Here is a 122,311-nt window from a genome sequence, read left to right on the forward strand (position 1 = left end):
TAAAGAGGAGAGCTGTGGCTCCATGTAACATCGGGAGAAAGAGCCTGAGGAAGAACTATTGAAACCGTGAGGAGTCCCTTTAGAAGTGGTTCCTTATTGCTTCCGGTGGTTATCTTATATTGCTTATTTTCTCCAGGGGAGCTGATCTCTGCCAACTGGAGACCAATTCTAAAAGCAGGCGATCTCCAGGCTCCACCTGGAGGCTGGCAACCCTAACTCCGGCCCCAAATCTCCCCATGGTGGCTGGAGATCTCCCAGAATTGCAACTAGTCTCCCGGTTACAGAGTTCAGTTCCCCTGGAGAAAATGGCTGGTTTGGAAGGTGGATTCTCTGGGATTATAACTCACATTATAGCCACACTGCCCTCCATGGGCTCCGGCTCCCAAATCTCTAAGTATTTCCCAACTCAGAGCTGCCTGGGAATCTCCTGGAATTACAACTGATATACAGACATCAGTTCCCCTAGAGAAAATGGCTGCTTGGAAGGGTGGTATCTATGGCATTATGCCCCACCAAGCTTTCTTCCCTCTCCAAACCCAACTGTCCCAGGCTCCGCCTCCAAAATCTCCATGATTGAAATTAAATTAGAGAGCCAGTTTGGTGTAGTGGTTAAGTGTGCGGACTCTTATCTGGGAGAACCGGGTTTGATTCCCCACTCCTACACTTGCACCTGCTGGCATGGCCTCGGGTCAGCCATAGCTCTGGCAGAGGTTGTCCTTGAAAGGGCAGCTGCTGTGAGAGCCCTCTCCAGCCCCACCCACCTCACAGGGTGTTTGTTGTGGGGGAGGAAGGTAAAGGAGATTGTGAGCCGCTCTGAGACTCTTCGGAGTGGAGGGCGGGATATAAATCCAATATCTTCTTCTAAATCAGAAGAGTTTCCAGTTCAACATTAGAAAGAACTTCCTGACAGAGCAGTTCTTCAGCGGAACAGGCTTTCTCGGGAGGTGGTGGGCTCCCCTTCCTTGGAGGTTTTGAAACGGAGGCTAGATGGCCATCTGACAGCAATGGGGATCCTGTGAATTTAGGGGAAGGTATTTGTGAAGTTCCTGCATTGTGCAGGGGGTTGGACTAGATGACCTCGGGGTGTGCCTTCCAACTCTATGATTCTATGGATTTCTCAACCTGGAGTTGGCAAGCGTGCTGCTGACTCTTCTCTGTGTGCTCTTTCCTCCACAAAAACATTCAGATGTCTCCAAGCCACAGTTCATGCAGTAAACCAAATCTGCAGCAACTTCGGACCTATTATGAGGCAGTATAGCCATAACTTAAAATAAAAATAGAATCAAGTGCCCTGGGTTTAGTTTGGTTCAAGTGTAGTTTGGTTCAAGATCACAAGCCTCTACAAAGCAACAGTTCCCTGAGGAGACAAGAAATTATCATTCATTTAAATTAAATTTATAGTCTTTAGATCGGGGACTCAAGCTGTCAGCCTGAGTGTCAGATCTGGCCCTGAGGCATTTTCATCACGTGACCTCCCCCCCCCCCCCAGTGACTTTATCAAATTTTAATTAAAGTACGATCAAAAACATTTCAGGCAGCTTCACTCAGAAGGTTGGAAGGCTTCAGACCAAAAGGAAAGGAAAGGTCCCCTGTGCAAGCACCAGTCGTTTCCGACTCTGGGGTGACGTTGCTTTCACGTTTTCACAGCAGACTTTTTACGGGGTGGTTTGCCATTGCCTTCCCCAGCCCCCTACACTTTCCCCCCAGCAAGCTGGGTACTCATTTTACCGCCCTCGGAAGGATGGAAGGCTGCGTCAACCTCGAGCCGGCTACCTGAAAACCCTGCTTCCGCCAGGGATCGAACTCAAGTCGTGAGCAGAGCATAGGACTGCAGTACTGCAGCTTTAACATTCTGCGCCACGGGGCTCTTTCAGACCAAAAAAAGAAAGCTATAAATAAAAAGTGGGGGGGGGGAGAAATGGGAAGATTTTCAGGTTGTTCAGAAGGGGAAAGAGAGAGTCCCTGTTCTGCCATTTGGTCTCTTTCTGATATGTAAATATGACTAATTTTAATGTAAATTTATGCCTGAGGGCCTGCGGTATGTAATGGTCTTTTGCCCAGTGCAGAATCGGCCATTCTGACTGATGGGGACGGCACCCACATCCTCAAGGAGATGGATCGTTTGTGAGGGGATTCCATTTTGTTTTGTTTGGAGACTAGATGTGCTTTTGGCCTCTGGACCACTGCCTGGAGGACAGGGTAGCTCATCAGAATACAGAAGCGGGCCCACTGGAGCGGCTGCACCTCAGCCTCACTCTTTAGATGACACGTGACATGGGGTTGCCACCTTCCAGGTGGAGCCTGGAGACGTTTTGGAATGCCAACTGATTTCCAGGCGACAGAGATCAGCGGACATTATGGTAACCTGGTGGGGTTTTCAAGGCAAGAGACCTTGGTTCGGAGAAAACAGCAGTGTGGGAGGGTGGATTCTGTGGCATTATCGTACCCTCCTGAGAGACCTCCCCCCCCCAAACCCCACCTTCCCTGATAGGGTTGCCAGAACCAGATCTGGGCCTCCAGCAGGAGATGGGGGAGATTGGGTTGCCAGATCCAGGTCAGGAAACTCCTGGAGATCAGGGATCGTTTTGTAGAAAAATAGGTGGTGGAGCTCATTAGCATATGCCCCCCACACCAGCCAAAAGCAACCTGAGAAAGGAGAGCTACGGGCGAGCGAGGCCTGCTTGGGCTAGCTAGAGATCCAGCCAGCCCAAGCAGGCCTTGCTCACCTGGGGCTCTCATTGGCCGCCCCTGCCCCCCCGTCAAAAGACCAGCAAGACATCCGCTGCCCAAAATCTCAGAAAAAGTGCAAAAAGGGTGTTGTGGGCTTCTCCAGGGGTTAATGAGGGCTGCTGGGGGTGTAGCAAAGCCCCTGGTGACTGGCTGGCTGGCTGCTCTCCTAATCCAGGGATTGTTGTGCAGCTGCACCTACTATTCAATGGACAGGGACAGGTTGGTGGGGAGGAGGAGGGGGAGCCCTCAGAAAGGTTCAGGAGCTGTGCTTCTGTGAGCTCCTGCTGAATCTGAGGCCTGGAGAAGACAGGGAACTCGGTGGAGTACAATGCCCTAGAGTCTACCCTCCAAACCATCCATTTACTCCCAGGGAATTCATCTCCATAGTCTAGAGATGTGCTGAGAGCCAGTTTGGTGTAGTGGTTAAGTATGCCAACTCTTATCCCCACTCCTCCACTTACAGCTGCTGGAATGGCCTTGGGTCAGCCATAGCTCTAGCAGAGTTGTCCTTGAAAGGACAGCTTCTGTCAGAGCTCTCTCAGCCCCACCTACCTCACAGGGTGTTTGTTGTGAGGGAGGAAGGAAAAGGAGATTGTAAGCCACTCTGAGATTCAGAGTGAAGGGTGGGATATAAATCCAATTTCTTCTTCTATAATTCCAGGGGATCGCTGGAGGTTGGCATCCCTATATCCCCAACCCAGAGTTGGCGACCTTGGGGTCCAGTACTTTCTCTCTCAGCTGTGGCCCCATTGCTTTCCAGTATGGCACCCCCTACATTATGATTACTATTTCTGGCTATTTTTATTAAAGACTTCATAGATATACTAAGAGCGGCATAGCACTTAGCAATCGATGTCAGCCATTTTGGCTGGCTACCTAAGAGCTCTTTGCTAACAGTATTCCCCTCAGGTATCTAGAAAGCAATGAAGTAAAAAAAAAATTCCCATAATTGGGCGACATCATCCCTATGAAATCATCTCTACTGCATCTCCGCTCCTCTCACAGAGCTGAATATGTTGCTATAAATGGTAGGATGTCATCACCAGAGCGCTCTTTTTGGGTAGTCTCTTCCCAGCCGATTTGTCATTGCTGTTCCAAATCTCACAGTTTGCAGGAGCTCAGAACCAAACTAGCAGTTCCCAAATTTAAGCCCCTTCAGCTTTGCTGTCTCTATTAAAGCCAGTTGAGAGCCAGTTTGGTGTAGTGGCTAAGTGTGCGGACTCTTATCTGGGAGAACCGGGTATGATTCTCCACTCCTCCACTTGCACCTACTGGAATGGACTTGGGTCAGCCATTGCTCTCGCAAGAGCTGTCCTTGAAAGGGCAGCTTCTGGGAGAGCTCTCTCACCATCACCCACCTCTCTCACCATCACCCACCTCACCATACTTCCTTATGGGGGAAGTAGATAAAGGAGATTGTTAACCACTCTGAGATTCAGAGAGAAGGAAAGGAAAGGTCCCCTGTGCAAGCACCAGTCGTTTCCGACTCTGGGATGACGTTGCTTTCACAACGTTTTCATGGCAGACTTTTTACAGGGTGGTTTGCCATTGCCTTCCCCAGTCTTTTACACTTTCCCCCCAGCAAGCTGGGTCCTCATTTTACCGACCTCGGAAGAATGGAAGGCTGAGTCAACCTTGGGCCGGCTACCTGAACCAGCTTTCGCTGGGATAGAACTCAGGTCATGAGCAGAGAGTTCAGATCACAGTATTGCAGAACTGCTGCTTTACCACCCTGTGCCACGGGGCTGCAACAGAGAGAAGAGAAGGGGTATAAATCTATTGTCTTCTTCTTCTTTGAGTTCCCTTCGAAGTCTTTCAGGACTATGGTACTATTCCCTTTCTCTAACCCATTCAGTGGGAGTTCTGGCCTTGTGTATGTGCCTGTTTGTTTCCAGGCACAATTCAAATGGCTGGTTCTTACTTTTCAAGCTTTAAATGTCTTTGGGCCAGGGTTCACCCCCTCCCCTAAGCTGGACAGTTCTGGGCTGGGAAATACCTAGAGATTTAGGGGTGTGGCCTGAAGAGGGTGGGGCTTGGGGAGGGGAGGGGCTTTAGTGGGGTATAATGTCGTAGAGTCCACCTTCCAAAGCAGCCATTTTCTCCAGGGGAATTGATCTCTGCAGCCCGGAGATCAGTCGCAATCCCAGATCTCCAGCCACCACCTGGAGGTTAGCAACCCTACCTCCCCTATTGCCCAGCCAGCCAGTTAAGATCAATCTCACACGTCCTGAATTCTGCGTGACCCTGCCTTCACAGATGAGTCAGGTGTAGGTTCTCCTGCAGGGCTCTCTTTCTAGCATGAGCTCCTCTGTGTAGTGTATTGCGGTAGCAACCATTTCATTATAACAGAAACCATTTCGTTATAACGCAACAACGGAGAAGCGTTAGTCCGCGCGAGCCGTGGAGGCGACGGGGGACACCCCGGCAACTCCGCGCAGCGCGCTGAGCATCCGCCAATCACCATCGGTGGCGGGGAAAATGGCTGGCCAGCATTGGACTGGCCAGTAGGAGATATAGTTCCGGCACTGTATATAAGCGGGGCCCGGCCCGCGTGTTCCCTCTCTCCATCTTGTAATGTACCCGGAATAAAGCGTGTTGCCCTACGCTCGTCTCTCCGCATGGTACATTATACTCTGCATATTAGGCCATGCCCCCCCCATATAGCCAATCCTCCAAGAGCTTACAAGGCTCTTAGTACAGGGTCTATTGTAAGCTCCAGGATGATTGGCTACATCAAGGGGCGTGGCCTAATATGCAGAGGAGCTCCTGCTAGAAAAAGAGCCCTGGTCTCCTGGCAACCAATGGGAGATGGGGGAGACTTAGGAGGGAAGGCCGGGCTACGTCAGCAGGCATTGGAAGTAGGCCTCATTTTGGGCAGGAGCTCACAGGAGCAGAGCTCTGGAACCTCTAAATTTTATTGTGCTCTTTCTTTCTTACTCCCCCCCACCAATACTTGCTTCTGGGCTCCATTGTTGTAACCCCAAGTGAGAATTTGGTTTAACTCTTAAGATTTGACGAAGATTTGTAATATTTTCCCCTACAAAAAAATGGGAAAATAATCAAAACAGATCAAACTTACAGATGGAAATCTTCCTCATGCCATTGTGGCCACATAGGAGAAAGTAATTTAAATAGTATGATGGGAGTCAGATTTTATTATGACAAATTATAATTCCAGAAGCATTTTAAGGTAGCTGCTGAGCTGATATAAATTAGTAAACCTTCCGGTGACGTCAGGGGTGTGTGGCATAGGCAAATGAGTTGTGCTAATGAGTTCCAGCACCTCTTTTTCTATGAAGTGATTCTGATCGGAAGTGATGTCATCACATTGAGCTGTCACTCTGTTTTGGGGGGCAACAACTTTATGGTAAAAACAGCTTCTACCATGGAGTTTTCACCCAATGCCAGAGCATCGCTGCGACATCACCAATGTGATGTTGTCACTTCCAGTACATGCCAGAAGTGACGTCATGTTGCCAGCAATGTCAAAAAACCTTCCTTGGAGTTTTTTCAACAGAGGCTAGATGGCCATCTGACAGCAATGAAGATCCTGTGAATTTAGGGGGAAGTGTTTGTGAGTTTCCTGCATTGTGCAGGGGGTTGGACTAGATGACCCTAGAGGTCCCTTCCAACTCTATGATTCTATGAATGGGTCTCCCACTTGCTCCTGGTAATTCCTACCCTCCCTGCCAGCAAGCTGACTGGCAGAGGGGGTGGGGTCTGGAGGCAGAAGATCCCCTGCCTTCAGCAGGGTAGCTGGCAAACCTAGGTGGTAAGCAGTGACAGGACTTTGTCAGTAGTGGCCCCTCACTTACGGAATGGTCTTCCATTTGATGCTCACCTAGTTCCTACTTTGCTTTCTTTTAAGAAGAAGAGTTGGATTTATACCCCACTCTTCACTCAGAGTCTCAGAGCAGCTTACAATCTCCTTCCCTTCCTCTCCCCACAACAGACACCCTGTGAGGTAGGTGGGGCTGAGAGAGCTCTGAAAGGACTTGTGACTGACCCAAGGGCACCCAGTTGGCTGTATGTGGAATCAAACCCAGTTCTGTAGGGAATCAAAGCCAATTCTCCAGATTAGAGTCTGTCACTCTTAACCACTATACCAAACTGGCTCTTAGCCCCATGCTACAATGCTTCTGTTCATTCAGGCTTTTAATTAGCAGACTGGTTTTTTAAACACTGTTTTAGTCTTGAAACTATTACGTTACGCTGTCAGCGGCCTGTTATTGTAGTCTTATGTTTTTATTCTGGGTTAGTTTTTTAATGCTGGATTTTGATAAATATCTTTTTTTTTAATTAATTTTGTTTTGTAAACCACCTTGGGGAGGTTTTGGTAAAGGTGGCATAAAATGCTTCTATATGAACAAATAAATAATGTGTTGCTAGAGAAACTCTTGAGGCCCCAACCTCAACCCTCACGAGACAGGTACACGTATCAAATCTGAGACCGTGACCACAATTCATCTCATTCTATTATGGTCTATTTTAATTTAAATGGAGTTCAATATTTATTTGCAGAAGTGCAAACAAATTTCATATGACATTTCATATGAAGCTGCCTTATACTGAATCAGACCCCTGGTCCATCAAAGTCAGTATTGTCTAACTCAGACTTGCAGCGGCTCTCCAGGGTCTCAAGCGGAGGTTTTTCATGCCTACTTGCCTGGATCCTTTTTAGTTGGAGATGCTGGGGATTGAACCTGGGACCTTCTGCTTACCAAGCAGATGCTCTACCACTGAGCCGCCGTCCCTCCCCCCAAACAAACAAACCCAACAATGTACGTGTTAGACTGTCCAACTTGGACGTGGTTCAGAAAAACCTGGGTTCAAGACCAGCTCAGCCATAAAGCTAGCTGGGTAATTTGGGGCCTGTCCTTCTCCCTTTCAAACTAACCTACCTCACAAGGCTTTTGTGAGGAAAACATGGGATCAATACAGTGCTTGGAGAAGATTGGATATTGATTTACTTCATTTCTACCCCCACCTTTCCCCCCAAAGGGATTCCAAAGCAGTTTACATTGTTCTCCTGTCCTTCATTGCATCCTACGAGGTAGGTTAGGCTGAGAATACAGTCCGAGATCAAGACTTCCATGGCGGAGCGGGGATTCGAACTAGGGTCACCCACATCGTAGTCTGGCACTCTATGCTACACTGATTCTCGAGATTTTTTTTTTTTATCTTGTTTGCCTGCTTGGTAAACACCTTAATCTAATCTGTGCAGTTTTTATAAAAGAGCAACTCCTTCTCAGAGAATAAAAATATATTTAAAGTTTATTCAGCCCATCAAGTGTTCAGAACATTTCCTGTATATTATTTCTCATTAGTCCTTCCAGCAACCCTATTAGGCAGGGCTTTTTTTTTTTTAGCAAGGGAGCCCCGTGGTGCAGAGTGGTAAAGCTGCAGTACTGCAGTCCGAGCGCTCTGCTCACGACCTGAGTTCGATCCCTGAGGAAGCTGATTTCAGGTAGCTGGCTCCAGGTTGACTCAGCCTTCCATCCTTCCGAGGTTGGTCAAATGAGTCCCCAGCTTGCTGGGGGGGAAGTGTAGATGACTGGGGAAGGCAATGGCAAACCACCCCATAAAAAGTCTGACGTGAAAACATGATGTGACATCACCCCAGAGCCGGAAACGACTGGTGCTTGCACCTTTACCCTTTTTTTTTTTTTTTAGCAGAAACACAGTTCCTGCTGGCTTAGAATCAAGGGTGTGGCCTAATATGCAAAAAAGTTCCTGCTGGGCTTTTCCTACAAAACGCCCTATATGAAACCATGGTGATGTCAGAGGGTGCGGCCTAATGTGCAAATGAGTTCCTGCTATGCTTTTTCTACAGAAAAGCCCTGCTATTAGGTGGTGTTATTATCATTATTATCATCATTATTAGTAGTAGTATTCACTATATTGTTATTATGCCCATAGCGCAGATGGGAACACTGAGGCCAGATAGTTTGCCTCATGCCACCCATTAAGATTCAAACCTGGGACTTGATCCCTAGTTTACATCCTTGCAATCCGCTGATATGCAAGTTTACTTGGAAGTAAGCTGCATTCTCTTCAGTGGGGCTGAGTTCCAAATAGGTATGCTCAGGACTGCAGCCTCGACCGCTAACAACCCACCTAAACTTGCCCCTAGTACATATCCTGAGTTTTTAAGAACCACCAGTCTTTTTGTGGGTACTGCAAATCTCCTTGCTTTCTGTTTGTTCCCCATATCTGGGTCTTCTTCTTTCTCAGCCTCTGGGAACCCAGTTATTCTTGACTGCTGTCCCAGCTAGAACCACAAACCTCACCCCTCTGAGGCTGGTAAGGGATAGAAGGCATCATCGATGGATAATTAGCCAGCCCAGCTAACAACTGCAGCATAACCCTTCCCAGCAAAAAGCGCTTGGAAAGGACGCTGCTGAAGTCACAGCCTACCATCATCCCCAAAATCATCCCCTGCCCCTCCCCCTATACATCATGACATCATCCACGTCCCCTGCCCACCCCAACAGAGCGGTGATCTCCATCTGGAAGGCCTCACACCTCCCCATTGGCTGAGCGGAGCTGCCCGTCATCCCTGAAAGTAGGCGGGCCCCACAACGCTCTCCCTATACCCCCCCCCACCCAAAACCTAAGACTTCACAGAGCGTGACAGCAGGCAGCAGGAGTTGGGTTCGGAACCCCAGCGAGAGACATCGAAGCTCTCCTCGGCTGCAGGCGAAGCAGAGGGTGAGTGAGCTTGGGTACCACATTCCATCGTTTGGGATGCGGTTGCTGGGGGAGACGGGATGCAGGAGGTGGGAGGGGGAAAGCAGCTAGGCGGAAAGTTTCCCCGGTTTCCTCTCCTCTGTACTGATCTAATACCTCAGCACCCCTTTCTTGATCCCTGCGTCGTCTCTCCAGCCCACTGGGGACTTTCTTCTTTCCTTTCCTCCATCCTCCCATCCCTTTGGGATCTGCACTCCCCCCACCCCTTCTGATCCAAGGATACAGTCTAGGGGATTCTTGGCTTCTAATCAGCCTTCTCAAAGCTCCTGAGGTCCCATTCCTCACATGAAACTGGGGAAACAACCAAAGAGTTCCAGCTTGTTTACATGCCAGCCTATCCAGGACATGAAATCAGATCTAACCCTCGGCCATGCCTGATTTCCTTCAGAAGAGAAAAGAGTCGTGACCAGTGTGCCCTCTAAGCTGAGTTAGTGTGAGCCAGCTCACAGTTTTTTAGACTCTGGCTCACACATTTTTTGTCTTGGCTCAGGAAAAATGGCCCCAGAGCAAACTAATTTATGCAGTAGCCAAATTGCTCCCTCACGACTTTCATGCCAGAAGCTCACAAAGTAGAATTTTTGCTCAGAAGACTCCACAGCTTAGAGGGAGCATCGGTTGTGACAGGGGAGTCTTTGGGGTAATTTTAGTCACTCTCCCATGCGTGGCAGAAGCTGCCATCTCTAGATTTAATCAAAAGAGCTTCTTAGAGCTATCCTAGACCACTCTCGGTCAGGGTGCCGAAGTGGGGGGGGGGGGGGAGGCTGGAAAACAGAACTTGGGACCTTGATCAAAGCCGTCAAGGTTGGGTGGGAAACAAGGAGCTTTTGATCATTTGAAGGGGCCCATCTGGTACCACTCCTTCCCGCCCCTTCCAGTACGGAGAGGCCATCTCTTCAATCCTAAAAACATCCAGACAAAAATCCCATTGTGCTCAATGAGGCTTACTCTCATGTAAATGAGCTTAGCATTGCAGCAGCCACACTCAGTATAATTAACGGCTGTGTTTTGACTTAATTTTCACCCAGCCCGTCCTACCCACCAGTGCCATAAGGACCGTATAGCCCATGCAGAAACCATTAAAACGAGCTCCTGGTTTCATTCCAAGTGCATTAGAATTAACTGCACAGCCTCGATAGGCAGTGAAGTGCATTGAAGTTTAATTGGAGCTCTGCTGTCATGTACAGCTCTGGTTAATGGAATGACAGAGACACACTCTCCTCGGCCACGGGCTCTAACAACACTAAGAGGGGAAAGTTGCTTAGTCGTGCTTTAGGTGAAGATACACAATAGGCTACACAGAGGAATGAAGTTGCAACCAAATAAAACAAACCACTCTGTGAAAAATACTATTACAAAATATAATTCATACAAGGGGAAAAGTGCATTTCAGCAACCTCATATCTTACATACCACATGTGCATATTTATGCACATATATACAACAGTGTGCAAATAGTCCAAATCCTTGTATGAATTATATTTTGTAATAGTATTTTTCACAGAGTGGTTTGTTTTATTTAGTTGTGCTTTAGGGCAGAATCCAGTCCTAGGAGGAGAAGAGATTTTTATTGGAGAAAGAAGGCTGTAAACCTGGGATGAGTTTCTGAAGTTGGGTCAAACTCTGTAAGTACAGGGATCAGTTGGAGGAGACTGGAAGACCCCCTTTTGTGTCAGGAAGGAATCTTCCCCCAGGCCAGATTGGCCCAGGTATCTTGAGGGGGTTTTACTTTCCCCTGGGCATAGGGCAGAGGTCACTTGGGGGAGTGGGGAGGGGAGGAAAGCTGTGAATTTTCTGCATTGTGGGGTGAGGGGTTGGACTAGATGACCCCTGGGGTCTCTTCCAGTTCTGTGATTCTCTGAAATGTATACTGGTAAGTGGGACTTCTCAGCTTTGCCCCGGAGGTTAGAGGAGAATGTGGGTCCAGTGGAAGACAGGCCTTTGGCCAGCCCCTAGGTTGTTGCCTTGCTCTGAAAGAGGATGGAAGTTGAATCCAGTAGCTGGGCAGGATTGGCCTTGTCCTGAACTCCTGGGGCCCTCGTCTGAGCCACCTCCCCTGTATCTTATCTCTGCCTTTCAGTTCCATCTTCTAATAATGCAGGAATGGAACTAATTTCACATTAGAGAAGGCACCTCGCAGGGCATGAAGGGCAAAAACGGTCCTTCACTAAGGACTAGCTCTTGTCAGGAGGTGTCAGGCTAGAGCAGAAGACTTACATCGGGAAAGAAAGAAAGAAAGAAAGAAAGAAAGAAAGAAAGAAAGAAAGAAAGAAAGAAAGAAAGAAAGAAAGAAAGAAAGAAAGAAAGAAAGAAAGAAAGAAAGAAAGAAAGAAAGAAAGAAAGGAAGGAAGGAAGGGAGAGAGAGAGAGAGAGAGAAAGAGGAAGGAAGGAAGAGAGAGAAAGAAAGAGAGAGAGAGAAAAGAAAGAAAGAAAGAAAGAAAGAAAGAAAGAAAGAAAGAAAGAAAGAAAGAAAGAAAGAAAGAAAGAAAGAAAGAAAGAAAGATATCTAGCATGTGTTTCTATTAAACAGGCACCAACAATTAGAAACTCAAGGATGATCAGATGGACAAGGACCCTTTGGGTCATCCAGCAGCAGCATCCTCCTTTAACCCTCTGTTTTGGGTTTCGTTTCATCCTGCCATCCAATAAAATCATCATAGATTCAGCATCAGTTTTTGGTCGTGGTCCCCCTTTCCTTCTCCCTGTTATGATGTGACAGGTCAGTTTTGGTTTGGAATGCTGCCCTTCCATTTCAACGACTCTGTCCCGTTAGAGAAGATGTCTTGTGGGTAGATCAGAAAGGGTGCAAGAGAGAAGGAGCTGGAAATGCCAGAGCTAGGAGAGAAAGTTGAAAAGCAGGCGCGCAGGTTTTGCCTAAAGGAGAGGGGAGAGTGACGAAGGATGCTTTTGGATAGACAGTGACACTGTGCAGAAGAGGCAATCTGGACTCCTGGAGGCCACCTAGGGGTCAGCCAACGTGAGCAGGCTGGATAGATGATGCTAGGAAAAGAGCAAGAAGAACCTTTCCACTGTGGAAATCAGTCCTCCTCGCTATTGGGTAAATATAGCTAACCGGTAAAGATGAATTGGAATTAAAATGAAACTGAGATTCAGCTAAAATGATGAAGGGAATAGAAGACCTTCCCTATAAAGAAAGCTTAAAGAGAACAAAGTTGGGGTCTGGTTGCACCTTTACGACCAACAAAGCTGGATCAAAGCTTAAAGAGGTTAGGGCTCTTTAGCTTGGAGAAACGACGACTGAGGGGTGACGTGAGAGAGGTTTCCAAAAGTATGCATGGGATAGGGAAGGCAGAGAAAGAAGTAATTTTCCTCCCTTTCTCACAATGCAACAACTCGTGGGCGCTCAATGAAATTCATGAGCAGTAGGTTTTGAAGAGATAAAAGGAAGTGCTAATTCACTCAAAGAGTAATGAACACGTGTGCAGCAGCTACAAGCACAGACAGCTTCAAGAGGGGATTGGGTAAACATATGGAAAAGAGGTCAATTACCCACAAGGTATAGATGCTCTATATTCTTGGTGTGGGGGGGGGGCAAGAGTGGGAGGGTTTCTGGAGTTCTGGCCCTACTGGTGGACCTCCTGATGGCACCGGGTTTGGGCCACTGTGTGACAGAGGGTTGGACTGGATGGGCCATCGACCTGATCCAACAGGGCTTCTCTTATGTGCTTTTGTCTGAGGCAGTGATGCTCTGTATTCCATGTGCTTGGGGGGGCACAGTGGGAGGGCTTCTGGAGTTCTGACTCCACTAGTGGACCTCCTGATGGCCCCTGGGTTTGGGCCACTGTGTGACAGAGGGTTGGACTGGATGGGCCATCGACCTGATCCAACATGGCTTCTCTTATGTTCTTATGTCTGAGGCAGTGATGCTCTGTATTCTATGTGCTTGGGGGGACCACAGCTTCTGGAGTTGTGGCCCCATTGGTGGACCTCCTGATGGCACCTGGTCTCTGGCCACTGTGTGACCCAGAGTGTCAGACTGGATGGGCCATTGGCTTGACCAACATGGCTTTGCTTATGTTCTTATGACTTATTTCTGAAGCAGTGCCGAGTGGTGAATCTCTGAAGTGGCAAAAAGCGCCTCAGTTCTACGAGGATCACCACTGTTTTCTCCCTGAATCAATGGAGTATAATTTTCTGCTTATGGTTTCAACGCATTGCCTGCCCCACCCCTCCACCGTGTCCCCAGCACAGCTGATTCCTCAGCTCTCTGCCTTGTTCTCATTCGCCATGGCCCTATCTTAATGTCTTGATTACAATACTCGTTGGGAGTCCTCCCAGCCAAAAGGCTCCAGGCGAAGGCAATTGCTCACAAATAAACCAGAAATCACAATGCAGCCTCAGCAATGAGCTTATTTTTAAAAATAAAAAAAGTCAATTGGCACTAAAAGACCAGCCCACGGGAATAAATGTAAATGCCCATGGGATAAATAATATTCATTTGGCAGCCACAGCAAGTGGTCCTGCCAGGCAGCTGGAGGCCAAAACTAGCCCCTGATTTATTTATCTGGTACATTTGTATTTCACGCTCCCTCCAAGGAACTCAGAACACCACGTATGGTTCCCCCATTTTAGCCTCACAACAAACCTATAAGGTAGGCCAGGCTGAGAATACGTAACTGGGCCAAGTCTTGTGGTGGTGTGTGGCTTTGACCCAGGTCTCCCAGAACCTGCTCCAACATTCTGACAACTTCACAACAAGCATCCCCTTACTGATTGAGCTGCATCAGGGGTGGCCAAACTTGCTTAACGTAAGAATAACACAGAATACGTGCCAGATGTCTGAGAGCTGCAAGACAGGAATGTCAGATGTTTGAGAGGAAGGAATATAGGGAGGGAGGCCATCCCCCCACTTCAGAGTTATCAGGGGTTGGATGTCTTCTAGGCCCTCCATTATACCCTATGGAGACCAGTCCCCATGGGGTATAATGGAGAATCAATCTGTGGGTATTTGGGGCTCGGGGGACTGGGTTTTTTTTAGATAGATGCACCAAATTTTCAGCATAACATCTGATGCCTCTCCTCAAAAAAAAAAATCCCAGTTCTATAAGCCCCAAAAGAAGGTGCCCCCATCTTCCATTATTTCCAACTGAGAGAAGGCATTTAAAAGGAGCACGGTCCCTTTAATTGGAATGGCCAGAACTCCCTATGAGTTCAGTCATGCTTGTTACAACCTTGCTCCTGCCTCCACCTCCAAAATCCCCAGATATTTCCCCAGTCGAACCTGGCAACTCCTGCTCTAACCACTCCTCACCTCAATGATTTTTCTTCAAACTGAAAAAAAAGAGCGGCGCTCTTTAACCCTTTCCCTCCAGTTATGACCAGACAGCAACCTCCAGTGCACAAACGAAAGGAAAGGCAGGGTGTGGGGTTGAACAAGGAAGGGAATTAAAAGACCAACCTTCTGTGTCACCACTGGTGGGGAAAAACTGCAACTGGCTCTTTAGTTTAGCCCTTGTTCAGTTCTGGAAATGGACTCAATGCGCTGCCAGCTAGGGATGCCAGACTCCAGGTGGGACCTGGAGATCCCCCAGAATTACAGCTCATCTCCAGACTACAGAGATCAATTTCCCTGGAGAAGATGGATGCTTCAGAGGGTGGACTCTACCCCCAATTTTTCAGGAACTTCCCAACCTGGAGTTAGTGGGAGCCACGCTGCCACTGGGGGGAGGGTTGGCCACCTCCAGAGGGGGGCTGGAGATCTCCCAGAAATCCAATTAATTTCCAGACTACAGAGACTAGAGTTGCCAAGTCCAATTCAAGAAATATCTGGGGACTTTGGGGGTGGAGCCAGGAGACTTTGGGGGTGGTGCCAAGATCAAGGCTGTGACAAGCATAATTGAACTCCAAAGGGAGTTCTGGCCATCACATTTAAAGGGACAGCACACCTTTTCAATTTCTTCCTTCCAGAGGAAATAATGAAGGATAGGGGCACCTTCTTTGGGGGCTCATAGAATTGGACCCCCTGGTCCAATCTTTTTGAAACTTGAGGGGTATTTTGAGGAGAGGCACTAGATGCTATACTGAGAATTTGGTGCCTCTACCACAAAAAACAGCCCATCCAGAGCTCCGATACCCGCAGATCAATTCTCCATGAATTTCTATGGGAATAAATCTCCATAGGGAATAATAGAGTTCCCAGCAGACATTTCCCTCCCCTCCCCCCGCTTTCTGAGGACCCTGAAGCGGGGGGAGGGTCTCCAAACCGGGAGATCCCCTAACCCCACCTGGGGATTGGCAACCCTAACAGAGACCTTTTTCCCTGAGGAAAGTAGCTGCTTCGAAGGGTGGGCTCTATGACATTATATCACACTGAGGTCCCTTCCCCAAACCCTACCATCCCAAGGCTGCCTCCTCAAATCTCCAGAAATTTCCCTGCCTGGAGTTGGCAAGCTTATCGGGTCAATGGTGGCTCTCAGGTATGGAACGGTTGAGGACAACGTTGCAGTTTGATGTAGTGGTTATAATAAACTTTTAATAAACTTTTAGTGGTTAAGTGCGTGGGCTCTTATCTGGGAGAACCGGGTTTGGGTCCCCAGTCCTTCGCAAGCACCTGCTGATGTGACCTTGAGTCAGTCACAAGTTCTGTTCCTCTCGAGAGCAGTTTCTGTCAGAACTCCCTCAGCCCCACCTTCCTCACAGGGTGTCTGTTGTGGGGAGGGGAAGGGAAAGGAGATTGTAAGCTGCTCTGGGACTCCTTCGGGTAGCAGGGCGTGCCCTAGACTATCTGGCACCCTAGGCAAGGCTAACTTCTGGTGCCCCTCCCCCCGCACTGATAGCATCACCGAGTCACATGGGTGACTAGGTGACCAGAAGGCCGGTACCCTAGGCAATTCAGGTAGTGAAGGGTGGGGCATAAATACAATCTCCTCCTCCTCCTTCTCCTTCCATGAACCTTGGCAGCGAATCCTGTGGTAGAACCACATCAAGATGGACCCTCTCGTTCGCTTTTCCTCTACACATGAAAGCATTTTCACATTTTTCTGGAGAAGAGGTTATGCAGCTTTTTCTAAACCAACTCCCTTCGGGTCAGGAAGTGCACCGTGTCACTTTCAGGGTGACCGAAGTGCTGGCATCAGCGTGACAGCTAAGGGTTACCGGGCCTGACGGTGAAGCAGCAGAGGCCTGCCGTCGCTTCCGTTTCCACCAGGGCAACCCCTTTCCCTCCCTCTTATCTCTACACGTCGCTGGCCCTTCCAACATTGAGCCTCAGGTCAGAGTGGCAGGGTTGCCAGCCTCCATCCACGGATGGCCTGGAGATCTCTCAGAATCACAACTGATCTCCAGAGATCAGTTCCCCTGGCAAAAATGGCTGCTTTGGAGGGTAAACTCTATGGCAGGAGTGGCCAAATTCACTTAACAGGAGCCACATAGAATAAATGTCAGAAGGTTGAGGGCCACAATACATGAACATCAGATGCTTGAGAGCTGCAAGACGAAGGAAGGGAAGGAGGAAATAGATGGGGGAGAGGTGGAAAGAAAGCAACTTTAAATATATTCTCCATGCACTGACTAGCTTGGCTTGGAGAAGTGATGTAAAGAGAGAGATGCCCTCTCCAAGCCAGCTGACAGGGTGGTGGGGGCTTCAAGAACCGCACAATATGTGTGAAAGAGCCATATGTGGCTCCCGAGCCACAGTTTGGCCACCCCTGCTCCATGGTATTATACTGTGCTGAGGTCCCTGCCTTCCCTAAATCCTGCCCTCCTTAGGCTCCGCCCCCCAAATATCCAGGTATTTCCCAATCCAGAGATAGTTTTAGAGAGGGGGCATAACATGGGGGGGAGGGGGTTGTTTCAGACACCAACAAATCTCTAAACAAAAGACTGATTAGCACATAGGAATAGAGACTCACTCCCGAGACTTACAATTGCCAGCTCTTGTTTGGGAGATTTGGGCGCAGAGCCTGGGGAGGGCGAGGTTTGGAGAGGAGAGAGCCCTCTGCGGGAAACAGCGTCATAGAGCCCTTCCTCCCAAGCCGCCATTTTCTCCCAGGGGAACTGATCTTCATCCTTTAGAGACCAACCATAATAGCATGAGATCTTCAGGTGCCCCCTGGAGGTTGGCAGCCCTACCTTGTCCAATGTTAGAGCCACAAACGATATTTATTTATTTGGGATTTATATCCCAAAAGCTTAGTGCCGTACCTGGCCGTACAAAAGCTTAGTGCCGTACAAAAGCTTAGTGCCGTACCTGGCTGGATGCCTATCAACAGCATTGTCAAGTTTTGGCCTTCGAAACTATAATATAATGATTAGGGTTTGTAGAATCTTTCGGGCTCAAGTGCCGTGTTCTACTGGAGAAAGTTTTTCTTCCAGACGTTTCGTTCTCCGCTGCGGAGAACATCCTCAGTGGCGTTGCAGCCGGAGCAGGCGCCAAGAAGGTCAGAGCGCCTGCTCCAGCTGCAACGCCACTGAGGATGTTCTCCGCAGCGGAGAACGAAACGTCTGGAAGAAAAACTTTCTCCAGTAGAACACGGCACTTGAGCCCGAAAGATTCTACAAACCCTAATGATGTTACCAGCCGTGAAAACCTGAAATCTATAATATAATGGGTTCTTAGGCATTGAAGAGATGAGGTGGTAGTGGTAGCAAGCTCTTTATTGAGTACAGCGTGGTAGATGGCTGCACTAGCAAGACTGAGGAACGGGGCCCGCTGGGCCAACTATATACAACCCTGGGTTTCCACACTAGCATGTTATTGGGTCATTCAAACCAGCAGGGGGCCTGTGATTGGAGTAGGACAGTCTCTGGATTTGGATCCTACTGCCCATTGTTCCTAGGTCCCCAAGCTCAGTCCTTCAGGCTCCAATGAACCTGGCAGGAACACCATTTGGTAACACATGGATTCACATACATAACAGAAACCATGGGATTGGGCCCTCAAGTGATTATGAAAGTCCTCCAGGGGCTTGGAGAGGACAGGGAAATCATCCAGGTGGGCTTCAAGCCCCTTGGGAGCAGCCTGTTTTTCTGCTGCTTTCTGGAAGGATCTGTCCTGCCTTCTCCTTCTCATGCTAAGAACAGCAAAAGGGGTGGAATTCTAGCAGGAGCTCCTTTACATATTAGGCCACACCCCCTGGCGTAGCCAATCCTCTGACAGCTTACGAAAAAAGAGCCTTGCAAGCTCTTGGAGGATTGGTTACATCAGGGGGTGTGGCCTAATATGCAAAAGAGCTCCTGCTAGAATTCCACCCCTGAAGGTTAGTTGTGGCATATTGGTTGGCTTAGTTAAGCTATATCTTAGGCACTGTTGTGGTTAAAAGTGCTGGACTAGTTTAAAAAAAACCCATCATCATCATCATAATTATTATTATTATTAAAAAATCATTAACTTACAAACGGTACAAAATAATATAAGCCATAATCCAGTACAGAAATGACGTCCACAGTCACTTTGTAACATTAATATAATACAAAATCTTGATATTTTTTCAGCCTTTTACATTTATTTGAAGTACTATTATTGATATATGCAAAAAAAACCCCACCCTATGAATTTGTCACCCGCATTAAGATTTTCGCTAAGTAAAATTTGAAACTATCGTCTTGGATTGCAATGTAATTTTTTTTTTACTAACTTCCAGTCTTTTGCTATATTTTTTCCAGCTAGGAGTAGAAGGAAAATTAATTCTGCCCTAAGTGGAGAAAAGTTTTGTAGTGGCCAATAATTTAAAAGAATAGACTCTGGAGTACAGGGACTCAAATCACTAACAGTGTTGTCTATTTTGTCAATAATAACGTTCCAAAATAATTGGATTTTTTGACTAGTTATGGGAGACCCAGGTTCAAATCCCCACTTGTGCCCATGGAAATTCACTGGGTGATCTTTTTCCAGGTGCTCTCTCTCGCTCTCTCTTATTCTAACCTACCTTACAGGGTTGCTGTGAAGCTAAAATGGAAGAGAGGAGATTGATGTAAGCCATTTTGGATCCCTATGGGGGAGAACGGTGGAGTACAAATGAACTAAATGCATTAATTAAATTAAACCTCTGTCCCTCTTTTCTGCACAATGGGCCCAAGGGAGTCAACATAGCCACCATTAGAATAATAAACCAATAAAGCACAGATCATATCAACAAATACAATCAGATAATACGAAACTAATCTTCACCAGACTCTCAAAATCTTCCTTTAAAAAATGGTTTTCACCCTCAGAACGAGGAAAGCTTATGCAAGAATAGAAGTGGTTCAAGTGCAACGGAAGTCCTGTTCAGTTTACACTGGTCTCTGTCCGAAGATCCAGAGGGCTTTGCAAATATTCCTCAGAATTTCCCATCTTTCAGGAATTTTTCTGAATCATTGGCTTTTATGGATTTTCCCCGGAGGGTGGGGGTGGGGGGAAGCAGTGAAAGGCAGCTTTGAAGGAAGGGAGGACAAGAGGAACTGAACAGCTTTCGCTGATGTGGGGTTCTTTCTTTCTCTGCTGCCGATCCCAAATCCTTCCAGACATACCCTCCGGTGACCTCACTGTTTAAGCTCAGACATTTCTCCCGACAGCTGTTCTTCCTCTGGATTAGCATCAGGGCAAAGCTGGTCCAAAACATTAAGTCTCTCCATCGGGAAATGAAATCTCTGGACTGGGATCCATTTAAGATCAGGCACACAGACCACATCTACCTACCGATCGTCGTGTTTGTTCCTTGAGAGCCAGTTTGGTGTAGTGGTTAAGTGTGCGGACTCTTAACTGGAAGATCCGGGTTTGATTCCCCACTCCTCCACTTGCACCTGCTGGAATGGCCTTGGGTCAGCCATAGCTCTGGCAGAGGTTGTCCTTGAAAGGGCAGCTGCTGTGAGAGCCCTCTCCAGCCCCACCCACTTCACAGGGTGACTGTTGTGGGGGAGGAAGGTAAAGGAGATTGTGAGCCGCTCTGAGACTCTGAGATTTGGACTGGAGGATGGAATATAAATCCAATCTTCTTCTTCTTCCTTGTCGGACGTGCTTCCTCAAGGAAGGGACAACCCTCTTGGTCAGCACCATCTACTGATGGTGGAAAGTGCTGCAAAGTCACAGCAACCCCAGGGGGGTTTCAAGCCAAGAGACGAACAGAGGTGGTTTGCCATTGCCTGCCTCTGTTTAACAACCCTGGACTTCCTTGGTGGTCTCCCATCCAAGCGCTAACCAGGGCCTGACCCTGCTTATAGGGTTGCCAAGTCCAATTCAAGAAATAGCTGGGGACTTTGGGGGTGGAGCCAGGAGCAAGGTTGTGACAAGCACAATTGAACTCCAAAGGGAACTCCGGCCATCACATTTAAAGGGACTGCACACCTTTTAAATGCCTTCCTTCCATAGGAAATAATGAAGGATAGGGCACCTTCTTTTGGGGCTCAAAGAATTGGCCCCCCAGTCCAATTTTTTTTGAAACTTGGGGGGGGCATTTTGTGGAGTCACTGGATGCTATGCTGAAAATTCGGTGCCTCTATCTCAAAAACAGCCTCCCCCCGAGCCCCAGATACCCGTGAATCAATTCTCCATTATTCCCTAAGGGAATCAGTCTCCATAGGGAATAATGGAGTGCCCAGCAGACATTCCCCCCCCCCCCCGCTTTCTGATGACCCTGAAGCAGGGGAAGGGCCTCCAAACTGAGGGATCCCCTGCACCCACCTGGGGATTGGTAACCCTACCTGCTTAACTTCTAATATCTGAAGAGATCAGCTACTCTGGGACCTCCAGGTCAGGGCAGAGACAAACAGAGGTGGTTTGCCATTGCCTGCCTCTGCTTAATGACCCTGGTCTTCCTTGGTGGTCTCCCATCTGTCTACTAACTCAGGCTGACCCTGTTTAGCTTCTGAGATCTGACGAGAAATGCTAGCCTCAGGACCATCTAGTGCAAGGTACCCTACCTTATGGGGGGGGGGTTGGCAGAAGGTAGAGTATCTAAAACCAACAAACCTCCAGGGCTTTTTTAAAAGAAAAAGCCCAGCAGTGACTTATTTGCATATTAGGCCACACCCCCTGACATCATCATTGTTTTGCGCAGGGCTTTTTTGAAGAACAAGCCCAGCAGGAACTCATTTGCATATTAGGCCCCTGACGCCAAGCCAGCTGGAACTGTGTTCTTGCTCAAAAAAAGCCCTGCAAATCTCAAATTGCTTATTTTCCGGTGGATTATGATTGGGATTTAGAAATAATGATGTAGCAACCCATTTTTGATCATCTGGCCATTAGACAGTTTATTTTATTATATTGTTTAGACTTAAATCCTAGCCCTAGGAAGAATCTGACTTTTATAAAATAATCAATACTTGCTCTTTCTATATACATTGTGTACATGATGCATGTACATTAAGCTAGCATTAGGAAAGCATATTGTTGCCAGCTGTCTCTGGGGTTGCCAAAAATATCCTGCCCCAAGAAGAAGACTGCAGATTTATACTTTACCCTTCTCTTTGAATCAAAGACTCAGAGCTGCTTACAATCTCCTATATCTTCCTCCCCCACAACTGGCATCCTGTGAGGTGGGTGGGGCTGAGAGGGCTCTCACAGCAGCTGCCCTTTCAAGGACAACTCCTACGAGAGTTATGGCTGACCCAAGACCATTCCAGCAGCTGCAGGTGGAGGAGTGGGGAATCAAACCTGGTTCTCCCAGATAAGAGTCCACACACTTAACCACTGCACCAAACTGGCTCTCTCCTTTAATAAAGGTTTAGTGGAATTTTATTCATCAGGTAGGGTTGCCAGCTCAGGGGAGGGAAATATCTGGAGATTTGGAGGGAGGAGTTTGGCGAGGGGAGGGGCCTCGGTGGGGTATAATACCATATCTTCCACCCTTGTAAGCAGCCATTTTCTCCAGGGGAGCTGATTCCCGGGATAAAGTAATTCAAACATTTTAATGCTATTTATTTAATATATTATTTATTCAACTCATTTCTATCCGGCCTCTCTCCGCCTAATGGGGGCCCAGAGCGGCTCACATTCTCTTCTTCTCCCACTTATTCTCACAATAACCCTGTGAAGTAGGCTAGGCTGTAAGAGTGTGACCTGCCCAAGCGAGCTTCCATGGCACCAGTGGAGATTGAACCTGGGTACCAACAGGGCCGGCCCTGCCACTAGGCAAACAAGACAATTGCCTAGGGCGCCGGCCTTCTGGGGGCGCCAAATTGGGTGCCTCCCATGTGACTCGGGGACATTATCAGTGCGGAGAAGGGGTGCCACCGGACGTTAGCCTTGCCCAGGGTGCCGGGCAGTCTAGGGCCAGTCCTAGGTACCAGCCTAACACTCTTAAGCACTGCACCACACTGGCTCTCTAGCCAGCTTTGCCAGCCTCACGGAGAATAGAGATGGCTATCAGTCCCTGACTGTCTAGGCCAGGGGTGTCAAACTCATTTCTTATGTGGGCTGGATCTGACATAAATGAGATTTTGTTGGGCTGGGCCAAGTTGGGCCGGGCCGTGTTTGTACCTATTTAAGATTAGGTAGCAGAGATATAAACTTTATAACACAGACAAACCCAATTAAATATTTTTTTTAAAAAAACTTAAAACATGCTTAAAATATTAGCACTCGTTGGTTTTAAAGGTGCTTTCTGAATCTGAGGTCCGAAGAAGCATGTTGCAAAGAATCTCCGAAGAAGTGTGTTGCAAAGTTGGGATCCAGGGAGCTGGGCAAAGGAAGCTCCGGCTCTTTCCTTTCTTCCCCAGGGGACTAATAGAAGGAAGAGAGGCTTGGCTCAGTAGCTCTGCTGTGCGATTGAGAGAGCCTGGCAAGCAAGCTCTGCCTCCCCTTCCTCCTCAAGGGAGGTGCCTCGGCCAATCGAGAAAATAGAGATTTTGCTCTGTAGTTCCTGTGCGATTGAGCAAGCCTTGCAAAGCAAGCTTTGCCTTTGCAAAGCAAGCTGTTCCGGCAGGCCTATAGCATCTAACTGACAATGAGAACATCTTCTGGATGGAACAAAAATGCATCTACAGACCGCTGGTTTTATTCCTATTTTGTTTTATCAATTATGGTTTTAACTTATTTGTAAATGTTTTTAAACCAAATCTATGTAAATTATAATGTTGTAAGCCGCCCTGAGACACTTCGGTGAGAAGGGCGGGATATAAGTCCAAATATAAATAAATAAATAAATAAACAAAGCTGTTATGCAGAAGGAAGCAAGAGAGAGGGAAAGGAAGCAGATGACAGCCAGTTGCTTGCAGGCCTGATAGGAGTCCTCTGGGGGCCTAATTCGGCCCCCTGAACCGCATGTTTGACACCCCTGGTCTAGGCAGCAGCTTTCAAAATACAGCACTGGATCCCTACGCTGGCAATAAAACCAGAGGAAAGATTCAGGAGGGTAGCTGTGTTGGTCAGAAGCAACTTGAACAATATTGAGTCCCGTGGCACCTTTAAGACTAACAAAGCTTAAATTCTGGGTATAAACTTTTGTGCACGCGCGCACTTCTTCAGATAGAACGGGCGCTTTATCACGGGCTAAGTAATGCACTTTCAATCCACTTTCAGTGCACTTTGTGACTAGATTTTGCTGTGTGATATGGCAAAATCCACTAGAAGATGATGACGACGACGATATTGGATTTATATCCCGCCCTCCACTCTGAATCTCAGAGTCTCAGAGCGGCTCATAATCTCCTTTATCTTCCTCCCCCACAACAGACACCCTGTGAGGTGGATGGAGTGAGAGAGCTCTCACAGCAGCTGCCCTTTCAAGGGCAGCTCCTACGAGAGCTACAGCTGACCCAAGGCCATTCCAGCAGCTGCAAGTGGAGGAGTGGGGAATCAAACCCAGTTCTCCCAGTTAAGAGTCCACGCACTTAACCACTACACCAAACTTGCAAACAGTGCTGAAGTGGACTGAAACATTATTTCACAGGTGCAAAAGCAAAACAGACTTGAAACGCCCAAATCAAAACAGACATTGGAGAAGTGTGTTTCAACATTTCTGAAGAAGCATGCATGCACGCAAAAGTTTGCAGCCGGAATTAAACTTCGTCAGTCTTAAAGGTGCCACTGGTCTCAGATTTATTTGGAATAAAACCAGAAGTTAGTTCATCATGGCCATTGCCCAGGTCAGAGATGGACTGAAATAGCAGCGTCTTGACCTGTTGTTGGAAAATTTACGAGGAAATTGCCAACTGGCCCTTAAAGGTAAAGTGTTCTCAAGAGTGGGCAGACATCCAGCAAATGAATGCCCAGGCAAGTTCCTCCAATGAGAGCAGACGTCCACACAAAAGCAACAGCCATTCCTATAGATACACCACCATGTCAGTGCCTTTGGTGCGCAAGCTGACGTTTTGCGAAGCACAGTATGCACGAAGAGCTGCAAGACTAGGCTCTGAAATCTTTTTTTAAGAGGCAAACAACAAGGTATAAAGACGAAGAAGCATGACGGGAGATCTGAAATGCCTCCTACTTTACACCCTAGAACAAGCCCTTGAATCGTGCAAGGTCAAAAACCTGAATAGCAACGGCCACTCTGCCATGTAGAACAAGGTACCCTACCATAGCAACACAAAAGGGAAACATCAGCCATGGATAAAAAAGGGAGGGGGTTTTTTCAGTATGAATGAGTGGCACAAAATAGCGTGCAGAGATTCTGATGTTTTGAGTTTGGAAAGGCAGAGGCTTGGCAGCTTTATCTGAAACATGGCATGCCTTCTTTTAGAGGAATACACACATCTCTCTTTAAACTTTTCTAGTCATCTGGATGTTTTGGCATGGGGAGGAGCCATGGCTCAGGGGCAGAGCATCTACTTGGCATGCAGAAGGTCCTGGCTTCGATCCCTGGCATCTCCAGTTGAAAGGGGACTATTGGGACATTTGGTTAATATAGCAGAGTTTTGCCCAGTCATTGAAGAGTGATACTGAGGGCAGTAGATGATTCAGGTTGCTGTCAAAAGGAGAGAAAGAAGTTTAATCTAAAGAGTACTTTCCCTGTCGCAAGTGCCCAATTTGTCCTGCATCATGTGTGTGAGAGTATGAAGGCACTGTCTGTACAGGAGAGTCCGGCAGAGACATGTGTCTCCATAGAAGACAGGGCTGGATTAAGAATTAAGACAAGTAGGCACTGGCCTATGGGTCCCCATGCCTTTAGGGGTCCCAGGCTGGCTCCCCCCCCCCCCGCCCAGTTTTCCCTCCCAGCCTGCACACACAGCCAGCAATTGAGCTGCTCTTTGCCCAACTTGCATAAGAACATAAGAGAAGCCATGTTGGATCAGGCGAATGGCCCATCCAGTCCAACACTGTGTCACACAGTGGCCAAAAAACCCAAGTGACATCAGGAGGTCCACCAGTGGGGCTGGAAGCCCTTCCGCTGTGCCCCCCCCCCACAAGCACAAGAATACAGAGCATCACTGCCCCAGACAGAGAGTTCCAATAATAAACTGTGGCTAACAGCCACTGGATGTTTTAGCATGGGGAGGAGCTCATGGATTGCTGCCTTGTCGTGGCGAGAGGGCTGGTTCAATGTCATGGTTCAATGAGGCTGTGGGCTATGCCATGCAGGGCCACCCAAGATGGACAGGTCACAGCTGAGAACCCAGACTAAATGTGATCAACTGGAAAAGGAAATGGTAAACCACTCCAGTATCCTTGCCAAGAAAACCCCATGAACAGAAACAAAAGGCTAAAAGATATGGCGCTGGAAGATGAGCCCCTCAGGTCAGAAGGTGCCCAATATGCTACTGGGGAAGTGCGTTCAAGTAACCACAGAAAGAGTGAAGTGGCTGGGCCAAAGCCGAAAGGACGCTCAGCTGTGGATGTGTCTGATGGTGAAAGAACAGTCCGATGCTGCAAAGAACAATACTGCATCGGAATGTGGAATGTAAGATCTAGGAATCAAGGTAAGCTAGATGTGGTCAAACAAGAGATGGCAAGACTGAACATCGACATCTTGGGAATCAGTGAACTAAAATGGACGGGAATGGGTGAATTTAACTCAGAGAATCACTACATCTATTATTGTGGTCAAGAGTCCCGTAGAAGAAATGGTGTGGCCTTTATAGTTAAGTGAGTAAGGCAGTAATGGGATACAATCTCAAATATGACAGAATGATCTCGGTCCATATCCAAGGCAAATCATTCAGTATCACAGTAATCCAAGTCTATGCCCCAACCACTGATGTAGAAGAGGCTGAAGTGGACCAGTTCTATGAAGATCTGCCTTCTAGAATTAACACCAAAGAAAGATGTCCTCCTCATCATAGGGGACTGGAGTGCCAAAGTAGGAAGTCAAAAGGTGACGGGAACAACTGACAAGTTTGGCCTTGGAGAACAAAATGAAGCAGGGCAAAGGCTAATAGAGTTTTGTCAAGAGAACAAGCTGGTCATAGCGAACACCCTCTTCCAACAACCTAAAAGGCGACTCTACACGTGGACATCACCTGATGGGCAACACATAAATCAGATTGATTATATACTCTGCAGTCAAAGATGGAGACGCTCCTTACAGTCAGCAAAAGCAAGACCTGGAGCTGACTGCAGCTCAGATCATGAGCTACTTATGGCAAAATTCAGGCTTAAACTGAAGAAAGCTGGGGAAGCCATTAGGCCATTCAGGTTTGACCTTGATCACATCCCTTATGAAAATACAGTGGAGGTGAAGAATAGGTTTAAGGAACTAGAGTTGATAGACAGAGTGCCTGAAGAACTATGGACGGAGGTTCATGACATTGTACAGAAGGCAGCAATCAGCACCATCCCAAAGAAAAAGAAATGCAAGAAAGCAAAGTGGTTGTCCGATGAGGCTTTACAAATAGCTGAGGAAAGAAGGAAAGTGAAAGGCAAAAGTGAAAAGGAAAGATTCACCCAACTGAATGTAGATTTCCAGAGAACAGCAAGGAGAGATAAGGAGGCCTTCCTGAAGGAACAATGCAAAGCAATAGAGGAAAATAATAGAATGGGAAGGACAAGAGATCTATTCAAGAAAATTGGAGAAATCAAGGGAACGTTTCATGCAAAGATGGCCATGATAAAGGACAAAAATGGTAGGGACCTAATAGAAGCAGAAGAGATCAGGAAGAGGTGGCAAGAATACACAGAAGAATTATACAAGAAGGATCTCAATGTACTGGACAACTATGACAGTGAAATCGATGACCTTGAGCCAGACATCCTGGAGTGTGAAGTCAAATGGGCTTTAGAAAGCATTACTAACAATAAAGCAAGCAGAGATGATGGTATCCCAGTTGAGCTATTCAAAGTACTAAAAGATTATGTTGTTAAAGTGATGCACACATTATGTCAACAAATCTGGAAAACACAACAGTGACCACAGGATTGGAAAAGGTCAGTTTATATTCCAATCCCAAAGAAGGGTAATGCCAAGGAATGTTCAAACTATCACACCATTGCACTCATTTCACATGCCAGCAAGGTCATGTTAAAGATCCTACAAGCTAGGCTTCAGCAGTATGTCGATCGGGAACTACCAGAAATTCAAGCTAAGTTTCGTAGAGGTAGAGGAACTAGAGATCAAATTGCCAACATTCAATGGATTATGAAGAAAGCACGAGAGTATCAGAAAAACGTCTATTTCTGCTTCTTTGACTATGCTAAAGCCTTTGATTGTGTGGATCACAACAAACTGTGGCAAGTCCTTAAAGAGATGGGAGAACCAGACCACCTCACATGTCTCCTGAGAAACCTGTATAAGGATCAAGAAGCAACTGTCAGAATGGGATATGGAACAACTGATTGATTTAGAATAGGAAAAGGAGTTCGACAAGGATGTATATTGTCACCCTGCTTATTTAATTTATATGCAGAGTACATCATGCGGAATGTTGGCCTGGATGAAACACAAGCCAGAATTAAGATTGCCAGGAAAAACATCAACAACCTCAGATATGCAGATGACAGCACTCTAATGGCAGAAAGTGAGGAGAACCTAAAGAACCTCTTGTTGAGGGTGAAAGAGGAGAGCACAAAAGTAGGCTTGAAACTCAACATCAAAAAAACTAAGATCATGGCATCTGGCCCCATCACACCTTGGCAAATAGAAGGGGAAGATATGGAAGTAGTGACAGACTTTACATTTCTGGGATCCAAGATCACTGCAGATGGTGACTGTGGTCATGAAATTAAAAGACGTTTGCTCCTTGGGAGGACAGCTACGGAGAACCTAGGCAGTATAATAAAAAGTAGAGACATCACCCTGCCAACAAAAGTCCGTATAGTCAAAGCAATGGTATTCCCAATAGTAATGTATGGCTGTGAGAGCTGGACCATAAGGAAGGCTGAGCGCAGAAGAATAGATGCTTTTGAGATGATGAAGAAGACGACATTGGATTTATATTCCGCCCTCCACTCAAGAGTCTCATAGCGGCTCACAATCTCCTTTATCTCCCTCCCCCACAACAGACACCCTGTGAGGTGGGTGGGGCTGAGAGGACTCTCACAGCAGCTGCCCTTTCAAGGACAACCTCTGCCAGAGCTATGGCTGACCCAAGGCCATGCCAGCAGGTGCAAGAGGAGGAGTGGGGAATCAAACCTGGTTCTCCCAGATAAGAGTTCGCACACTTAACCACTACACCAAACTGACTCTCCAGATGTGGTGCTGGAGAAGAGTCTTGAGAGTCCCTTGGACTGCAAGAAGATCAAATCAGTCACTCCTAAGGGAAATCAACCCTGACTGTTCACTGGAAGGTCAGATGCTGACGCTGAAGCTCAAATACTTTGGCCACCCAATGAGAAGGGAGCACTCACTGGAGAAGATCCTGATGCTGGGAAAGACAGAAGGCAAAAGAAGAAGGGGACGGCAAAAGATGAGATGGCTGGAAAGCGTTACTGGTGTAACTAACAGGAATCTGAGCAGACTTCGGAAGATGGTGGAAGACAGGAGGGCCTGGCAGGGCCTGGCATGACTTTGTCCCTGGGATCGCAAAGAGTCAGACTCAACTGTGTGACTGAACAACAACAACAACAGCCACTGATGGACCTCTGCTCCATATGCTTATCCAATCCCCTCTTGATGCTGTCTATGCTTGTAGCCGCCACCACCTCCTGTAGCAGTGAATTCCGTGTGTTAATAACCCTTTGGGTGAAGAAGTACTTCCTTTTATCAGTTCTAACCCGACTGCTCAGCAATTTCATTGAATGCTCACGAGTTCTTATATTGTGAGAAAGGGAGAAAAGTTCTTCTTTCTCTACCTTCTCTATCCCATGCACAATCTTGTAAACCTCTATCATGTCACCCCATAGTTGACGTTTCTCCAAGCTAAAGGGCCCCAAGCGTTTTAACCTTTCTTCATAGGGAAAGTGTTGCCTCGTGTGGGTGCTGCTGGCGTCACCAGGTTTGCCTCTCTCTTCCTCTCCTCCACAGCTTAGCAAAAGGGGCTTTTGAGAAGGTGCCTGCAGGCTGCAGCGGGGGCCATGGGCAGCGGGCGGGTGCTTTGACTCTGAGATTATTTGCAAGGGGGGCCCAAGTTCTGACAGCCTAGGGGCCTCCACAAGGTTTAATCCGGCACTGATGGAAGGCCATGTGCAGGAGGGAAAGGACAAAATGAGAGAAAGGAGGGGCACCCATTTGAGGGGGTAACACCAATACACACTTGTGTAGGTAGCACACACCCTCATGTCCAGGTTGTAGCACCCACACACCCTGTGCTGAGTTGCTCTCTCCAACAAGGATCAATAGTAGATGATGTGAAAGACCTGTACATAAGTTGCCACACATCTAAATAGGACACTGCCTTGATAGACCGATGATTTGATTCAGTACAAGACAGATTTGTGTGTTCAAATTAAAAGACTGGGGGGGAGGGACGTTCTGCCTTGTCCTGAAAAAGCTCAGGCTAGCCTGATCTCACCAGATAGAAGCTAAGCAGGAAAGTCCAGGGTTGCTGCACGGAGGTAGGCAGTGTAGGGTAGCCAAGTCCAATTCAAGAAATACCTGGGGACTTTGGGGGTGGAGCCAGGAGCAAGGGTGTGACCAGCATAATTGCACTCCAAAGGGAGTTCTGGCCAGCACGGTTAAAGGGACCACACACCTTTTTAAATGCCTTCCCTCCACAGGAAATCATGAAGGATAGGGGCACCTTCTTTTTGGGCTCATAGGATTGGACCCCCTGGTCCAATCTTTTTGAAACTTGGGGAGCATTTTGGGGAGAGGCTCTGGATGCTACACTGAAAATTTGGTGCCTCTACCTCAAAACACAGCCCCCTCAGAGCCCCAGATATCTGCAGATCGATTTTCCATTATTTCCTATGGGAATAAGTCTCCATAGGGAATAATGGAGTGCCCAGCAGCTATTTCCCTCCCTCCCCCTGCTTTCTGATGACCCTGAAGCGGGGGGAGGGCCTCCAAACCAGGGGATCCCCTGTCCCCACCTGGGGATTGACAACCCTATAGGCGGGGGGGGTGGGTTGTAGGAAAAGCCTAGCAGGAACTTATTTTCATATTAGGCCATACCTCCTGATGTCACCATTGTTTCACTCAGGGCTTTTTTGTGGGGAAAAGCCCTGTGGGGACTCATTTGCCTACTAGGCCACACCCCCTGACACCAAGCCAGCCGGAACTGCGCTCTTGTGCGTTCTTGCTCAAAATAAATACAGCTCTGGAGGTAGGCAATGGCAAACCACCTTTGCTCATCTCTTGCTTTCACCTGGATGGCCCAGGCAAACCTGTTCTCGGAAGCTAAACAGACTTGGGCCTGAGGTAGTATCTGGATGGGAGACCGCTGAGGAAGTCCAGAGTTGCTACGCAGAGGCAGCCTATGGCAAACCACCTCTGAACACCTCCGGCCTTGAAATTAGCCATAAATTGTCTGAGACTCAATGGCAAAAAGTAAATGAAGAAGCAATTCTAGATACAGCGTGACATTCTGGGCAAGGGTAATGCACTGCATCCTTCATTTTGTTGTTGTTCAGTCACGGTCGAGTCCTGGGATCCAAGATCACTGCAGATGGTGACTGTAGCCAGGGCCAGTGCATGGGAGTAGGTCAAGTAGGTGGCTGCCTAGGGCGCCACCTGGCCTATGGGCACCACGAGACACCCCCTCTCCTTATGCACCGGGCCCGCTGCCTTCCTGACATTGTCGAGGCTTCCTGAACCTCAGGATAACCTGAGGATAAGGGGCAGGCCAAGCTGCAGTACTGCAGTCCTAAGCTCTGCTCATGACCTGCATTCGATCCCCGGCGGAAGCTGGGTTTTCAGGTAGCCGGCTCGAGGTTGACTCAGCCTTCCATCCTTCCGAGGTTGGTCAAATGAGGACCCAGCTTGCTGGGGGGGAAGCATAGATGACTGGGGAAGGCAATGGCAAGCCACCCCATAAAAAGTCTGCCGTGAAAACGTGAGAGCAACGTCACCACAGATTCGGAAACGACTGGTGCTTGCACAGGGGACCTTTCCTTTCCTTGAAGTGGGAGAGGGCCAGGCACAGGGGTGGGCCAAGCGTTCGTGCTTTGTGCAGGTGAATAAACCCCCTTGGGGGAGCAGAGGCACGGGGTTCGTCCTGGGGTGCTATAACCCCTAGCGCCGGGCTTGACTGTAGCAATGAAATTAAGATGTTTGCTCCTTGGGAGGACAGCTATGGCAAACCTAGGCAGTATAATACAAAGCAGAGACATCACCCTGCCCACAAAAGTCTATAGTCAGAGCGATGGTATTCCCAGTATTAATGTACGGCTGTGAGAGTTGGACCATAAGGAAGACCAAGCGCAGAATAGATGCTTTCGAATTGTGGTGCTGGAGGTAGGCTTCCCAACCCTCCCGCCCTGGCGGGGGACCCCAGGTTTTACAGCCTCTTCCCCCGCTCTCCAAAAAAAACAAAAGCGGGGGGAGGGGGGGGAATGGCACCAAGGAGCATGGCGAGCCGCCTCATCTCAGAGGAGCAGCTAAGGTGAACCAGAGAAGAGGTGGCAGCAGCGCAGCGGCATCGCCCGCTCCGCTTCACCTCTGAGGTAAAATCAGAGAAGGGGAGGGTGGAGGCAGGCCAGGAGTGTGGCGAGCCGCGAATCTGGGTCCTTCAGCCTGAGCCCATCTCGGAGGAGCAGTTACGGTGAAGCGGAGAAGAGGCGGCAGCAGCACAGCTGTGTCGCCCGCTCCACTCCGCCTCTGAGGTGAAATCAGTGAAGGGGAACGTGGAGGGAAGGAAGACATTTAAAAAGGTGTGCTGCCCCTTGAAATGCGATGGCCAAAACTCCCGTTGGGGTTCAGTGATGCTTGTCACACCCTTGCTCCTAGCTCCACCCCAGTGTCTCCTGGCTCCACCCCCAAAGTCCCTAGAGATTTCTTGAATTGGACTTGGCAACCCTAGCTAGAGGAGACTCTTGAGAGTCCCTTGGACTGCAAGAAGATCAAATCTGAGAAACGGACCATTCTGCAAATATTGAGATAGAAAGAAGGTCACAGAAGTCTTGTTGGTAGAATCATTCAGGATTTTGGCCAGAGCAGCCTCTCCTACCTCCTTGCGTGTCCCAAATTTCCTGTCCTGTTCAGTCCCAGAAACATAACATCCCTGTGCTTTTGCGCCTGGTTACCCTAAACGAGCACACACTAATTAGCGCACTGCAAACAGATGCACGGGCAGAACTGGACACCAGACATTATGTGTAGACGTAGCCAGCCCTACGCTGGCACACATTAAACAGTGGCATTCATACACTCACACCGCCCAGTGAGTTTTGCTAGAAGAGGGTCAGCTCAGGGACTGGATTGACGGGGAAGTAAAAATCAATTATTCAAGAGTCCCAATTAATATTCATAAGCCTCCGGCACCAAACTGTCAGAGACGCAGAGGGGAAATGAGAACAAGCATTTGTGTGGAGGGGGGGAGCCCTCACATCCCCCAGAGCCATGCTAATTTAGGATGCCAACTAACCAGGAGAAAAGGGTCTTATCTCTTTAACAGAGACATTTCCTGGCCTGGAGGTGGATCAGATCTTCTTGACCTTGTATTAAAGGCAGGGCTAGCCTTGTGACTAGGCAAACGAGGTGATCATCTAGGGCGCCAGCCTTCTGGGGGCGATGAATTGGGTGCCTCCCATGTGACTTGATGTTATCAGTGCAGGGGGGAAGCGCCAGATGTTAGCCTTGCCCAGGGTGCCAGAAAGTCTAGGGCCGGCTGATTAAAGGGACAGGGGATTTTTCTCCAGGACAGTTGGCAAGCCTAGCTCCAATGGCTACCCTTTGAGTCCCAACCCAGTAGGCCAGGCTCTTGCAAGACTGGGCCAAGCCTGACTGCTTTCACACATTACACACAGGTTGGATCTGGTGGGGATCCCACTCTGTGCCAGAGGTCATTCAATTACATGTACGTTCCCAGGGATGGAATACTAGCAGAACCTCCTTTGCATATTAGGCCACACCCCCTGATGCAGCCAATCCTCCAAGAGCTTACAGGGCTCTTTAGTGTAAGCTCTTAGAGGATTGGCTACATCAGGGTGTGTGGCCTAATATGCAAAGGAGGTTCTGCTAGAATTCCACCCCTGTACGTTCCCCTGAATACATGCTAGAGTTGGCAGCTCTGGTATGGGAAATACCTGCAGACGTGGGGGGTGGAGCCTGAGGAGGGTGGAGTTTGGAAGAGGAGGGACTTCGGTGGGGTATAATGCCAAAGTCCCCCCACCTTCCAAAGTGGTCATTTTCTTCAGCTCAACAGATCTTTGTCCCCTGGACATCAGTTGTAATCCCGGGAGACCTCCAGCCTTGGGTGGCCAGGTCTGTGATGGAAAATACCTGGAGACTTTGGAGGTGGATCTGGGAGAGGGCAGGATTTGTGGAGGGGAGGTGCCTCAGTAGGGCTTTTTTTTTGTAGAAAAAGCCCAGCAGGAACTCATTTGCATATAAGGCCACACCCCCTGACATCACCATTGTTTCACACAGGGGTTTTTGGGTTGGAAAATCCCAGCAGAAGCTCATTTGCATACTAGGCCACGCCCCCTGGAACCAAGCCAGCCGGAGTGGCATTCCTGTTCAAAAAAAGCTCTGGGTTTCAGCATGGTCAAATGTCATAGAGCCCACCCTTACAAGCAGCCGCTTTCTCCAGGGGGAGCTGATCTCTGCCAGTTGGAGATCAGTTGCAGAAGCAAGAGATCCCCAGGCCCCACCTGGAGACTGGTAACCCTACCAGGAGTCCAGCCACTAGCAGTAAGTTGGGAAACCTAATTCCTGGGTGCCCAATTGCATTGAGGACCACGGTGTACATGGCAGGACTTCAGCCTTCCCCTTATACCGTTTCCCAACCTGACACAGCCCCAAGGGGCACTCTTTTGGGAACCACGTATCTGTTCCCTGGCTCAATAGTGTGCCCCCCAAGGCTTCCCTTTTGCACACACACCCCACGGCATGCGAACTCCTCCTCCCCTGCTCGATTGCCCATGCTCAGGGCTTTTTTTGTAGCACAAACTCCTTTGCATATTAGGCCGCACCCCCCTGATGTAGTCAATCCTCCTGGAGCTTCCAGTAGGCCCTGTACTAAGAGCCCTGTAAGCTTGTGCAGGATTGGCTATACCAGAGGGGTGTGGCCTAATATGCAAAGGAGTTCCTGCTACACAAAAAAGCCCTGCCCATGCTCAATCAACTGAGCAGTGAGAGGGGGGAAATGAGGGGAGGATGTCACAGTGTATGCAACACTCTATGGTCTGGGGGGAGAATCCTAGAAGATCAGAGACAGGGCTGCCAAGCTCCAGGTGAGGCCTGGAGTTCTCCTGGAACTACAGCTGATCTCCAGATTCTATGACTAGAATTATAGATCTCCAGGCAGGACCTGAAGTTCTGCAGGAATTACAGCAGCTTTCCTGATGACAGAGATCAGTTCCCTTGGAGGAGATGATAGCTTGGTAAACAACAGTGTCCACCAACTGATCTCTCTACGCTTGAGTTAGTGTGAGCTCTGAGAGAACGGTGACTGACCCAAAGTCGTACCAGCAGGTGCAAGTAGAGGAGTGGAGAATCAAACCCAACGGTTCTCCCAGGTTAGCGTCTGTGCACAACTACTACATCAAATCGGCTGTCCCCCAGAGAGGAGGGGGAAGATTTCCCCAAAAAGCATCCGTTATCTGCGTGGGAGGCAGATACAATAGGGAAACAATCTGCCATAGCAGATGCCGGCTTCCCTCTCAGCCTGTGGGGAGACCCAGTTCGGGGCTGCCTCTCTTCCTTAGAGTTCCCAAAGACAGAAGAGGAGATGACTTCTCTTGTGGAACTATTAGGCTTAATCATAGACTCATAAGAGTTGGAAGGGACCTCCAGGGTCATCTAGTTCAACCTGCTGTACAATACAGGAAATTCACAAATGCGTCCCTGCACACCCTCAGTGGCCCCCCCTCCATGCTCAGAAGATGGCAAAAAACCAAACACACAAACATCCAGGATCCCTGGCCAAACTGGCCAGACAAAATGGCTTTTGGTGCTTTTGTTGGACTCTAACAGCAGCTGATATGCAGAACCTTGGGCTGATGGTTCATTTCCTGGCATGGAAATAAAGAGATCAAACTCCAGGAGATGCTGGGAGATCCCCAGGGGATCCTTCTGAGATCAGATGCCCCCCACTGATGCTGGCCAGGGGTCTGTGGGGCTGGCTTCAGTGTGGGTGGGGGGAAGGAGAAGATAGATATTGGATTTATATCCCACCCTCCACTCTGGATCTCAGAGCAGCTCACAATCTCTTTTAGCTTCTTCCCCCACAGCAGACACCCTGTGAGGTCAGTGGGGCTGAGAGAGCTCTCACATTGGTAAACAACAGTGTCCACCAACTGATCTCTCTACGCTTGAGTTAGTGTGAGCTCTGAGAGAATGGTGACTGACCCAAAGTCATACCAGCAGGTGCAAGTAGAGGAGTGGAGAATGCCCTTTCAAGGACAGCTCTGTGAGCGCTATGGCTGACCCAAGGCCATTCCAGCAGTTGCAAATGGAGGAGTGGGGAATCAAACCTGGTTCTCCCAGATAAGAGTCCACACACTTCACCACTACACCAAAAGAAGAGGGGGGGGGTCTCACTCTTCGTGACGGTTGTCAACTGACCTGGAGCAAAGTACCCTGCTTCTTGCGTAGAGACTTACTGGTGGTACAAAGTGCTGTCATGCGGCAGCAGTTTCATGATGACTCTATGGCACAGGTGGCCAAACTGTGGCTCGGGAGCCACATGAACATATGAAGCTGCCTTATACTGAATCAGACCCTTGGTCCATCAAAGTCAGTATTGTCTACTCAGACTGGCAGCGGCTCTCCAGGGTCTCCAGCAGAGGTTTTTCACATCTATTTGCCTGGACTCTTTTTTTGGAGATGCCAGGGATTGAACCTGGGACCTTCTGCTTACCAAGCAGATGCTCTACCACTGAGCCACCGTCCCTCCCCTTAGACATATGAACATATGAGGCTGCCTTCTACTGAATCAGACCCTTGGTCCATCAAAGTCAGTATTGTCTTCTCAGACTGGCAGTGGCTCTCCAGGGTCTCAAGCTGAGGATTTTCATGCCTACTTGCCTGGACCCTTTTTGGAGATGCCAGGGATTGAACCTGGGACCTTCTGCTTACCAGGCAGATGCTCTACCACTGAGCCACCGTCCCTCCCCAAATGGACATATGGCTCTTTCACATACATTGTTTGGCTCCTGAAGCCCCCACTGCCCCATTGGCTGGGTTGGAGATGGTATTTGTTTCTTCAAATCACTTTTCAAAGCCAAACCAAGCCAGCTGGAAGCTTGGAGAACACATTTAAAGTCAAAGTTGCTTTCTTTCCACCTCTTTCTTCCCCTCCCCATCTATTTGCTTTCCTTCCTCCCTCTCTTCCTTACTGTCTTGTAGCTCTCAACCATCTGATGTTCATGTCTTGTGGCTCTCAGACATCTAACATTTATTCTATGTGGCTCTTGCATTAAGTAGGTCTGGCCACCCCTGCTCTATAGCGTTTGACTCCAAGGTGGTTTGCCATGACCTGCCTCTGCGTAGCAAGTCCTGCACTTCAGGCCACGATATCCCTCATTACTATCAGGGGTTTTTTTTAGCAGGAACTCCTTTGCATATTAGCCCCCACACCCCTGAGGTAGCCAGTCTTCGTGGAGCTTAAAGTAGACCCTGCGAGAAGAGCCCTGTAAACTCTTGGAGGATTGGCTACCTCAGGGGTGTGTGGCCTAATATGCAAAGGAGCTCCTGCTACAAAAAAGGGCCCTTACTATATATGGGTGTGAAAGATGGACAGTGAAGAAAGTTGACAGGCAGAAAGCTGCTTCCTTTGAAGTGTGGTGTCGGAGGAGAGTTTTGCAGAGATTGTGGACCTCTCAAAAGATAAATTGGTGGGTTCTAGATCAAATCAAGCCTGGACTCTCCCTAGAAACTAGAATGACCAAACTGAGGCCGTTGTCGTTCAGTCATATTATGAGAAGACTCACTGGAAAAGAAAATAACGCGAAGGAAAGTGGAAGGCGGCAGGAGAAGAGGAAGACCCAACAAGAGAGATGGACGGACTCAACTGAGGAAGCTGCAAAGGCCCTCCGTTTGCAAGACCTGAGCAAGGCTGTGAAACTCCAATGAGTTTTGGAGGTCATTCATTTACAGCAGGGGTGGCCAAACTGCAGCTTCGGAACCACATGTGGCTCCTTCGCACATATCGCGTGGCTCTTGAAGCCCCCACCACTGCATCAGCCAGCTTGGAGAAGGCATTTCTCTCTTTAAATCACTTCTCCAAGCCAAGCCAGCTGGCGGTTTGGAGAATACATTTAAAGTCAAAGTTGCTTTCTTTCCACCCCTCCCTCCCCATCTATTTCCCTTCCTTCCTTCCTTCCTTCCTTCCTTCCTTCCTTCCTTCCTTCCTTCCTTCCTTCCTTCCTTCCTTCCTTCCTACCTACCTACCTACCTACCTACCTACATCTGACATTTATGTCTTGTAGCTCTCAAACATCTGACATTCATTCTATGTGGCTCTTATCCTAAGCAAGTTTGACAACCCCTGATTTACAGGATCCCCATAATTGACTCAGTCGCACATACACTCCCATCCAAATAGCTTAGCTTCCAAGATTTCATGGCTTCTGGTTAGCTTGCGCCATCCAAGTCAGGGCAGAGATGAACACAGGTGGTCTGCCATTGCCTTCCTCTGTGTAGTGACCCTGAACTTCCTTGGCGGTCTCCCACCTGAACGCTAGCCAGGGGTGACCCTGCTTAACTTCCGAGATCTGATGAGAGTGTAGATGCTTAAAAGGATGCTATTGACTTCTACGCGGGGCTGGCCCTAGATTGCCTGGCACCCTAGATAAGGCTAACTTCGGGCACCCTCCGCCCGCACTGACAACATCACTGAGTCACATGGGGGCACCCGATTTGGTGCCCCAAAGGCCAGCCCCCTAGACAATCACCTAGTTTGCCTGGCGGCAGGCCCAGTCCTGCTTCTGTGCCACTAGAAATCCAAACTGGCCGTTTCCACCTGCAAAAGGACGAGACATTTTTCTCCATACCCATTGCTGCCCCCTTCTGTAATTACGCTCAAAGGGGGGCGGGAATACCGGCAGAGCCTTCTTTCTCTCTTTGGAGGCTAATGGTAGCGTGGGAGAGGGCTGGCTTTTGAGCCATGAAAATAGCAAGAGCATTATTTTAAAAAAAAAAAAAAAGATGAGAGAATCCAACCATAAACTTGCTGGTTGACTCATTTTGTCTTGATGGAAAGCGTTGGAAGAGCTTAATTGCGTTCATTACCTCACAGAAGACCGTGGCTCTGAACGAGAAAGCTGCCAGCCGTTCTGCCAGGCCCATACCCGGGGCTGCCCCCTTTTCACCAGCTGTGCATTTCCTTGATTTCATTTTGGATATTTAAAAGGAGGAGGAGATCGAGGAGGCGCAGCTGCTCTTGGCGCGAGGCAGGTGCAGCTTGACGCATGGCAGGGTTAGGGGGGAAGCCGCTGCCAACACTGGCTCCGGTTCCAGCCCTTCTCTGCAAGAGCTGTGTTTTGCTTTCGCATCTGGTCCACTCCGGCTATCGCGAGCCATTGTTCCCTATAATAGCAGGCAATTTACTCGACAACAAAAGGCAAGGAAAACAACAGGTGGAGATGCTCCGTCTCTTGCTTTAAGGGATCCTTCTGTTTTCCGACCCCATCGGATCGTAGCAGCCTTTGTTCAGTCACTGCAGTCAACACAACCGGATGCTCCCAGAGATTAGAACTGGCACAAGCATATGAACATATGAAGCTGCCTTATACTCAGGGCCGGCTCACCCACTAGGTGGTTGCCTAGGGCGCCGGCAGGGCACGGGCGCCAATTTCGGCCTACCACCCTTCCCTACTCCTTAGCCTCCTCCTCCCTCCCTTTCCCACCCCAAGTTTATTTCAATGCCCAGAATGGCAGTCGAGTGCCGTTCCTGGGCTATCTAAAGGCGGCCCCCTGCCGGTCAGCTGATTGGCAGGTAAAACTGCATGGCACTTACTATCTGTCAGTGCCAGGGCAGGCCAGCAGCTGCATGAAGGAACCGCGTCCTGAAAGGGTGCCAGCGCTGCTCCCTCCTCCCCACTTCCTTCCCATCCATTCCCTGTGGAGGGGGGCAGCGGGCTGCAAGTCTGCCTAGGGCGCCATGAGCCCTCAGGCCAGCGCTGCTTAGACTGAATCAGACCCTCGGTCCATCAAAGTCAGTCTTGTCTACTCAAACTGGCAGCAGCTCTCCAGGGTCTCAAGCTGAAGTTTTTCACGCCTACTGGCCTGAACGCTTTTTAGTTGGAGATGCCAGGGATGGAACCTGGGAACTTCTGCTTACCAAGCAGATGCTCTACCACTGAGCCACCATCCCTCCCCGCAGAGGCACACTGGCAAAGCAAATCAGCTGGGAATGGAGCTGAGGAAATGGGACTTTCTGCTTCTGGAAGCAGATACCAATTTGGAAACTTCTAGTTCAGATCAATTACCTCTTAAACCCCCTTAAACCCACCTCCCAAACCCAAGACCCAGCCTTCAAGCCATACAAGGGCTATGGCTCAGTGGTTGAGCATATGCTTAGCATGCAGACAGTCCCAGGTTCAATCCATGGTATCTCCAGTCAAAAGGGATCAGAAATGTCATGTGAAAGATCTACAGATACTCTGGGTGGCCAAAAGACAAATCGGTGGGTTCAAGATCAAATCAAACCTGAACATTCCCTAGAAGCTAACATGGCTAACCAGGGGTGGCCAAACTGTGGCTTGGGAGCTACATGTAGCTCTTTCACACATATTTTGTGGCTCTTGAAGCCCTGAATTTGAAGCATAGCATCCTATGCCTCTCCTCAAAACACCCGCCAGGTTTCAAAAGGATTGGACCAAGGGGTCCAGTTCTATGAGCCCCAAAAGAAAGTGGCCCTATCCTTCATGATTTCTAATGGAGGGAAGGCTTTAATGGAGGGAAGGCATATGGTTGGCCTCCCCTATCGGCACTGTCACCTGTACTATAAAATAGACTTATATCTGCCATCTCTATGAGATATCATGATGTGAGACAGCCAGGCTGGGCGACAGGTGATGATATGGTAAAGTTTTCTGAGTGCTGTTGAGTTGTTTGTTCATAAAATGTTTTTATTGTATTTTATTGTTTTATCATATGTTGTACTCTGCCCTGAGCCCTATGGGGAATGGGCGGAATAGAAATATACTAAAATAAATAAAATGAGCACAGCCCCTTTAAATGCGATGGCCAGAATTCCCTTTGGAGTTCAATTCTGCTTGTCATACCCTTGCTCCCGGCTCCACCCCCAACGTCCCCAGATATTTCTTGAATCGGACAACCCTTTGCCTGATGGCACTGGTCAGGTTGTGCCAGTGGGAGAAGAAAAGGCCCTAAAATCATAGAGTTGGCAGGGATCTCCAGGACCATCTAGTCCAACCCCCTGCACAATGCAGGAGACAATGAAAACAAATCAGCCAGTATCATAATAAAGGTAAAGGTAGTCCCCTGTGCAAGCACCAGTCACTTCCGACTCTGGGGTGACGTTGCTTTCACAACGTTTTCACGGCAGACTTTTTACGGGGTGGTTTGCCATTGCCTTCCCCAGTCATCTACACTTTCCCCCCAGCAAGTTGGATACTCATTTGGGATTTTAAATGTGTTAGTGAATGCATGTAGCTGTTGCTAGAAGCCTAAAGAGCTAAAGCCTGTATAGAAAACTGTGGAGACTGAGTCCTAGTTTGAATGGTTGAAAGTGTGAGAGAGTCGTTCCAGTATTTAAATAAATTCAGTCCCAAGTAGTGTATATGTGCCAGACGAAGCATTTTTGAGAAATGGACATTTACCAGTTCACCGTTGCGCTTTCTTTCACTTTGGGAATAGAAATATATCTGATGATCATCATTTTCTACAAAAAGTTTCAGATCTAGTCACCAGAATACTCCACGCATGCAAGGACAAAGAAAAAACGGAGCGGTTGCTCTTTAAAATGGACCGAACTGATTGAGTGGGAGTAGAACAGCACTTGGAATGTGTGGTTTGATTCGAGTCAATATTGTAAATTGGCAGCATTTGTGGTTATGAACTGTACTTTGAATTTGTTAATGAATTGTATCAATTGTTTTTAATTTTTTGCAGTATTTAGTCGTGAGCTTAGTGCTTTTCGTATTTCCGGTTCTTCACGGCTTCCTCTTTTGTGGGCTACCGGAACCAGCTTCCTCTGGGATCGAACTCAGGTCGTGAGCAGAGGGCTCCGACTACAGTACTGCAGCTTTACCACTCTGCACCACGGGGCATCATAATGCCCCTGTATAAATCAATGGTGCGGCCTCAAAAAAGTTATTATAGCATTGGGAAAAGTGCAGAAAAGGGGAACTAGAATGATTAAAGGCTTGGAACACCTTCCCTATGAAGAAAGGTTAAAACGCTTGGGGCTCTTTAGCTTGGGAAACGTCTACTGAGGGGTGACATGATAGAGGTTTACAAGATTATTCATGGGACAGAGAAGGTAGAGAAAGAAGTACTTTTCTCCCTTTCTCACAATACAAAAAATCATGGACAATCTCGAGTAACTGGGTTAGAATGGATAAAAGGAAGCACTTCTTCACCCAAAGGGTGATTAACACATGGAATTCACTGCCACAGGAGGTGGCGGCAGCTGCAAGCATAGCCAGCTTCAAGAGGGGATTGGATAAACATATGGTGCAGAGGCCCATCAGTGGCTATTAGCCACAGGGTATTGATGGAACTCTCTGTCTGGGGCACCAAATTTTCAGCATAGCATCCAGTGCCCAAGTTTCAAAAAGACTGGTCCGGGGGATCCAATTTTATGAATCCCCAAAGAAGATGACCCTATCCTTCATTATTTCCTATGGAAGGAAGGCATTCAAAAAGGTGTGCGGTCCCTTTAGATGTGATGGCCAGAACTCTCTTGGGAGTTCACTTATGCTTGTCACAGCCTTGCTTCTGGCTCCACCCCAAAGTCTCCTGGCTCCACCTCCAAAGTCCCCAGATATTTCTAGAATTGGACTTGGCAACCCTACCGTTGTGGCCATTCTGGTTCAAGGGCACCGCCGGAGAGGCCCTCCCCGCCTCCCTCCCCGTTTCTGCTGCGAGCCCTCTTCTCAAGTCCCGCTCGGAGTCTGCAGGGCCTCTCTCTCTGTGACACAGCTCTATTTTTAGCTTTCCCCTTCACGACGTTCGCCGCTCTCGGCCCTCCTTGTGCAAATGAGCTCGCGCTCCGCCTCACCCGGCTGGCTCCGGATGGCAGCACCTTCTGGGCCTCGTGCCAGGTCAGCAGCAGGCGGGGACGGCGGAAGGGCAGCGAAGGGGGAGGCGGCCCGGGCTCCTCAGCCCTGGCGGGGAGTGGTCGGTTTTCAAACCAGTCCCTCTCTAGCTGTCCCTTTCCTATCTGCTGTCTGAGCTGTGCTGGGCAAACTTCTGTTTTCTATTGAGAGTTGACAGGTCCCATTCAAGAAGTATCTGGGGGCTTTGGGGGTGGAGCCAAGAGACACTGGGGTGGAGCCAGGAGTAAGGGTGTGGCAACCATAATCGAATTCCAAAAGGAGATCTGGCCATCATATTTAAAGGGACCACCACGCTTAGGGCTGCCTATCCCCAGGTGGGCAAAACCAGAAACCACAGCGTACTGATTAGTAACAACTGAAATAAATCACTGCTTTACTTACAAGGCTTTTTAAAAACAGGAACGCAGTTCTGGCTAGAGTTGCCAAGTCCAATTCAAGAAATATCAAGGAACTTTGGGGGTAGAGCCAGGAGCAAGGGTGTGGCAACCATAATCGAATTCCAAAAGGAGTTCTGACCATCATATTTAAAGGGATAGGCAAAACCGAAAACCACAGTGTACTGATTAGTAACAACTGAAATAAACCACTGCATTACTTACAGGGCTTTTTTGAGTAGTAACGCAGTTCCGACTGACTCGGTGTGAGAGGGTGTGGCCTAATATGCAAATAAGCTCCTGCTGGGCTTTTTCTACCAAAAAAGCCCTTTGCAAAACAATGGTGACATCAGGGGGGTGGTCTAATGTGTAAATGAGTTCCTGCTGGGCCTTCTCTACAATAAAAGCCCTGGTTACTTATATATAGCAAATAATTGCTCCACAGATATTTTTTATATCCTATTCATGTATTCTTCACCAAAATTCTTACAAATGTCCGCGAATACAGCACAACTCAAAATACAAATTAATTTCCAATTGCTGCAATGGTATCAAAGTCCACTGTCTGTATCCTTTCGTTGATAGACATCTGCAGTATCAATAAATGTGCTATTTCTTGCTTGGGTAGCATCCAAAATCTAACAGGTGCGGCTTCTTAAGTTCTGGAACCCGTGTTTAAGCAAAAGCTCACATGACATGTTGTCTCTTCAGTTTGCACAAATGGTTCTCCATAAGCACGGGTTCCAGAACATAAGAAGCAGCACCTGTTGGATTTCGGACTGCTACCCAAGCAAGAAGTAACATATTTATGGGTACTGCACACATCTATCAATGAAAGGATACAGACAGTGGATTTTGGTACCATTACAGCAATTGGAAATTAATTTGTATTTTGAGTTGTGCTGCATTCATGGACATTTGTAAGAATTTTGGTGAAGAATACATGAATAGGATATAAGAAATATCTATGGAGCAATTATTTGCAATATATAAGTAACGCAGTGGTTTATTTCAGTTGTTACTAATCTCCAGGTGGGAGCAGGGGATCCCCAGATTTGGAGGCCCTCCCCCCCCTTCAGGGTCATCAGAAAGCAGGGGGAGGAGGAGAGGGAAATGTCTGCTGGGCACGCCATTATTCCCTATGGAGACTGATTCCCATAGGAAATAATGGATAATTGATCCGCGGGTATCTGGAGCTCGGGGGGGGGGGCTGTTATTTGAGATAGAGGCACCAAATTTTCAGTTTAGCATGCAGTGCCTCTCCCCAATATACCAACCAAGTTTCAAAAAGATTGGACCAGAGGGTCCAATTCTAAAAGCTCCCAAAGAAGGTGCCCCTATCTTTCATTGTTTCCAATGGAGGGAAGACATTTAAATAGTGTGTGGTCCCTTTAAATATGATAGCCAGAACTCCCTTTGGAGTTCAATTATGCTTATCACACCCTTGCTCCTGGCTCCACCCCCAAAATCCCCAGATATTTATTGAATTGGACTTGGCAACCCTAATTCCATGCTCTTTTGAAATGACTTCCCTCCATTTGGAATAATGGAAGGAGAGGGGCACCTTCTTTTGGGGCTCCTAGAATTGGACCCCCAGGTCCAATCTTTGTGAAACTTGGTGGGGGGGGGAGAGTTGAGGAGAAGCACCAGATGCTAGGCTGAACATTTGATACATCTACCTCAAAAAACAGCTCCCCCAGAGCCCCAGACACCCATGGAATTGGTCTCCATAGGGAATAATGGAGTGCCCAGCAAACCCCCCCCCCCCCGCTTTTAAAATTTAAATTTTTTATTATTATTTATTTATACCCTGCCCTATCCCGCAAGCAGACTCAGGGCAGCTTACAACAATAAAATCAAGATCAAAGCATCATAAAGCAATTACTATAACATCAGAGCAGCATATTCAGAAAAAACAGACACTATTTCAAACACAGGCGTCAAACATACAACAGCATGTAGGCCAATGACTGTCAACTCTACACAAGCACCATGATTGTAAAATCATGGGGGGAAGCAATGCCATTCAAAAGAATGTCCACCGGATCAGTTAAAAGCCTAGCAGAAGAGCTCCGTCCTGCAACCCCTGCTTTCTGATGACCCTGAAGCAGGGGGAGGATCCCTTGCCCCCACCGGGGGATTTGTAAACCAAATGGGGAAAACACAGTACAGTTGAGAACCTAGAAAGAACCGTGTTCAAAAGAGATGTAAAATCTCTCAAGAAGTCTCTGAAGACTGTCAAATAACTACAAACACTTACAAAAGCTCAGTGCCAAGATACATTGGCGTTTAAGGCTAAGTAATAAAGTTATGAATGCATTTAAAGCATTAAGCCTATTTTTACATGCTCACAATTTGTGAAAATACGTTGAAATCATTACAGATCATACAAAACCAGAGACACTTAAAGAGTCCACCCAAAAGGGCTGCTATGGTACAGCAGTGTTGACACCCAGACCTCTCCGTAGAGAAACAAAGTTATTGCTGAAGAACTCTCAAAACAACAATGTTGCAGTGTAGTGAAGACTCAAAGATGAATAAGAAGTATATTTGATAACATGTTTCCCAGGTAGAATTTACGTGTTTCGGTATCAGCTTTCTGTGATCAAAATACTTCAATCATCTGGAATTAAAAAATATTCACACAGAGATAAACTGCTTACAAAAATTCAAAAAATATACAAGGCCAGGTGGTGTGGCCTAATATGCAAATGAGCTCCTACTGGGCTTTTTCTACAAAAAAAAAAAAGCACTGCCCAGCACTAAATTTGGAGCCCTCTGTCCATATATTCTGTCTGCGGATGCCATTTTTAGGGCATTTATCACACACTTAAAAGACATGAACTGTTATGAAATTATAAAATGGGACACAAAGGCCACAAAGAGGTTACATGACAAAGAGACTGAAAGGCAGTTTGCAGCGCCTCCCTCTGCCATTGGTTGAGTTGCCATGATGTCACAGAAGCCTTGAAGCCATAGTTGCCAACACTCTGGCTTGGGTTTATTGAAAATAAGCCCCCTTTCCCAGCAACTGGCTTTCCTCCCACGGTGTCACAGAATGTTCCCGGAACTTCTAACTTGTCAGGGAGCTCACCAGCCATGATAGAAGGCAGAAGTCCAGTTTTCTTAGGTGTGGATTTCTCCACAGCCAAGAACAGCTGCACCTCTATCACGTTCTTATTATTTAACATTCACTGCTGCAAGTATAGAAATTAGAATACAGGTAAAGTATTAAAAATGGTTCCCAACTGGCCTTGTTTCTGTGCTTGTAGCAGTAGTTTGGTTTCCAGGAGCCGCCATCTGGAGCTTCTCTCGGTACGGCAATAACAATTATCACTCGCTAATAACGGCCCATAAAGCTGCTGTTATGGGGACAGGAAGGAAGCTGCTTCAAGGAAATGGCTGCCTCAGCACAGAGAATTCAGGCACAGAAGGAGCTGTGAGCACTGGAAGGGCAGAGAGAGCAACGTACTATCCGGGCAGGGCCGCCCCTAGACTGTCCGGCATGCTAGGCAAGGCAAAATTCTGGTGCCCGCAGCCCCGCACTGATAATGTCACCGAGTCATATGGGGAGTCAATTTGGTGCCCCCAGAAGGCCAGCACCCTAGGCAGTCACCTAGTTTGTCTAGTGGCAGGGCCAGCCCTGTGTCCGTGTGGGGGTGTGGGGTTGGGGGGGTGATTTGGTGTGCCCGTTCCTTCTTTTGGAGGTTTGAGAATGAGATTAGGTCTGCCAACTGTGGGATGGGAAATTCTTTGAGATTTGGAGGTGGGGCCAGAGAGGGCGAAATTAGGGTGGGAACGGGAGCTCAGGAGGGTATAATGCCGTAAAATTCACTCCCCGGATCAGTCATTTTTCCCAGGGGAACTGATCTCTGTCATCTAGAGCGCAGTTGTAATTCTGGCAGCTCTTCAGTTCCCACCTGGAGTCTGGCAGTCCTAGGTGAGGTATATGGTTAGGAATCCAGCTCTGGATTGGGAATCAGGGTTGCCAGCCTCCAGGTGGGGCCTGGAAATTTCCCACATTTACAAACAATCTCCAGCTGGCAGAGATCAGCTCCCCTGGAGAAAACGGATGGCTTTGGAGGGTGGACTCTGTGGCCTTGGACCATGCTGGGGCCCCTCACCACCCTCTTCTGGCTCCACCCCCAAAGTCTCCAGGTATTTTCCAACACAGACCTGACAACCCTATAGAAATACTGTGAGATCTGGGGGGTGGAGCTTGGAGGGGCAGGGTATGGGGAGGGGAAGGACTTCAGTGGGGTATCATGCCATAGAGTTCACCCTCCAAAGGAGCCAGCTTCTGCAGTGAACTGAACTTTGTCACCTGGAGATCAGCCAGGCCTCAGATTAAGCAGGAGCTCACAGGAGCACAGCTCCCGAACCTTTCTGATGGTTCCACCTCTTCCTCCCCACCTACCTTGTCCATTGAATAGGAGGTGCAGCTGCATAACAATCCCTGGATTAGGACAGCGGGCAGCCAGCCAGCCACCAGGAGCTTTGCCACATCCCCAGCAGCCCTCGTTAACCCCTGGAGAAGCCCATGCCACTCTTTCTCCACTTCTTATGTGATTTTGGGCAGTGGGTGGCTTGCTGGCCTTTTTATTGGTGGGGGGGCAGCCCAGGAGAGCCCCAGGCGAGCGAAGCCTGCTTGGGATTTCTAGCCAGCTCATACAGGCCTCGCTCGCCCGGGGCTCTCCTTTCTTGCATTTGGTTACTTTTGGCTGGGGGGTGGCATATGTTAATGAGTTATGCTAATGAGCTCTGCCATCTATTTTTCTACAAAACGACCCCTGAGATCAGCTGTAATCTCAGGAGATCTCCAGACCCCACCTGGAGGTTGGCAGCCCTTTATACGCTTCAGAGTACCTACTCCTCGTTCTGAGAAGCAAAACCAGTGACCGGTTCCTGAACTCCGGGGCTGTTGATCTGTCCCATCTGTGCAAGACGGGATTTGTGAAACATTGGCAGTGGCAGAAGCAAGGCCTGCTGGGTAGCGGTTGACCTAAATAAACCTCTCTGTGGAACAGCTGGGGTCTAACAAACCTCATAGATTTCTTGTGGGGTGGGGGGAGGACGTGACCTCCTGGAGCACGGGAGTTGGGATTGTTCAACCAGGGGATGCGGCAAGAGGAGGGAGGACTGGCTCGCTGGGGGAAGAGAGAGGGAATCAGCCCCAGAACAGGCCTTTGGGAAGCGGGTAGCTTGTCTCCCAGTGCAGGAGATTGAGTGGAAGAATAATTCTGGGTTCAAGTAGGACACCTATGCTGACACTGTGCAGAAGGATGAATTCCGCCTCGTGTGATTTCTCCATGCAATGCAGCACTGTGATGGGGGGAGCCATGGGGTTGCCAGGTCCAATTCAAGAAATATCTGGTGACTTTGGGGGTGGAGCCAGGAGACTTTGGGGGTGGAGCCAGGAGCCAGGTTGTGACAAACAAAGTTGAACTCCAAAGGGAGTTCTGGCCATCACGTTTAAAGGGACTGCACACCTTTTAAATGCCTTCCCTCCATTGGAAATGATGAAGGATAGGGGCACCTTCTTTTGCGGCTCATAGAATTGGACCCCCTGGTCCAATCCTTTTGACACTTGGGGCATGTTTTGAGGAGAGTCATCAGATGTTATGCTGAAAATTTGGAGCCTCTATCTCAAATAACGCCCCCCCCCAAGTCCAATAATATCTGGGGATTTGGGGGGTGGAGCCAGGAGCAAGGGTGTGATAAGCATAATTGAACTCCAAAGGGAGTTCTGGCTATCATATTTAAAGGGACCGTGCACCTTTTTAAATGCCTTCCTTCCATAGGAAATAATGAAGGATAGGAGCCCCTTCTTTGGGGGCTTATAGAATTGGACCCTCTGGTCCAATCTTTTTGAAACTTGGATGGTATATTGGGGAGAGGCACTGCATGCTAAATTGAAAATTTGGTGCCTCTATCTCAAATAACAGCCCCCCGTCCCAGAGTTCCAGATACCTGCGGATTAATTATCCATTATTTCCTATGGGAATGAGTCTCCATAGGGAATAATGAAGTGCCCAGCAGACATTTCCCTCTCCTCCCTCCCCCCCTTGCTTTCTGATGACCCTGAAGCGGGGGGAGGGCCTCCAAACCTGGGGATCCCCTGCTCCCACTTGGGGATTTTCAACTCTAGCCATATTCTTTTCTGAAAGTGAAAGAGAAGAAGCCCCCCAAGGGAATGGAATTGGCAAGTCAAGCTATGTATTGTGACTGAAAGACATTAGCGGACTCGTAGGGTTAGGGTTGCCAAGTATAATTCAAGAAATATCTGGGGACTTTGGGGGTAGAGCCTGGAGACTTCAGGGGTGGAGCCAGGAGACATGGGGGTGGAGCCAGGAGCAAGGGTGTGACAAGCATAACTGAACTCTAAAGGGAGTTCTGGCCATCCTAGGGTCAAGCCAGCTGGAATCCCGGCCAGCCCAGGTGGAAGGCCACTTCTGTGGGCTCCGGCAGAAAAAAAGCCCTGGTGTTGCAGATGATGGCGATCCTGTGCAGACAATTACGTTTTCTTCTCCCACTCTGGTGCAAAGTGCAGGGGTTTGTGAAGAATGTGGAATAGTAAGAACTTGGGAAGATCTGAGGAAAGGATTTTCATGGGTATAGTGCTTAGTGGGAAACAGTGTTCCCTCTAAGGTGAGTTAGCATGAGCTAGCTCACAGATTTTTAGTCTCCAGCTCACACATTTTTGTCTTCGCTCAGGAAGGATGAGCTCAGAGCACACTCAGTTATGCAATAGCTCACAGCTTTCATGCCAGTAGCTCACAAAGTAGAATGTTCGCTCATAAGACTGCAGCTTAAAGAGAACATTGATGGGGAAACTATAAGAGAACAGCTGGGGGAGACAGGGAACTGGAGAGGTACATGAAACCGTTGTGGAAAACGCCGTCAAGTCACAGCTGAGTTATGGCAACTCTTTGTGGGGTTTTCAAGGCAAGAGGTGAAGAGAGGTGGTTCCCATTGCCTGCCTCTGCGTAACAACCCTGGACTTTCTCAAGTACTGACCAGGGCTGACCCTGCTTAGCTTCTGAGATCAGACAAAATCAGGGTAGTCTGGGAATTCAGGTCAGTACAATGTGTAACAATGCAGGGATCACCCTGGCCCACTAGCAATTCCCTGTTTCTGGTGATGTGGTGTTGGTCACATTGTCCCCTACAACAATTGTCCAGAAACCTGCTTTTAAAGAAATGAGGAGAGAAAGGGAGGCGTCATGTACAAGTAGTTTTGTTTGCCATGACTTAGATGCTATTTGGGAAGCGGGTTTTATTTCCCACTTCCCTCCAACGTTTTGCATGCGCATCCTGGACTTTCTCCCATCTTTCCTCCTACAATGTTTTGGGAAAGACTGTAGAAAAATCAAGGCGGCACCCACATGTATGTGAAAGTCTGAATCTTTCAAGTCCTGTTCACCTTGGTATAATTTTCCTGGCTCAGTTCCCTGCACTAACCATCCACCTATCCCCACATCAAAGAGCATTTTTGCTTTAAACTGGCAATTGACATGTGTTATAACATTATAACCAGGGCTTTTTTTTTGAAGAAAAAGCCCAGCAGGAGTTCATTTGCATACTAGGCCACACACCCCTGATGCCAAGTCAGCTGGAACTGCATTCCTGTATGTTCCTGCTCAAAAAAAAGAAGTCCTGATTATAACAATCTGTCTGTCAGGTCCTCTGAATTCTCAGCTTTCCTTCTTTCTTTTTTTAAAAGTCTCTGTTTACCGTTATAGTTCAATAAGAAAAGGGGCTAGAAGCTTACCTTGTTAATGAAAACAGGGAATTTTGAGAACCTGGTGGGGCGATTGTTATAATGTTGTTACCAAGGGGGGGGGGGGTGGGCTGCAGGAAAATGTCCAGCAGGAACTCATTTGCTATTAGGCCACACACCCCGACATCACCGTTGTTTCACACAGGGCCTTTTCTATGCAAATGAACATAAGCTCATTTGCGTATTTGGCCACACCCCTGACACCAAGCCAGCTGGAACTGCATTCCTGTGCATTCTTGCTATAAAAAAAAAACCCTGGCTATAACAATATGTCAAATTACTGCTTTAAAAAATGAAAAAGCTCCTAGTGGCCTGTGGAGAAATGCCATCTTAGTTAATGTTGGTGCTTCGTTGGAAGGGAACATTAAACTACTAAAGCAGGCTTTGGCCTAGCCTCCCTCCATCCCCTCCTTCCTTCCAGAGTTAAACCAGCGCCTCTAGGGGGAAAGCCTCCTAGAGGGGCAGGAAGTTCTTTTGTTCTTTTTATTTGAGTTAGGCAGGAAAAGGCCAGTTCTCAGCTGGCGCTCAAAGGAAGAGGTTGCCAGTGTGGGGGCTCCTGCCTGTGGGAGAGGCCTACTCAAGAGGAAAAGGACCCCAGGCAGTCAGACCAAGTAAGTCATCCACAAGGCAGGGCAAGTTTAGACCAGGGACAGTAGGATGCGTTTAAATCCACCTTTTATTTGTCATGCTGGTTGCTGCGCGGGTGCTGTGCTGTGCTAAACTTTTACATGCAACTGTTTTTGTTTAGTTTTTCTTTTCTTTTCTTTTTCTCTTTTAATTAAATATTTTTACTGTTTTGAATGCTGGCAGTCAAACTCTATACCACATAGATCCCCAACCGCTTTAGACCGCGCTTTATGAAGGGGGCCCCAGGGAAAAGGGGGAAGGTCTGTGGTTGGATAAGGTGCCAATCCTCCAGGGGTTCCCCGAAGAAGTGCTGTGGTCTCTGTGATACCCAAGTACAGGGTGGCAGAGGACCTTGAGGCCTGGCTTCAGAGCTGGAGAGGGGGATTGGGAGTCCTGTTCCTCTCAATCCGAACCCCTAGACTGAGCAGGTGGTGGCAGTGAGCCCAAGTGGCTGAAGGAGAAATAGCTCCCTCCAGGAGTTGGCGACTCAATAGGGAGTTGACGGGACCGGGTCTGAAGGCAGAATTGGGCGGTTCCATCACATGGCCCTTGGAAGATGGCCTCCATGAGGGACTAGGACATGAAAGAAGCAAGGAAATCTACCATGTTTAATCTTCATTACTATTGCAAAGCAGGGGTGGAATTCTAGCAGGAGCTCTTTTGCATATTAGGCTACACACCCCTGATGTAGCCAATCCTCCAAGAGCTTACAAGGCTCTTTTTTGTAAGCTCTTGGAGAATTGGCTGCATCAGGGGTGTGTGGCCTAATATGCAAAGGAGCTCCTGCTAGAATTCCACCCCTGCTGCAAAGTATTGGCAGCTGCAATAGCTACGGAAAAATCATATAAGTATGTCCCCCAAATAGCCTGTAGACTCCTGGTGCCAAATTCTGCTTCAGAGTCCATACTTGTATATGGAATCTCTGGACTTGTCAAAACCCTGTACAGATCCCTTTCTTTGCATACTTATCTAATGCCTTCTCTCTTTTCTCTTGCAGGGATGTCCTTGCTCCGTGGACTCATCTAGATCTGTATCTAGCAGATTCAGGATTGTCCTTTCCTTCCTTGAGCTACACCCCAGTCTCTGGGTGGTCAAAGGGACTCATCGGGGGACAGCACGATGTCCTGCTTCCCACTCTGTGTACTGTTGGTGCTGTTCCTGCAGGGGTCACTGGCTGGCTCCCACACCTGTCCCCCACAATGTGTCTGTGAGACTCGTCCATGGTTCACCCCCCAGTCAGTCTACCATGAGGCCCGCACGGTGGATTGCAATGACCTGCTGCTGACTCAAGTCCCCAACAATCTCTCCTCGGACACACAAGTTCTTCTGCTGCAGAGCAACAAGATATCCATAGTCCACGGGGAGCTTCAGCACCTGTCCAACCTGACAGAGCTCGACCTGTCACAGAACCACTTCTCCAGAATTAGCGATGCCGGGCTGGCGAACCTCTCCCGCCTCATTACTCTTTACCTGGAGGAAAACCAGGTGGAGGAACTGCCTGACCACTGCTTGAGTGACCTGGCCTCTCTCGAGGAACTTTACATAAACCACAACCGCATCTCCTCCATTGAGCCCCTGGCATTTGCCGGCTTGACCAGTCTGCTGCGGTTGCACCTCAACGCCAATCGTCTCCAAGCCATCGACTACCGCTGGTTCCTCTCCCTCCCCAACTTGGAGATCCTGATGATTGGAGAGAATCCCATCTCCCAACTACAAGCCGGTAGCTTCCGGCCGCTGGGACGGCTTCACAGCCTCGTCTTGGCTGGGATGGAGCTAAGGGAGATCCCCTCAGATGCTTTCCAAGGGCTGGACTACCTGGAGAGTTTGTCCTTCTTTGATAATCACCTGACACATGTCCCCACTGGGGCCCTGAAAAGTCTGCCTCTCTTGAAGTTCCTGGATCTCAACAAGAACCCTATCATGGAGGTACAGGCAGGGGACTTCCAGGACATGCTACACCTGGAGGAATTAAGCCTCAACGGCATGGAGGAACTGACGGGCGTTCACAAAGGTGCTTTTGAAAACCTTCCAGAGCTGGCGAAACTCGAACTGTGCAACAACCCACGTCTCTCCTACTTGCACCCCAGTGCATTCCAGGAAGTTCCCGCTCTTCGCACTTTGCTTGCTAGCAATACAGCCCTCAGTCTCCTCCCCCTAGGGGTGACAGATGACTTGCCCGCCTTGGCTGAACTCAGTCTTTATGGGAACCCACTGCGCTGCGATTGTCCAGAGGCCTGGCAACCATTAGCCACAGGGAGCATACGGCTGATTGAGTCCCAGAGTACTCTCTGCGGCTCACCTCTAATGGCTGCAGGACAACAACTCCAGGAAGCCCTGAAAAATGGAATGGTAGGAGTTTGCTTGCCGGACATCTCCTCCAGAGGTCTTCCAGAGCAATTGGAAGTACCCTCAGGCTCGACAGTAGCTTTGGATTGCCAGGTCAGCTCAGAACCACCAGCACAACTCCACTGGATAACACCATCTGGGGAAAAAGTAACCACGGGGAAAGGGAAGATGCACCTGAGGGTAGGGGGAACCCTAGAGATAACCTCGATCAGTCCAGGAGACTCCGGAATCTACACTTGTGTGGCATGGAATGGACTGGGCTCTACCAGTCGAACCGTGGCCGTGGCTGTGATCAGTGAAAGACCCATCACCCCTGCCAGGCTGCTGGTCCTTGCTAAGAAGGTACAGTCACATTTCGTGGTGGTGGAGTGGACGACATCCTTTTCAGACGGGCAGGGAAGTGAGAGGGGTGGTGGGTCAGCGACTTCCCAGCCACCTCTTCCTTCGCCGTGGTCTTCAGCGACCATGCGCATCCATAACCCCCACTTGAGCTACACGGCACGAGTCCCAGTGGGTATCCGGGAATTCAACCTCACACACTTGCAGCCTGCCACCCGTTATGAGATTTGCCTCACTGTCATGTCTTCCATCCCCAAGGCCTCAGAGACTGGTGGCTACACCGATGTTCCCCCATCTTTAACCGTCTCCACAGGCTCTTTAGCATCTTCCACGAGTTCTTCCACAATAGGTGCTTCTCTGGGGTCACTGGCAACCCCCAAAGAGTCTTCAACATCTCCCAGGGGTCGCCTGGCAGCTATGCTTTCCTTAGCAACTTCGAAAGGCTCCTCCGCACCTCCTACAGACTCCTCGACCGTCTCCACCTTTACGCTGCCCCTTCTACACCTGCCCCGCATGCAGCACTCTTGCCTCAACGTCACCACCAAGGAAGCTTCGCTTTCCGTGGAACAGATGGGTGGGTGGGCTGGTGGGGCGGCCCTGGCTGCCGTCACCGGCTCCTTGTTAGCCGCCCTGAGCGCCGTACTTTTGCTCCTCTATGCCTCGCGGCGACTCAAGGAAAAAGGATGCCGCCATTCCCTGAAGAAGTACATGCAGCACGCGGCTGCCATTCCACTCAATGAGGTCTATCCACCGCTGATCAGCTTGTGGGACGCTGAGGGAGACCCGCCCACACCGATGGCACCGCTTTCGCAACTGGCTCCGCCCACACCGATGCCTCCCACCACCGTAGGACACTCTCTGCTGCTGTCGCCTCCTGCTAGCCAGATCGATACATCAAAGACGTATCTATGGCAGCAGCCATGAACGAGATACGAGACAAGCAGGCCCACAATGCCTCTGACTCCGGCCACTGGCAGGAAACCTCCCCTCCCCACAGATTTTAGGGTTATAGGAGTGAGGCTTCCAGGCCTTTCCCAGACAATGTCCTTGCCTCCCACCTTACCCCCTTGCACATCCATGCGCACCACCATATAGGGAGCACCCGTATCAGAGGGGTGTTTTTAGCCAAGGCCTCACTGTGTAGTTGTAGCCAAATTGGGAGGGGACTATCAGGTGGATGACAGGGCCCCTGGGACAGTGTAGCCCCTGGGGGGCATGGAAAACACAAAAAAAGTTTTGAATAAAGTTGTTGAGTTGGAGAATGCTGAGAGTGTTTGGATGTATTCCTTGGGGATGGAATACGGAAACTGACACGGGGGTAAGAAACAGCTTCACAGAGTAATGGAATGAATCCATTTTACCTCAGAGTGAACACACATTGCTTATCCAAAACAAACTAAAAAAAGGTTGAGATATTGCCCTCTAGTGGTCATATGAGAAGTAGCTGACCAAGTTCTCTTGCAGTGACTCATGAATGCTCATCCCCTGCCACAAATATTGTGAGTCGTTAAGGTGTTACTGGACTCTTGCTGTTTTCTGCTGCTACAGACAGACCGACAAGGCTACTCATCTTGATCTTGCTGGCCTGCGTGTGTGCATGAAAAGTCCAAAATATGATTGAAATGTGGAATTCGCTGCCAAAGGATACAGTGATGTTTACAGAAATAAACAGCTTTAAAAGGAGATTAGATAGATTCATGGAGGATGAGTCTATCAATAGCTACTGGCCATGGGGACTGAGATTCAGCCACCTCCTCCTTTGCCATGGTCCTCAGTCTCCATGCCCTGTTGTTGGACTTCCAGAGGAACTGATTGACCGCGTGAAACAGGATGCTGAACTGGAAACTGTCTAATCCAGCAGAACCGTTTTCGCACACAGCTCACCTCTCAGTCACAATCCTGTTCCCTCCGCAGCATTTGGTCGGATTTCCCACCATCTGCGCCGAAGTTACAGGAAGTGCCGCAGCTTTTGAGTAGCAAACGTAAACCGCTAAAACCCAGTTTACGTTTGCTACACAAAAGCCGCGGCACTTCCTGTAACTCCGGCGCAGATGGTGGGAAATTTGACAGACGCTGCGGAGGGAACAGGATTGTGACTGCGAGGTAAGCTGTGTGCGAAAACGGTCGTGGTTTACCATTGCATGCCTCTGTGCAGCAAACCTGGACTTCCTTAGCGGTAGAAAAGAGCGAGAATCCATTAACATCTTAAAGACTAACAAAATTTGTGTGAGGGGATGAGCTTTTGTGAGGCAGGCAATGGCAAACCACGTATGAATTCCTCTTGCTTCAAAACCCTGTGAGGTTACATATGTTGGCTGGAACTTGATGGCACTTTCCACCACCATGGGAAAAGCCCCTTCATTTTCAGCAACATTATATCATATCCAAGTTTGGGGAGCCATAACAACAAAGACTCTGGAGCAATGTGCCCTCTAAGCTGTGAGCAAAAATTATACTTTGTGAGCTGCTGGTTGTGAGCTCCTGCAGAAATTACTGTGCTCTGGGGTCATCCTTCCTGAGCTAAGACAAAAATGTGTGAACTGGAGGCTAAAAAACTGGGAGCTAGCCAGGCCCGTAGGCAGAAAATTTTAAGTGGGGGGGAGGCCCAGGGAATAAAATTTTAGGTGGAGGGGCCCTGGGGGTGAAAATGACGTTACACACTTTAAAAATAAATTAAAAGGGAGAGTGGCGGTGGCAACAAGGGTGGTGAGAGCAGCGGGGAGAGCAGGGGGCAGTAAAAATGGGGTGGGGAGAGCGGGGGAGGTGAAAACGGGGCAGAGAGAGCAGAGTGCAGAGAAAATGGGCAGCAGGGAGAGTGAGGGGTGGCAAAAATAGGCGGCGAGAGCAGGGGGGATAGCAGGGGAGGCAAAAACGCGGCAGCGAGAACAGCAGGGAAAGTGAAAACGGGCAGTGAGGAGAGCAGGAGAGGCAAAAACAGCGGTGGGGAGGGCAGGGGAGGCAAAAACAGAGGAAGCAAGAGTGCAGGGAGAGTGGTGGGGAAAGGAGGGGTCATACAAGTGGAAGGAAGGTTGGGTGGAGTAGCCTCCCCCCCTGTAGCTACGGGCTTGGAGCTAGCTCCCACTAACTCAGCTTAGAGGGAACCCTGGTCTGGAGCTGAGCCTGACTCAGATGAAACCCTCAACCTGTCTTGTGTCTTGCTGCCTTCTGGATACGTCCAACCAAACCCCATCGCTATCTTTGCCTGACTAGGATGCAAGGCTGGCCCTTGCCTAGGGCACTGGCTTTCTGGTGGTGCCAAACTGGGCTTTTCATTTTCCCCACAATTCATCTGTTTTTGAAAATTGGTTATCAGTGCTGGGGGGAGGGGGGGCACCAGAAGCTAGCCTTGCCTAGGATGTCAGACAGCCTACAGCTGGCACAGCTAGGATGAAGGTTTTCAGCAGCCAGACTTACCTCTACCTTATCAATATTGTAGGGTTACCAGCTCTGGGGTTACGAAATTCCTTGAGATTTGGGGGTGGAGCCTGGAGACAGCAGGGTTTATAAAGGGGAGGGACCTCAGTGGGCTATAATACCATAGAGTCCACCCTCCAAACTAGCCATTTCCTCCAGGGGAACTCATCTGTGTCATCTGGAGATCAACTGAAAGCCACAGGTAAACTGGAAAATACTCTGTCCATCTCTTCTCTGGAAGGATTTTTGCTGTTGGAAGACATTCATTTGAACATGTTTCTGATATTCAAGCACGGAACAAGGCAAAGTAAAGACTGGAGGATGTATCTATCCTGTGCAGAGCAAATATTGTAATGCCCTTGTGGCAGCGAAGCCTCACAAGTTGATGGGTTGAGACGGGGTGATAGCATGGAAGCTAAGGATGCTGCTGAACAATTGAGAACACAAGTGCCAATGCTTGCGGTCCCGTTTCTATGAGGGAAAGGGAAGTTGTCTGTCTGGTTGAGATTAAATTACAACATGGGATATAAATTCAAAAAGAGCTTTAAGGGGTAAGGCCAGGGCTTCTTTTCTGCCAGAGCCCACAGCAGCAGAGCACCACCTGGGCTGGCCAGGGGTCTGGCTGGCCTGACCCACCATGCGGCAGTCACATGCTCCCAGGCCAGGAAGTGCAGTCTAATATGCAAACAGGACTGCAAAGCCCCCGGGCTGGGTGGAGGTTCTCCCACCTGCAAGGTTCCCAACCCACCAGCCCATGTTAGGACGGCAGGGGGAACCTCCCCGACGTCGCCAGCGCGATGACGTCATCACGTCGACAATGTCACATGCCAGCCACTCTAGGCATTTCCAGGAAAACTCTATGGTTTTCCTGGATACTCTAACATTTTGGAAAGGAAAACTCTATGGTACAATAGAGCATCTGGGAAAACCATAGTGTTTTCCTGGAACTGCCTAGAGCGGCTGGTGTGCGTCACCAGCCTGATTATGTCATTGTGGGTGACGTCATCGTGCCGCGCATGCAAAGTGTGCATGAAAACAGTCCCCCACCAGAGGACACAAGGGACTTGGCAACTCTATATGCCAGGGGTGGCCAACGGTAGCTCTCCAGATGTTTTGCCTACAACTCCCATCAGCCCCAGCCAGCATGGCCAATGGCTGGGGCTGATGGGAGTTGTAGGCAAAAAACATCTGGAGAGCTACCATTGGCCACCCCTGCTATATGCAAATAACAAATCTACAAAAAAAGCACTGCGAAAGGCTGTGAGAAGTTAAGAGGAAGGAAACCAGGAGTCTATATGGGTAAAGGAAAGGTGCCATGTATCACCAGATGAAGCAACCAGAAAGAAGGGTAGATGGAAGAGAAATGGGCTAGGGAAAACATCAGAAAAACTAAAGAAAGGGCTCCAAAGAAACCTCATCGGTCAGGAAGAGAAAAGGTGGATTTAAAAAATTAGGTTATACACACACCAAGCTTCCTCACGGTGGGTCAGGCCACTGGTCGATCAAGATCAGTATTACCTAATCCAGGAGTTGCCAACCTTTTTGAGCCTGTGAGCAGATTTGGAATTTTGGCAGGGGTTAGTCAGCCCAAAAATGGCTTCCGCAAGAGGTAGTGTCAAATCCTACATGGTTTCCACAGGAGGCAATGCCAAACGGAATACCTCCTGGGAAAAAGGGAAAACCTGTAGAGGGAGCAGAACCGCTAAGACGCCCAGGTGCTGATCCATTTTTCTGATCTTCCCGTGAAAACACTTTTCATTTGAATGGAAGCAGCCAGTGACAAGTCCTGATTGGCGATGGCCCCACCTGCTTTCTGAAAAGCTCAGTGGGCACCAAAGAAGTATTGGAAGGCACAATGGTGCCCACGGGCATCATGTTAAAGAACCTTAGTGTGATGGGCAGCGGCTTTCCAGAATCTCAGATGAAAGGTTTTCACATCACTTGCTACCAGCTCCCCTTAACCAAAGTGCCTGGGATTGAACCTGGAACCTCCTGTTTCTCTGCACACACAAAATGATGCTCTGCCACTGAGCCACAGCCCCACCTCAAAGCAAAACTAGCTGAAACACTCATAGAACTGATGAAAGGAGACTCTTTAGAACAGGGCCAAAGCCCAACTTAAAGTTCTAGATTAGGAGAGAGCTGTGTATTATCAGCAGGAAGGGAAAGTGGCAAGAAAAAGGAGGTTTGAGCCAAGATTCTGCTGTGCCCGTTGAGAGTTGTACAGAGGAGGAAGTCAGCCTGGAAGCTTTCATCTCTGCAGCACTGTAGCAATTAGCGTTGCCAGCCTCCAGCAGTGCCTGGAGATCTCCAAGAATCACAATTCATCTCCAGACCACGAAGATCAGTTTCCCTGTAGCCAGTGGTTGCTTTGGAGGGCGGACTCTATGGCATTATAACAATGTTGGGAGTCCGGTAACACCTTAAAGACCAATAGAGTTTTATTCAGAACGTAAGCTTTCGTGTGCATGCACACTTCATCAGGCAATGAAATAGGGTACACTGAGCAGAGTTACATGTAGCTGATGGGCAGCGGTTAAGCATCAAGATAGTACCAAGTTTTGCGTGTTTAAACACTGCCCATCAGCTATATGCAACTCTGCTCACTGTACTCCGTTTCACTGTCTGATGAAGTATGCATGCACACGAAAGCTTACATTCTGAATAAAACTTGGCTGGTCTTAAAGGTGCTACTGGACTCCAGCTTTGTTCTACTGCTTCAGACCAACACGGCTGCCCACCTGGATCTATCTCTATGGCCAGGGCCGGCCCTGTCATTAGGCAAACTAGGAGATTGCCTAGGGCGCTTGCCTTCTGGGGGCTCCAAACTGGGCACCCCCATGTGACTCGGTGATGTTATCAATGCAGGGGGAGTTAGCCTGACCTAGGGTGGTAGACAGTCTAGGGCCGGCCCTGTCTATGGCATTATGTCCTGCTGAGCTCCCTCCCCAAATCCAATCCTCCTAGGATCACCAGCTCCGAGTTGGGAAATACCCGGAGCTTTTGTGGGTGGAGCCTGAGGAAGGCGGGGCTTGGGGAGGGGAAGGACTTCAATGGGATAGAATGTCACAGAGTCCCCCTTCCAAAGCAGCCATTTTCTTCAGGGGAACTGATCTTTTTTGTCCAAAGATCAGTTGTAATCCCAAGCAATGTTCCCTCTAAGCTGCAGAGTCTTGTGAGCAAAAATTCTATTTTGTGAGCTACTGGCATTAAAGTTGTGAGCTCCTGCATAAATTATTGTGCTCTGGGGTGGGTCCTCCTTCCTGAGCTAAGACAAAAATGTCTGAGCTGGAGGCTAAAAATCTATGAGCAAGCTCACACTAACTCAGCGTAGAGAGAACTCTGATCCCAAGAGCTCTCCAGCCACCACCTAGAGGCGAGCAGCCCTACTCCCTCCCCAAGCTCCCCCACCCAACCCAATTGTTGGCAACCTTGCCCCCTAATCACAGATCAGCGTGGAGAGATCTGGCGAGGGTGCATTAAAAAAGTAAAGGTAGTCCCTGTGCAAGCACCAGTCATTTCCGACTCTGGGGTGACAATTTATGGGGTGGTTTGCCACTGCCTTCCCCAGTCATCTACAGCTTATCCCCAGCAAGCTGGGTACTCAATTTACCAACCTCGGAAGGATGGGAGGCTGAGTCAACCTCGAGCCAGCTAACTGAACCCAGCTTCTGCCAGGATCGAACTCAGGTTGTGAGCAGAGCTTGGACTGCATACTGCAGCTGACCACTCTGCACCGCGGGACTCTTCAGGGTGCGTTAAAGGTAAAGGTAGTCCCCTGTGCAAGCACCAGTCGTTTCCGACTCTGGGGTGATGTCGCATCACGTTTTCATGACAGACTTTTTATGGGGTGGTTTGGCATTGCCTTCTCCAGTCCTCTACACTTGACCCCCAGCAAGCTGGGTACTCATTTTACAGACCTCAGAAGGATGGAAGGCTGAGTCAACCTCGAGCCGGCTACCTGAACCCAGCTTCGGCCAGGATCAAACTCAGGTCGTGAACAGAGCTTGGACTGCAATACTGCAGCTCACCACTCTGCAACACGGGGCTCTTCAGGGTGCATTACCAGCTTCCAAAAGCATGTCCTCTTAGCAGAAGAAATTACAGGGGAGACAACTGAGGGTGCAGGAGCAGGAGGGAGGGAGGGGCCCAGGAGAGAAGCAGGGTTTTTTTTTTCATCTCTGCAGCCAAATTTGGTATCCACCCAACACTGGCACAGGCCCGAAATACCTCCGGATGAATTAAAGAACAAAGAAACGAGTGCAGCAGCAGCTATGAATTTGTGCTCATTTCGGAAGCGAGAAACTAATGAGCCTCTGGAGGAATGGAAGGGGAGGAGGAGCAAGAAAACCCTGCAGGCTTAGAATGGCCAACTTTTCCCATTATGCACGGCTCCTCTCCTGCAAACAATGGCATGACAAGCAAAAATCCAACCTGTGAAGCGGTTCTCATTATGCTTGGCAGGGAGAGCTGCACCCATTGATTTTCTACCATTAGCTCAGCAGGAATTTTGCCCTGGAATAAAGAAAAGAAAAAAGGGTTGCCAAGTCCAATTCAAGAAATACCTGGGGACTTCGGGGGTGGAGCCAGGAGACTTTGGGGGTGGAGCCAGGAGCAAGGTTGTGACAAGCACAATTGAACTCCAAAGGAAGTTCTGGCCATCACTTTTCAAGGGACCGCACGCCTTTTAAATGCCTTCCCTCCACTGGAAATAATGAAGGATAGGGGTACCTTCTTTGGGGGCTCATAGAATTTAACCCCCTGGTCCAATCCTTTTGAAACTTGAAGAGTATTTTGGAGAGAGGCACCGGATGTGATGCTGAAAATGGGGTGCCTCTACCTCAAAAAAACAGCCGCTGCAGAGCCCCAGATACCTGTGGATCAACTCTCCATTATACTCTATCGAAATTGGTCTTCATAGAGAATAATGGAGTACCCAGGAGACATTCCCCTCCCACACACACACTTTCTGATGATCCTGAAGCAGACGGGAGGAGAGGAGGGGCCCAGGAGAGGAGCAGGGTTTTTTCATCTCTGCAGCCAAATTCGGTATCCACCCACACATTCCGCCAGCACTGGCACAGGCCCGAAATACCTTCGCATGAATTAAAGAACTCCAAATCGGGGGATCCCCTGCCCCCACCTGGGGATTGGCAACCCTAGTTAGCAGTCCTAACGAAGCCTAATGTTAAACAGGGATCCCCAACATAGTGCCCCCCAACACCTTTCCTGGCAACCGCGAAGTGCTTCAGGGATGCCAGTTGAGGCCTGTAGAGGCTCCCGAATTACAGCTCACCTCCAGACTACAGAGATTAGCTCCCCTGGAGGACATGGCTGCTTTGGAAGGTGGACACTAGGGCACGGGTGTCAAACTCATTTGTCATGAGGGCCGGATCTGACATAAATGAGACCTTGTTGGGCCGGGCCACGTAGGCTTGCCAATCCCCAGGTCCCAGCGGGGGTTCTTCCGCTTTCCCAGGCTTCTTCCCGCCCCCAGTCAGCTGGTCAGTGGGGGGAAGCCCCGCCCCCAGAGGACCATGTGCCTTTTCACCTCCGGAGGCTTCAGTCTCCGATTGAAAGGCTTCCTCTTGGGATGGTGTGTCTGTGTTACTTGGCAGCAACTCATGTTGGCAGAAACTCATGAGTAGAGAGGCCAATCCCTTGCTTCAGAGTCACCAGAAATGGGAGGGGGGAGGGAGGGAAATGTCTGTTGAGCACTTCATTATTCCCTATGTGGAGATCGATTCTCATAGAGTATAATGGGGAATTGATCTAGAGGTTTCGGGGGCTCTGGGGAGCTGTTTTTTGAGGTAGAGGCACCAAATTTTCAGTATAGTATCTAGTGCCTCTCCCCAAAGTACCCCCCAAGTTTCAAAATGATTGGACCAGGGGGTCCAATTCTATGAGCCCCAAAAGAAGGTGCCCCTATCCTTCATTATTTCCTACGGAAGGAAGACATTTAAAAAGGTGTGCTGTCCCTTTAAATGTGATGGCCAGAACTCCCTTGGAGTTCAATTATGCTTATAATCATGGTATGCACCATGTCCTGTGAGCTGCCCTGAGCCTGCCTCGGCGGGGAGGGCGGGATATAAATAAAAAAAATATTATTAGATCACGCAGTCTACTTTATTGGTGACTACATACTACACAGAGGCAGCATGGCGGGGCCAAGACCCCGCTTATGTACACCCCCAATAAGCCCCCCTCCCCCCGTCCATACCAAATCACAGCAGTCAAGCTTCGTGCTATGACCGCTCATTGGTTGTTGTACAGAGTTCCATTCCTCAGAGTTGTTAGGGGCAGACCCGCAGTTTCCTGGATGCCCGCAAAACTGAGTAAAATCAGTGCAATCACTTCACGTTGCCAACCAACTCAGTACATAACACTGCAGTACTGCAGTCCTAAGCTCTACTCATGACCTGAGTTCGATCCCAGCAGAAGCTGGGTTCAGGTTGCCGGCTCAAGGTTGACTCAGCCTTCCATCCTTCCGAGGTCAGTAAAATGAGTACCCAGCTTGCTGGGGGGAAAGTGTAGATGACTGGGGAAGGCAATGGCAAACCACCCCATAAAACGTCTGCCGTGAAAATGTCACCCCAGAGTCAGAAACGACTGGCGCTTGCACAGGGGATTACCTTTACCTTTTTTTTTCCAAACCCCAACACCATGTTAAAGGAAAAGGCAAAGCTCTAACTAGCTATTGCCTCACCCTGAGGTTAGTGGCAAAAGATTAAACAAACCAGAGTCTTCAGGAACTCCCTCCTGGGATGGTCCGACCACCTTCCAGGGTTGAGTTTAAACATCGTCCAACTGACCCTCAGGTCACTGATACGCCTTGGCTTCACCCATCGACAAGAGCTTCTGGAGCTACTGTTAGGAGAAAAGGACTCTCCTTTTCTAACCACCAGCCTTCATTAGCATCTGGAACTAGTCACCTGCAGCTGGTGGCCCCACCCTGTGGCTATAACACCAAGGGAGGCATCCTGAAAGACTTAAATCAATTTTAAAACGTGCCCCTAACACTACACCTAGCAAAGGCCAAAGAAATTATGAGGGTTTCAGGGGGAATGAACCATGATTGTTTGGTAAACAAAAGAACAGGTAAGAAAATGCAGGTAAGAGGAGGAGGAAGAAGAAGAAGAGGAGGAGGAGGAGAAGATTGAATTTATACCCTACCCTCCATTTGAAGTCTTAGAGTGGCTTATCTTCTCCTTCCCTTCCTCTCCCCACAACAGACACCCTGTGAGGCAGGTGGGGCTGAGAGAGCTCTGAGAGAACTGCTCTTGAGAGAAGAGCTCTGAGAAAACTGTGACTAATCCAGGGTCACACCAGCAGGCTTCATGTGGAGGAGTCGAGGATCCAACCCAGTTCTCCAGTTTGAACAAGTTCATTCTTACAGATATCTAGGCATCTATTTTGACGCTCGATTGACATGGGAAGTTGGCCGCTTCTGTCTGTGCCCTCGAAGAAATTTTATTTTACAAAAGGTAGACAGTCTTTTCCAGCATTGCTCAAATCATCTAATTCCAAGGTCTTTCTTACAGCCCTATATGGAGCATTGTTGTGGCTAAAGATCTTGAGAGGGTGCAAACCAGCTTTGTCCAAATCATCTTGGGAATTCCTAATTGTGTCTCCATCTCAGTAATTAGATTAGAAATTGGACTGTGCTCCTTAATCCATCACACGGAAATACGCCATTAAGATGTGGTTAAAAAGATTCTTATGAGAACTGCCAAGTGAACTAATACATCTATTGAAGCAAGACTTATTTTTATCATCGAGTGCTAATGCCTTCTTTGTCAAATTGTGTGAACTGGGATTTTCATGAGATGATAACCAATTTAATTACAATTTAGACCACCTCTTGAAAATATTAACAAATCCCTGACAAGGATAGTCCAGGCAAGCCTGATCTTGCCAGATCTCAGAAGCTAAGTAGTGTCAACTGTGGTTAGTGCTTGGATGGGAGACTGCCCTTGGAATTACCCAGCTGAAAGACAGGGGCAGGCTTTATTCAGCCACCTCCCTGAATAACCTCCAGACCCCTAGTACAGGTCAGTCACCAGAGGCTGACGTGACTTTCTGGTGCAGACGCACACATACCCAAACAGGCATTTAATTCTTTTGGTAAGTTTTAATTCACTCCCTACAGTCAAATACACAAGTATTCCCAGGACCAGAGGTGACCAAATTAGCTTAACATAGGAGGCACAGAGAATAATCATCAGATATTTAAGAGCTGCGAGACATGAAAATCAGATGTTTGAGAGCCAGGAAGGAGGGAGGGAAGGAGAGGTGGAAAGAAACAACTAATTTTAAATGCATCTTGCAAGCTACCCATATCCTTCCCATATTCCCTACAGAGGCCGATTCCCACAGGGTATAATGGAAAATTGATCTGTGGGTATCTGGGGCTCGGGGGGGGGGCTTTTTTTTTAGGTAGAAGTTCCAGATTTGCAGCATAGCATCTAGTGCTTCTCCTCAACCCCCCCACCAAAGTTTCAAAATGATTGGACCAGGGGGTCCAATTCTATGATCCCAAAAAGAAGGTGCTCCTATCCTTCATTATTCCAAATGGAGGGAAGGCATTTAAAAGGAGTGTGGTTCCTTTGAATGGGATGGCCAGCACTCCCTTTGGAGTTCAGCTGTGCTTGTCACACCCTTGCTCCTGGCTTCACCCCCAAAGCCTCCTGGCCCCACCTCCAAAGTCCCCAGATATTTCTTGAGTCGGACTTGGCAACCCTGCTGCTGACAAAGCAACTTCAAAAAATCTAAACGGCCTATCATCTCTCCAGTGATTAACCAGAAGCCTGCTGGGCAAAGGTCCCACATGGCTACGATGCCCACTTTCCAAAAATGGTTGGTGGACACCAGTTAAGTTGTTGACAGGAACCATGGCCTGCACTCACGGGCACAGTGCTGGGGACTCTAGATCTAAATAGCTCCCTGAACTGGTCCACTGTGCAAGGGTTGGAAATACAAAAGTATAACTTCCAATTTTTTCAGTGTATGACTCTGCCTTACACTGAAATCAGACTATTGGTCTTATCTCAGATAGTTTTATCTACTCTGACTGGCACAAACTCTCTAGGTTTACCAGTTTGGTGTAGTGGTTAAGTGTGCAGACTCTTATCTGGGAGAACCGGGTTTGATTCCCCACTCCTCCACTTGCACCTGCTAGCATGGCCTTGGGTCAGCCATAGCTCTGGCAGAGCTTGTCCTTGAAAGGGCAGCTGCTGTGAGAGTCCTCTCAGCCCCACCCACCTCACAGGGTGTCTGTTGTGGGGGAGGAAGATGAAGATGAAGATATTGGATTTATATCCCGCCCTCCACTCCGAAGAGTCTCAGAGCAGCTCACAATCTCCTTTACCTTCCTCCCCCACAACAGACACCCTGTGAGGTGGGTGGGGCTGAGAGGGCTCTCACAGCAGCTGCCCTTTCAAGGACAACCTCTGCCAGAGCTATGGCTGACCCAAGGCCATTCCAACAGCTGCAAGTGGAGGAGTGGGGAATCAAACCCGGTTCTCCCAGATAAGACTCCGCACACTTAACCACTACACGAACTGGTTCTCCTGGATAAAAGAGATTGTGAGCCACTCTGAGACTCTGAGCGGAGGGCAGGATATAAATCCAATATCTTCCTCTTCTAGGGCAGGGGTGTCGAACTCATTTGTCATGAGGGCTGGATCTGACATAAATGACACCTTGTCGGGCCGGGCCATGTTGGACTGGGCCATATGTGTACCTATTTAAGATTAGGCAGGAGAGCTATAAACTTTATAAAGGACACAAACACAATTAAATATTTTTTAAAAGACTTAAAACATGCATAAAACATTAGCATCCATTGGTCTTCACAGGGCTTTCTTTGTATTTCTCCCATGGGATTCAGGGAACTGGGCAAAGGAAGCTCTGGCTCTTTCCTTCCTTCCCCAGGGGACCAGGAGGGGGAGAAGCCTCAGCCAATGGAGAAAATGGAGGTTTTGCTTTGTAGCTCCTGTGCAATTGAGCAAGTCTTGCAAAGCAAGCTGTTACACAGAAGAAAGCAAGAGAGAGGGAGAAGGAAACAGATGACAGCCAGTTGCTTGGGGGCCTGATAGGAGCCCTTTGGGGGTCTGATTCGGCCCCCAAGCCAGCTGTTTGACACCCCTGCTCTAGGGTCTCTGATGGAGGTTCTTTCACAGCATCTACTACTGGTTCCTTTTAGCTGGAGATGCTGAGGACTGAACCTGGGACCTTCTGGAAGCAAAGCAGATGCTCTACCACAGAGTGCGGCCTCCACTTTTAAAGTAGACTAATCACCTGTCCCGCACCTACTTGACCTTCCTCATTCCAGCTGTGGCTAAAATTATTTCAAAAGGTCTCCCTCGGACATTTTTTAATCTCTTCTATTGAAGTCAGTGCACTGAAGCATCTCTTCTGAGGTGAAGCAAGTCCCACCTGCACAAATATATGGAGAATTAACAGGATTTACGTCCTCCTAGTAAACAGCATTTAAGGAGCACAACGTTCTCGGCTTCAAAGGCAGGAAGGAAATCAATGCTGCGACAGTTGCCAACTCTTGCCATAAATAGCCAGTTCCTGGGACAGGCCCCGTGGGAAGAAGCCAACCGTCTTTGAAGCTCCGTGAGTGAAACCTGGTGGTCAATTATCCATTCACCTAAAATACAAACATAAAAGGGGTGGGGGGGAGAGACACAGCAACAGGCCCAAGAACCAAAAACCAGTCAGGCCTGGTTCATTGGCTACCCTATCAAGGGCCTAGTTACTCATTAAATGCAAATTCTCCCTCTCCTTGCTATCTCTGTGCTCCAGAACCTTCCATCTCAAAGTGACATTTCCTGATGAAAAAAGGTGGCAGTTTTCCCAGAAAACAAAGAATGTGTTGGGAGTTGTGTAAAGACCAGTTTCCCTTCCGGTATAGCCTCAGTTATAAGGAGAAATCTCCTCAGGTGAGGAAAACAAAAGGCCATTCACGTTGTTAAGCCTTTGTATTCTGGTGCCTCATAGGGACTGTTTGATGAGGGAAGTGGGCAGGGGAGACAAAAGTGAGTCAGAAGATAAAGGTAGTGATTAACAGGCACATTGACCAACCAGTAGAGCATCACCAAACAGGAGTGTGCTAAGCAGTTTCCACACACAGTGTTTCCGCCACTCACTGGTCTGTCAAATATTATATTTTGGATTGTCTAACTCTAACCAGTGTTCCCTCTGAGTTAGTGTGAGCTAGCTCACAATTTTTTAGCCTCCAGCTCACATTTTTGTCTCAGCTCAGGAAAAATGGCCCTAGAGCAAACTAATTTATGCAGCAGCTCACAACTTTAATGCCAGTAGCTCACAAAGTAGAATTTTTGCTCACAAGATTCCACAGCTTAGAGAGAACATTGCTCCTAATCCATATGGATTACTACACATGCATGCATTTTCTGCAAGTTAAGAAGGCAGAACTTAACCTTTTTCCTGTTTGATGTGTTTTCTCTGCACATGCACACCCACTTTTGCAATATTTGCACAACCAGAGATGATTTAGAGGATATTTTTCCTCTAAAGAGTTGATAGGGTCATCTGTCTGCTTGTACCAAGTCTTGCCCCAGACTTAGCCACGGTTCTTCCTCTTTCCAATACTGTGCAGGTACCTCTGGGTATAAATCCACAGTACAGTGACAATGTAATGCAAAGTAGAGTCACTAGGGTTGCCAATCCCCAGGTGGAGGCAGGGGATCCCCCCGTTTGGGGGATCCCCTGCCTCCACCTGGGGATTGGCAACCCTAGTGACTCTACTTTGCACTAGTGACTCTACTTTCTGCTTCAGGGTCATCAGAAAGGGGGGGGATGTCTGCTGGGCACTCCATTTTCCCCTATGGAGACTGATTCCCATAGGAAATAATGGAGAATTGATCCGTGGTTATCTGGAGCTTTTGGGGAGGCTGTTATTTGAGGTAGAGGCACCAAATTTTCAGTATAGCATGCAGTGCCTCTCTCCAGTATACCACCCAAGTTTCAAAAAGATTAGACCAGGGGGTCCAATTCTATGAGCCCCCAAAGAAGGTGCCCCTACCCTTCATTTTTTTCCTATGGAAGGAAGGCATTTTAAAAGGTGTGTGGTCCCTTTAAATGTGATGACCAGAACTCCCTTTGGAGTTCAATTATGCTTGACACACCCTTGCTCCTAGCTCCACTCCCCAAAGTCTCCTGGCTCCACCCCCAAAGTCCCCAGATATTTCTAGAATTGGACTTGGCAACCCTAAGAGTCACACTCTCATGAGATGCAACAAGAAGAGGAGGTTGAGGGGTGACATGATTGCTCTCTTGAAGTATCTGAAGGGCTGTCACTCAGGGAGCTGTTCCTGTTGGCAGCAGAGGCGAGGACTCGCAAGAATGGGTTTCAATTAAGGGCAGGAAGGTACAGGTTGGATATTAGGAAAAACGTTTTTTACAATAAAAGTTGTCCGACGGTGGAATCGGCTACCTAGGGAGGTGGTGAGCTCCCCCCCACACCTTGCAGTCTTCAAACAATGGCTGGACAAACACTTGTCAGGGATGTTCTAGGCTGATCCTGCATTCCACAGGGGGTTGGGCGACATGGCCCGTATAGCTCCTTCCGATGCTGTGATTCTATGATTCTTCTACTTCCCCTGAAGTCAGTGGGGTTAGAAGGGTCTAATGTTGCTTAGTTTAACACACTTAGGCTTCTGGTGAGCCAGACAGGTCCACACACAAGTGTTGTGCCTGCATGCACGTGTACACACCCTGAGGAAATTGGCCTTAAAGCAGAATACACTTCTCCAACCACATTGTTTCATTTGAAGCAACAAAGAAAGAGATGTCCGAGAGACAAACAGAGCTCTGGAAGTGCAAAAGAAAGAGTCAGCCATCCAAGGGATTTTGTTGAAAAATAAATTTATTTACAGGGCAGGATCCCAGAGAGATTCATCATAAAAAATAAAACAGGATCCAAGCCCCAATGCAGAGGTAACCAGAGAGGGACAGTTCCCCATCACCCCTCACTCAGGGACCACAACCAAGCTAAAACAGGAGAAGATCAGGGACCAGGGATCTGCAGTAGATCTACTTCAGCATCTTGCAGGAACCACCTGAGGAGGGAGCTGGGATCTCCAGCGCAGAATCTACTTCAGGCAACCGTGTCAAAGTCCCCCAGTCTTGCCCTGTTCTTCCCGTGTGTCCCAACCAATCCCTGCCAAATTGGCGCTTTGTAGGACCCCAAGTGCCGCTGAGATAGAAAGAGAAATCCTGAACAGCACAGACCCATCAAAACTGGCAGAGTTCCCCAAAATATAACAAGGAAGTGTGTTCAAGAGAGGAAGGCAAAGATGGAGCTCTGTGGAATTCCCTTCTAGAGAGATGGGCTAGACACATGCCCTTAGAATCAGTCAGGGGTGAGAATTCTAGCAGGAGCTCCTTTGCATATTAGGCCACACACCCCTGATGTAGCCAATCCTCCAAGAGCTTAAGCTGTGTGTGGCCTAATATGCAAAGGAGTTCCTGCTAGAATTCCATTCCTGGAATCAGTGATGCCAAACCTCAACCTCACAACCTAGACTGGTGTATGCATGTGTTTGTGTGTGTGTTGGTGTTGTTCTTTGCTGTCAAGTCACAGCTGAAATGGTGATTCTGTAGGGTTTTCAAGGCAATATTCAGAGGTGGTTTGCCATTGCCTGCCTCCACAGCATGATCCTGGTATTCCTTGAATGTCTGCCATCCAAATACTAGCCAGGGCCGACCCTGCTTAGTTTCCGAATTCTTGTGTATCATTTCACCTTTCCTCTAATTACATCTTTCTTCCCCCAGAGTGAGGGCTTTCCCACATTCTTATTTTCCTTGCTTTAAGTTCCTGTTCCTTTGGGAGGACGGCATCTATTCTGCCTGTGTTTTGTTCCCTCTAGTAGCCAATTCAATGTCACACCAGTTTATGTCCAGCATTTTATAAATGCAGTTTAAATCTGCAGGGTGACATACCTATGTAATATTGAATTGACCACTAGAGGGAGCAAAACACTTGTGGAATGGGAAACATACCCTTGAAGAAACAGGAATTTACAAGCAAGGAAAACGAGTATGCAGAAAAAGCCCCCAGACTAGAATTCAGTAGAACCTTAAAGACAAATAAGATTCCCAGGGTCTTATTTAAAAACTTTCAAGAATGAAAGCTCCTTTCATCAGAAAAAAGCCTACATGGTTAACAAACAAAGTAATGGAAGCTGTAGAAGGTAAGAAAGATTCCTTTAAGTGGTAGAAAGCTAGTCTCAGTGAGGTTACTAAAAGGGAACACAGGCTGTGGCAAATAAAATGCAAGTCTGTGATCAGGCAGGCAAAAAGGGAATATGAGGAGCATATTGCAAAAAACCATTAAAATTTATTTTAAAACATTAGAGGCAAGAAACCAGCCAGGGAGGCAGTGGGGCCCTTGGATGACCAAGGGGTAAAAGAATTACTGAAAGATGATATGGAAATAGTTGAGAAGCTGAATGCATTTTTTTGCCTCTGTCTGGATAAACATATGGAGCAGATGAGAACTGCTTGCCTACTCCAGAACCTCTGATTTTGGGAGGGGTGTTGAAACACCTGAGTCATATTGAGGTGATGAGAGAGGAGGTCCTATGACTGATAGACAATTTAAAAACTGATAAATCACCAGGCCCGGATGGAACTTGTGGATCTCCTGACAAAAATATGTAATCTTTCATTAAAACCTGTCTCCATTCCTGAGGACTGGAAGGTAGCTAATGCCACCCCCATCTTTAAAAAACATTCCAGAGGAGATCCGGGAAATTACCAGTCATCAATACCGGGTAAGTTGGTGGAAACTATTACTAAAGAGAGAATTAGTAGGCACATTGATAAACAAAAGCTATTGAGGAAGACTCAGCATGGGTTCTGTAAGGGAAGATCTTGTCTCACTAACCAATTAGAGTTTTTTGAGGGGGTGAAAAAACATGTGGACAAGGGGGACCCAAAAGAGGTTGTTTACCTTGACTTCCAGAAAGCCTTTGATAAAATTCCTCATTAAAGGCTCCTAACTAAGTTCAATAGTCATGGGGTAAAAGGACAAGTCCTCTTGTGGATCAAAAAAGGGCTAATTAATAGGAAACAGAGTGAGTATAAATGGGTAATTTTCACAGTGGAGGGTGGTAAGCAGTGGGGGTACCATGGGGCTTACTAATTATTTGGAGTTGGGAATAAGCAGTGAAGTGGAGAAGTTTGCAGATGACACTAAATTATTCAGGGTGCTAGTGAGAACCAGGGAGGATTTTGAGTCACCACTCCAAAGGGATCTGTCAAGGCTGGGTGAGTGGGTGTCAACATGGCAAATGAGGTTCAACATGGCCAAATGCAAAGCAAAGTATATTGGGGCCAAAAATCCTAATTATAAATAAACGCTGATGGGGTCCGAACTGGTGGAGACTGACCAAGAGAGAGATCTTGGAGTCACTGAAAATGTCGAGACAGTGTGCAACGGCAATAAAAAAGGCCAACACCATGCTGAGGATTATTAGGAAGGGAACTGAAAACAAATCAGCCAGTATCATAATGCCCCTGTATAAATCTATGGTGCGGCCTCATTTGGAATTCTGTGTAGAATTCTGGTCACCACACCTCAAAAAAGATATTATAGCATTGGAAGAAGTCCAGAAAAGGGCAACTAGAATGATTGAAGGGTGGGAACACTTTTCCTATGAAGAAAGATTAAAGGGCTTGGGGCTTTTTAGCTTGAGAAGCATCGACTGAGGGGTGACATGATAGAGATTTACAAGATTATGCATGGGATAGAGAAGGCAGAGAAAGAAGTACTGTTGTAAGCATAGTGCCATCTTTGAGTGTTTATTTGGAGACACTTTTGTGCCCCTTTTAACATGTTTCTATTATTTGCAGTCATGGAACGCTGTGGAAATATTATTGTTAATTAACTTTGAACAGGAAGTCTTTTGCACGTTATTACTAGTGGAGTACCTAGGCTTGAAGAGTGATTGAAGCAGGATGTTCCAAGTTGACCCCCTGCACGTCGGGACTCCTTGTTATAATATCATTGTAATTGCATTGTGATTTGTTCCTTGCCAATATCAATATTATTTTTTCGTTATTTGGTCACTATAATTGGCTGGTTGTATCCTTTTTCTAATCCCCAGCTGGGGGCAGGGGATCCCCCGGTTTGGAGGACCCTCCCCCTCTTCAGGGTCATCAGAAAGTGGGGGGGGGGAGAGAAATGTCTGCTGGGCACTCCATTATTCCCTATGGAGACCAATTCCCATAGGTATAATGGAGAATTGATCTACGGGTATCTGGGGCTCTGGGGAGGCTGTTTTTTGAGGTAAAAGCACCAAATGTGCAGCATAGTATCTGATGCCTCTCCTCAAAACACCTTACAAGTTTCAAAAGGATTGGACCAGGGGGTCCTATCTTTCATTATTTCCAGTGGAGGGAAGACATTTAAATAGTGTGTGGTCCCTTTAAATGTGATGGCCAGAACTCCCTTTGGAGTTCAATTATGCTTGTCACAACCTTGCTCCTAGCTCCACCCCAAAGTCCCCAGATATTTCTTGAATTGGACTTGGCAAGCCTAGTTCCACCACAATAGAGGTCTGAATGGGTTCAGACTCAGTGGAGTCCTTCTCATCATAACCCCTGAAGCTCAATCATATGCAGATCTTGGTGTGCCCATCTCCATAGCTTTTGATGGGCTTCGACATGCCAGCCTCTGCATAAGATCCATCCTAAAAGGCTAGTGAGCAACACAAGGTCCCCCCAAAAAGGTTGGAATCCTGTCACAGTGGTAAATGTCCACCTCGTCAGTGTACGGGAATTTGGCACCAGTGAGTCAGCTTAGCTGCCCTCAATTTACAAGGTGACTGAACACAGGAAGGTAACACATTCTAGAAAATAGAAGAAGACCACAGATTTATACCCCGCCCTTCTCTCTGAATCAGAGTCTCAGAGCGGCTCACAATCTCCTTTATCACCTTCCCCAACAACAGACACCCTGTGAGGTGGGTGGGGATGAGAGGGCTCTCACAGCAGCTGCCCTTTCAAGGACAACTCTGCGAGAGCTATGGCTAACCCAAGGTCATTCCAGCAGCTGCAAGTGGAGGAGTGGGAAATCAAACCCAGTTCTCCCAGATAAGATTCCACGCACTTAACCACACCAAACTTAACCACTACACGAAAATACTTATGTGACCTGTTGTAGACCTTCATTCCACCCCCTTCCCCCCCCTCTTTTTTTGCCATTTCCTCTTGAACACACCATCGTGTTGTGGGGTTCCTCTTTGTCACATGGATCCGCACTAATATATGGCTACAAAAGACAGTTTCACTCCAGCGCAAAAGTTTTTAAAAGCTGCGCAAGTTGAAGAGGAAAAAAACAACAACCTAGGACATCGGTGCTGTTGCTCTCCCAAGTCCCCCAGGGACTTTCAAACAATCAACCCTGAAGTTAAGAGTATTCAGGATGGAGAGTGCAAAAAAGAGGCCGTCAGTCCTAGGCAAAGAGTTTATAAAGCTACTCTGCTTGGTGCTCTCAATAAAACTGGGACGAGCCCACGGGCACCTGCATGAGAAAGAGAGGCTCAGAGGGGTCGATTCACACATTAGAGGTCTCATGGGCCACCGTGGGGACCTGCGATACAGAAGAATACTAAGAGTGTCCCCAGTTGGAACTTAATTCCTAGACATACACTGGTCCGACTTGAATCACTGGAGAGAAGTGGCTTCAGCCTCCACCCCAGACCATTTCCCTGACCTGCTGGGGAACAGGGTTGCCAGACCCCCAGTTTAGGCGGGGTTTTCCCGAATTCAGGGGCTCTGATCCACCCTGGAAGCACCACCTACAAAGAGCCTTCTCCCATATTGACATCATCAGCATGATCAAGTCACACGGAAGTGACATAATCATGCCGGGCATGTCACACGGTGATGCTCTAGCATTTGGCCCAAAATGTACAAGTTCTGACCCAAATGCTAGTGTTGCCACACAAAGTGGCCAACATGATGACATCACTTCCGTGTGATGTCATTTCACCAACAATGTTGCACGCAGCGATGTTGCTCCGCCTTTCCCATGCCCAGAAAGCTCCTTCTCACCCCCACTGGCCAGAAAAATCAACCTGGCAATCTATTGGGGAAACATACATGTAGAAATCTGGACAGCTAAGTTTTCCCCAAAGGTGCTCACAGACATTTCCCAGGGCCATTTTGGGCTGGAAAAGATATGTTTAGAAGCCTCTTTACTCCATCCTGCAGTCCTGATCCAAACTGGGCCTATATGTACCTGAGACTTAAGTTCTCTACATGGACCACCCAGAACACATCTGTTGATAGTGTCTATGTGGGGAGACGTGAATATTTTAACATGTGAATCGACCCTTCGATGTGGAGAGCCAGTGAGGTGAATACAACCAGGCTTCAAATGGTTTAAGCATTATGTAGGTTTCCACACGGCTTGACCCAAGGCCAATCATGGCTTGTGTGGCCTACTCGTTGTTTGCATATGGCATACTCAAAGTGTAACCATATTTCACTTACAGTTTACATAGAATGATCATTTGCGGTCTTGCTGATTGTTTACTCATGGCTTACTTATGGTTTTGCATGTAGGATGGCTAGAGCTTAAGCCACAGGTTATTTATGGAAAAAAATTCACATTGAAAGTCCATTATTGTTTACACACGCTTACTCATGATGTACTAGTGGGTTACACAAAGCCTTGCCAGCAGTTGACTCTTCCCATGCACACACTTAGTGAATGACTCCCATATCACCCACGTGTGTACAATCGGGCTCGGCCACAAACGGATTCTTGTCCCCCACATTTTGCTCATGACTATATCCATGGCTTATGCACGGTGCACTCACAGTTTGCTCTAAAAGCACAACTCACTTTTATACACAAATCACGCACAATTTACACGATTTGTCCATAGGTAACACTCATGGTTTGTACCTGATTGATTTGCAGATTGCTGTTTACACAAAGGACCTTATCTATTAAATAAAATCAATAAACCACCCCCTTGTAAAGCACTTGAAGATTTCTCCCAGTAGTAGGCAATGTGGAAGTGCAAAAAAAAAAAAGATATAATCATTATTACTATTAAATGCTACACAAAGGGATGATTAAAAGTTACCATGTTTTTGTGGATAAAATTGCTTGCTTTTTTAAAGCACAGAACACCAACGATCACTTAGCAACGCGGTGTCGGGCCAAGTCTCGAAATTGTCATCTGAGCTCAGTATCCTCTCCTGGTAACCCTAACCCTGGTAACATAAATCCAGTTCCATCTGGCTAATCAACATGTAAGGGTGAGCGACAGATTCGAGCCCACCAGCGGCTAAGTGATTAAAGGAATGCCACGGCCCAATCTTGATTACTTCTTAATCAGAAGTGTGTGAATCGAGGCCCAACTAGATGTGATGGTGGCAGATCCATGTGTTTTAACCTGGGTCTGCGCAATCCAAGATAGCAGAATCGGTGATAGGGTTGCCAGACTCCAGATGGGGCCTACAGAGCTCCCATATTTATAACTGATCTCCTTATTACAAGAAAATCAGATGCTTTGGAGGAAACGGCAGCTTTGGAGGTAGACTTTCTGGGATTTTGCACATCCTCATTTCCCTCACGTGTAAGTTCCTGTTTCTTCGGGGGGGGGGGGGTGTTTCCTGTTCTGTACATGTTTTGCTCCCTCTAGTGGTCAATTCGATATTACACCACTGAGGAACTTCCCATCTCCTAACCCCACCCTCCACAGGCTCCACCCCCAAATCTACAGTAATTTCCAAACCTGGAGCTGGCAACCCTAGTGGGTGATATGGGTGTTAACCATTCTTTCTGCCAGTGACTTTCTCCCCACAGTCTGTCCTCCAATGTGATTCTTCCCCACTAGTCATCAAAAGCTTTGCTATCAAGGAAGGGGGGGAATCACCTCAGGGAACAGAATACAAGAATTGTAAATCTTAGGAAGAAACTTGAGCTTAAAAACGTCCCTCTGCCACAGTCACATCTAGTTCAACACCATTCACAAAAATGCTTTTCTCTGGAGCATCTTGCGTCACCCAAGTGCAATTTGCTCTCCCCCTTGCTCAAATCTTTAATTCTCTTAAAACAGTAGCTTTCAATTTCTCTCCCTTAGGATATGCTTTCCAGAGGAGCAATTGGTTGATCATCTGTCACACAACCCCTGAATGGCAGAGAGGATTCTGGGGTATTTTCATGGGCTCAGTTCACCCATCACATGAGCCAGGCACGCTAGACTTCCCAGTTGCTCCATGTCAAAAAAAGACCCGTGAACACCTTCAAGAGTTCCCTATTATGGCAGTTACAGGAAGGGCAAACTCTCTGTGAGGAATTAGTCCACTCCTTACTGGTCTCCTCATAACAGAAATCTGCCCAAACTCATTTTGACAACCACTATTCTTAAAAATTCCCTATAATTTTTTTTCCACTTCAAAAACAAGAAAAATATGGGGGGCACCACGTGCTTCCCTTTCTTACCTAGCTTTAAAAGACACCCACTCCCACCCCACATCCCACAGTTTAAAAAATAGATATCAAAAATGGACGGACAAAAAAGATAAATATAGCTCTACGCCGTCTTCTCTCTCTCTCAATATGACTCTCTTGATAATAGATAAAATTGTGATATATAGACTCTGTGAAAAAATAGAAGGCGCTGGGAATTCTGATTGGGAATTGTATGACATTTCCAAAATGGTATATTCCGCAGCATTAAACAATGACATAGGAAAATTCCACCAAAACAAACAAAAAATAAAAATAAATCAAGCCACAATCAACGAGTGAGAAAATTCTCATCCTTTGAGGATATGAGCTACTAATCTACCTCATATGATGCAGCCCTTTTGTTAAGGTTATACATTCCCTTATATCTGGAGAGAAGCTAGGAGCTGTAAAAAGAGGCAGGACTTCCATTTCACTGCTTCCATGGAAAGGACCCCATTTTTGGTTTTTGGAATGAAGGGGACACAAGGTGGAAATTAGTCAGTGCCGCTTCTGGGGTGACTCATGAATTGGAAGAAACTGAAGAGATCTGCGAGGTGGGATTTCCTTTTCAGAAACCAACCAGCACATGAATTTTCCTCATAAAAAGGGATTAAATGTCTGACACTTCTCCAATGGATAGAGGAAATAAATGAAGCCATAAGAAAACAGTTAAAAAATAGAGGGGATACGACTTCCCCTTTGGTCATTTCTATGGTGACCTTTGATCGTCAGGAAATAAATTAAGGAAACCATTCTGCAAAGAGAGAAGGTTCCCCTTGTAAGAGGGGCTTCCCTTCTCTGGTCTCCACAATGACGAACTGGTGACCTCTGACCTCCAGGAATTTCATCTAAAAAAATGGCAACATACCCAGAGCTGCCATTAATATTGTCTTAGATGGCACATCTGACATATCTCTAAGGAACACTTAGCAACATCCCCCTATCTCAATGAACCAAAGAAAACATGCTCAACATTGTCCAGCCAAAATAAACATAGCTGACAGTGCTACCTCATCTGACAAAACTGAACATGATTGGCAGTATTTCTTCCACCCTGTTGCTCAGAAAAGATATTAAAGTCTTCCTTCACTCCCACATCATATTAAATCAGCGATCAATTGATAGAGATATCCTTTTTATCCATGAAGAAACATGGGACTGGATCCAGCCAGCTTTTAGTCAATACCCCTCCTCGTTACCTTTATCGCAGGTCCCATAATCCCCAGCATAGCTTGTTTGGTGGTCAAAGGGGACACTTTTCTTCCCTTTTTCACCAATGGAAATGCTAGTTGGATCCAACCCATGGTCAACAGCTCCTTCTCCTCTCTGTTCAGCAACAACCAACGCAGCCAGCGCTGACATTCTTACTCCTATTCAGTCCCAAAACAATGACTGAAATTCCTCAGTCTACTTAATCCAGCCAAAACAAACATGGCTTACACTCCGGCATCCTGGCCACAGCTGAAATCACCACACAGCCAAAACGAATATGGCTGATACGGCTTCTGTCCTCTACAGACAGCCCAACCGAACATGACTCGCAAAGTCTACCCCTCTTCAATTGCCTATTCAAAACCAACCCCAGACAAAGTGACAAAGACAAAATGAGATATCTGATTTATCTTAAAGGGTAGAAGAAGGTGGCCCCTCTTGACCTTGGACCATCACTCCCAAATCATTAAAAGAGAAGGTATACCAAGATGGAGAACACCCCATCGTGCCGCATCAAAAGTCAACATGGACAACCCCTTAAAGCAGAAAGGGGACCCAATAAATGAGGATATATCCCCTTTGCCCCAAATGAGGTATCGGAGGGCCATATCAAACTTCTCAGAAGCAGGCAGGTGCAGCACGTGGATTTCTTGGTGTTAGGGAGACTCCATTTTGGCTTCAAGGAAAATCCCGGCGCTTCCAAGCTCGTGAGCGCATCCGCTGCTGTGTCACCTTCGCCCCTCAAGCAGGGCAGCAGTCCTCGGTTTGCCAAAGGGATCTTCCAGTCAACAAAGAGACATGTAGCTGTCTAATCCCAGCTTCTTGGAAAGAAACTCAAGCCATTTCATTGGCAGAAGCAACGAGAGATAACAGCGATGCGGAGAGGAAAGGTTATGGCTTCTGGGGGCCTGGAGAAAGGACAACAGGGGTGGACAGTCCATCCACACTGAGCGAGGGGATGTGGACTTGTGAGCTGGAGTTACTGGGAAACTGAAAGAGAGAGAGAGAGACAGAAGCAGAGACTCAGGGGAATATCTGAATGAACCAAAAGCTCAAATGGATATTTTTCCAAAGGAAAAGCAGCTTGGGGTGGGGGTGGGGCTCTGGAGCAGGAAAGAAGAGGAAGGGCATTCTAACTTTCTTCTCATGTGCTGCTTCTCTGCTCAAGATACACATTTACACAGGTTGAGTCCTGGGTCCTCACGCTATTGTAAAAGCCACATGTAAGTAGCAGGTTCTTCTCAGTTCCCACATGGATGGTGCCCAGTTCAGATCACAAATGATACACGGGGAGAAGGGCCTTTGCCTCCCACCAAACACCATTTCCCCAACCCGTGATAGTCCCGCAGGTATACTCTTTGGCTTGTTTGGGAAACCCCTGTGTACACTCGTGCGTTTCCCCTAAAGGTTAAACAGCACACACCAGGATAGTTTCAGGTCAGAAAAATGCCACAGAGGGAAGGATGAAGTCCCTTCTCCATGCACATAAGCTTTCTTATGCAGCACTCATGGGTTATGGGGGTTTCTGGTGAATGAGACATCCTGGATGCTCAAGCTTATCGCTCAGCCCCTCCTGTTACCCAAAGGGATCAGCAGCAAACAACCCATCCCCCACCCCATCAGAAATGCCATGTCGACAGTCCCCAGGCCTAGTGGGACCGTCCCCCTTTCCCCTGAGCCATGGGGCCATCCTATGCAGCAGGTGACAAAGGAAATATAGACTGTGACTGAAAGTGCCAAAAAAGTAACAATAACAACAGGCTTTTGGTTGAGGCAGCAGGCTTCCTATTCCACCAACTATTCCATCAGTCGGCCTCCCTTGTTATGACATCATGCTTCATAAGCCTTGTTGAGGTGCTGCATCTGATTTTAACATTATCATTTCCTCTTGGGTCCAAAACCCTGTACTTTGTGAAATATGCCCTTTTCGCCAGTGATGCACCTTATTTTGTTTCATCGTTCTGCTGTTTTGGTTTTATTGTATTAAATTTGACTCGTTGGTTTTTATTGTCTAATTTATGTTGTGATCTGCCCTGAGCCTGGTATGGGAAAGAGCGGAATATAAGATCACTAAGTAAATAAATAAACAACAACATGACGTACTTACAATAAAGAAGTACTTATTAAAATGTATGCATCTTATTAATAAATACAAGGAAAAGCAAAAAACCTTATTCAAAAGACTATGTCATAGAATTCAAAGACAAGAAATGTCAAGTATGTAAATAAATAACTAACCACCATTCAGATTGCTGTTTGAAACCATGATACCAGTACAAGTAGATGTTTTTAGAAATTGTTTTTATGTTTTATATTTTTATTGTTGTTTTATTTTATTTGGTCACACAAATGTAACTGTGTGACCTTTAATTTGTGAGCCGCCCTGGGTCTGCCTTGGTGGGGAGGGCGGGATATAAATCAAATAAATACAATAAATAAAAATAAATAAATAACAGGTTTTTCACTTTCCCTTATATTTATTAATAAGATGCATACAGTTTTGATAAGTATTTTATTGTTGCTTAGTTAGTGTTACTTTTTTGGCACTTTTAATCACAATCAGCGTTCCCTCTAAGTTGAGTTAGCGTGAGCTAGCTCACAGATTTTTAGCCTCCAGATCACACATTTTTGCCTAGCTCAGGAAGGATGAGCCCAGAGCACATTAATTTATGCAGTACTTCACAGCTGTAATGGCAATGTCACCAACTTTAATGCCAGTAGATCTCAACTTTAATGCCAGTAGCTCACAAAGTAGAATTTTTGCTCATAAGACTCTGCAGCTTAGAAGGAATTTTGATCACAATCTATATTTCCTTTGTCACTTGCTTGGAACTGTGAATCCCATGCAGCAGGCAGACAAGTGGACCAGTTGCTCAGAAGTTCTCCAGATGTTCTCACAGCTGGCATCCGAAGCTGGCACTCGAGGAGGGCATCAGCTGACACCACAGCTGTGAGAAGCCAAGCGACAGCTAGAGGCATCAAGCCAGAAGGGGAGCCTCGGAGGGTACATGAAGATGCTGGGGTATGAGAGCCTGTGCAGTGTAGTGGTTAAGAGTGTCAGACTAGTATCTGGAAGACCCAGGTTCAAATCCCCGACATGCCATGGAAGCTCGCTGGGTGACCTTGGACTAGTCACACTCTCAGCCTAACCCACCTCACAGGGCTGTTGTGAGGACAACCTCGAAGAGAGGAGAACAATGTAAACTGCTTTGGGTCCCCAGTGGGGGAAATGGCGGAGTGTAAATGAATTAAATAAATAAAGAGGAGGAGGAGATGACTGGATTTATACTCTGTCCTTCACTACCCGAAGGAAGAAGAAGAAGACTGCAGATTTATACCCTGCCCTTCTCTCTGAATCAGACACTCAGAGCGGCTTACAATCTCCTATATCTTCTCCCCCCACAACAGACACCCTGTGAGGTGGGTGGGGCTGAGAGGGCTCTCACAGCAGCTGCCCTTTCAAGGACAACTCCTGTGATAGCTATGGCTGACCCAAGGCCATTCCAGTAGCCATAAATGGAGGAGCGAGGAATCAAACCCGGTTCTCCCAGACAAGAGTCCACGCACTTAACCACTACACCAAACTGGCTCTCAGAGGAGTCTCAGAGCAGCTGACAATCTCCTTTCCCTTCCCCTCCCCACAGCCGCCCTGAGCCCGTTACGGGGATATAAATATAATTAATTAAATAAAAATAAATAGATACCCTGTGAGGTACGTGGGGCCGAGAGAGCTCTGATAGAAACTGCTCTTGAGAGGAACAGCCCTGAGAGAGTTATGACTGACCCAAGATCACTCCAGCAGGTGCATGTGGAGGAGGGGGGAATGAAACCTGTTCTCCTGGATAAGCGTCCACGCATTTGACCACTATACCAAACTGACTCTCAAATGAAAACGGTGGCTGAGGGGAAGGAGCGCAGTCCCTGGGCAATGCCAGTTCATGGAATGTTCTAGATAATTGAGCACCAGATGACACAGCTTTCCTTGTACCTGAATAAAACCTCTAGTTTCTTTTCTCGAGGGAGTGAAAAAGGAGAAGTGGAACAATGTGCGATTTTTTGCCAGACCAATCATTTGAAAGGTTGCTGGTGGAGAAAGAAAACATAATACAACAAAACACAAACGCTAACAAATGAGATGGTGTGGATTGCAACTGGCCTCCATTTTGTGGGATTCAGCTGAAGAGGTGCTGAGTCAATATGAAACAGCAGAAACTGACACACAAATGGTCTGTACCTAAAGAAATGTGAAGTTGTTTAATTTAGTGCATCATGTATTTATGTTCCATCAAGTCACCACCAACTTACGGCAAACCCCAGCAAGGGACTTTCAAGGCAAGTGAGAAGCAGAAAATGGCTGGCTGTTGCCTTCCTCTGCAGAGTCTTCCTTAAAGGTCTCCCACTCAAGTACCAACTCTGCTTATCTTCCAAGATCTAATGAGATTGAGCTATACTGGGGTGGCCAAACTGTGGTTAGGAAGCCACATGTAGCTTTTTCGTGAAGCTCCCACCGTCCCATCGGCTGACTTGGAGAAGGTATTTGTCTCTTTAAATCACTTCTCCAGGCCGAGTCAACCAGTGGCTTAGGGAATGCTTTTATATTTCTTTCTTTCCACTCCTTCCTCCTTCCCCCATCTATTTGCCTTCCTTCCTTCGTTCCTTCCTTCCTTCTCTCAAACATCTGGCATTTATTCTATGTGGCTCTTATGTTAAGTAAGTTTGGCCACCTCTGAACAACACCATACAATTCCACATCCCTCATTTATTGCACTACTTAATTAACAATGAAATAGAATTCTAAATGACTCCCACACACCCAAACACTGTCCAGTTAACCTACTAATTGCTCAGAGAGCTGGAAGGCAAAAGCAGAAGTTACATCTGCTGAGCAATTAATTAGATTTTTGTCTACACGTTTTCACCGTTAATTAAAAGCATCGACCTTTCCCTCCAAAAAAAAAAAAAAAGGAAGATGAAATTTCAGGAGCAAAGCCACTAAGCAGGGCTCATTTTGTAGCAGGAGCTCCTTTGCATATAGGGTTGCCAATCCTCAGGTGGGGGCAGGGGATCCCCGGTTTGGAAACCTTCCCCCCGCTTTAGGGTCATCAGAAAGCGAGGGAAGGGGAGGGAAATGTCTGCTGGGCACGCTATTATTCCCTATGGAAATTTATTCCCATAGAAAATCATGGAGAATTGATCTGTGGGTATCTGGGGCTCTGGGGGGGGCTGTTTTTTGGGGTAGAGGCACTAAAATTTTCAGTGCCTCTCCCCAAAATACCCCCCAGGTTTCAAAAAGATTGGACCAGGGGTCCAATTCTATGACCCCGAAAGAAGGTGCCCCTATCTTTCATTATTTCCTATGGAAGGAAGGAATTGAAAAGGTGTGCCGTCCCTTTAAATGTGATGGCCAGAACTCCCTTTGGAGTTCAATTATGCTTGTCACAGCCTTGATCTTGGCTCCACCTCTAATGTCTCCTGGCTCCACCCCCAAAGTCCCCAGATATTTCTTGAATTGGACTTGGCAACCCTATTTGCATATTAGGACACACACCCCTGATGTAGCCAATCCTCCAAGAGCTTACTGTAGGCCCTGTAATAAGAGACCTGAAAGCTCTTGGAGGACTGGCTACATCAGGGGGTGTGGCCTAATATGCAAAGGAGCTCCTGCTACAAAATGAGCCCTGCCACTCAGAGGAACAAGTCCCTCACAGCCTCCCCAGGTGCCTACATTTTTGGAAGGAGACTGGGGGAAAATGCTGGTCTGGATGTTCTTTTAGGTATTCGCATTTTTGAAAAAGTCAGGGGAAACAGAGAACAGGAAGGGAGAGGAAAGGCATCGTGGACACCTAACATAAGGAAGATAATGCATCATGGCAAGAGCCATTTAGACATGATTTGCCATTGCCTGCCTCCAGGGCTCCTTTTGTAGAAAAAGCCCAGCAGGAATTCATTTGCATATTAGGCCACACCCCCTGACATCACCATTGCTTCACACAGGGCTTTTTGTAGAGAAAGCCCAGCAGGAACTCATTTGCATATTAGGCCACACCCCCTTTGTCACCATTGCTTCACGCGGGGCTTTTTTTTGTAAAAAAAGGAATTATTTGCATATTAGGCCACACACCCTGATGCCAAGCCACCCAGAACTGTGCTTTTCTGCTCAAAAAAAGCCCTGCCTGCCTCGGTTTAGTGACCCTGGACTTCCTTGGTGGTTTCCTTCCCAAATACTGGCCAGGGCTGACCCTGCTTAGCTTCCAAGATCTGGTGAGATCAGGCTAGTCTGGGCTATCCAGTTCAGAGAACCGCAGAACTACAGATGTGTAAAAGACACGATGCCTTATCACAACCCCTTTGCAATCCAGAACCAGCTTCTCTGCTCTCCCACCATCGCAGACCTCCTCTCTCGCCTCCGTGGACGGACCACAGCCAACAAGAGAATCTCCACCTTCAGTCCTCTTGAGGGCCTCTGATCTCATACCATACCTGGAAAGAGAGTTTGGCCGGGCTCCGGGGAGCGATGGGGCTCAGGGTGCTCCAGAAATGGATGGTGGGGGGCAGGGAACTCGGGGTGAGCAAGACCGGAGTCTGCAAAGAAAGGAAAGGGCATGTCAGATCCTGGAGAGAAAGAAAACAAACACACTTTCAAGGGACTCCAAGACCAAGCCGCTGAGGCTGCCAGTTTGGTTTCTTTTCTTAACTGCAAGAAGAAAAGAAGTCAAGATTAATGGACTGAATCCTCTTTCCCAATGGACTCCTTTCCTTCATCACCAGAGGTGGAATTCTAGCAGGAGCTCCTCTGAATATTAGGCCACACACCCTGTAGTCAATCCTTCAAGAGCTTACAAGGCTCTTTTTTTGGTAAGCTCTTGGAGGATTGGCTACATTAGAGGGGGGCGGCCTAATATGCAAAGGAGTTCCTGCTAGAATTCCACCCCTGTTCATCACCACCCCATCTGTGAATAGGGGGACTCTAAGAAACAGATGCAGTTTTAAGAAGTTTAAAATGATACTGCTTTGGGGTATATCTGCTTTTTGTAAAAATATATATATATTGTTGTTTTGTTGTCATTGTGCGTGCATGACTGGAAATCGGGGGCTCTCATACCTTTTATTATCATTAATTATTATTCTTATTATTTTGCCATCAAGTCACAGCTGACTTACAGCAACAAGGTGGGGTTTCCAAGGCCAGAGACATTCAGAGGTGGTTTGCCTTTGCCTGCCTCTACATCGTGACCCTGGTATTCCTTGGAGATCTACCATCCAAACATTAGCCAAGGGTGATCTACCAGGATCGGGCTAGCCTGACCTATGCAGGTCAGCAGAAAAAGAAATATTGGGAGGGGTGATGGAGACTTGCAAAAAGTGGCCCTCCTTTGCACCTGATCATCTTAGAAGATGGGATCGAGGGTAACAGTCCGATACGTCCCCTCCCCAATCCCACAAAGTGGACTCCCAGAAAACACCTCTCTCACTTCTAAGGTGAGCGACTGTAGGGTCAATTGGTGGTCCAAGCAGGGCCAGCGGATGGGAGTTGGTGAGGTAGGTGGCTGCCTGGAGCGCCACCTCACCGCAGGGGCGGGGTGGTGGGTGCACCTTCCCTGTCTCCGCTTATGCCGACCCTTATGCTCTTCCTGGCTCCCTCTGAAGCGGGAGAGGGCCAGGCATGGGGCGGGCTGAACCACACGTTCCTGAAGAAAGAATGTGCGGCTCGGCCCACCCCGTGCCCAGCCCTCTCCCGCTTCAGAGGGAGCTGGGAAGAGGTCTTTCCAGATCCCCTTGAAGTGAGAGAGAGCCGGGCACGGGGTGGGCCAAGCAATTGCACTTCTCACGTGCGCCAATAACCCATTGGGTGGGCGGGGTTCGGCCTGGGGTGTCAAAACCCCTAGCGCCGGTCCTGGGTCCAAGAGGCCAGATTTGGCCCAGTTGCTGATTCCCTGCCCACAGATCTATACATATATCTTTGGATACTGTTATAAAGGCAGGTACACAAGAGAGGGTCTTTTCAGTGGCAGCCCCATGATTACGTCTATTCTGTCTTGAAACAGCTGCACGGACTGCTGGTTAAGTTCTGGATGAAATTCAAAGTTTTGGTGATTACCTTTAAAGCCCCAAGCATTCAACTCAGAACTTGTGATGCCTGGCCCCTGGGACATTTGCCTGGCATCCACCAGGATGAGGACCTTCTTTGTGGTGGCCCCATCCTGGTGGAACCAGCTGCTGGATGATTTGCAAGCCATGCAGGACTTATCTAAGTTCCAGAGTGCCTGCAAAACAAAGCTCTTCTGTTTGGTTTTTAGTTATTTGGGTTTGTTATGAGGGCTGCTTCTCAATTTTGTTTGTATTATGTTTCCAAACTAAGATTTTAATGTTTTAATTGTTGTTAGCCACCTTGAGAGCACCTGGTCTCTCAGGTCCATCAGTGGCTATAAGCCACAGTGTACTGTCAGAACTCTCTGTCTGAGACAAGTGATGCTCTGTATTCTTGGTGCTCGAGGGGGACACAGTGGGAGGGCTTCTAGTGACCTGGCCCCACTGATGGACCTCCTGATGGCACCTAGGTTTTTTGGCCACCGTGTGACACAGTGTTGGACTGGATGGCCCATTGGCCTGATCCAACATGGCTTCTCTTATGTTTGTATGTCTGGGGCAGTGATGTTCTGTATTCTTGGTGCTTGGGTGGGGGGGAGGACACAATGGGAGGGCTTCTAGTGTCCTGGCCCCACTGATGGACCTCCTGATGGCACCTGGGCTTTTTGGCCACTGTGTGACACAGAGTGTTGGACTGGATGGGCCATTGGCCTGATCCAACATGGCTTCTCTTACGTTCTTATGGAAGCTCATTCTCCCTCAGCAGTATGGTCCTGCATGAGCTCCATGGGAATTATCTCCACCAGCTCCCATTCATTTCAGTGCGGGTCTTGCAGGAGACTGTTCCAGTGGATCGTGCCCAGTAGTATTTAGTATGGAAGGAGGTGCCATTTGGATCATCTGTCTCAAACCCCCGGATGCTCCTGTTTGCCCATTGTCAGCTGGCAATTGGAATGGCTGCTTGCTCCACAGTGCTCCACAATGATTCTGGATCAACATCTGGAGCAGAGGTCCATCAGTGGCTCTTAGCCACAGCGTATTGTTGGAACTCTCTGTCTGGGGCAGTGATGCTCTGTATTCTTGGTGCTGGGTGGAGTGGGGGGGGGAGCAGTGGGAAGGCTTCTAGTGTTCTGGCCCCACTGATGGACCTCCTGATGGCCCCTGGGCTTTTTGGCCACTGTGTGACACAGAGTGTTGGACTGGATGGGCCATTGGCCTGATCCAACATGGCTTCTCTTATGTTCTTAGGTGGCAGATAAATGTAATAAATAAATATGGGACGATCTCCCAAGGGAGGTTTCTGAGGCCGTCTCACTTTCAGTCTTCAGGAGGCAGTTGAAGATGGTTTTATTTAGCATTGTTTTTGACTAATTTAGTTTCTATTTCGTGCAGTCCTAACTGGGGATTTTAAGCTTTGGGTTTTTAGGCATTTTTATAATCATTGCTTTATTTACATTGTAAGGCCCCCTTGCTTTCCTCAAGGTAGAAAAGAGGCTAACAGATGTCAAATAAATTAATTAAATAGAAACAACATTTGGTCTTTGGGGTGGAGACGAGAGGAGTTTAAACATCCTGTCATATCAAGTACGTCCCTGACAAAAAGGGATATCTGACATGGACGCCTGCACTGTATCTGGGAGACCCTAGTTAGCCTAAGCCAGTTGGTCTCCCTCAGTCTGGCCTACTTCCTGAGGGTTCTTGTTGATAGGATAAAATGGAGTAACGGAAGACTGATTTTCAAGTGAAGTATCAATATCTCAGTAAATCAAGAAAGCAATAAACAGCATCCCCAGAGTGGTCAACCAGGCCTTGGGGACAGATATGGTCTCACCAATGCATGGGAAGAAATAACGGTGGTTGGAGTCAAGGTACTCCCCGTCCCGCCAGGCGCCAGGAGACTGTTCACGGCAGCATTCACTTTCTCCTGAGTGGGCAGTGACGGCAGCTCCAGGACTTTTGGCTTCTTGCCCTTTTGGGGCTGTCCCTCAACAGAGACGGTCACTGGGCTGGGCGACGGGGCTTCCTCCTTCAGCAGCCCGGGCCCCTCCGCAGCCTCCAAGGAGGCCTTCTCTGAGGGCACGATCTCTTCCTTCTCCGCAGCATCCATTAGAACCAGCAGAGCGGCGGCTTCCTCCTCCAGGTCCAAGTTTTCCTCCTCGACCTTCACCAGCACCTTTTCTTCAAGAGGGGACGCCTCTAACGGGGTGGGCTCTATTATGACCTGGGAGAGCAGGGGGAAAAGGGGTGGGGTGGGAGATTCCCTGAATATCAGTCAAGCAAATTCACCTCAGCTCCCTCAACTTTGGCCAACATCCCACACAAACCAAAGACAGACTTCACATTCACCTCCCACTTTAATACAATGATCTTTCAAATGACTACTGGTCTCTTTTATGAAAATGGGGGTTTGTCACACTTAGGGTTGTCAGCTCCTAGTTGTCATACAATAGGAGTTAAATATTTTCAGTTTCAAGCAAAAGTAACGACCCCCAAATACTTCTACCACCTGAGGCCTGGCACTTTTTCTCAGCCTAAGGTACCTCACAGGGTTCTTGTTGCCAGGATAAAATGGAGTAGGGGAGCATGACGATGTACATTGCTTTGGATCTCCATCAGTAGGATTGCCAGCTCCAGGTTGGAAAAACACCCGGATATTTTGGGGGTGGAGCCTGAGGAGGGCAGGATTCAGGAGGGGAGAGACTTCAGTGGGGTGTAAAATTATCCAATCCACCTTCCAAAGCAGCCATTTTCTCCAGGCAAACATTTTTGTCACTTGGGAATCCACTGTAATCCCAGAAGAACTCAGCCACCACCTGGAAGTTATAATCAACAACGGGATCACAGTGGAGATACATTACAAAAAACAAACAACAAACTGTGATGTAAACAGGCTACCATACTTTTATAAAGGAAAAGGTAGTCCCCTGTGCAAGCACCAGTCGTTTTCAACTCTGAGGTAATGTTGCTTTCACAACGTTTTCACGGGGTGGTTTAGGGTTGCCAAGTCCAATTCAAGAAATATCTGGGGACTTTGGGGGTGGAGTCAGGAGACTTTGGGGGTGGAGCCAGGAGACATTGGGGCGGAGCCAGGAACAAGGGTGTGGCAAGCATAATTGAACTCCAAGGGAGTTCCGGCCATCACATTTAAAGGGACAGCACACCTTTTTAAATGTCTTCCTTCCATAGGAAATAATGAAGGATAGGGGCACCTTCTTTTGGGGCTCATAGAATTGGACCCCCTGGTCCAATCGTTTTGAAACTTGGGGGGTACTTTAGGGAGAGGCACTAGATACTATACTGAAAATTTGGTGCCTCTACCTCAAAAAATAGCTCCCCCAGAGCTCCTGAAACCTCCAGATCAATTCCCCATTCTACCCTATGAGAATCGATCTCCACATAGGGAATAATGAAGTGCTCAGCAGACATTTCCCCCCCCGCCCCCTCCCCGTTTCTGGGGACTCTGAAGTGAGTCAGGAGTTGCAGCCAGTACATGTCAAAAGCAAAAGCCTACTCACGAGTTGCAGCCAGCTTCTTCCAAGTAATACAGACATCCCATCCCAAGAGGAAGCCTTTCCAAGCGGAGCCTCCGGAGGGGGTAAGTCACATGGTGGCTTTGGGGGCAGGGCTTCCCCCGCCGGCCAGCTGACTGGGGGCGGGAAGCAGCCTGGGAAAGCGAAAGAACCCCCGCTGGGACCTGGGGATTGGCAAGCCTAGGGTGGTTTGCCATTGCTTTCCCCAGTCATCTACACTTTCCCCCCAGCAAGCTGGATACTCATTTTACTGACCTCGGAAGGCTGGAAGGCTGGAAGGCTGAGTCAATTTAGAGACGGCTACCTGAACCAGCTTCCGCTGGTATCGAACTCAGGTCGTGAGCAGAGGGCTCCGACTGCAGTACTGCAGCTTTACCACTCTGCACCACGGGGCTCTACCATACATATATAAAATTATATAATATAATTATATATATATATATATTTATTTATAATTACTTGAAGATTTACACACTTTCTAATTATAAAATTGCTTTTAAATTGACAAATATCTTTGATACAAAAATCCACAATAACAGCCATAGGAAACATTTAAACCAATTTCAACAGAGCCCATAGTAATTTTAGTGATACAGCATACAAGTAACTAGTTACAATAGATGCGTTTCGTGTTGCCACTTCATCAATATTATACAAATCCTTGTCTTGTTAAGCTGTATATGATGGAGTAAGCCAGTTCCTTTTACTCAAAGCATGTGCAAATTCTTCCAATTTATTGCTGGCCAAAATACTTCCCATACAAGCACTGAGGCTTTCTATAGGAACCACCCATTGTTGCAATGTACTTGTCCATAAGGAGCAAGCCTATTTATCTGGTTCCAAACCTTCAATTTTAATATTGGCATAATGCTCTCAAGTTGCAAACTATGCAGCAGTGAGACAAATCTTTAAAAAATTCTTATAAAAGATAAAGCCATTCTTCATTTTGAGCAGGAACAAAGTCCTTGCTTCTTATTGCTGGCCAAAAAAAGTATGGTTGTCTATTTACATCGCAGTGTATTTGTTTTTTTTTTTGTAATAAACCACCTGGAAGTTGGCAACCCTAGCCTCAGTGGTTTAAACTGACACTGGAGACACTAGTTACTTTGAAAAGAAAAGGTGTGACTTGAAACCACCGTTGTTTTGTTCTGATTTCGGTGGCGGTCCCACAATTACATAACAATCCCTCAGGGAGGTGCCCTGGCCCCCTCACTGTCTATCTTCAGGAGGCAGTTGAAGACAGTTTTATTTAGGACTACATTTGACCAATTTAGTTCTTTATTGGCAGTCTTCATGGCCGATTTCAAATTGCGACCTTTTATTTGTTTCTATATCTATCGTTTTATTGATATTGTTTTCATTTTGTCTTTCTAAATAATTTAGTTCTATTCTAAGCTGCCCTGAGTTCTGCACAGGAGAAAGGTGGTTAATAAATGTTTTAAGCAAATAAATAAATCCTCTGCACGTCTAATACACGGACACCATGCAAGCTTGAACAGGATCTGACTTCGCGTCCTGAGGCGTTTCCTCCTCCCACCACTCTTTTTTATTTGTTTTTGAGGTAGTGCCTGAAAGAAAGTTCTGGAGCATTCAAAAAGACACTTACTGTTTTTGTATTCTTTGTCTGCCCTTAATAGAAGGTATTGTGTGGATTGTGTACCTGGCTTTCAATTCTGCTCTGCCTTTCAGTTTATATGGGACTAAATTGTCTACTTTGGTCTCCCGGGACTCAGAATTCCCTTGCTGACTCAGATCCAAAACCCCAACTAGGCCAGTATCCAAGTTCCTACCAAGGTCTGTTGGGTGTCTCTGGAAAGCTACAAAACAGATGGTGTGAGCCGTCCTGCATTGTTCATCCCCATCACTTGGCATTTGGGTCTACCCAGAGTCTTGTCAATCAGACACACTCTGGGAGTTCCATGCTTGGGACTTCACTCCGAGGTCCTGCGGGCTCAATTTTGACTGGGGCAACAACATGTGGGGAGAGGGGACGTTTCGCTTTCCCACCTGCACCATTTTCCCAATGTGAAGTGGATCCAAGGAACTGCTGTTGCACTTTTGGGGAAACCTAGGCTTCCCAATCCCCAGATCCCAGCGGGGGATCCCCCAGTTTTACAGGCTTCTCCCCGCCCCCAGCCAGCTGGCCGGCGGGGGAAACCACGCCCCCACAGCCACCATGCACCTCTAGATCTCTGGCAGGTTTAGAGACCTGCAAACGGGTCCTTTTCAAAATGTGTGTGTGTTTGTGTGCCTTTAAAGTTAAGCAGGAAGTACTTCATGGGAAGGGTCAGCAGCACAGTCCCTTCATTTGTTTTGCTTTCGCTTCAGAGCAGAGAGAGAGAGCGCAACGTAACCCCTGTTCTTTTCAGATGTCGTTGTGGAGTAGGGTTGCCAAATCGAACCCCAGAAATATCTGGGGACTTTGGGGGTGGAGCCAGGAGACTTTGGGGGTGGAGCCAGGAGACACTGGGTTGAAGCTGGGGGGAGGGGCGGAAACAGCGCCGGGGAGCCTCTTCTCCGCTCGCCGTGCTGCTCCTCCGAGATGGGCTCAGCCTGAGCCCATCTCGGAAGAGCAGCCACGGAGCGGAGCAGAGGCGGCAGCGGCGCGGCGGCCTCTTCTCCGCTCACCGTGCTGCTCCTCCGAGATGGGCTCAGCCTGAGCCCATCTCGGAAGAGCAGCCACGGAGCGGAGCAGAGGTGGCAGCGGCGCGGCGGCCTCTTCTCTGCTCGCCGTGCTGCTCCTCCGAGATGGGCTCAGCCTGAGCCCATCTTGGAAGAGCAGCCACGGCGAGCGGAGAAGAGGCCGCCGCACCGTTGCCGCCTCGCCCGCTCCGCCTCTGGGGTGGAAGCGGAGGTGGGGGGGTGGAGGCGGGCCGGGGGCGTGGCGAGCCGCAAGTCTGGGTCCTAGAAGGGCCCGGATTCGCGGCTCGCCATGCTCCTGGCCTGCCTCGCCCTCCCCTGCGCTGCTGCCGTCTCTTGGCTGCTCCTCCGAGATGGGCTCAGCCTGGGCCCATCTCGGAGGAGAAACTGCGGTGGGCGGCAGCGTCGCGGCGGCCTCGCCGGCTCCAGGATTCGGCAGCTCGGCGCCGTTTCCCCCCTCTCCCCCTGCTTCCATTTTTTGGGGGAGCGGGGGAAGAGGGTGGAAATCCTGGGGTCCCCCGCCAGGGCGGGAGGTTTGGGAAGCCTATTGTGGAGGAACCAGACCCAGTAAGTGTGTGTATGTGTGTGTGTGAGAGAGAGAGAGAGTGGGTTGCCAATCCCCAGGTTTGGAGGCCTTACCCCCGCTTTAGGGTCATCAGAAAGCAGGGCGGGGGGGAGGGAAATGTCTACTGGGCACTCTATTATTCCCTATGGAGAACGATTCCCATAGGGAATAATGGGGAATTGATCTGCGGGTATCGGGGGCTCTGGGGGGGGGCTGTTTTTTGAGGTAGAAGCACCAAATCTTCTGAGCCCGCCTTTGGCGGGGGAGGGCGGGATATAAAAATAAATTTACTTTACTTACTTTACTTTACATATAGCATCTAGTGCCCCTCTCCAAAATGACTGGACCAGGGGGGTCCAATTCTATGAGCCCCAAAACAAGGTTCCCCTATCCTTCATTATTTCTTATGGAGGGCATTTTAAAAGGTGTGCTGTCCCTTTAAATGTGATGGCCAGAACTCCCTTGGAGTTCAATTATGCTTGTCACACCCTTGCTCCTGGCTCCACCCCAGTGTCTCCTGGCTCCACCCTCGAAGTCTCCTGGCTCCACCCGCAAAGTCCCCAGATATTTCTTGAATTGGACTTGGCAACCCTAGGGAAACCTGAGTGTGTAACCCATCAGTACACGTAACTTTCCCCAACAAAGTTGATAGTGGCTGGATCAAGAAAGCTGTGGAGCTCAGGGTGGGAAGACTTAAACTGGCCCTCTCTCCCTACATCCTGCCCAATCACAACCAGGGGTGGAATTCTAGCAGGAGCTCTTTTGCATATCAGGCCACAACCCCTGATGTAGCCAATCCTCCAAGAGCTTACAAGGCTAATAGGCAAAGAAGCTCCTGCTAGAATTCCACCCCTGATCATGACCGTTTACCTGCTCACTCACCATCTGCCCTCAGTCTCCCTTCTAGGGTTGCCAACCTCCAGCTGGGGACTGGAGAGCTCCCAAAATCATGAACTGAACTCCAGATTTACAGAGATCAGTTTTCCTGGAGAAAACGGCCACTTTGGAGGGTGGACTCTCCAGGCTCCATCTGGAGGTTGATAACTCTATCCAAAGGGCTATGTCACATTATCCTCGCGTCCTCCCCATTTGATCAGATGTTCATTGAGAATTGTGTGGTTGGAATTCAATTCCCAATCAAGCAAAGATCATACTTAGATCAGGGTCATGGTGGCTGAGGGGTGGGGGCTTAAACTCTCCTCCCCATGCTATTTTCCCAACTTGAATCTGCTTCAAAGATCTGTTCTTCGTCTCATTGAAGAAACTTAACATGTACTGACAGTTACCATATGATTTCCTCAAAAGGACATATAGTGGCTCCCTGAAGCCGTTTCAGGGTGGTAAAATGGCGCGTGACGACACCACTGCCTTGGCAAATACTATGAGATTTTGAAGGTGGTATGTAGAGAGGGTGGAGTTTGAGAAATTTCCCTAATCTCTGTGGTCCAGACCGTAGAGTCACATGAGGATTCCTAGAGCGGCTTTCCAAATCTGAGCCCAACCAGATGTGGGCTGGGGAATTCTACGTCTGGAGCTCTCAGTGAAAAACACCCCCTCAGTTCTCCAGACACAGAACTCTCAACGTACAGAATTCCCAAAGTACATCTGGTTTGGTCCTCGATGGTAACCCACTTTGGGTCGTGCCACACTAAAAAGCCAAGCCTTCCCCCAACTTGCTGGAACTTTTCGGGGGGGGGGGGAGAACGTACTTGTAAGGACTCTGCAGACTCCTCTGGTTCCTCGATGCTGATATGGAGCTGCGGGAGACCCTCCACAGGAGCGAGGGCAAGGGGTGACGGTTCAGGGACGGCGGGGGGCGGCACAACGGGCAGGATCTCCGTCTCTTGGCGAGAGGCCCGTCCAGCGGGCACAGGAGTCTGCAGCGACTGAATGGTGAAAGTGGAATAGAGCCCAGAGCGCATATATTCATTCCGACTGCTACGGGGGGTGCCGCCGCCCCCACGTGGGGCCTTGGGGGCACCAAAGGCTGCCTCTCCTACTTTGGCATCAAGCTGGATCTGCTCCGATCTTTTGGCGCCCCCCTCGTCCTTCACCCCCTCCATGCTGGAAAGTTCCGGGTAGGAGACGAACTTGTAGACGAATTTCTGCCCGCTGACTTTGCGGATGATGTTCTGGAGAGGAAGAAACAGAAGGTGGGAGAATGAGAGTGGCGAAAGATATGATGGTCACGTTTTGTCTGTCACGGCTCTTGCGAAGGGTTGCCCCAAAGCAGAGGTGAGGCTGCAGCCTGCGAATTCGCAGCACTTTGAACGGGCTAATAGGACGGAAGGGGCCGTGGCTTAGCAGCTCTTTTGCACACAGAAGGTCCCAGTTAAAAGGATCAGGTAAGAACATAAGAGAACATAAGAGAAGCCATGTTGGATCAGGCCACTGGCCCATCCAGTCCAACACTCTGTGTCACACAGTGGCCAAAAAAGACCCAGGTGCTGTCAGGAGGCCCATCAGTGGGGCCAGGACACTAGAAGCCCTCCCACTGTTGCCCCACCCCCCAAGCACCAAGAAAAAAAAATCACTTGCCCCAGACAGAGTTCCATCAATACGCTGTGGCTAATAGCCACTGATGGACTTCTGCTCCATATGTTGATCCAATCCCCTCTTGAAGCTGTCTATGCTTGCAGCCACCATCACATCCTGTGGCAGTGAATTCCACGTGTTAATCACCCTTTCGGTGAAGAAGTACTTCCTTCTATACGTTCTAACCCGACTGCTCAGCAATTTAATTGAATGTCCATGAGTTCTCGTATTGTGAAATTGAATGTCCATGAGTTCTCGTATCTCGTATTCTCTACCTTCTCTATCCCATGCACAATCTTGCAAACCTCTATCATGTCACCCCCTCAGTCAACATTTCTCTGAGCTAAAGAGCCCCAAGTGCTTTAACCTTTCTTCATAGGGAAAGGGTTCCCACCCTTTAATCATTCTAGTTGTAGTAGGTAGTTGGTGATGGGGAAGACCTCTGCCTAAGTCCCTGGAGATCTGCTGCCGGTCTGAGTAGACCCATGGTGGGATTCAGTATAACAAGTCATCACTGTGATTTATGGCTATTTTAAAATTAATAAAAATACAAATGGTCCTTACATAGAAAGATATCACACCTAATTACGGTTGCCAGTGCACTGGTCCAGTTGGGGGTTCCCCCAATTTTGGGGGCTTCAATCCGCCGCATGCCAGCTGAACGACAGGGGAAGCCCCACCTCCAAACAGCCCCCTACCACATTGATGTCATTGTTGCACATGGACACTCTAGCATTTTGGCCAAAAAACTACGGTAACCATAGAGCTTTTAACCAAAAATGCTAGCACATCCAAGTGTGATGTACCTCAGTGTGATGTCACTTCCAAGTGATGTCACTGCTGCATGTGTGCTTTGTGCATGTGCAGGAACATCAAGGAACGGACCCAGAAGCCCCTTGCTGGAAGAAAGGTAAGACCTGGCAACTCTACAACTAATAAAAATGATCTGTATCACAGAATGCAGAAAAGCCCCATCCTTTTCATATTGTAGAACAGCTTCTGTAATGAATTGTAGTAAGCTGACGAGCACTTAGATGCAGGGGTGGAATTCTAGCAGGAGCGCCTTTGCATATTAGGCCACACCCCTCTGATGTAGCCAATCCTCCAAGAGCTTACAAGGTTCTTTTTTGTACGCTCTTGGAGGACAGGCAACATCAGGGGTATGTGGCCTAATATGCAAAGGAGCTCCTGCTAGAATTCCACTCCTGCCTAGATGTAAGCCCATTTTGTAGCTGATCATCCTTCAATTTGTCGTAGATCTTCTTCAGAAATTATCTCTCTTATTTATACACAAAGAAGCAAGCCAGTCCATTAATGTTTCATTAATCAAGTACAAAGCCTTCAGCCTTAATACTCGCCGGCAAAACGCTCTCCAAGCATGCTGGCAAAGACTATGTGTGAGGAACATTTGTATCTTTATTAATTATACAATACTGTAGCCATAAATCACAGTGATTGCTTGTTATTAGGTTTTTATACTGTAGTCCCAGTTTGTTTTTCAGATTCAGTACAAGGCAGCTTCATTTGTTTTCGTAAGTACTGCGCAAACAACCAATTTTCTTTGGGCCAGAGAATGGAGGCAGAGAGAAAGGAGGGGTTTAACCTTGTACTTCTGCACCTTCACCAATGGAAAGCAACTCACATACATCCAAGGCAAATTTTTGGCAGAAAAAGCCCAGCAGGAACTCATTTGCATATTAGGCCACACACCCCGACATCACAATTGTTTCACACAGAGCTTTTTGTTAGAAGAAGATACTGGATTTATATCCCGCCCTATACTCTGAATCTCAGAGTGGCTCGCAATCTCCTTTACCTTTCCCCCCACATACAAAAGACACCCTGTGAGGTAGGTGGGGCTGAGAGAGCTCTCACAGAAGCTGCCCTTTCAAGGACAACTCCTGTGAGAGCTATGGCTGACCCAAGGCCATTCCAGCAGATGCAAGTGGAAGAGTGGGGGATCAAACCCAGTTCTCCCAGATAAGAGTTTGCACACTTAACCACTACACCCAGCTGGCTCTCTTAGAAGCCCAGCAGGAACTTATTTGCATATCAGGCCACACCCCCTGATGCAAAGCCAGCTGGAACTTCATTCCGGTGCGTTTCCGCTCAAAAAAAGCCCTACATACATCCCACGCTGTTGGTAAAGGCTATAGCAGGAGGGGCCAAACTTGCTTAGTGTATGAGCCACATGGAATACAGGTCAGATGTTTGAGAGCCACGAGACAGGAGCCACCAATAATCCCCTCCCTGCAGCAAAACAGAAATCAACACCGCCCCGCAGCACGAGGGCAACGCCTCCATCAGCAGCAGAGCCTCCAGCATAAGGAGGGCTGCTGCAGCGTGTCGGGCAGGACTGGGGCGTTTGCTGCAGGGATGCCAAGCCAAGAAGAGGATGCATGCTCTGCCAAGCTCTCCTGCTTCCCCTCCTGCGCACTTGCCTCGCAAGACCAGCCGGGCAGAGGCTCAGGCTGCCAGGCAGAGAAGGGTGTAAGGAGAGCTGCTGTGGGAGGAACCCCTGATTTGGAGGCCCCAACCTACTGGCACAAAGCAAGCTGCCCGGGGGATCCCCACCCTCCAAAAGCCCCATCGCCGCACGATGTGCCCTGTGCAATGACGTCACCCAGAAGTGACATCATCGTGCTGAGCATGTTGCACCAGGGACACTCTAGGATTCATGGTAAAACTCTATCCTAGAGCATCCCGGTGTGACAACATCACATCTGAGTGATGTCATCGCACTGCACACACGAAGCACGTGCGAGAGAAGAAGAATAAGCCTGCAGATTTATAGCTAGCCCTTCTCTCTGAATCAGAGACTCAGAGCGGCTTACAGACTCCTTTATATTCCTCCCCCACAACAGACACCCTGTGTGGTGGGTGGGGCTGAGAGAAGCTGCCCTTTCAAGGACAGAGTCTCAGAGCAGCCTACATTCTCCTTTCCCTTCCTCCCCCACAACAGGCACCCTGTGAGGTGGGTGAGGCTGAGAGGGCACTCATAGCAGCTGCCCTTTCAAGGACAACTCCTGCAATAGCTATGGCTGACCCAAGGCCATTCCAGCAGTTGCAAGTGGAGGAGTGGGGAATCAAACCTGGTTCTCGCAGATAAGAGTCCACACACTTAACTACACCAAACAGGCAGCGGCAGAGGGACTTGGCAACCCTACCCGTGGGGCTTGCGCTGCCATCAGCTGCAGCAGTGTCCAAAGCCGTGTGGCATTAACACAGGCAAGGGGTCATCTTCATCCTGGTTCAGGGCCATTGCAGGCACAGGAAGGGCTGTCAGTCCCCTCCCTTGCCACGCATAGCCAGGAGCCAGAAGAGCCCCAGTGGTTCATCAGCACTCTCTTCTCTGAGCCACCCCCAGCAGCAGCTTGGACGTCTCGGGCAGCCTCCCACCTTGTCGTAGTAGTACCGCAGGGCCCGGCTCAGCTTATCATAGTTCATGTTGGTCTTGTTCTTCCGGAGCCCCCAGAGCCGCGCGACCTCCTCCGCGTCCACCAGCTTGAACTCCCCGTCGTTGGACGTCCACGCAATGAGATGCCCGTTGCTTTGCTGCTCCAGCAGCTGGAGCAGGAACTGCCACAGAGTGACCGAGGGATCCATGACTAGAGAGGCCAAAGGGAGCGGGGAGGCGGGGGAGAGAGAGGAGACAAGGAAAAGCTGGTAAGCCAGTGCTAACATGCTGTTTCTGACTAGGGTTGCCAATCCCCAGGTGGGAGCAGGGGATCCCCGGGTTTGGAGGCCCTCCTCCCGCTTCAGGGTCGTCAGAAAGCGGGGGGAGGGGAGGGAAATGGCTGCTGGGAACTCTGTTATTCCCTGTGGAGATTTATTCCCATAGAAAATCATGGAGAATTGATCTGCGGGTATCTGGGGCTCTGGGGGGGGGGCTGTTTTTTGGGGTAGAGGCACCAAATTTTCAGTATAGCATCTAGTGCCTCTCCCCAAAATACCCACCAAGTTTCAAAAGGATTGGACCAGGGGGTCCAATTCTATGAGCCCCCAAAGAAGGTGCCCCTATCCTTCATTATTTCCTATGGAAGGAAGGAATTGAAAAGGTGTGCCATCCCTTTAAATGTGATGGCCAGAACTCCCTTTGGAGTTCAATTATGCTTGTCACAGCTTTGATCTTGTCTCCACCCCAATGTCTCCTGGCTCCACCCCCAAAGTCCCCAGATATTTCTTGAATTGGACTTGGCAACCCTCTTTCTGACGCATGCTGTGACTTTTACAGGGCTTCTAGCTCTGGGTTGGGAGATTCATGGAGTTTTGGCAGGGGCAGAGCTTGCAGAGGGCAGGATTTGGGGAGGGGAGAGACCTCAGCAGGGTATGATGCCATAGAGCCTATCCTCCCAAGCAGCCATTTTCTCCAGAACTGATCTTGGTTGTCTGGAGATCAATGCTATACAGGGGTGGAATTCCAGCTGGAGCTCCTTTGCATATTAGGCCACACCCCCTGATGTAGCCAATCCTCCAAGACCTTACAAGGTTCTTTTTTGTAAGCTCTTGAAGGATTGGCTACATCAGGGGTGTGTGGTCTAATATGCAAAGGAGCTCCTGCTAGAATTCCAACCCTGATGGCATGGCATGGCATAGCATAGGGATACCAGCCCCCGTGTCCTGCAGGAAAAAAAGGCTGGAAAGGCATCCACGTCAAGCCAGCCTCCAATTTAGAAATTCAGTATTTTATATATAGCAAAATATTCATAGAAAAACACAGTGTTATACAAAGTGCAAAAGAAAACCACACCCGAACAGACCATTCATGTACTTATAATCAACAATCCGTTCTTTAAAGCTGGGATTTCGGGAAGTGGTGCGATGCGCCGTGAAAATAGAGTCCAATGTTCCAAATCTTCTTTTAGCTAGCATAAAGACTGAATTCAGCAAGGCACAAGATCGCAACAGGGACGCACCTAATGCCCTGTTTCACACGAGGCTTCAACGAGCTTCAAAACAAACTGAAACAATTCATATGGGAGACCAACGCTCCTACATTCTGCAGACAGACAACAGCTTTACAAGGCTCTTTTTTGTAAGCTCTTGAAGGATTGGCTATATCAGGGGTGTGTGGCGTAATATGCAAAGGAGCTCCTGCTACAAAAAAACCCCCTGCTTTGGGGGGAAATTCTATGGTTTACACCCAGACTGATTTCGCACTAGGCTTGTTCCTTGTGGAGAGCGCTTTTGCTCTCGACGTTTCTCTTGGTGTTCGCACAAGCTGCCATGGAGATGCAAGTTGGATCGTCACTTTCCCTCTGCAACCGAGATCCTCTTACAAGTGGTTTCTGCTTGCTGCGCCAACTCGAAAACGAAGAGAAGAACCGGGGGCAAAAGGGCTCTCCACCTAGGACAAACTCTACCTTAGGGACCGTCACTCCCCATATGTTCCCCAGAGGGTACTCCGATCTGGACCCAAAATCTATTGGTAATCCCCGGGCTGAAGGAGGCCAAGTTAAAAAGTCACCAGAGAAAGGGCCTTCTCGATCACAGCCCCCCACTGGTGGAATCAACTGCTGGAGGAAGTGAGGGCCTTGCGGAACCTTGCCCAGTTCGGCAAGGCCTGCAAACCCGCTCTCTTCCAGCTGGCCTACAACTTACATGGAGCCTATATCGTAGAAAGCTGAAGGATAGCATTGTCACTGAAAATGAATAACGTCAAGAGTTTTAGCACTGAACTAATTTTGATTGTTTTATTTATAGAATGAGTAATTTTATAAAATGTGTAACTTATAATATGCATGGTTTTAACTGTTTGTAGTGATTTTATGTTGTGAGCCGCCCTGAGCCTGCTTCAGCGGGGAGGGCGGGATATAAAATAAATAAATAGTGCGAAATCGGTACCAGTTTTACTATAGAACTTGCCTAAAAACCAGAGCATCCCCCTTGCAATGTCCCCAAAGCGATGATGTCACTTCCGGGTGATGTCATCCCGTCAGGGATGTCATGAGATGTTCCCACCCACCCTTGGGATGCCCCCCAAATCCCCCCTGTCAGATCGACAATGGGACCTGGGGACCCTAGTATAGCAGATCTCCAGGTGGAGGGGTGCCCACCCTAATTACAAAGGCCCATTCAGTCAGAACCATCAAATGCAGAAGTAGAGCTTTCCCAGGTCAGTATAAAAGGTATGGGGAGCACATATGTGAATACTACTCAGACAATGGGCAGACTTCCTGTACACAGAAAAATAGTATGCAAAGAGAAAGGCTTGGCTGAATCCAGAAGAAGAAGACGGCAACGACGAAGACGACAACAACGAAGAAAACAATGACAAAGATGACAACGACAACATTGGATTTATATTCTGCCCTCTGCTCAGAGTGGCTCACAATCTCCTTTATTGTCCTCCCCCGGCTTTTTTTGTAGAAAAAGCCCAGCAGGAACTCATTTGCATATTAGGCCAAACCTCCTGACATCACCATTGTTTCACACAGGGCTCTTTTGTAGAAAAAGCCACTAGGACCTCATTTGCATATCAGGCTACTCTCCGACAGAGGCGGCAGCAACTGCTGAGAGCGTGCATAGACCCATGTTGAAAAAATTGAGCTGAGTCTCCGTGTAACATCGGGAGAAGGAGGCTGACGAAGTGATCGAAACCGTGAGGAGTCCTTTCATAAGCGGTTCCTTCCTTACTCTCTCCACATCGTTAGGAGTTGGGCACTGAGGAAAAAAGCATTCATCCACAACTGAGTCTACTTGAAGTCGATTTACAAGGCTACTGAAAGACTGTGTGGGAAAATTCATATGTTGAAAGCTCAGTGTTCCTTAGTTTTGTTTTGTTTAAGTTTCATTTAAGCTTGCACTAAAACGTATCTATACACATTTCTGCCAAGATCGGGCAGTAGCAGATTACTAGATAAGCTCTGCTAGACCTACTTGTCCACCTAACTATCCCTAACCTGGCCCAGTTGTGGAACCCGCACTGCTATCTAGCCCTCCTTAGGGGCTGTGGGTCTTTACACATCATTCAATTCATTCTTACCCTGCCTTCCTCATAAAAGTTCTGAGCGGGGGTTGCCAACCTCCAGGTGGGGCCTGGCAGCTCATCTCCAGATGACAGAGATAAGTTCTCCTGGAGAAAATGGCCACTTGGGGGGGGGGGCGGGGACTTGGCATTATGCTCCACTGACCCCTCCCCAAATTTCACCCTTCCCAAGGTCCAGGAATTTCCCAGCCTAGAATTGGCAACCCTATCTGTGTGACACACAAGGGTCATTTTGTAGAAAAATGGGTGGTGGAGCTCATTAGCATAATCTATTAGCATATGTCGCGCCCACCTCCCAGCCGAAAGCAACCTGATGCAAGAAAGGAGAGCCCCAGGCGAGTGAGGCCTGCTTGGTCTGGCTAGAGATCCAGACAGCCCAAGCAGGCCTCGCTTTCCTGGGGCTCTCCTGAGCCGCCCCCCTCAGTCAAAAGGCCAGCAAGCCACCCTCCTCCCAAAACCACATAAGAAGTGTAGAAAGGGTGGTGTGGGCTACTCCAGGGGTTAAAGAAGGCTGCTGGGGGTGTGGCAAAGCCCCAGTGGCTGGCTGGCTGCCCACTCTCCTAATCCAGGGGCTGTTATGCAGCTGCACCTACTATTCAATGGACAAGGTAGGTAGGTGGGGAGGTGGAAGGGGAACCTTCAGAAAGGTTCAGGAGCTGTGCTCCTGTGAGCTCCTACTGAATCTGAGGCCTGGTGACACAGATGGTTGTTCTTTCTTCCTTTTCCCCCTAACAACTCTTGTCAGCCAGGAAAAGCTGACAGAAAGTGACTAGCCCTAGGCCACCCCATATGGCAAGGAAGGATTTGAATCTGGCCTCCTTGGTTCAGCAGCCCGCTAACCTAGGGTTCCCAAATCCCCCGCTAGGCCTGGAGACCCCCGATTTGGAGCCTCCTCCCCCCGCTGGCCATAAAAGGGAAAGCGGGGGGAGGGGAGGGGGAGAACGGCAGCCCTTCCCACCCAGCCCCGATCGATTGCAGCAGCCAGAGCTCTTCCGTTTTCTCAGGCTGCTTCCCGCCCCCAGTCAGCTGGCCGGTGAAGGGAGGGGAGCCCAGCCACGCCCCCAAAGGACCATGTGCCTTTGCACCTCCGGAGGTGAGTGAGTTCTGCCGGCTTCCTATTCCATGCCATAAAGTGCCCAGCTGGTGTGCCTGTGTTGCTGTGAGAAGCTGGCAGCAACTCGTGAGTACAGAGTCCCCTGCATCAGATTTGCCAGAAACGTCTTCTCATAGGGTATAATGGGGAATTGATCTGGAGGTTTCAGGGGCTCTGGGGGAGCTGTTTTTTGAGGTAAAGGCACCAAATTTTCAATATAGTATCTAGTGCCCCTCCCCAAAGTATCCCCCAAATTTCAAAACGATTGGACCAGGGGGTCCAATTCTATGAGCCCCAAAAGAAGGTGCCCTTATCCTTCATTATTTCTTATGGAAGGAAGACATTTAAAAAGGTGTGCTGTCCCTTTAAATGTGATGGCCAGAACTCTCTTGGAGTTCAATTATGCTTGTCACACTCTTGTTCCTGGCTCTGCCCCAATGTCTCCTGGCTCCACCCCCAAAGTCCCCAGATATTTCTTGAATTGGACTTGGCAACCCTACGCTAACCACTTGCAACAGCCTGCTAACCACTACAACCACACTGGCTCTATAAGCAAACAAACAATTTCTGCACGGCTCCCTCCAAAGGATTCTGTGACAACCTCTGGAGAAAGATGCCAATCTTCTGTTTTGAGAGCTGTTGCCTCACAGGATTACACAATCTCGGAGCTCAGGAGGAGGAGGACTAAGGAGTATTTCGACAGTTCACAGTGAATGAAGTCATAGATGGAGTTTATCGTGCCACATATTGAAAGCCAGTGTGTGCAGTGGTCAGATTAGGCTGTGTGGACCATCGAGGTTCAAACTCTCACTCTGCTGTGAAGTTTGCTGGGGGTACCTTGGGCCAATCGCTCTGAGTCTTGTTATGTGGATGAAAAGAGAACCATGATGTACGCAACCCTTAACTTCTTGGATGAAGTGTATTAGACTGATAGGGCTTTTTTCTGGGAGAATGCGGCGGAACCTCTTTATGGAAACAAAATTCTCAAAAAAATGTTTAAAAGTTCTTAAGGAGCATCTGTATGTTTTTCCTTCACGTCCCTCTTGAGAGTTCTGGCACCTCTTTTCCTAGAAAAAAAAGCCCTGTTGATAGATATGCCACAAAACCCCTTAAGACCAGAGACCCCCCCAATCCCCATCATCTGCTTTTGGAGCAAGAAATCAATGAGGTTATAACTCTGACACTCAGTAGTCAGTTTGGTGTGGAGAGCCAGTTTGGTGTAGTGGATAAGTGTGCGGACTCTTATCTGGGAGAACCGGGTTTGATTCCCCACTCCTCCACTTGCACCTGCTAGCATGGCCTTGGGTCAGCCATAGCTCTGGCAGAGGTTGTCCTTGAAAGGGCAGCTGCTGTGAGAGTCCTCTCCTGCTGTGAGAGTCCTCTCCAGCCCCACCCACCTCACAAAGTGTCTGTTGTGGGGGAGGAAGGTAAAGGAGATTGTGAGCCGCTCTGAGACTCTTCGGAGTGGAGGGCGGGATATAAATCCAGTATCTTCTTCTACCTCACAGGGTGTCTGTTGTGGGGGAGGAAGATAAAGGAGATTGTGAGCCACTCTGAGACTCTTCGGAGTGGAGGGCGGGATAGAAATCCAATATCTTCATCTACCTCACAGGGTGTCTGTTGTGGGGGAGGAAGGTAAAGGAGATTGTGAGCCGCTCTGAGACTCTTCGGAGTGGAGGGCGGGATAGAAATCCAATATCTTCATCTACCTCACAGGGTGTCTTTTGTGGGGGAGGAAGGTAAAGGAGATTGTGAGCCGCTCTGAGACTCTTCGGAGTGGAGGGCGGGATAGAAATCCAATATCTTCATCTACCTCACAGGGTGTCTGTTGTGGGGGAGGAAGGTAAAGGAGATTGTGAGCCGCTCTGAGACTCTTCGGAGTGGAGGGCGGGATAGAAATCCAATATCTTCATCTACCTCACAGGGTGTCTGTTGTGGGGGAGGAAGGTAAAGGAGATTGTGAGCTGCTCTGAGACTCTTCGGAGTGGAGGGCGGGATAGAAATCCAATATCTTTTTATTGCCAGTGATACATGGAAGTAATGACTGTAGTCATGCTCCCTACCTTGAATCAAAGCCATACCGGTCTTTTGTTGTGCCCTGACATGGATAGACCGGGCTAGGCCAATCCTATCACATCTTGGAAGCTAAGCAGGTCCTGGCAAATATTTGGATGGAACACCTCCAAGGAGTACATAGGTCATGATGCAGAGGCAGGCAATGGCAAACCACCTCTGAAACATCTCTTGCAGTAAAAGCAAGTCTAGCTCTCCACCTAGTGGTGTATAACACTAAAGAACTAGAACTTCTGGATGCCAGACAATCTTAGGATCTCCTAGCTATACTATACACCAGGGGTGTCAAACATGCATCCCTGGGGCTGAATCAGGCCCCTGGAGGGCTCCTATCAGGACCCCGAGCAACTGGCTCTTGTCTGCTTCCTTCTCCCTCTCTCTTGCTTCCTTCTGCATCTCAGCTGGCTTTGCAAGGCTTACTCAGTCGCACAGGAGCTACAGAGCAAAGCCTCTATTTTTTCCATTGGCTGAGGCTCCTCCCCCTTCTGGTCCCCTGGGGAGGGAGGGAAAGAGGCAGAGCTTCCTTTGCCCAGTTTCCTGGATCCCATGGGAGAAATACAAAGAGAGCACCTTTAAGACCAAAAAGTGCTAATGTTTTAGGCATGTTTTATTTTAAGGTGGGTTTTTTAAACAAAATAAAATAAGATCTTTAGTTGTATTTGTTTGTGTCCTTTAAAAAGTTTATATCTCTGCTACCTAATCTTGAAATAGGTACACACATGGCCCGGCCCGACATGGCCCAGCCTAGCCAAGCAAGGTCTCATTTATGTCAGATCCGGCCCTCAGAACAAATGAGTTCAACACCCCTGCTATACACACAGCCATACAATAATTAATTCATTGTTGCATCTGGATCAGTAGCCCCTTACTGATCACTTCGTACAGGATTATTACTACTCCAGGATTATTACTACCACTGGTCTTAGAAATGTATTCTTAGGGGTCATAATTATTATGATCAATGCTGTTATTGATATCCTTATGGGCACTTGTAGAAATACAGATGTAAAGAGTAATTCAGAAATGACATCAGACTATCTTGTGCTGTCTAACCTTGGATAGCCCCCACTAGTCTGATCTCACCAGAGCTCAGAAACTAAACGGGGTCAGGCCTGGCTAGTATTCAGTTGGTAGCCTCCAAGAAATACCAAGGTCGTGACACGGAGGCAGGCAACGGCAAACCGCCTCTGAACATCTCTTGCCTCGAAAACCCGACAGGTGAGGCATCTGGAGATGATGGCGAGGAGTCTGGAGACCCTATGAAGAAAGACGGAAGGAGCTGGGCATGTTTAGCCTGGAGAGGAGGCAGCTGAGAGGTGATAGGATCACCATCTTGAAGTACTTGAAGGGCTGTCAAGGAGAGGATGGTGTGGAATTGTTTTCTGTGGCCCCAGAAGGCAGGACCAGAACCAATGGGTTGAAATTAAATCAAAAGAGTTTCCGGCTCAACATTAGGAAGAACTTCCTGACCGCTAGAGGGGTTCCTCAGTGGAACAGGCTTCCTTGGGAGGAGGCGGGCTCTCCTTCCTTGAAAGGTTTTTAAACAGAGGCTAGATAGCCATCTGACAGCAATGAAGATCCTGTGGATTTAGGGGGAGGTATTTGTGAGTTTCCTGCATTGTGCAGGGGGTTGAACTAGATGACCCTGGAGGTCCCTTCCAACTCTATGATTCTAGGTTCTCCATAAGTCAGTTGGGACTGGACTGCACTTCCCCATCACCATCTTGTCTTATCTAGCACAGAATACTTTGCCAAATATAACCAAGTTGTAAAAACCATTAATTATCAATACTAATCTTATTCATTCATTTTGATGCATATACCTAGAGTTCTCAGCTCCAAGTTGTGGAGAATTTGGGGGTGGAGTCAGAGGGAGGGAGGAGAGCATATGAAGTATAATGCCATAGAGCCCATCTTTCAAAGTGGCCATTTTCTTCAGGTGATCTGATATGTCACCTAAAGATAGGATTGCCAAGCTCCCAGGTGGGGTGTGGATTCTCCCACTTTGGAGGTCCCCAACTCACCAGCCCACAGTGGGCTGGTGGGGGGATTCCCTCCCAACGTTGTCAGCATGATGACGTCACTCACAAATGATGTCATCATGCTGGCGACATCACACGCCGGCTGCTCTAGGAGCTTCTGGAAAAATTCCAAGGTTTTCCTGGACGATCTAGCAATTTGGGAGGAAAACTCTATGGTGCCATAGAATTTTCCTCCCAAATTGCCAGAGCATCTGGGAAAATTGCTATAGCATCCGGAGGCTGCAGGGGACTTGGCAACCCTACCTAAAGATGAGCTTTAATCCTAGAAGACCTCCAGCCATGACCTGGAGTTTGACAACCCCACATATATCCCTGCTTTTCTTCCCCAAGAAGACCCAAAGTGGCATACAACATGGTTCATCCCTTCTCCATTTTATCCTCATGACAACAACCCTACGAGGTACATTAGACTGAGAATGAGCAGGCCCAAGGTCTCTCAACAAGGTTTCACATCTGAATGAGAACTGAACCCAGTTCTTCCCAGATTCTAGTCTGACACTGTAGCCACAGGTCATTTCGTAGAAAAAGAGGTGCCAGAGCTCATTAGGACAACTCATTTGCATACGCCACATACCCCTGACATCACCGGAAAATGTACTAAATTTTATCAGCTCAGCTTCTTGAATTATAATTGTCATCATAAAACCTTCCTCCCATCATACTTTTAACATTACTTTCTCCTATGTGGCCACAGTGGTATGAGGAAGATTTCCATCCATCTGCTTTCTATGTTTTGGTTATTTTCCCTTTTTTGTGTGTGGGGGAAAATATCTGAAAGTTTGTCAAATCTCAGAGTTCAGCAAAATTCTCACAAGGGGTTTGAACAGTAGAGCCCAGCAGCAAGTATTTTTTTGGGGGGTGGGGGGTGGGGAGAGAAAGAATGAACACAATAAAATGTAGAGGTTCCGGAGCTCTGCTCCTGTGAGTTCCTGCCCAAAACGAGGCCTGCTGTAACCACTACCCCATGTTCAGAACCATTACCACCCCCTTACTCCAACATAAACTTCAGGTCTTCAGAATAATGCTTACTAAGGTTGCCAATCCCCATGAAGGGAATCCCCCAATTTGGAGGCCCTCCCCCCACTTCAGGGTCATCAGAAAGGGGGGGGGGAGGGAAATGTCTCCTGGGCACTCATTATTCCCTATGGAGATCAATTCCCATAGGAAATAATGGAGAACTGATCCGTGGGTATCTGTGTGTGTGTTTTGAGATAGAGGCACCAAATCTGCAGGATAGCATCTGATGCCTCTCCCGAAAACATCCTCCAAGTTTCAAAAAGATTGGACCAGGGGGTCCAATTCTATAAGCCCCCCAAAGAAGGTGACCCTATCCTTCATTATTTCCAATGACGGGAAGGCATTTAAAAGGTGTTTGGCCCCCTTAAATGTGATGGCCAGAACTCCTTTTGGGGTTCAATTCTGCTTGTCACAACCTTGCTCCTGGCTCCACCCCCAAAGTCTCCTGACTCCACCTCCGAAGTCCCCAGATATTTCTTGAATTGGACTTGGCAACTCTAATGTTTACGTGTGCCGTTGAGATAAATCTGCTACAACAGAGAAAACCACCGGTTACCACAGGCCGGATATAATTCAGAACAAAATAAGATCTGAAATCAGCTTTCAAATAGCACTGAAAAGGCCTTGGAACTGAAGTGTGTGTCGTCCACGCGGTGTGAAGTGTCTCTGAATCAATTCCAGGAACCATTCCAAATAACCTGAAGCAAAATCGAGAGGAGAGGGAGGGGGAGAAGTGTGGGCACCAGCAACCCTCTTAAACCCAATGAAAAACCCTGTCAGTCTCTAGACATGCCCTTGGGAACTCAGGAAGCTCTTACACAGTAGGGCTGTCAGCTCCAGGTTGGGAATAGGGTTGCCAATCCCCAGGTGGGGGCAGGAGATCCCCCGGTTTGGAGGCCCTCCCCCGCTTCAGGGTCATCAGAAAGCAGTGGGTGGGGGGGAAGTATTTGCTGGGCACTCCATTATTCCCTATGGAGACCGATTCCCAAAAGGCAAGGGTGTCAAACATGTGGCCCAGGGGGCGAATAAGGCCCCCGAAGGGCTCCTATCAGGCCCCCAAGCAACTGGCTCTTGTCTGCTTCCTTCTGCGTCTCAACTTGCTTTCAAGGCTTCCTCAATCACACAGGAGCTACAGAGCAATCTTTAAGACCAACAAGTGTTAATATTTTAAGCATGTTTTTTTAAAAAAAATCTTTAGTCATGTTTGTCTGTGTCCTTTAAAAAGTTTATATCTCTGCTATCTAATCTAAAAGAGGTACACACATGGCTCGGCCCAACACTGCCCAGCCCGCCAAGGTCTCATTTATGTCAGATCTGGCGCTTATTCTCATAACAAATGAGTTCGACACCTCTGCCATAGGGTATAATGGAGAATTGATTTGTGGGTATCTGGAACTCAGGAGGAGCTGTTTTTTGAGGCAGAAGCACCAAATTTTCATCATAACATACGATGCCTCTCTTCAAAATACCCTCCACGTTTTGAAAAGTTTGGACCAGGGGGTCCAATTCTATGAGCCCCCAAAGAAGGTGACCCTATCCTTCATTATTTCCAACGGAGGGAAGGTATTTAAAAGGCATGTGGTCCTTTTAAATGTGATGGCCAGAACTCCCTTTGGAGTTCAATTATGTGTGTCACAACCTTGCTCCAGGCTTCAGCCCAGTGTCTCCTGGCTTCACCCTCAAAGTCCCCAGATATTTCTTGAATTATTTATTATTATTTATTTCACAAATTTAGACCTGGCAATCCTAGGTGGAAAATTCCTGGAGTTTGGGAGGGGTGTGTGTGTGTGTGTAAGAAGGCAGGTTTTGGGAACCACAGTGGGCTATAATGTCATAAAGTCCATTCTCCAAAGCAGGTATTTTTTCCACGGGAACTGACCTGGGAGACCAGATTCCGCTTCAATAAGCACTAGAAATACCAAGAAAGGAAAAGGAGGAGCCACGAAAGAGCCATCGCCAACATACACGGGAGCAGGAAACAGGGCCTTGCCCAGAAGAGATTATAGCCTGTGTTTTTCATTCACGATTTATTTAAGTTTTGAGATTTGTACCCTGCTTTTCTTCCTCCAATGGAGCTCCAAAACAGCTTACACAACATCGTTCTCCCTATTTTGTCCTCTCCACAACAAACACAGGCCTGCTCACATGTTATGGTGAACGAACGTATATCCCACCTGCATGTGCGTACATTCGTTTGTAAGAAAGTGCCCACATCTGTTCACTTTACCAGTGGAACCAGGGACTGGTTGCTGGGTAAACTGGAGTTTCAATCACAGAGGGAGCCTGCAGCTATAGTGGAAAAAGTGTCAGACCAGGATCTGAGAAATTCAAGTTCAAATCCCGACTCGTGCCATGGAAGCTCGCTGGGTGACCTTGGGCCAGTCACGCACTCTCAGCCTAGCCTACCTCACAGGGTTGTTGTAAGGATAAATCAGGAAGGGAGAATGATGTAAGCCACTCATTGTGGTGAAAGATGAACATTGAGCAAGAAAAATACAGTTACGCTGTACACTGACTGTACATGTATTTATTGTAACTTGTGAACAGGATTTCCATGCACGTGCATTTATTTATTTATACACTACTTTCTTCCCCACAGTTGAGATTCAAAGTGAGACTCTTAAGTGTAACCCTGGCTGCTCTTCATATGTGCACTGAGTAATTCTCATGTTACAGTCAATGTGTATGCAGCTGAAGGTGTGATATAAGTCCCACCTTTCTCCAAGTACCAGTCCTGGTGTCACTCGTATAGTGAACACGCATCGGCTCTTTCCTACTAAGAGATGTATTCATTGTAATGTGTGAACAGGACTTCTGTAAAGGAGGCTAGGCTGGGAGGCCAGGGCCGGCTCAAGGTTACCCAGCAAGCAAGCTTGGAGATTCAAAGAAGGGTCTCTGAACCACTTTCATACATTGTAAATCAGGGGTGTCAAACGTGCAACCCAGGGGCTAAATCAGGCCCCTGGAGAGCTCCTATCAGGCCCCCGAGCAACTGGCTGACATCTGCTTCCTTCTCCCTCTCTCTTGCTTCCTTCTGCATCTCAACTTGCTTTGCAAGGCTTGCTCAATCACACAGGAGCTACGGAGCAAAACCTCTGCTTTCTCCCTTGGCTGAGGCTCCTTCCTTGGAGAGGAAGGGTTTTTTTCTCAATCCCACAGCAGAGCTACTGAGCCAAGTCTCTCTTCCTTCTGTTGGTTGAGGCCCCTCCCCCTCCTGGTCCTCTGGGGAAGGAAGGAAAGAGACAGAGCTTCCTTTGCCCAGTTCCCTGGATCCCATGCAAGAAATACAAAGAAAGCACCTTTAAGACCAAGGAGTGCTAATGTTTTATTTTAAAGGGGTTTTTTTAAACCCTTTAATTGTGTTTGTCTGTGGCCTTTATAAAGTTTATATCTCCGCCACCTAATCTTAAATAGGTACACACATGGCCCAGCCCGACAAGGTCTCATTTATGTCAGATTCAGCCCTCATAACAAATGAGTTTGACACCCCTGTTGTAAATAATACAGTTTCCGTGCTCTTCAGTGACCCCTTTGCAAGTGGATTTCGCCATTTCACACAGTAAAATCCAGTTGCAAAGTGAATCAAAAGTGCGTTATTTAGGGGGTGTGAAAGTGTCATCTCACACTCTATCCCCTACATTATACAGGGCAAGTTGAGGGGGTGTTGGGGGTGAAAAGTGTCATAGCAAGGGTGGGTTATCTGAAGGGATAGCAGGAGGGATCATATGAAGGAAGACAAAAGAAGGCACCCAGAGTTCCAGGCACAAAGAGTAGGCAGAAAGCAGGAAGAGAGCAGAGACGTTTAATTGCTGCATATACTGGATGTCCTTCTAGCAGCAGCTCAGTAGAGTTAAACGGTAGGCACCCTAACCTGATACACCTTTTGCATGTCAGTATGCCCCAATGGCAATAAGGAGATTTGTAGGACGTGATCCTGGAGAGAAAAAGATGGAGAAGAGCTCCATCAGTGGCTTTTAGTCACAATGTATAGATGGAATACTCTGTCTGGGGCATTGATGCTCTGTATTCTTGGTGCTGGGTGGGAGGGGATGTAACAGTGGGAGGGTTTTCTGGAGTTCTGGCCCCACTGATGGACCTCTTGACGGCACCTGGGTTTTGGCCACTGCGTGACACAGAGTGCTGGACAGGATGGGCCACTGGCCTAATCCAACAGGGCGTATGTTCTTATGAGACTGGCCCATCCCACTGACAGAGGCCCAGCAAAAATCTAAGGCAAGGGAAGGAAGCCCCTATTTGAATCATTTTATGGTCTAATCCAGGAGTGTCAAACTCATTTGGTATGTGGGCCAGATCTGACATAAATGAGACCTTGTCAGGCCAGGCCATGTTGGGTCAGGCCACATGTTTATCTATTTATATGTCTGCTACCTAAACTTTATTAAGACACAGACAAACACAATTAAAGAGTAAAACATGCTTAAAACATTAGCACTGGTTGGTCTTAAAGATGCTTTCCTTGTATCTCTCCAGTGAGATCCAGGAAATTGGGCAAAGGGAGATCTGGCTCTTTCATTCCTTCCCCAGGGAACCAGGAGGGGGGAGGAGTCTCAGCCAATAGAAGGAAGAGAGGCTTGGCTCAGTATCTCTGCTGTGCGACTGAGAGAGCAAAGCAAGCTATCCCTCCCCTTTCCTCCCCAAGGGAGGAGCCTCAGCCAATGGAGAAAATAGAAGTTTGGCTCTGTGGCTCCTGTGCAATTGGGCAAGCCTTGCAAAGCAAGCTGTGACACAGAAGGAAGCAAGAGAGAGGGGGAAGGAAGCAATGACAGCCAGTTGCTCAGGAGCCTGATAGGAGCTCTCCAGGGGCCTGATTTGGCCCCCAGGCCACATGTTTGACACCCCTTGTCTAATCCACTTATCCAATTTGCATCTCCCCAGATTGATATCCTATTCATGGGCCTCAAGCAGTGATTAATTTCTAAAACTGAAGTCATGAGTATAATCCCAGGGCATCACTCTTTCTAATTTAGCGGTACAGGGACCAGTTTGGGTTGTTAATCCATACTGAACGTCAGGCACTCCGCACATGCTCAAAGGCACCGTGTTCCAGAAGTCTGAAAACTGGGCCTGAATCCTTGATCCCAAGCAGGGTGGGACGTGTCTCTGCTCCTTTTTGCTTTTTCAACTGTCTCCACAACAGGCCCTGCTCCGTACCCACCCCTGCTCCCCTTTCAAGCCACTCGGTTCTTCTGGGAGACAAGACAGCAGCTGCTTTTTGATCTCTGACTTTTTTGGGGAAAGGCCTGCGCCGGATCTGGAAGAGGAGCTGCAGGAATTGAATGAAGCCCAGGCTTACTCGCCCACACACTTCTCTTCCCTCCCCGCCCCCCCAAGCCAGCGAATCTCTGAATTTGGCCAAAAGAAAGGATTTTCAGGAGCCGGATTTCACGCAAACCTCCATCAAACCCTCTGTAATCCTGCATTTAATACAGAAAGTGGAGGCGGTGGATGGGAAGGGGGGGAGGGAGATGGCTTGGCTTAGGGAACCTAAGAGAGATGGGGAGGCAGGGGGTGTCAAGCAATGGGAAGGCGACAAGAAGCTTGTCTTGAAGGTGATATAGACAGCTGACTACACTGGGCCAAGGCCCTGATAATTGCAGGGCTCAGAAAACTGAGGGGCTGCGGGGAGGGGGTGGGGGAGGGGGTGGAAGAGATTGCTGCTTTTGCCAGAAATATTTTTCTGAGCAGCATGCTGAGGAGAGGAGAGTTCCCTGGCAGAATGAGGATGCCAAGGTAAGAGAGTGGGCATCACAGCAATAGATTCACACCGTTTTCCTACCCTCACCCCCCACTAGCTATGCCCAGCTCCCCCCGCCCCCCCACCCGGAATTTTTGCCAGTTACTGGTGGTGGTGGGTGCCAATCTTCCAGAAACTGGAGAGGATGTTGGTGCTTTCCAAGGTGAGCCTGCCATGCGATTCCCACCGCCCCCCCTCCGTTATGCTTCGCACATCTGTTCCTCCCCCCCCCAAAAAAAACAGCTGCATGCGGAGGTGAAACAGAAAACCGTGGATCCCCCCCCCCCCTCCACGGCGAAAGGCAAAAGAGACGGGCGGCTTACTCACCGGTCAGCATGGCAGCGCCCCCCGCGCCAGACCCGGGCGGCTCCATGGGGCCGGGGCCCCCCAGCTCTGCCGGCTCTGGGGGGGCCGCCCAGTCCGCTGGTTACCTCCCAGCCGGGGCGGGAGGGCGGGAGCCGGCTCCCCCTCTCTGCCCAGGCCCCGGGAAGACCGGAGGGAGGCGCCCGCCGCTCGGCCACCTTGACCCGGGTTCCCCGAGACGCCTTCCCACGTTCAGATCTGGCTTGCAGGCTGATTTGCTCTCCCCTCGCGCGTGGGTGGGCGGGCAGGCGAAGCTCCGGCCCACCCCCCACCCCGATCCCCGGGCCAGGCTCGCTCGCCGGGATCGGGGCGAAAGAAGGTGGCCCGGCGGAGGGGAAGCGGGGAGGAGGAGGAGGAGGAGGCGGATCCGCGCTTCTTCCTGCCTCTCTGACCGGTTGCATCGGCGGGGATGCAACGCTGACGGCGCCCGTCACATGGAGGAGAAGGAGGCGGAGCTGCTGGCCGGCCGGGACGCTGCCTGGGTCCTCTCGGGGCCGAGCCCAGGAAAGGGAAGTGCGGGGCAGGGCAAGACCCCGGCGGGGGTGGAGAGGGAGAGAAAAGGGGGATTAAGAGGAGCCACCACACCTGAGTCCCTTCCCTGCCATTCAGACTTGGAGGGATCCGGGGAGATCCAGGACTCCTGCGTCCCCTTCTCCAGATTCCAAGGCGCCATCTGGGTTGGGAGCCTGCAGCCCTGCCTCGTGTTGGCGGGAGGCTGATCCCCCCGGGCTCCTGGGAACTCTCCTTAATGGGTGCTATGGTTGTCAACCCCCAGGTTGGGGCAGGGGATCTCCCGGTTTGGAGGCCCTCCCCCCGCTTCAGGGTCATCAGAAAGCGGGGGGGGGGGGGAGAGAGAGAGAAAGTCTGCTGGGCACTCATTCCCTATGGAGACTGATTCTCATAGGGAATAATGGAGAATTGATCCAAGGGTTATCTGGGGCTCTGGAGGGGTGTGTGGTTTTTGGGAGGTAGAGGCACCAAATTTGCAGCATAGCATCCGGTGCCTCTCCTCAAAAGACCCTCCAAGTTTCAAAAAGGTTGGACTGAGGGGTCCAATTCTATGAGCCCAAAAGAAGGTGCCCCTATCCATTATTTCCAATGGAGGGAAGATTTAAAAGGAGCGTGGTCCCTTTAAATGTGATGGCCAGAACTCCCTTTAGAGTTCAATTATGCTTGTCATAACCTTGCTCCTGGCTCCACCACCAAAGTCCCCGGATATTTCTTGAATTGCACTTGGCAACCCTAATGGGTGCGATGGAGCAGCCCCCAGGGCCAGCCCTGCCACCAGGCAAACCAGGCAATTGCCTAGGGTGCCAGCCTTCTGGGGGTGCCAGACTGGGGGGGGGGCATGTGACTCCATGATGGGTCTGCACTGGGAAGGGTCCCTGGTACAGCAGCTGAGCTTTTAGGATGGGAGGCCAAGAGATCCCAGAACGCCTGGGTCCCGCTTTGGAGGATGAGCCTGGGCAGCCCAGTCAGAGACAGGGATGCCAGCCTCCAGGAGGGACCTGGGGAGCCCCTGATATTACAGCTCATCTCCAGACAACAATCAGTTCCTCTGGAGAAAAGGGATACTTTGGAGGGTGGGCTATAAGGCATTATACCCCACGGATGTCCTTGTCCCCCTCAAGCTGCACCCCCAAATCTCCAGGAGTTTCCTAACCTGGAGTTGGCAACCTCATCCTCCCATTCCCTGACTCAGAGAAGGCTGGAGAGGTCACGATTCCCAGGATAGGGGGAAGGGGGGGATCTGTTGCACCCCCTTCTTCCAGCACAGGAGGGGGGGGGAAAGTGTGTGTTTGAGTGTGTGAGGGGGTGTTAGAGACTGTCCTTTGGCATTTTCCCGCGCCCACGGTTGCGAGGGGGCTGGCACAGCCTCGCATTCAACCAGCCCACACCGTGCTTCCCACCCCCTTGTCATCCTGCTGCTCCCCCACCCACGGGTGCCATGGCAACAGAAAGCCAAGACCATTGTGGCGAGGGGATCCGAAAAGAAGGCGGGCGAGGAGGAGAGAAGTAAGAAGGTTGCTGCCATGGTAACCTCTGGCCCCAGAGGGATGGCAACATCAAGGGACTCCATAACGCCCCGAGGGCTGCTTGACACACAGGCTCCCTTTCAGTCGCCATGGGAACAAGGCCTAGCAGAGAAGGCCTTTGCCCTCCTGTGGGGTGCCACTTCTGGGGCAAGGCCTAGCCTTTCCTTGCCGAGGTCAGTCGCAGCAGCAAGGATGTGGCTTTCAGAGAGCCAATCTCCCGGCAGAACTAGAACAAGGAAGAACAAATTGTTGAAAGTGTTCCTGAGCAGATGCAGAGTGTGTTTTTCACAAGGCTACCAACCCCTATACATAAGACGGGGGCCTTCTGTAGCAGGAGGTATTGATTCCGGGGAAACTCCCATCTCTTTTATCTAGAAATTAAGCAGTCCTTAGAGCCCCATGGTGCAGAGTGTTAAAGCTGCAATATTGCAGTCCTAAGCTCTGCTCATGACCTGAGTTCGATCCCCGGTGGAAGCTGGGTTTTCAGGTAGCCGGCTCCAGATTGACTCAGCCTTCCATCCTTCCGAGGTTGGTCAAATTAGTCCCCAGCTTGCTGGGGGGGGGGGGGAATGTAGATGATTGGGGAAGGCAATGGCAAACCACCCCGTAAAAAGTCTGCCATGAAAACATTGTGAAAGCAACGTCACCCCAGAGTCAGAAACGACTGGTGCTTGCACAGGGGGCCTTTCCTTTCCTTGAAGCCTCAGAAAGTGTTATATAAATACCAAATACTGCAAAGCAGAGAATTCTGGGAGAGTTAGGGTTACCAGCTCCCCCTGCCTCTGGGGGGAAATGGGGGCTAGGGTTGCCAGATCCAGGTTTGGAAACTCCAGGAGATTTGGAGGTAAAGCCCAGGAAGGACAGGAACCTCAGTGGGGCACAATGCCTCTGAGTCCATTCTCCAAAGCATCCATTTTCTCCAAAAGAGCTGATCTCCGTAGTCTGGAGACAAATGTCATTAAAAAAAGAAATCTGGAAGGCCGTCTCCGCTTCTTAACGAACACGGGTAGGCTTAGTCCCAGGGAGTGGCTGGAAAATACCGTGCTGAAATTCAACAGACTGGAGTCATGTCAACACTGGAATGGGAGATTTGTTGGGAATGCCATAGAATAGATAGTGCATGAAGTGACTACTATGCCTATCCCAGTCATTTGTTGTTATTGTCGTTCAGTCACACAGTCGACCCTGACTCTTTGCGACCCCATGGGCCAAGTCATGCCAGGCCCTCCTGTCTTCCAACCATGTCTGCTCCGATGTCTGCTCAAATTCATGTTAGTTACATCAGTAACGCTGTCCAACCATCTCATCTTTTGCCGTCCCTTTCTTCTTTTGCTTTCTGTCTTTTCCAGAATCAGGATCTTCTCCAGTGAGTGCTCCCTTCTCATTTGGTAGCCAAAGTATTTTGAGTTTCAACTTCAGCATCTGTCCTTCCAGGGAACAGTCAAGGTTGATTTCTCTTAGGACTGACTGATTTGATCTTGCAGTCCAAGGAACTCTCAAGATTCTTCTCCAGCATCCCAGTCATAAAAGCCCCCAAATTAGGCTGCCCAGCAGACAAGGCAGGAATCTCTGCATACATGGGGGGATGCTCCAAGTATGCAGAAAATGTGATACTGCAAACTAGGTTGGGGGGGGGGGGTGTTCTAAAATGGGATACTGAGATCTAAATATGCTCCATCAGGGATAGAATGTTGAGGGTCAAAGGGAAGGGGTAGGAAAATCAAGCAGCTTGAACACTGAAGAGCTTATATTCATTTTATTTAATTTACACCCTGCCTCTCTCCCCAAAGGGGACCCAAGGCAATTTATGATTCTCTTCTCTTCCATTTTATCCTCACAACAACCCTGTGAGGTGAGTTGGGCTCATAGAATGTGACTGTCCCAAGGTCACTCAACAGGCTTTCATGGCACAAGTGGGGATTTGAACCTGGGTTTCCCAGGTACCAGTCTGACACTCTTAACTCCTACACCGTACCGGTTCTCTGAAAGGAGAGATGTGGGTGAGCGGGGTCTTCAAGCTGTCCCCCCCATAGCAATTTCTCACTGCCCTCCCCTACCCCAAGCTTGCAAATAATAGTTTCTCCCTGCTGTGCACTTGCTCAAGGGGCGCATTTATCTGTTTGTAATTCATATCATCCAGGCTTGAATTCTGATGTCAAAAAAGAAGGTTGAGCCTGTTAGACCCAGAGCCAAGGAAAAGACAAGTTCAAGATCTTTATTCCAGCATCATTGGCATACACACACGTTGTCTGAACTGACCTTCCCACCAGTTCCTCCAGCTTATAAACCTTTGCCCTGACTATAATTCAAGCCAAAGCGCACCAAGCTAAAGCGGGGGTTTTGAGCGGGGTTTCTATTATGCTCTCATCACCACAGGTGGTGTTATCAGTTCCTGGGTCGCATCTCCTCCAGTTCTCGACCTTGGTTGCGCAGTAACTAGCCAATTCCCAGACATGCCACCCTCCCTTCAGATAAGCAACAAGCAGCAATTCATATCAAATGCAGCATAGCAAGCAGGCACAAGCATAGCATTGTATAATTGGATACATATGGAGAGAGGAACAAAATGGAGTGACTCTTGACAGAGCCATGCTATGGATTAAGCCTTGGCTCTCCCTTTCGTGAGCGGAAGACATATGGCTAGCATTTGTCTGTGTTGCCTTGGATGGCAGAATTGTGTGTCTGAACTTTAATCACAGCTGTCTTCTCTTTCGCTTGTCAAGAAAAACAGCCTTGCAAAGTGGAAATCGGAAACAATACAAGGTTTTGTTTTAAAAAAATGTATTTATACTGATACGAGTAAATTGATTTGGCCTTGGCCTAGATGGCCTAGGATAGCTGGATCTCATTAGATTTTGGAAACGAAGCAGGGTCAGCTCTGGTTCGTGTTTGGGTGGGAAGCTACCAAGGGACACCAGGGTTTGCTGTGCAGAGGCAACCAATGGAAGACCACCTGTTTGTCTTTGCCCTGACTTGGATGTCCTAAGCTAGCCTGATCTCATCAGACAGATCAGCAAGGAAATCCAGGGTTGCTGCACGGAGGCAGGGAATGGCAAAAGACTTGTTCCTCTCTGACCCTGAGCCAAGGGGTTGCCATAATTTGGCTGTAATTTGACTGTGCTTTTCACCACTACAACCTAGTTTGAATAGCTCTTCACGGTCTTGGATTGGCATCCTTGGGACCGCCTCTCCTGGCATACCCCCCAAAGAGCATTATGCTCCTTGAACAACTCATTGATAATCCTGGGACCAAGGAGCATTCACCTGGCTTCAACTAGAGTCAGAGCCTTTTCTGCTTTGACTCCAGCTTTGTGGAATACGCTTCTAAGTGTGATCTGGGCCCTGTGGGACATGGGACTGTTCCGCAGGGCCTGTAATTTCTGCCAAGCATGTGGGTGAAGTCAGGGAATTCCCCCTTATATTTTTCTCCTTCCTCTTCCTCCCCCTGGGACAGTGTTATAGTGTTATTATATGTCCCATCTGATTAACTGTAATTGTTTGGAATTTTAAAAAAACTGGTACATTTTAATTATACTATAATTTTGTTTATTATGTGTTGGGACCTGCTATGAGCCCCATGATAGAGGAGGAGAGCAGGATAAAAAATGAATAACAAATAAATAAAAATGCTCAGTTTCGCTGCCATTCCCATAACAGAAAATGAAGTGACTGCATATAAGGGGCTATTTGGCACTGGCAAGCCTTTTTGGTTTACCTATTAAAATCAAAAGCATGTTGAAACAAAATTTTAACACATCCATGATTATACCGTGGTCTTAATAAGCCGCCTGCAACACAGGCAAAAACAGGTCTCCTCAGTGGGGCAACCCTGCCAAATCTGGGGGTGGAGGAGGGAACAACCATCCTGTGGCTTAAAACCTTTAAGTGATGCATCTGAATTGACTCT

At 48.5% G+C, this 122,311-nt stretch overlaps 2 protein-coding genes across 2 annotated transcripts; one reads left to right on the plus strand and one right to left on the minus strand.

The window, feature by feature from the left end:
• Positions 1-9,339: 9,339 nt before the first annotated feature.
• LOC132581704 (leucine-rich repeat neuronal protein 1-like) lies at positions 9,340-55,812 on the plus strand. Its single transcript, XM_060253088.1, has 2 exons — positions 9,340-9,441; positions 52,857-55,812. Exon 2 carries the CDS (start codon positions 52,979-52,981, stop codon positions 55,466-55,468), a length of 2,490 nt encoding a protein of 829 aa, XP_060109071.1. The 5' UTR covers positions 9,340-9,441; positions 52,857-52,978; the 3' UTR covers positions 55,469-55,812.
• Positions 55,813-80,182: 24,370 nt separating this feature from the next.
• Positions 80,183-116,483, minus strand: ELK1 (ETS transcription factor ELK1). The gene is made up of 6 exons (XM_060253142.1): positions 116,333-116,483; positions 100,437-100,645; positions 96,212-96,634; positions 89,599-89,988; positions 86,160-86,261; positions 80,183-80,669 (listed from the first exon to the last, which is right to left on the minus strand). The coding sequence occupies exons 1-6, from the start codon at positions 116,376-116,378 to the stop codon at positions 80,571-80,573; spliced, it is 1,269 nt and encodes a 422-aa protein (XP_060109125.1). The 5' UTR covers positions 116,379-116,483; the 3' UTR covers positions 80,183-80,570.
• Positions 116,484-122,311: the final 5,828 nt, after the last annotated feature.

Source organism: Heteronotia binoei, chromosome 13 (genome assembly GCF_032191835.1).
Source record: "Heteronotia binoei isolate CCM8104 ecotype False Entrance Well chromosome 13, APGP_CSIRO_Hbin_v1, whole genome shotgun sequence".
Classification (NCBI taxonomy): Eukaryota; Metazoa; Chordata; class Lepidosauria; order Squamata; family Gekkonidae; genus Heteronotia; species Heteronotia binoei.

Bases quoted from the DNA above. Each gene is read 5' to 3' on its own strand.
- LOC132581704 (XM_060253088.1), top strand. From the start codon at position 52,979: ATGTCCTGCTTCCCACTCTGTGTACTGTTGGTGCTGTTCCTGCAGGGG.
- ELK1 (XM_060253142.1), bottom strand. From the start codon at position 116,378: ATGGAGCCGCCCGGGTCTGGCGCGGGGGGCGCTGCCATGCTGACCG. The intron at 100,646-116,332 runs GTGAGTAAGCCG...TGGCCTCTCTAG, and splicing joins GGGCGCTGCCATGCTGACCG to TCATGGATCCCTCGGTCACT. The intron at 96,635-100,436 runs GTGGGAGGCTGC...CTTCCTCTCCAG, and splicing joins TGCGGTACTACTACGACAAG to AACATCATCCGCAAAGTCAG.